At 39.7% G+C, this 144,179-nt stretch overlaps 2 protein-coding genes and 1 pseudogene across 3 annotated transcripts; 2 read left to right on the forward strand and 1 right to left on the reverse strand.

The window, feature by feature from the left end:
• The first annotated feature begins 41,627 nt into the window (after nt 1-41,627).
• LHFPL2 (LHFPL tetraspan subfamily member 2) lies at nt 41,628-56,047 on the forward strand. The gene is made up of 2 exons (XM_009807702.2): nt 41,628-42,112; nt 55,648-56,047. Exons 1-2 carry the CDS (start codon nt 41,683-41,685, stop codon nt 55,902-55,904), a joined length of 687 nt encoding a protein of 228 aa, XP_009806004.1. The 5' UTR covers nt 41,628-41,682; the 3' UTR covers nt 55,905-56,047.
• A 556-nt stretch (nt 56,048-56,603) lies between these two features.
• LOC132316717 (uncharacterized) lies at nt 56,604-57,379 on the forward strand (annotated as a pseudogene).
• Nucleotides 57,380-64,925: 7,546 nt separating this feature from the next.
• Nucleotides 64,926-112,001, reverse strand: SCAMP1 (secretory carrier membrane protein 1). 2 transcript variants are annotated; one of them, XM_059833297.1, is made up of 9 exons: nt 111,884-112,001; nt 94,584-94,661; nt 83,773-83,871; nt 83,390-83,501; nt 79,532-79,660; nt 73,483-73,642; nt 71,695-71,796; nt 69,714-69,831; nt 64,926-67,893 (listed from the first exon to the last, which is right to left on the reverse strand). In XM_059833297.1, the coding sequence occupies exons 1-9, from the start codon at nt 111,938-111,940 to the stop codon at nt 67,729-67,731; spliced, it is 1,020 nt and encodes a 339-aa protein (XP_059689280.1). In that variant the 5' UTR covers nt 111,941-112,001; the 3' UTR covers nt 64,926-67,728. The 2 variants fall into 2 exon arrangements, with proteins under 2 accessions (XP_059689280.1, XP_059689281.1); XM_059833298.1 differs by lacking the exon at nt 94,584-94,661.
• Between the last annotated feature and the right edge of the window lie 32,178 nt (nt 112,002-144,179).

Consider the following 144,179-nt stretch of genomic DNA (forward strand, 5'->3'; position numbering starts at 1 on the left):
GCTATTACATATTATTCACTGAAAGTATTTTTTTTCTAATACAGCTTTATAATTGTTTTTTCTGAAGTAGCAATCATCTTTGTGATCCATATTACAATTTCAAGGCATATTTCTGATGCCTAAATATAACTTTGATTTTATTTAATTTTAATTTAAATTGAAGTCCACTTAATCTTGCAAATTGAGCTGACAGAAGTTGCTTTTGATGCGATAAATTCTACAGACCTTGTATTCATGATTTTCCCTTTAAAGTCCATCAAGAAACTTAATTTTTCTTCGAAAATTACTTCTATAATTGGAGTTGACTCTTTGAGGGGCATTTTTCACCCACCGCCCTTTCTCTTAAAAATCTATACACCAGATTAGATTGGTTTCTTTGATCTTACTTTCTTTGTGAGCCTCATGTAATAAGATCTTGTGTTGAAGGATCCATCTTTTCTTCCCCAGTCACCCTAAGGGTCCATGAAATAAAGAGGGGTGAACGGGACGGAGGAGGAGAGAAGTGAAATGTTAAAATGATTTTGGAAAATGTAGTGACTAACTTTAATTGAGGAGCTTTTACACACAGCCCACACATGCTTGTGAGGACGTGAATATTTCCTGTCAATCGCATTCATGGGTGAGGTCACTGCGTAAATTCAGCTAAGCAAAGGAACAGTTCAGCAGCTCAAAAAGCAAGCACGCCTCTGAGAATGCTGCAGCCCAACGGGGACCCCGGCTCTGAAGCCATCTGTATAACTGACCTAGCCAATGATGTTGCTGAAATTTCACATCTGTTATTTCTTACTGCCCACTTTTCTGGCAACAGCCAATTTTCATTTTTTCCATTATAGGCAGCTGCTGGAACTAAAAAGAGCTTGAGCTCATTTTCAGATGTGCTAAATAGACTATGTTTTAACCTTTCTTTTCCCCTCCTTCTTTCTACTACATACTACAGCACACTGACTTACTTCAAAAGTGCAGGATCTGTGAGTTGCACGCTCTAGATGTGTCTGAAAATAAGCAGATGTGTTAGCCTGTGCATGCAAATAATTTCTTAGAAACAGGGCCATCATAAAGTCTGGGAAAAGAGATATTCTTAAAATGAAGCTGTCAGTGAAAGAAGAAATCTATATAGATTGAAAAGGACTGATTGTCAGGAATCATCAATATTACCATTGAAACCTGCTTTCTACCCTGGCTGTGATTAGGGTTACCTTACACAGAAAGTAGAGCAGTACACAGAGATCAATGGTGGAGCCGTCTATTTTATGTCCGAGTAGATCTGAACTGCATGTAATAAATAGTTCCTTTTTTGTTTCTTGAGGCTGACTTACCCCTTCTCTCTGTGTCCCGTGGAGGAATTCTTCTCTTACATCCTTTTGGCCCTCTCTAGCTTAAGCTATCGGAGCTGTTAGATTACTTTCCAAAGCTATTAAAAAGAGGGAGGTATTAGGGCCTCTAAGCAAGCTTGCAGCCAACCTGTTGATGACTGGTCAAACCTGTGTGTCTGAACACATTGTGGAATTGAAGCATGAGAAAACAATATATTTTTTTTTTTTCCTCAATAATTTATGCAGGCATACCATGGAAAAAACATTCAATGAGAGTTATGAACTGAGAACTGGCCTGCCTGGTGAGCAAATGTTACTAGCTGAACTTTTTACGAATAGCAGGGAACCACCAAAATCCCTACTTCATTGATTTTTTTTTTTTTAAATGGCATGAGATCAATAGACATGTGACTTAATCAAGGACATCTACTGATATATGCAGTTAGGAATCCCCGACACTCGAGTCCTGTGGTCTGATCATGCCACTGCAGTTCTGCATAGGGGCAGTGCTTCCTTCAGCCCGGTAATTGCAGCTCCCCACAAGGTAATGTGGGACGACTTAGGACAAAGAGTAAACAACAGTGAGAGAATATTACTGACTTTCAGTGCAATGGAATAAAATGGGAGGGGGTGAGGTAACATATCTGACCCAAAGGTGAATGTCCTCTTATGCTATACATACCTCCTAAAATGCTTCAAGATGCCCATGAAAAAGTCTTTAAAATTAGTATCTTATTGTTCTGAAATATTAGAATGGTATTTTAGTGAAATATAGTTAATATTCCTGATAAAATCGGATATTGCTGTAACTGAAAATAATTGCTATACCAAATGTAGGCTGATGATTTTCTTTCATTTTGCACTTTTTATATCACTTTTTATGGTGGGTTGTTTTTTTTCTTTTCTTTTTCCCCCCTAAAGCAAAATAGTTTTGTCTATTTGGTAGAAGGTTGCAATTGTCCTTTACTGGGTCATTTTTAAATCTACCTCTTAGACAAATAATACAGGAAGATAAGTATTTTCACAAAAATTCTTTTGGGGGTAAAATTTAATGCAGTAGAAAATGAAAAAGTTCATAGTCTCTAAAGATTTGTAGATTTTATTAAATGAGGAAAAAAATCCTTCCCTGCAGATAATTTTGTGTGTGTGTGTGTGTATTGGAGAAGTTGAGGCTGAAAAGAACAAAAAGGAATTCTATACTAGGGAGGTTGAAAACATCCCTTGAAATCCAACTAATCTTCCAGATTGCAGTGAGCATATTTCTCTCTGGAAATTGGATACCGTTCATACCCATTACTGAAACTGTCAAATCCATTAGGAGTGTGGTAATGAAGTACTCCTGCATACACGTACGTCAAGACAACATTATGTTTAATGCAATTAAAGCATTTTCTAGGTCTGCCTCCCTGGCATTCTCACCAGCCCATCCTCTGATGGCTGGTTATCAAACTGGTTTTCTTTGTTACTGAATTTTTTTTTTATGACTTTTCCTGGCAGCTGGAGTGACTCCACCTCAGAGGTACTGCTAGCATACTAATGCTTGTGAAATATAGAGGGGATGCTGCTGAGTCTGCACATACAATATCTAAGTGAATCAAAAGAGGATTGTCCAAATGCCTTGACTCTCGCTTGGAAAGTCCTTATCCCATTTATTTTTACTTCTTTTAATCACCAGTCTATGTGTACAGTTCCTTCTTACTAAAGGAAATCAGTGGACAGTAATAGCACACTTCAATTTGTGCTACATTTCAGCAGCAGATTTCAAAAATTCATCACTTCTGTTTTAGGATGGTACTCAACAACAGTGAGATGGGAATTAGGATGAGCAGTGCAATATCATAATTTTTAACATGTTTTGTGACAGTCTGAGAGATTACTGTGTTGTTCTAGGTCTGAATGTAGCTTGTTTGCATTCATGTCTGTCCTGACACTCTTGCTGTGGTCTGCGTTCACTGCTGTGCCTGTAGCAGCTCACTTGTCACTCTTACTAACGAACCACTGCAGATACATATACACTGTGCCAGGGGAAGAGGTGTTCATGGTGAATCAAGATCTTTCTCTGTTCCATCTTGGCTGCAGTACGGAAGAGTTCACCCTAGGCAGAACAGAAATGAAAGTGAGGTAAATAAGTAAATAAAAGCTCAGAGAAAATAGAGCAACTTCTTAAAGCATTGAAGGTACTAGAGATGATCAGCCTTACTAACCTGAAATGACGTGAAATGACATTTCATGAGATGATGGTCTAGCAAGGCTGTAACTTAAAAGCTATTTCTGAGTGCAAAGATGAGTGAAGATCTTAGTGCTGTTTTCAAATGGAGGCATAGCTCAGAATTTCGTAACTACAGAAAGTCAGTCTTGGGTGTTTCCAGGTATTTGAGCAGCCTTAAAAGAAACCTGGTTACATTGACACACTTAATAATTTTACCTGTTGGAGCATCAAATAGATTTGCATACTATGAGCAGCCTTCTAATGCTGACTGAGTTTGATTCAGAATGATTATAATGTGTAATTAAGATACGTTTGAAGTGTTTTGCAGTCACCGGAGAAAAGGAATTATTTAACTGATGAATTTTTGGCTGACATTATGGAATGTAGTAACAGGTGTCCGTAATTGTGATGGTCTAAGAAAACAACCAAAAACGGAAGAGAAAAAAAAAAGGTATTTCGGAGACATAGGCCTTCTCCAATGATACTCTGGAAAAGGGAGAAGCTGCTGCATTCACTTTCAAGTACCAAAGTCTCAACTTATCTGTTAGAAACATTTCTGTTTTAAAAGTTGCCTTTATGGAATTTCACAAAAGTTGGTTAAAATTAGAGGAGCTGATTAAGAAAGAGGTAAATAGCAAACAAAACAGTTTAAAAAAAAAAAAGGCCAGTGGCTAGAGCATTCTTAAAGAAACAAAGGTTGAAAGCTATTAATTCCCTGGCTCCCGTAAGGTAAATAACACTTGTTGTTCCTCCTACATCCTAAGATGGGAGCTAGTAAAATCTCAGCTGTCCAAGTGTGAACCATGGAGTGTTAGAGTATTCCAAGAGCTGTTGAGGAACTTCCAAGGGTCATGGTGGTGTCACCTCAGTACAGTGTTGTGCCCAGCTGCTTAGGTAGCGTAATACTGGGGTAGAAAGCATAGAAGAGAGCACAGAGCAAAAATACTTTGAAAAGTGTTTCATTAAGTTGTTTTAATACTAAATTTTAGAAAGGACAAGAAAGTAGCTGTATGAGACATTAACCTGGCGCACTGGAAGAAAACTGCAGGGCTTGCTTAGGCTGTGAGATGTTCAGGCTTAGAGATCTACAAAACTTATGATGAAGTGTTAGTTCCTCTCCTTATGCTGGATGCTGATGATACAGAAGATATTACAGTTCCTGCTCTGCAAACCCTTATGCACATCACTTAGATGTATGAGAATTCCTTCCTTCTGAAGGTGAGGATCTCCTGTGAGTACACAGAGACAGAGAGGTCTGTAAGTGTCTGTGGAAATGGGACTGGGACCGATACCGAGCTCGGTATCATTTTGTTCTATTTTTGCTTTTTCTTTTAGGGGAAAAAAAAAGTTATTTCTAATTTAAATCCACATCAGTATTTTGCATAAGTAAAGACCTGAGCTTGCTAAGCTGTTCCAATACTTCCCTTTTTGTAAACATATTTTGAATCTAAACAGGGACTTTGATTCCAGTTTTTTTCTTTCTTAATACAGGCCAACTAAAAATTGCCAGCTTCGTAATGTATGATACAAAAATTCTATTTTCACTTGAATGAGCGAGTCATTCCATATTTGCCATGACTGTAGTTGTACCTTCCTCCAGGATTGTTAAATTTACTGACTAGCGAAATTCTGAAGCCTTTGTCCCCTCCTTATGATCGCTGCTGTGACAGAGCAGCTGTTAAGCGCTTTGTGCTCAGCCCAGTTGCTGAGGCCATCACCTTCATTTAGGGCTTGTTCTCACAGCTTAATAACTGGATTTTGGTGAGAGCCTTTGGGTCAGATGCAGTCCATTTGTTCTGCTAACAGCCCAGCTGTGGATATGTAAAATCGCCTTTCCCTGTTGCTCCTTGCAACAACAGGTTTAATTGTTACAGGCTCATAGGAACCAATTAGACTAACAGATGTTAAAGGGAGCCAGTTTCAGGTCTTGGTGGGAAGCAGTAATTTGAGAAGACTTGTGTAAGGGCTTGCTGACACCTAGGTGATGAGTGTCTGGCTTTGAGGATGTGGGTGCCATGAAATTGCATCACTTTTCTCCCATGTTTGCTGAGGCCAGATGGGGATGTTTGTAAGAATAGCAGCCAGAGCGCAATCTTACTTATTTTACCAAATAACAGCATGCTCTAGAAGCTCATCCTTGGTTTTGTGTTTCCCTTACTGCATTCAGCTCTGTGGAACCCTTAAATTTGTGCTTGCTTTAACCTGTCTTGTGGAGAGAGTTTACTTTGGGGTCTTTTTGGTGTTCCTTATTAAATGACAAGTTAGTTAAAATGTGGAACATCATCAAAATTTGATGTGACAGAGACCTGTTAGTTCATCTACTTAATCCACTGCTGAAGCAGAATTGCTTCCTCCTGGGTGCAATCCGACAGAAAGTTTTAATACTTTCAGTGTTGGTAATGAGGACAGGAGAAACATTTTTTCTTTTCTTGTTCCTCTACTGACTTAGAACTGTTTTGGTCATTGCTGGAATAGCAATGCTTCAGACAATGGTTAGGATTTACAGAGGTTTATGTGAACATTGAAAAGCAATTTGTTTGCGGCAGTTGCTTTTCAAAAACTTAGTAAAATCTTGAGGATATTCAGAGGAGATGAATTGTAAAATGTGTAAGTATGTTTGTATTGCAAGCGCTTGTATGCTTTCCCTCGCCCCTTTCTGATTTAGATAATGTTGTTTCTTATGTGACCACTTGCATCTTTAATAGCATTTGAATGGTCTTGAAATCATACAGCAGAATAACAGTTTTTAACAAGAGGCCCAGGCAATGTTGTTTTCTGACTGGTAGTACTCATTAAATCTGTTTAGTTGATAAAGGAAAAAAAAAAAGGCAGAAAATTTAGCTTCATCTATGTTCTTGCAGTTTTTTGACTTGTTCTAGCTTATTTGTCATACCATTGCTATTGTAAACTGTCCAATAAATACTTGGTTTTCTCTGAAAGGAAAAAAACTAGGAGTTCTCTCATTAGTGAAAGTACACAACAAAGAAGACATGTTGGAATTCATGTATGTGGATCTTAGTGCACTGTCACTAAGAAATTATTATTAACAGATGAAAAGCACTTTTGTAACAATCTCTTGCTTTTTGTGCAACAAAATCTGATACCCAGTAGTCTGGCATCTGACCAAGGGTGTCTCCTGCATGCTTCATGTCTGGATGCATATATGTAAAAATGCAGATTCCTTTTCCCCTCACCACAGTAATGAAATTGTAAAATGTAATTATGGGCACCATTGCTGAGGTTCCTAAATGTGTGACTCAAGGAAAACACCAGATATGACTCATGATAAAATCACAATAGCTGGAAATCATCTGAGCTCCCTTAGTTTCGATTGGTATCGGCTATATTTGCACATTTCTTTACAGGATCATGCTTGTAGATTCACCTAGCAGCATATTTTTGTGGTGTTACCCATGCTAATAAAAAGGAAATGAATATCATCAGGAACTGTACAATGGTATTTTGACGATGGAACTTCGTTTTCTGTGCCAGGTGATGAAATTGTAAGTATTGATTTAAGTAATTATACCCATCCTTCACTAAGGGACAATATAAGTTTGACTACATATTGGTTAAACATGAGATACTAAATAATGTGACACAGATCTTTACAGTTTGATTCATTGGAAGCTAGTGCATTGTAAAATACCGTGTATTTAATAAAAGGATCACTTTCCAACATAGGTCCATAAAACTGGGCTTTCCATAGTCATATGATTATTTCCATTCTCGTCCATGAGAAATGAGAGTCGCAATAGCAGACTCTTAGATGAAGAGAAAATGAGTCCATTTTCCACTTGAGTTTAATCTATAGATCCATATTCTTAGCTGTTTGTGTGTGTGTGTGTTAGTCCTAACTGTCAAAGGGTGCAATGATGCAGTGTCTATTGTAAGGGTCCAGCAATTTGCAGCATACCTAAATAAGCGAGAATTATATGAAGTTATGTCTTTTGTCAGATTTTTCAACCAGGGTGGCCTAATCCACCCAGGTTTTTTAGGCATTTTTAAAATGTTGGCTGTGTTCAAACTTGGAATAATAAGCACAACTGTAAGAGTCGTTACATGATCCACCTGGATTTAATGCTTCAACGGAGAAACAGCTGTGGCTTTTTCAAAGAGCTATTCCTATGACGTTTGTGCACATGCAATTAAGTCTGAACGAAGAGAGGGCATCTCTGTATGCGTAGTAATGCTGGTACACCTCTGTCCAGAGTCCACTGAAGGTAGTTGAAAAACTCCAGTTGGCTTCAGTGAGCAGTGACTGCACCCTTAACAATAGTTTGTTGAAACACGTCTCATCCTAAAAGGCTCTTCTAGAACGTCACAAAATTTGGTGTCTTATTTGAAAAAGCCTGCAAAAAGGTTGTTACTAGAACACTATTAAGTAGTTTTATTTCTTTCACCTCATTATATTTGAGGCATTTTTTTCACCTCTAGAGTCTATAAATCACAGGGTTAAAAGAGGCCCAGAGAGAAATGTAACAAATATTAGACTCAGGTGTTTTAGAAGTCTTGGAGAAGAAGGGAGCAGAGATAGAAAAGAGTTGATAAAACACCAGACCTTTTGTCATTGCCCTAATTAATTTTGGAACAAAAGCAGTGTTCTTCTTTGGGACATAAGTGTATTTAGATGGAAAAATCTGTTGATTTTCAATTTTTCAATTCTCCTGCTTTTTAATTTCTAAATAGTTTTGGGTAGTTTATGGCTTACAACTTCATTTCTTTAAATTCCGTGATTTGAGGAAGAAGAAAAAGAGCTAGTCAGACTCAAATCTATCTCTAAAATCCCTAACAATCTGATGTTTCTATGGCATAGTCTAGAACAAAGTCTGTTGAGTAAAACATTTATCATTTGATCTAAATTTATGATAACAGAATAGATGTTTTTGCCATGGAAAGTTACTTAAACATTGATGGAATGGAGTTGGTTTGATGTTTGCTGAAGTGTGATGAAGTACATACTGTAGTAAAGAACTTATTATTTTAATTAAATGGACACACAAGTCTTTGTGATCTTATTATTCTGATCATCTTTTGATAAAGGTCTAGACTGAGTTTTCCAGTTGCTAAAGTATTTTGCTGACTTGTGCATGATGGCTTACAGTTGCACAATAAGGGTTGATGGCAGCTATGCTGATTAACATACTGCCTTTATAATTTTAACAAAATAAGAGGCATTGTCCCAGATCATTATCATCATCTTTAATTCTAAAATTTTAGCATTAGTGTTATCTAGTACTACTGTTAGTTACAGCTTGACAGAATTGCCCGCTTGCTCCTTTTAAAAGGTAAATTGAATTGTGCCCCTTTCTTCCAAGGGGGAGCTTAGCTTTTGATACAGAGCAATCCTCGGTAGGTGAGTTGTCCTTTCTAAAGTACAAAAAGCTATGGGGAACTACGGTTTTGCAGAAGGGAAAAAGAAAAACTTGGGACTCTAAATCACACAGACTTTTTGGAAGTAGTGTGCAGTATATTGAATACTACTGAATCAAGAGCAGATTCCAGCCTTTTCTTTGCTGGGTGGAAAGCTTTCCTGCGGTGGTATTCAGAGAAAAGCATACAGTGTTGCTTAACTTCTGGTTCTTTTCAGTCATAGTAGGAATATCCTCTGGAGTTCGCAGTGTTGTAGAAACTATAAATTATGTAGCTTCTGTCAGTGCAGTATTCTAGCACAGTATTTTGTTTACCCACACCTGCCACCTTTGAAATGCAGAGTTGCTTTATGCAGTTCTTTGTTGTTCTGTTATAAGCTGACATTTACATGTTACAAAAAATAATTAGTACTCAAACATTTAATTTTAGGTCTGAGGGACAATATGTAATTCTTTCTCTAAAAAGAGGGGACTATTGTGACTTTAGTGAGAGCAACAACTTTTATTCTGTGGTGGTGTAGGACTGGAGAGGGGACAGCGAAGCTTAATCTGTAAATTAAAAGAGGTTCTTCCTGAAAGTGAGTGATGAGTTTGTTGTTTTTTCTCATCCCCAGGTTAATAAGAAAACAGTAGTTCTTAACAGAGTCTGTTGCTCAGGTTTTAAGTCTTCCTGCTGTCAACCTCACATTTTAAAGATGACTTTTAGTTCAAAAAGGGAAGGAGAATAGAGAGGTGTGGAGGAGGTGGGAGGCTGATGGATAAGCTCCTATAGCAACGGTTTGAATGTTGATCAATAGCAAGTACACGATGCTTGTTTGGAAAAGGATATTGGGCCAAGACTGTTTTGAAATGTGCTTTCATCGAATCTCTTTCTAACTTGCATGAAGTATTCTCCAAAATAGTTTGCAATTGTTTCAACTTGCCATTTACCAGCTGATGCTGCCTGATACCAAGCTGATGAAGAATTTTCCATGAACTTCCTTAAAACCCAGAACTCTGTAAAATCAGTATTTTTCATAGATGTGTAGTACAGACTCTGACAAGAAAGAAATTGCTGGTGCAAACAAGAGTCAGATTTGTTTGCTCTGAAACAGCCAACAGGGAAGTTGGCTGATCCCCGTTTCAGCCGAAAGCCCTGAGTTGTGCCCTTGTTCACTGATATCAGCTCAAGATCTTGGAAGTCTTGTCTGTGTTTGAAGTGATTATTATTAACTCTTGTGATGCTGGCTATTGGAGGAAAGTTTGAATGATTTCTGTTTCCCTTATAGACTATGGCTTTTAGCTGTAGTACATAGGGTTTCTTTTGTTTTGTTTTTTTTTTTTTAATCTTATATATTTGGGGAGGGGGGTGAAGGGGGTGTTTTTTTGTTTTTTTTACAAAGCAGAATTCAGAATTTTTTTTCAGGAAGGGAGAATAGCTGTTTGACAGGCAAAAAAATATTGTATGCTAATGCTAAAATTTGCTAGAAGTAGTTCCAAAAAAACCTTCCTGCTACATTGGTTAGAAAACTGGGTCATCTGGGTGCTTCATTACTGTGGTTTGATTTATATTGCCTAATTGCAGCTAGATTTCTGGGGCTTTAGAAATGTTCATTCCATTAGGAAAAGCAGTAGTTCTTTGTTTAAAGAAGAAGAAAAATTTCTGGCAGGAGGCAAGGAAGGCTTTAAATGCTGCTTGCATGGGACCTGTTTTGTGCATGTACATCTTCATAAAATTGTCACTGAAAAATAAATGCCTGTATGCATACTCAGAGGCCATTGTTGTGGGTTGCTGGCTGGAAGCAATTTGAGTCCTTGAATAAAATACAGCAATCACTGAACGTGGGTTCCTCAGTACAATCTGGTTTGTTTGTTTGTTTGTTTTTTTAATAAGAATAGAGTGGCGGCGTTCATTCTTCAAGAGGAACAGGAAAATATTTGATGAATTTGATAAAGGGACTTGGCAGGGTTTCATTTTATAATAAAATATGATTTGAAAGTTTGGATGTGTAAATCATATATCTTAGTTTCTCATTTGTGTTCAAAGGACTTCTTTGGAAAATAAAGTAGATGCCTTTGCTCGAGGGCAGTGTAGGATGGGGTGGCCAGAAAAATGTTGGTCAAATCTACATTGGGGTGAATTTTCGTTAAATTTTAGGGTGTTGAGTTCTGTATATCATTTTGTGCTGTCAGACCTTATGGATAATGTCTCAGAGGTGATGGGTGTTAATGTCAGACCAAGCCTTAGCTCCCCGTTTTGGCCTGCTGATAGCATATTAACAGAATTCTTGGCACTAGGAGGAGGTAGTACAGCCTGGTGGCTTGCCTGCTGCTGGTGAGCATCACGGGCTGTCGCTGGTATGTGAAAGTGGCAATTTATGATTGGGGTCTGCTGTGACACTTTTATTGAGTATGCTGTTGTTGTGCATGTTTGCGTTAGGGCAGCAAATCCGTGGTGTTGTGTACAATTCCCCTGTGGATATCAGAGGTTGCAGGGAAAAAATTATGAGGAAAGAGAGATTTTTAGATCATCTTACTTCTGTAAACTTCCCAGTTGTTTGTATTAATTTTGGAGGAGACATCTGGAAGCCCTGGCTCCAAGAATGTTAAAACTCAGCAGGAGCTATTAGTAAATGTACAGAGGGAAACATCTGCAGCAACCACAGGATGGCTTTCTGTGCCTCTCCTCAAGAGCTAGCTTCTATGACAACTTTACTTACAAGCTATCTGTTAAGACTTTGATGTACAAGAGAAGAGAAGCAGATGTAAGATATGATCCTTCTGAGTTATTAGTGGGTATTACAAAGCAACGGAGATACAAGTGGCTTAGCAGCTGTTTCCAGTTAGCCATGACTTCTTGTGTAACTTGGTGGTGATGCTTTAATCCAGGGAGGGAAGAGTATAGGTTACTCTTCCACTAATACAATGTAAATATTTGCACAGAAGAAAAACGATTATGCAGAGCATTGTTCTGTGAGGTTGTAGTTCCCAAACACAGAATCACAATTATTACATTTAAAAAAAAAATATGACATTTTGTTTTTGTAGGTTAGGTGGTTACACCTCACATATACGTGAGTTACCTGCATGATCTTTTCCAGGCCATTAGTATCTTTGTATTTCATTATTTCATCCACTTGCATGCTTTCTATTTTCACCATGCTTTATCCCATCTTCAGGTAAAGCATAGCACATTTTCTCAATTTATCTTGTTTTCCTCATCAGTTTGTCATTGTTTTCCTTTGTTCTTCCAACGCTAGCCAAACTGGAGACATTTGCTTCTTTTATCCGTAGCTAAATGTTATGGATCTCAACAGTGAAGGGGAAGAACGACTAACTGGACAGGCAGGCTGAGTCACAGGGTGAGTTTCTGCAGTTGCTCCAGCCTCGAGTGCTGTGTTTTGCAAAAGATCAGGTCAGCCAGCAGCAGAGCTTTTGTTTGCAGGAAAAGGTACTTAATTACAAAGAACTGACACCTTTGCGTAGAGGCTGAAAAAGTTTATCGCTGCTTTTCTAGATGTTAATGCAGGATCTTTTTGAGAGAGGAGATCTTGCAGTGGAAGTTTGTTTCTTCCTAAGGGTATCTTACAGAGATGTGTTGATAGGCAGATAGGTTAAGTATCTGTGAGACAAAGTGTTAAGAGCCTCCACTGGCAAAACATTAACTACTTGTCTTGCTACCATTGTGGTTCAGTAGTCCACGTTATGTTTATACTGGAAGACGAAGGTCAAATACACCTCTACAGAAGTGTGTGATGACTTGTATAGTCTGTTTTTTAAGTACCTGTGAACTGGATGTGCATTCTTCTGCTTTATTTATCTGTTAAAACGTTCTCATACTAGCTATTGAAGGATGCAGTTTAAAGTTCTGATGAACATGTCAAAGTTCTTCCTATTCTCAGAACTCCGTTCTTGGCTTTAAATGCAATTTTCAACAACTTGCAAAACAGCGTAAGGAAAATTTAAATTAACCTTGCATCCTTCCTACTTAAAAGAGAAATCTGACTTCAGGCATCACCTTTTGTGTAAGGAATTACCTTTGACTTGCCAAAAGATAGTCTTAAAAGATGGAAACAGTTTGCTCTTAGGATAATACCAACAACATTCGTAAATGAAGAGCTTGTAGATTGCAGTTTGTGGGGGAGAGGTGAGTGACAGGGGAGGGGGAGGTAAATAGAAGTATCCCTCTTTTTCTCATTCCCAAATATGATAACTCTATAGAAAAGAAACTATTTAGACAGAAACTGAAAAGTATAAATTAAAATGGCAATGAAACAGAATAGGAAAATAAATTCAACCCACACCTAAGGAACTCAAGTTTGTTTTGGTGTTTTGGTTTTGTTTTTTTTTTTTTTGACAGCTACCAACAAAAAAGTGAATTAATGTTGAGCTACAAAGGCCATTAAAAGATTATTTTCATTTTATGTTAAAAATAATGTGTCTAATAGCTGAATACAGCTTACTACACTAGAGAAGAAATTTTATTCAAACTACTGTACATATTTTTCATATGTCACTTTCTTTTAACTCTGTGGGATTAGAGAGGGTATATTCTCTGTATGTTCTAATGAAAGTGTGCAAGCAGTGCAGTAACTCTTGACTGAATTAGGTACATTTTGAATATTCTTTTCAAATTTGTTTCAAACATATTTGTTAATACTAGCTGATGGCTACAGTCGAAGAATAATGGGTTGTTTTCAGCTTTGTGAATGGTGTTTTTCAGAATGCGGATATTGGAAGCATTGAAATTCAACTTGCAAGGACTCTTCATAACAAGAAGAGTAGTCTCAAAAGGATTATTTGTGGGTTGTGGGTTGTTTTTTTTTACTAAGTAGCCCACTATAATCTTTAATCCTGCAAAACAGAGATTCATTGCTATAGACACAAAACCCAGGCACATTTGTGTGCTTATTATGTAAGTAAGAAGAATTAAAAAAGAAGCATATTCTTATATGCTCTTATGTGAATAATGTTGGCATTACAAAAAAGAAAGCAAGGAAAGCTGTTGTACTTCTCCTGTTACTGCCAGAGGCCTCTGTTAAAAAGAATGAGGTGAATGGCTGAGAAAATATCCCAAATACACTGTGTAAAGCTTCACTTTCACATAGGATCTTACTCTCTTTGGGCATGCTAACCTATTAACCTGGGACTTTTGGTATCAAATCTCAGTTTAAACCACCCCAGAGCATTTCCCGTGTTGTCATATACGATGCACAAAGATCACTTCTTGCCCATTAGCTCTACTTTACACAAGCCTCTTTATTGCTTTCAAGTTTTTTTTGTAAATTCGATTCTTCAGTCTGTATTACTTGTGAAAGGTCCTGAAGACCTGACTTCTGTCTTCTGCCTGGGTGACTGAAACAGGATTTGTTTAGAGGACTTCTTAACACATGGCTTAAGTAAGAGAATATTCCATCAATAATTGTGGTTTTTTCCATTTCAGCACTCTTTTTTCAATCTCCATGGCTAAATCAGTGCTAAAAGCTGTTATGAAATCTTCCTGGCAGTAATTTATGATTAGACCTGAGAGGTGAAGGGTAACTCAGCAGTGTATTTCACATAAACAAGCGCTTAGAGTTGTGAGTTGGAAAGGCAACTTCTCTGGCACAGGGGCTATTTATGACATTTTAAAAGCCTAGGGAAACTGAGACAATACAAAAAAATATCAAAGGCTGGAATATTTTATGCTCTGACTTGCAATTTTAATTGTTTTGGGGCTTTTGTTGTTTTCACATGCCAAGTTAGCAGCAAAAGCTGCAGCCTTTCTTTTAGCTATATTTTGAGTTAATTTGACGACCTTTTGTAATGCCTCTAAATCCAAGTTCCTGAAAATAAATGCTTGCTTTTGGACTGTCTGAACTCTTCTAGGAACAGAAGCAACTTTTTCATCTCAGCGGCATGGTGCAGTAAGGGGTCAAACCCACGTCTGCTTCAGATTTTTCTCTTACCGCTTTGAAATGTAAAAAATGGCTGAATGTGCTACTCCCTATAAAGTATTCTGGGAAGTGGGTTGAATAGGTTAAATGCTGACCCTGCTGGAATTGAGAGTAACCTCTTACACATCTTTCAAGTCTATCACAGAATCACACAGAATCACTAAGGTTGGAAAAGACCTGTAAGATCATCAAGTCCAACCATCAACGAGAAAACACCACCATGTCCCACAATGCCACGTCCACATGTTCCTTGAATACCTCCAGGGAGGGTGACTCCACCACTTCCCCGGGCAGTTTATTCCAGAGTGTCACGACTGACTCTCTCAGTAAAGAAATTTCTCCTAATATCCAGCCTGAACCTCCCCTGGCACAACTTGAGGCCATTCCCTCTTGTCCTGTCACTAGTCACTTGGGAGAAGAGACCAACACCCACCTCTCTGCAACCTCCTTTCAGGTCATTGTAGAGAGTGATGAGGTCTTCCCTCAACCTCCTCTTCTGCAGACTGAACAACCCCCGTTCCCTCAGCCGCTCCTCACAAGACTTGTGCTCCAGACCCCTCACCAGCTTCATTGTCCTTCTCTGGACACGCTCCAGCACCTCAATGTCCTTCTTGCAGTGAGGGGCTCAAAACTGCACACAGTATTCGAGGTGCGGCCTCACCAGCGCCAAGTACAGGGGCACAATCACTTCCCTGCTCCTGCTGGCCACACTATTTCTGATACAAGCCAGGATGCTGTATATTCTATATGTACTATACTCAGTATTGTTAGATTAGGGTTGAAACCTATTTTGTCAGTAGCGAGTACATTCAGGTCTCCCATGAAGAACAGGAATACAGCTGGTTGTCTGATGGTCCTGGGCAGTCTCAGGGAAAAAATGAACTATCAGGAATGTTCCGCTGAATTTCCATGTCCTTGCCTCTCCGACCTCCAATTTCTTTGTTGAAATACACTGTTGGGGGGTTAATTTCTTAGGATTTCAATTTTGGAATCAACTTTCTGGGCATCTGGCTTAGAATATGGTAGGGCTTCCAAATTACCCAGGAAATACTTTCATGTTAGCAAAATCTTGTAATGACAAAATGCACGTGCTAATGGGCAATTAGTACTGAAAATAAATAGCAGTTGAGTTGAATAGGTCATTACATGAATTAGAACCATGTAGACAAACACATCTGAACCGTGTATTTTGGCTAAACAGGCAGTGGAATCTCTACTTCAGACTGTTGGACTGAAATAATCTTGCTTGTCCCTTCACTTCCCCATCTAACACTTTCACTAGACTTCACTTATTTCTCAGCTGACATTAAAACAATGTTTTTGATGTTGAAAATAATTGGGACACTGACTCCAGATATTTTACCAACAGATTAATGGGTAATAGCTTTATTTCAAATAGATTTTTATTGTGTTCCACAGCTGAGTCCATAAATAAACTTGCACGATCTGCAATTTAATCAAGCTTAATCTTTCCCCCAGCACCCGCAGGAACTGCCGGTGATGCAAACATTTGGGAATTCTAATTGTATATATGTGTTACCTAAATCCTTTCATCTCTCTCAGAGAAATTCTTTCCTGTCTGTTATCTGAAAACCAAATTACTTCAGTTAGTATCGGCTCTTCCTGAAGGGAAAAAGGAAAAGGTGATTATTTTTTTTTTAAATATAAATTTACTAATGCTCTTATTATTTGCTGGAAGCTGAGTCTTGTTGCTTTCTTTACTGTGTGCACTTAAGACACTTATAAATGTACTTTGTTTTTCTATACGATACACACTTGCAACATTTATTAGGTTTTTTAATTACATATTTATTGGAGTTGGAACTTTCAAATGTAGGTGTTCACATTGATTCTTTAAAACTCTGAGAGGACATATTTTGCATTTAGGATTAGCATACCCAACTCACATAACAGAGTAAAGGTGTTTTCAAGTATGTATGTAATAATAAAAGCACTCAGCACTTGACAGTCTAGAAAGAGATGCAGGTTCTCAACAAGTATATTTTACTTTCCAAGAGCCCAGAGAAGCCTCCAACAGAGGCCTCCTCTCATTAATCCCAGGTCAGGATTTAGCGTCTCATGTTCTGACTCCAAAAGTCCTCTGCCCCCAGAAAGCATCCTGCAATAAAATTTATGTCTTGAAGATAAGTACAACAGGCTGAAACAAAGTAGATCGCTGGACCTGGGTGACTGAACCAACTGGAAGCTTGTTCTTTGAGAGCTTGCTTGGACAGTCTGTGCATATTTAGGGTTTTTTTAATGTGCACGTGTAGCTGCAGCTTCTAACTGCTGAGCTCCCTTGGGGAAATGAGCTTTGAGATGGGAGTTGGAGGATAGTCATGGTAGATGAGGTCAGGAAGAGAGTTCAGGCCAAAAAGGCCCTGAATGCAGTGTAAGAATGTGATGCAAGAATCTTTCATTCTTGCTGCAGACCACTCAGTGTGTGGTGGGGTTTTTGTTGCTTTTCCTTTTTTCCCCAGTGCACAAGTCAAATCCGTCAGCTGGTGTGATGAATGGTGCTAGTCTGTAGCTGGAGAGCAGTGTGGCAATCCCTTCCTCACTCCAGGACACTTTATGCTGCAGATCTGTGATGCAGACCCAGCTTTGTCTGGGAGGATTGTGGAGGGGGGAGAGGCCACAGCCGGATCCGTATGTCTGTGAAATAACAACTGAACTGCAGGGAACCATTTGGGAAGCTAAGTTATGCGTGTTTTTCTGCATGCTCCAGGGTGGTCAGTAGCTTCACGTTTACAATTAACATCCTTGCACTGAGCCCATGGCGGGGGGGAATCTGCCCTCGCCAGGTCTCTGTGAAACTTTGGGGGTTCTCACCCAGCACCAAGGTTCTCTGACAGGTGTCTTGGGGCTGGTGAGACCACAAGGCTTCTGGTGTGCCAGCACCAGGGTCACTGGCTCTGATCACAGCAGCCCTCCTGCTCAGTGTTGGAGCTAAACGAAGGCTGGGCTGTTTCGTCTGAAGCCAGAAGCGCTGCTGCTCTGACCACCTTGCTGCTATTATTTTGAAATGCAAGCATTACAACTGGGAGCTAGATCGCTGACCCCTTTTTTGAGATGGGTTTAGATGCATATTTTTGCAGGAATTGTCAGGGGTTGGGGTTGGGGTGGGGTCGGCAGGCTGTTGTTTAGGAAGAAATTGGTAGAAAGAAAACTCTTCAAAACTTTGTCTGGAGTGCAGTGTCTGAATACGAGTTCAGTTGTAATGTGGGTAAAGGAGGAAGAACTTTTTAATGTAAGCAGAAGGATTATTTTTCTAGTTTTAATGTTGAAGTGGGTGGGGTGCCCACTGGGTACAATTGGACCAGTGTGACTGAACTACAGAAAATTAAGAGAGACTAAATAAAACTATATTGTTTTTAAACAGCACAAATATGAGATAAACAATAAAGCTGAGTTCTTTGTGGGGAATATACTGCACACCAGCCTCTGAGTCACTGAAACATTGCTGAAGTGAAATGATTTCAGTGCGTGACTCCAGATTTGTGACTGTGAACAAAAAAATAGCAATAGTTTTGTCATGTTTTCTGGTAAAAGCTTCTGTTTCTAGGGGCTGTAATTGGTGGGGAGGTTTAAGCAATTATTGTGAAACATTGCTTGTCTATAAACAGAGATAATAGCCTAACTTTAGGTAAGCCAACAGCATTCTTGCTTCTAAAGCTTTGATATGTCATGCTGTAATTTTTGTAATAAATATCCTTCAACTTATGATCTGAAGGCCATTATCTGAAAAGAAGGGGGAGGTCTTGCTCTCTTCCCCACCTGCTCCCTGTTGTGTGGTCCTGCCCCTTTTCTACTGCCAGTTGGGGTGCTTCTCATCTTCACTGGGAGCCAGTTCAACTTGCTCACTGAGGAGATGCCTGTGTGATTGCTTCCTAGTTTTTCTTTCCTCCACTTCTCTTCTCGGTTAACTCTTTGCTGTGTTGATGGATTCAGTCACCCAATGGAGGAATCCAATGGCCACCAGAATGATCGTGGGAAGTGAAAGGAAAATGTATCTGGAATGGGAAGAAAAAGGTGAGGTTTAGCTTCCAAAGAGTCTCTCCTAGGCTGGCTTAGCTATAGCATCCAAGTTCGCTCTTCACAATAGTGCGTCTGGACGTTTTTAAGGTGCATTGCAGATCCAGAATGAGAGAGCTTTAACAATGCAGTCATGCAGAGTTTTAAAAGGTAAGGAAATGCTGGATTTGAGGTTGCTTGTGCAAAATAAATTCTGTACACTTCTAGGTGATTTTTGCCTCTTAACACCCAGTTGTTCTCCCTGAGTAAGCTGGCTGGGGTGCCCTTGGACAGACCCTATCTGTTTCTTCATCAGTGAGTCCCGTCTCCCTGATCCAGACTCTCCATCTTCTTCCAGCTCTTTTCATTCCTTCAGCCCACCCAGTCTCCAGCCATGGTGTGGTGGTTGTTATTGTTCGTGTGTGTTTGTTTGGGGGGTTGTTTTTTGGTGTTTAGTTTTTAAAGCTCTTTCACTGTTTCCTTCCAAAGCAGCCCCTCAGCCTGGCCCTCTGGATAGCCCAGTCACTGGCAGGAGAAATAAAAGCATGCCCTGTCTTCAGCTCCAATTCCAGCTCTGGTCCGTCATGGTGCACAGCTGATTGAAATCACATGTGGTCCCCCCGGGAAGGTGACTCTGCTCTGCTGTTCTGTCAGGACTCCAGCTTGAGGGAAAGGTGTGCAAAGTGAGGGTGCAGTCTGTGGAGGTTTGAGTTGCTAGACAAACTTAGGAAATGCTTACAACTGCCAAATAAGGGTAGATGTGCACCCCTCAATGTCACATACCAGCTGATGCAATAGAAGATTTTTATCCCCTATTACAAATCTTACTTCTCTATCAAGCTAACAGGAATTTGAAATCTGTCAGGAATGTCTTTCTTCTTGAAGAAAAGGTCACCAGAAGCTTTTAATGCTGAAAAATGTAGCTTCATTTTCTAAAACATCTGAACCGTTTGGCTGAAACTTGCGTTAAGAAAATTCAGCCTCAGGCAGGCATCTGGTGTGGAAAGTTTCAGCCCAAACTGGTATTTTGGCAAAGTTGTAAGCAATGAAAATGTGTTTTAAGAGTGGAAAGTGTTGAACAATCTCTGTACTAAAGCAGAACTTACATTTTGGTGGATAAAGGGAACCTGTGCTGGAGTTCTAGGCTGAACTGCAAAAACTTTTGAGTCCCCTTTCCTGTAAGGGGAAGCCTTTAGCCAACCTGACATTCTCCAACAAGCAACTGTCAGTTGAACCTTTTTCTAACACTTACGTAGTTACTGTCTGCCGCCTTAGCTATTACCAAGTGAAATATGGAGAAGTGCTAGCGTAACTAAAACTTCAGGAAGAATATCCTTGGGTTGTGATGGTGTACAGAGCTTTTCTTGCAAGTTCCCACAGCACACTGCTAATGCTGCCAGGAAGCTAAGCAACAGATTGTGTTATGGGATTCAGTTTTATAATTAGTTCGGGACCGTTTTGAGCGTGTGCATCACCTGGGCTGGAAGTTACAGCAAAACCCCTGGGGTGTCTTGCATCTGCATCCCAGAGGAGGTGTTCTAGAAACACAGCGACTGCCCTGCACATCCTGTTTTGATTTGGTTGATTTATTGCCCTGTAGTTTATAGGCTGGCTATGTGAAGGGCATGAATCTCAAGTTTGACTGATTGCACCGTAAAAGAAAGCCCTTTTCAGATCACCCTGAAACTCTTACCGCACTTCTGTCCAGCCGTGCGAGCTCACCCCAGCCACAGCTGCTTTCGTAGCTCTTGCTGAAACTTGAAACTGGGAGAAAGGTAGAGAAAGTCTGTGTACAGATTTTTGAATGTTAACCCCACACAGGATTTTCTTGTTTCATTCTGTTTTCTTACTGCTCTATTCATCAGTGCAGTTGTTTTTACAAGTACCCTAATTAGCTTGTGTCTGATACTTAAAGGACACAATTGTTTGTTGGCTAAAACTTACATCTAATGAGGGTTTATGCACTGTTTTTAAACCCTGTTCCTAGGATCCTAATTGTATTACTTACCTCAGTTAATACCATAGTATAGATCTACTCTTTCATATGAATTAAGGCTCCTTAGATCTTCCCTCATATGTCACATTTTTAAGATATCTGGCCATTCTTCTTTTTGTCCTCTGGTCTCTTGCCTTGATTACATCTTTCACTAAAGTGTAAAGCAAAAAGCTGGGTGCATTGAAAGTGTGTGGAATCACTTCCTTCTGTGTCCTAGTAAGAGTACCAACACATCCTTGAATTAGAAAGTTTTAGTTTTGCTTTTGTCATATTGTCATACTTTTGACTTCTACTCAGTTGCAATCCATTTTACAGTCAGATCCTTTTCTGTAGTACAACTAGCTGTTCTTCACTCTGTATTTATAGAGTTGATCTCTCTATTGCTACTTGCCCTCATTGAATGTTGCCTTTTTTGATTTCATGCTATTTTATGTTGTACTTTCAAGAAATAACTGAGTCGTGTTCTGTGTTACTGCTATGTCCAGATTCCTGGATGCTTCAATTATTTTTTGAAAATAAAACCAAAACTTCATTGATCACACCCTTCTGACTGAGAAGGGGAGTGTGGGACAGTTTTGAAGGAGGGCTCATTTTGGTCCTTTCCTCCCCCTTTTTCTTCTTCCTCTACAAGAAACATTCCAGATCTGTCTTGTCTGCAGTTTTCTGGACATCTGAGCAAATACATACATCCTTGAAATACAGCAAAAGATTATCTCCTTCTCATGTATCATTTCTGGCTGAGAAAGCAGCTAAGCTGTTCCAAAATGCATCAGTATTCTATTATTGCACTTTTCCTCATTTAATCTCCTTGGTGTCAGTTAATTCATAGTCCTTGATACGTACCAAGGCTTTGAGTTCATGGTGTTTATGATATGTAAGTGCTATAGGCAGGTCCAATTACTGACTTCTGTTTCAATGAGATGCCTCTTGAATTCCTCTGCTTAACATGTCTGTCAGTGAGAGTTCGTAAGGGTTACCTTTGATTTAATCGGTTTTAGCTTACTGTATTTTTTAATTGTATTTTCAGATGTGTCTGTTTCTTTGAAATGCAGTCTTGAAAAGTCCCTAATTGTTTGTACCTTCTGGTAGCTGCTTGATGGACTTGGTGTAAACCACTGTCTCAGCTCACAATATTGCAATACAGCACAAGAATTTTTTGAGATAGGTAGTCTTCTATGTTATAGCATATACGGGCAACGTGAATATAATGTAAGCATCGGTTTTAATTGTGAAGAGGAAAAACAAGCATCCCTGGTTTTTTGGAGGGGGCTGGCGCTCAGCCTTGTCATGTTCAAAACATTAACGTTGGGATGTGCCAGACACGCAGTGATACATTCACCCTCAACTAAGTTTCTCCATTACCTGTTTTCTTTAAGAAACTGTTTCCCAGTGATTTCATGATACATGTTTATTCTTCTGAACTTCTAAAAGGTCACTCATCATTTCAGGGGCTCTCTCAGATGATTAGTAATCAGAGTCTCACTTCCTGAATACCAGCCAATCTAAGTGAAAACATAGTAACTGAGTCAGTTTGTTGTTTTGTTTCTAAGATTACAGTTGTGGATGCATGTTAATGCTCAAAAGAAGCTTGTATTCCTGTGATCAAATAGCAAGGCAAGCCTTACGGAAACAATGAGTTCATAAACTGTTGGCGATGAAGTTAGAATTTTTAAATGATACTTAGTATTTCTAAGTATATCCTATGAAATCCTTCTGCTCAGGAAAAAAAAAATATATGCAAATGTATTTACTGTTTCAAAAGTTTTGCTGTAGTTCAGAAGTCTGATATATCTACAGCCTTGATGTTGTGTTGTAGTTTCTTCTGGGAACTGAACTCAAACAATGTTACTAACCAAAGGGATTTGTGTCTTAATATTCTGGTAGGTACATGAAAGCATTTTACCAGCTGAAAGATCAGTGTCATAGTCTGTATTTGTTTTGTACTTTAAGCTACAATTTTATTTTAACTAGGAGCTAAATAATATTATGCATGACAAGTTACTGCAGAATGTATCTAGCAAATCTTTTCAAAAATAAAACAAAACAAAACACGCACCCTCATCACTTCTCCCCAGTGAGCATTGCCTGGATTTTGTTATTGGAATCAAATGGGCTTCGGTTTCTTGCTTTCATGGCTGAGGGAAAAAAAGTGGGTGGGGTGTGTTCTCTGTTTTCTCTCTGTCTGGTTTTTACAGTGCATCTGTTTGGCAGCATGCGTAACAGTTAATCAGTATTCGAATAACACTTACCTCCCTGAAATACTGTGATGGAGCATGACTTTTAATTAATTTAGATGTATATGCAGTAGTCTTGTCAGACTTAAAAATCTGCTCTATACAAATGCTTAATTTTATCAAGTTAAGTATAACTTTTTTAAAAAAGGTATGTTCTTTATATGCTACCTTTCTTAATCAACTGAGTTCGTAGTATATTTTCAAAATCAGCATAGGTGCTTTTAAGAAAGGTGCAGCAAAGGAAGTGTTGCAACATCCTGTTTTTCACTATCGATGCAAATACAGTGTATGTCTACCAAGGCAGGGAGGGAAAAAAGGCAAATAAAGGTTTTCTGTGTTAATTGTTTCCATATCTCATCTGTCTTACAAAGGCATTGCTTGTTCTTGAGTGATTAACTACCACATAAGTACACTACCAACAAACCTAAACGAATGCTTTTTTCACTGCTGTCTCAGAAAACAGAAGAGAAAATCCTTGTTTTTCTCAGTATGGTGCTGCTAAACAGTTATTTTTGCATGATTTCAAAACGAAGCTTAGGATAATTCCTGCCTTCTAAGCAATAATCATATTTTCTCATCATGATCACAAGAGCATGGCTCTGCAGTGTAATGTAAAACTTCTGTGAATCCTAGCAGCTGCATTGAACTCTTGAATCCTTTGCTCCTTTAGTTAGAAGAGTTTCAAAGGTAGCCTGCCTTTAGGAAACTGAGTTGTTTGGGGTCTGATAAAGGGATGTATCCAGTTTTAGCCTAACTCAAGTTGTCTTCAGCGGCATTCTTCTGTGCATGTCTTCCTAGTATTTTCAGGAGACAAAATACAGTTTAAATTGCATGGAGGGATAACTGCCCACTTGTCCGAAGACCCTTCTTGATCTTTACCTCCCAAAGAAATAATAGTTTAAATTTTGGATTAAAGTCTGGTATTCTAAAGGAACACACCATGGAAATGTTAGACTTATTTCCATAATCTCATTTTCTTTATGGGTGTAAGGGAATTGCTTACAAGAGTTCATAGGTGTCCTGTTTCTTGGTCTTAGTTGAGGCTGGGTTCGTTGGTGTTTTTTTTTTTGTTTTTTGTTTTTTGTTTTTTTTTCCCCAGCACTACATTCTTCAATGTTGAAAGGTTGCTGCTATGTTTGATAAATTCCAGTCTTCTGTATTAAACTTCTTATTACAAATTCCCCAAGAGTTTTCAAAGGTTAAGCCATCACTGATCATTCTTTTGCACACATTTCAATTATCTGCCATTCTTCTACAGCTTCTTACAAAATTCAGTATCACATTTCTTGGGTCATCATTTAACATTTGTATTATAAGACTTCTGGTTATGTCACTTTTTTGTGCTGGTGAGTGGTATAAAGCATCTGCAGCTCAGAGGCACCTGGCGTGAGGATGCCTTCTTGTGTCAAACATGCCCCAGGTCAGACAGAGCTTATTTTGTCCCCAGTGTTATCAATAAGCAGTGGTGCTACAGAGCTGCCCTGCTGGGTTTCCTTGGAGAATGACGCAGGCTTTCTGAGTTGGCCTTCTGCAGCAAGGCTCTTGGAGCAAGAATGAGTGCATCAGTCTCCACACAGGTGCAGCTGAATGTCCATCATTTCTATTGTTCCTCTTTGTATTTTAGCGCACACTCATTGTCTTTGAGTATAGTCGTAGCAGTGCATTGACCTTCTCTTATGTGTGCAGCTTTCCTGTGCAGGTTATTGTAACAGCCTGTGTTTGCATTCCCATAGTGTGCTTTGTTCTACCACACTCTTCCTCTCACTAGCTGATTCCTTTTCTTTATTTTCTTTTTAACCATATTTGCATAAAGACATAGATGTTTTACTGTACTTTCCTTCCTCACCAACTCACAACTGCTCCAGATTTATTTTTAGTATTTCACCTTATCTCTTCCTTGCATTTGCTTGTGGTTTAAGTACTTTTCGGCTTATTGTTTCTTTTTATAGCTTCCTGTAAAAAAAAAAAAAAAAAAAAAAACAACAAAAAAACCCCCAAACTTAAACATAAATATGGGTTTGAAAACAAGGGAGAGAATTGTTTTACTAGGTACAACTGTGACCAGCATGTTAGTTTTAGACACACATGCCTAATCTAACGTAACCTGTCATGTTTGTCTGGTTTTTTTTCAACAAACCAGCCAACTTGCAAAGTACCTTTTTATGCAATCTTATTGTAACAGCTCATAAAGAAAGCAAAATCTGGTACACAAAAGTTTTTCCACATTTGGGGAAAGGAGCTATATGCATTCTTGTTCTTCTTGCAGCATATTTCATTGCAGTTTCAACTGCTTTTAAGCCCTCACAATACAAGACAGTGTCTGTGGAACAACAAAGAGAATCAGGGGTGCGCACATGCTGCAAGCAGTATTTGGCTCCAGCATATGGCAATTGAGTGCAATGTTGCTGCACAGCTGTGTTGCTGCACAGTTCCTGCAGTTTCTTATTTCATCCTGCAGTTGAGAGACAAGATATTGGGTGTGTCCTAGGTAAACACTCTTCTCAAACTTTTCAAAATGCTTTAGAGGTTTTTCTGATAATTTTATGTTAACCCACCCTGAAGTGAACACTGGTGTTCTGTGTTCTGGTGTTCTTCTGTATGGGCATGGTGGTGTTGGGTTGATGGTTGGACTTGATGATCTTACAGGTCTTTTCCAACCTTAATGATTTTGTGATTCTGCGATTCATCTTTTGTAACTATGTATTTTGAAAAAGCACTCGAGTTCAATGCAGCTGCTAGGACTCACAGAAGTCTTACATCACAGTGCAGAGTCATGCCCTTATGATCATGATGAGCAAATATGAAAATTGCTTACAAGACAGGAATTACCCTAAGCTTGGTTTTGAAACCGTTCAAAAATAACTGTTTAGCAGCACCATACTGAGAAAAACAAGGATGACTTGTCCATGTAATATCTTCTGCCTTTTATATTTCCTTCCCTGAATAGGATAGCAGATTTTGATTGTAGTGAAAAAGGAACAAAGTAGTTCTTTTCTTTCTTGGGAAGAACATGTGCAGTAAACAAATGTGAGTATTCTTTTAGTCAGTGACACACACCTTGAACATGGAGGAGCACAATTGCGGTTCATCTCTTGCAGCAATCTCTGTAGGTCTCTTCTAGTCCAGAGAAGATAAGCCTGTGAAATTTGGTCAAAGATAAGATGTGTTTTCTAGTGCTCTATCCAGAGCTGCTCAGGCAGCATCTTTAAATATTGCTGCAAAAAGACTCAATACCAAAGCAGGCATCACCAGGAGTGCAAATGCCACCAACAACGAAGCCAGTGGCGACAACTCTGCTACCAAAGCCTGGTACGTGGTAAGTTTTTCTAAATACGAGGGTGAACAATCGAGGTGAATCTCAACCCTACAAGGGCAGAACAAGTAAGGGCACAGGGCAGGAATTGCAGCTGGAAGAGGACAGCCTGCTGCCGAGAGGCTGCCGCAGCACTGCCAACAGCTCTGACCTAGCTGTGCACGTGTATCAACTGGCCTCTGGGCACATCCCCAGGAGCATCTGCTTTAAGAGTCTCTCATCTCTGTCTTCCAACAAAGCCCTCTTTCTAGGAGAACTACAGAAGAATCTAGATTTTGCAACAGCAATTATGTCATCTCAAGTCACTTGGTATTTTCACAGCTTCAATTCAGATGAGATCATTATCCAAATGATGAGTCAGTCCAGTTAAATCTTTTGGCATGTTCTGGCTATGCTGCAAATGGACCAGGCTCCACCAAAAAGCATTGAGAGCTTCTACTCTGTTACTCCTGTGCCATCTTGACAGCTCGGAGAATACACAGACAAAAGTGATTCCAATGGTCGGTTCAACCTGTTTGTGGTTTTTTTTTTCTTTAACTTGAAAAACTCTGTTTTACCCTGGTGCAGAAAGTGTAGTGTACACCAACCAGTGTATTTTTGGAATTTATCATATGCAAACCACCAAACTGATCTGTCAACGCTTACTGTGGACGATGAATTAAAGTTTAAAAGATACCTCCCCCCCCAAAAAAAACCAAACAACCCCTTTATTAAAGGTGGCATTCACTGAACACAGATTAATTAATTTTATGTCCAATTTCATGTAGAATTGTATTCCCTGTCATATAGATAAGAAAGGGGAGCCTGCTGTGCCATTTTGGCACAACAGGTGCCAAACTAATGATCTGCATGATCTCCCTGCAGACGCTACTCATCCAACAGTGCTTCGAGACTGGTAGGGTACTGGATGTGCATGCAAGCTGCTTTGTTTCCATTTTGATTTATTCAGTGGTTTGTTGAATTTGTAACAGAATTTTTTTTTTCTTATGCTTTGAGATGATGATAATTTTTGAAGTTCAGCTTTTTATATAGGTATTTTTACTGGTTAAATCTCAATAAAATAAGAACTCTGGTGTCCCCTAATCTTTTCTCTGCTATAATGAAAAATAGATAAATCTCCTGATTCAACTTTTATGCAGGAAGAACGTCAAGTAATTTTGTAAGGAGAGAACATTTCCAAGCTTTTTGTTATATATATATATATATATATATATATATACACACAAGATAAAACTCTAACTGTGTCAAATAGCAAGATTTTACGCGTTATCAGAGATCTAAAGTGTAGTAATGGGTAGCAGTCATTAGAAAGCATGTCAGTAGATTAAGCAATGCTTCATTAAAAACAAAACAAAACTTGCTGGCAAAGGCAACTAGCTGCAGATTATAGTGCTGGCCTTTTACTTTCTACCTCCATGTTTTTGTCCTCTCCACGTTTAGGTACTCTATTTTGGCTTTTTCTTTCTTTTCCCTCCCTTGATGCTTTGGACTGGTCTCATAAATTTATTACTCAATAGTGAGATAACATAGGGCTAAGCGTCTTGAAAAAGAAAAAAACCCAGAGAAAATATTGGTTGGCTCAGTATATTCCATTTTAGGCTCCAATGGTTTTGATTATTTGATTGCTTTATTTGAACTATTAATTCTGCAGTCTTAACCAAATAGACAAAGACTGGCAGAGGAGCATATTCTGCCCACCTGAGATAGAGATAAATGTGCAGCTACAAGAACTAGGAAGTTTGTTCCAGAACATAACTGAGATATGTGTTTGAGGAAAATATTGTGAACAGGAATATATGCAGATGGTGGCACTGTGCACAGCTTAAGCTGTGACACTGAAAGACGTTTGTGGATTCATGAGATAACATTCTGAGTAAAATTCTGATAAATGTTTAAATAAATGTCTGGTCTGCATGACGGCATTTTCTTTCCATTTTATAAATGCTGTTAATGATTTATTCAGATCTGCTTAATTTTATCCCTGATGAAATGAGTTGGTTTTCTAGGAGGGCATTTATTAGGACATGGAAGATAAAATTTATGATTTGCAACCATGCATACAGGTTCAGTTCCCAGTGTTGCTACAGACTTGGTTGTATGACTGAGGAACATCTCATCTGGAAAACTGGGATGGTTAATAATGCCTTCTTCCTTTGTATCTACATTTTTCCTATGTGTCTAGATGGCAGGAAGATGTAGCACTACTTTACCTATATGCAGATCCCAACACAGGTCCAGTTTCAGTTTGCTCCATTAAGTGCTGCTGTGACACAAACCATCAGTGACAGAGGGATGATACAGCATTTTCAGAGAAAGTGAAGCTGAGAAAGGTGCAGATGGTTTTTCCCTCTAGCCCTTTTCAGCTTTTAGAAATTTTTATTAGTTATTCATTTCCACAGTCATATCATTCGAAGGACAGAAAAGGACTGTTATCAATACCTAGTCTAGCAAGTCAAAATGCATAAAACAAGCCAGAATTTTGTACATGGCTCAGCTTGTAGAAGTATATCCAATTTTGGCTTTAGAATTGAAGCCAGTTGCTAAAATAAATCACTGTTTCTAAAATAATAACTGTTTCTTTTTGTTTCTTGCTTTAAAATGGGGTTTCCAGAATTTGAATTATTAGTCCAGATTTTTCTGAGCTCTTTGCAGTGAGCTTCCATTTTAAAGTTTAGAGATCCCAGGTGAACACAGCATTCCTGTAATTATTAATTAATGCAGTATCCAGTATCAGAAACATCTCGTTTCAGTTCTTCTCTCTTGGCTGTGGTTAAATGGTTAGCCATTAATAACGGTTAAAGCTCACGTTCAGTAGATGTTTGCAGAGATAATGTATGTCTGTGTTTCTCTGGGTACATTGCCTTTTTCCAGACTAGATAAAAGGATTTTCATGCCTTTTTTTCAAGTTTACTGTTGTATGTGGTGCACAGATATTTCAAATGTCTACACACCTTTCCAGTATGGAAACATGGCAGCTCTGATCCGTCATGACCCTTTTCAGTTACCATGAGTCACTACTGGTTCTCCTCAGCTCCAGTACAGTGAAAAGTCAGTGTTTACTCAGTAAAGGTGTTCCTGTCATGTACACAAGTTTGTATGCATTACTGTGCTGAGCTGCTTGTCTGTATTGATTATTTTTGAAGGATGTTTCACTTTCAGTTTGAATTAAGAGGAACATAAATGAATACATACATTTTGAACCATGATAGGTTCTCCATCTCCTCTGTCACTGGTATCATAGCCGGGTAGTTTGCTTGTGCTGTATGACCCGGATCCAAAGTGCATCCTGTTCTGCCAAAAGTGGGTCCTTTCCATGCTGTGGGAACGTTACGCATCATGGAGCTGGGGAACAGTCAATACCTGTGAGGTGACTTGCTAAGTGGTGGCTTTCGGGAGGGACTGACGTAGAAGATTATTTATAGGCTTATGCAGTGAGTAACAGTGCAAACACCTCTGCGTCCTTCCTGCTTGCAAAGAGCAGTCCTGGAGTCTACAGCCTTAGGTCTTGTCTCAGCAGAAGAACGACCCACCCCAGGCTGTTCAGGCAGGCTAGAGATCCATAACCTTTGTGGTCGCTCTGCTAACACAGCTTCAACTGTGAAAGGAGATACGGCAACGGTTTCCTTTTGATAGTTAACTGAAGCAGTGTTTCCTTCATACAAGGAACCAGGGCTGTTTGCAGAGGTGTCTGCTTTGCCTAAAGGCAAATGAGGGGCCCAATATGCTGTCTGTCCCATGTTGGCCTAACTTCAACAGGCACCTCCAATAGATGCCTTTTTCTTAAGCTTGTTTGTCCAAAACAGCTTCTCTTCCTTTCAGTTTGAGAGACTGTTCCTTCCTAACAGTCCTCGCATCTTTGATCTGCTGTGTTTGTGAGGCTTTTCCCGTCTTAGTATTGTCTGTTTAGTAAGCAATTCTCCAGAGTTTGCTGAGAAGTGGTGTAACTGAGTCATTCTTTCCTTTCCTGCCTGTTTCTCTCACCAGCCTCTTATTTAACAATAACCAATATATTAGTATAATAAATATCTTAATACAGTATTCATAAATTATTAAGAGGAGTTCCAAATCTGTCACGATGAACTCATGGGAGTGAATTGCTTTTTACAACAAGCACGGATTCCAAGTTTTTTTGAGCTGATGCTCTAGCTCATGCACACACTATTAACTATTTAAACAGCCAAAGCCTAGTTTCCTTTTAGGGTAAAAATCCTTAGCATGAAAATAGCAAGGATTTGTTTGCCACCAAATATTAGTAGTACTTTCCTTCTGACTTCCCATTTTCCTCCTAACCACCCTTTCTTCCCTGCCAAAGTCCTTTAGAAGCTGTAATTAAGAGTTGCTACAAGAAGTAATCGCAACGCAACGAATATTTGAGTCCACTTGACAGATGTGCAGGTAACCAAGAAAGGGGGCTTCAGATGAGACTCTGGAAGATTGAGACTTCAGTGAGCTAGTGAGGAATCAAAGCAGGAAAGGAAACTCACGATTCCACTCCCAGTTGGTAAATTCCTGAGCAGTTAGGCTATCACTAATTGCAGCCAAGATTGCTCCCTTAGTGATGATTTTTGATGTGATGTGTAATTTTCTCTTGAGATAGCAACAATAGAAATACTACACATTAGCTTTTCTTAGAGTCATAGGTTTTAATAAATTTTGGAATTGCAAAAGATCTTGAGTAAGTTTTCAAAACACAACGTAATGCTGTAGATTTAAGGAATTTTCTAAGTCAATAAATATGGAGCAATGGAAAAAATCTCCTGCTTGAGAATTTGCGGTTCAGAGGAGATGCTGGAAATCTGAGTTAGCCTGATCTCCTCTTAGTGGGGGGGCAGTAAGCAAAGTTTTGTCTGGATGAGGGAAGAGGGAAATGAATCCGGTGTTTAAACCTCCCCTGCAGTTGGTCCGAAAATTTGGAAACTCTTATTCTACTAGTGATTTTTCAGTGATGTATTGGCCCCATTAAAGTCAGTGGGAGTTTTGCCACAGCTTTTAATGAGGTCAGAAAGAGAATAGTACATTTCAACTGCTTTTTTTAAAGTTGGAAATAAGTTTTATATTTGTTTCTTTTACAGTGATATATTCTAGAAACAAATCCACCTGTAATTAGATGGCATTTTCCATAGAATGATAGGAAGAAGCCCATGTGCAAGATGGGATGGAATAACCATCTTGTGCTGCCTCATGAGAACGACAGTCACTGTCAGCATCTTTTTTTTTCGTTTATTTATTTTTTTACCTTTTGGCATACATAGAATTTGGGCATTTGGGCACATGAGGGATAGTTTAATTTAAGATTTTACATCTACAAGCTCTGCCTTTGGTAGGAAAAGGCAGAAGTAAACAGGGCATAATTAAAATGAAAGGCAAGGAAATAGGGATTTGATTAGGATACTTCAGCGAGTTTTAACTATTTTGCAAATTATTTTAGTTATACTTCACATCTTACATTGTGCCAACAGGATCAAGACATGATGCATTGTAAGTCTACATTCCTTCTATTACCAGTAAAATGAATCTGTCTATGAACAGGATATGGCATGTTTTCAACAGCCTGTCACAATAATGCACTCATTAATATGCCTGTGCAGGTTTATAACAGTTAAATATTTATGAGATATGCAAATGTTTGGTCTCCTTCTTTAATTCACAAGTGACGACTAATCAAAGCTTTGCTTTCTGTTCTTCAACAAAAAAGCTGTGCTCTGGAATGTTGTTTTAGTAGGCAATAATTTGATGAAAATATGGAGGGGGAGGGAATTCTTTGCTTTTTCTCTGCTGTTTGTCTGAACCTGTGCAACCACTTCAGCTTTAAAGCACCTTCTCCTGTTTTGTTATCTGACCGTGAATATTTTTGATGACTTTGAAATGTGTTGCATTTAAAAAACAAAACAAAGACATACTGAAGTATCCAAGTGTCCTTCCCTCTTCTTGGTCCAGGTGCTTCCCGTGGTGAGTATGCACTGCTTACCAGAAACCAGTGCCAGCAGAGCTCCTTGTCTGCAGAGAAAGCTTACTCCAAACCTTTCGGGACAACTTGTCTTTCCTTAAGTACTAATCCTTGTCCCTGTTCTCTTGTGACAGGGGCATGTGATGAATGTACCTTTTCTTACATTTGCAAGTCACCTCTAAGTGTGTGGGGATAGAAATGCAGAGTTGCACCTTTAGTAAGGTGGGTTGGTGTTCGTGGTGGTATTTTCCTGAGAAATGCTGCTTGGTGTCTGGTCCACTACTTTGAAGATTGAGTGGAAGTTGGCAGGAGCCTGCCCTCTCCTCCTGGGCAGCAGCTCCTGGAAGAATGCGCCTCCTCTGAGGAGACCAAGTAGGAGAAGTTTGTTTACTCACATTTATCACTCACCCAGAAAATGAATACTCTCTAATGCTTATCCCACACAGAATCATAGAATGGTTTGGGTTGGAAGCAACCTTAAAGATCATCTAGTTCCAACCCCCTGCCATGGGCAGGGACACCTTCCACTAGATCAGGTTGCACAAAGTCCCCCTCCAGCTTTCTTGTAGGCCCCCTTCAGGTACTGCCAGGCTGCAATAAGATCTCCCCAGAGCCTTCTCTTCTCCAGGCTGGACAATCCCAATTCTCTCAGCCTGTCTTCATAGGAGAGGTGCTTCAGCCCTCTGATCATCTTCATGGGCCTCCTCTGGACTCGCCCCACAGGTCCATGTATTTCATGTACTGAGGACTCCAGAGCTGGATGCAGTACTGCAGGTGGGGTCTCACCAGAGCAGAGCAGAGGGGGAGAATCACCTTTCTTGACCTGCTGGTCACGCTTCTTTTTGATGCAGCCCAGGATGCCGTTGGCTTTCTGGGCTGCAAGCACACATTGCTGAGTCATGCTGAGCTTTTCATCCACCAGTACCTCCAAGTCCTTCTCCTCAGGGCTGCTCACAATCCATTCTCCACCCAGCCTGTAATTGTGCTTGGGATTGCCCTGACCCATGTACAGGACCTTGCATTTGGCCTTGTTGAACTTCCTAAGGTTCACACGGGCCCACCTCTGAAGCCTGCCAAGGTCCCTCTGTATGTCATCCCTTCCCTCCAGCATGTCAGCTGCACCACACAGCTTGGTGTTGTCGGCAAACTTGCTGAGGGTGCACTCAATCCTGCTATCCATCTTGCCGACAAAGATGTTAAACAGCGCCGGTCCCAATACCGACCCCTGAGGAATACCACTCATCACTGGTCTCCACTTGCACATCGAGCTGTTGACTGCAACTGTTTGAGTGTGACCATCCAGCCAATTCCTTATCCACCAAGTGGTCCATCCGTCAAATCCACGCGTCTCCAATTTAGAGACAAGGATGTTGTGTGGGACAGTGTCAAATGCTTTGCACAAGTCCAGGTAGATGATGTCAGTTGCTCTTCCCTTATCCACCAATGCTGTAACCCCATTGTAGAAGGCCACCAAATTTGTCAGGCATGATTTGCCCTTAGTGAAGCCATGTTGGCTGTCATCAGTCACCTCCTTGTTTTCCATGTGCCCTATCATGGTTTCCAGGAGGATCTGCTCCATGATCTTGTTGGCACAGAGGTGAGAGTGACTGTCCTGTAATTCCCCAGGTCTTTCTTTTCTCCCTTTTTAAAAATGGGGGTTATGTTTCCCCTTTTCAAGTCAATGGGAACTTCACTGGACTGCCACAACTTCTCAGATATGATGGATAGTGGCTTAGCAACTTCATCTGCCAGTTCCCTCAGGACCCATGGATGCATCTCATTAGGTCCCATGGACTTGTGCACCTTCAGGTGCCTTAGATGGTGTTGAACCTGATCTTCTCCTACAGTGGGCAGTTCTTCGTTCTCCCACTCCCTGCCTTTGCCTTCTGCGACTTGGGCGGTGTGGCTTGAGCACCTGCCAGTGAAGACTAAGGGAAAGAAGTCCTTGAGTACCTCAGCCTTCTCCATATCCTGGGTAATCAGGTCTCCCATTTCCTTCTGGAGAGGGCCCACATTCTTCCTAGACTTCCTTTTATCACCAGTATACCTATAGAAGCTTTTATTGTTGTCCTTGATGTCCCTGGCCAGATGTAATTCTGTCAGGGCTTTAGCTTCCTAACCCGATCCCCGATCCCTGGCTGCGTGGACAATTTCTCTGTATTCCTCTCAGGCTACCTGTCCTTGCTTCCATCCTCTACAGGCTTCCCTTTTGTGTTTGAGTTTGTCCAGGAGCTCCTTGTTCATCCATGCAGGCCTCCTGGCGTTTTTGCCTGACCTCCTCTTTGTTGAGATGCCTCACTCTTGAGCCTGGAGGTGGCGATCCTTGAATATTAACCAGCTTTCTTGGGCCCCTCTTCCCTCCAGGGCTTTATCCCATGGTATTCCACCAAGCAGATCCCTGAAGAGGCCAAAGTCTGCTCTCCTGAAGTCCAGGGTAGTGAACTTGCTGTGCACCCTCCTCAGTGCCCTAAGAATCTTGAACTCCACCAGTTCATGGTCCCTGCAGCCAAGGCTGCCCCTGAGCTTCACATTCCTCAGCAGCCCCTCCTTGTTGGTGAGAACAAGGTACAGTGTAGCACCTCTTCTCATTGGCTCCTCTATCACTTGGAGAAGGAAGTTATCATCAATGGATTCCAGGAACCTCCCGGATTGCTTATGGCCTGCTGTGTTTTCCCTCTGACAGATACCAGAGTGGTTGAAGTCCCCCATGAGGACCAGGGCTTGTGAACGTGAGGCTGCTATCTGTCTATAGAGGGCCTCATACAATTGGTCTTCCTGGTCAGGTGGCCTGTAGCAGACCCCCACTATAATGTCACCTGTCCCTGCCATCCCTTTAATCCTGACCCATAAGCTCTCAGTCGGTTCCTTATCGATCCGCAGGCAGAGCTCCATGCACTCCAGCGGTTCATTGAAATACAGGGCGACACGCCCTCCTCATCTCCCCTGCCTGTCCTTCCTAAAGAGCCTGTATCCTTCCATTCCAACACTCCAGTCACAGGAACCATCCCACCACGTGTCCGTCTCCATGATGCCAGTAAGATCATAACCCTGCAGGCACCTGCACATCTCTAAGTCCTCTTGTTTATTCCCCACACTAAGTGCGTTTGCATAGAGGCATTTAAATTGGGCCACCCCCCCCCAGGAATCTGACTTACTGGCTGGAATTCCTTTGTGCTGCTGTTCAGGTGCTCTCCTGCTGACCTGTGATCCTTCTCCAGGCTCTGGGCATCTGTTGCTGGCACTGGCATCAAACTGGTAGGGGTGGGATGGATTGAGGTTCCCTTCCCCCAGCAACTTTAGTTTAAAGCTCTCTTCACCATCTTGGCAAGCCTATGACCAAGGATGGTCTTCCCCTTCTCTGACAGATGGACCCCATCAGCACCAGTCCTGTAACCATGTGTTGATTCGCCAGATTCGACTGGCCCTTTCAAAGCCCTTCCCTTTGACCAGAAGGATTGATGAAAAAACTACCTGCACTCCAGAGTCCCTTACCGCCGTTCCCAGGGCTCTGTAAGCCTTCTTGATACTCCTCAGACTGCTCCTGGCTGTGTCACTGGTGCCGACGTGAAGCAGCATCAGCAGACAATGGACAGTACGAGGCTTGGTACAGTCTCTCGGTGACATCCCTGATGTGAGCCCCCAGTAAGCAGCGCACCTCTCTAGAGAGTGCGTCAGGTCAGCAAATGAGTGCCTCCGTACCTCTCAGAAGACGGTCGTCTACTACTATCACACATTGTCCAAGTGTTGTCCCTCCTGCCTGTGTGGTTTGGTGGCTGCCTTGCTCTGCCAGGCAGGGTGAGGTCACGGTTGACGAGCTTGCTTGTCCAGCAACACCTAAGGATGGAAGCTGCATAAAGTGGGAGCTCATGTCAACCTGGGTGGGCGTCAGCTTGAGGTAATTGAGTCTTAGTGTGTAAGCCTCTTTCTGTTTGTTTTAAATAGCGAGTCTGCAAGCATCAACATAAATAGGAGCCACTTCCCCTCTCATAGTTCAAAGCATTTTCACGGTGTTTATAACTGCTAATGAACAATATTTCAGAGGAAGCAGAACCCAGGCTTCCAAGACCTGCACATTTTGGGTTATGAGATGCTCAAGTTTGTATATTGTAAACAAGGTTTAGAAACTCCTCCATGTAGTTGTGCTTTGGACTGTAGCAAGCTTTAGAAGAAAACGTCTAATTGTGCCTGGAATTATTTTATAAATTGGGACGGTTTCAGCAGTCTGTGTGGCCTTCCATTCAGCTGTTTGTTTAAGCCAAGCCAAAAGCCACTTATCTAAAGATGATTTAGTCTTACTGTTGAGCTGACAGAACCAGGCTGGGAGGGGCAGAAGCTGAATTGTAGGGTTTAGTATGATCCCCTGTCTTTGGTCAAACCATACAGGGAGTATGAAGGACTGGCCATAACGTTGTTCTGGAAGGTACTTGCGGGTCTCTTGTATATTGCTTGTAGGGCACCTTTTTAAAATAAACAGCCATGGTATGTGATTGACTCAGATTTGAACTCTGCAGCTGTTCCTTCCTATCTGCCTGGTATGCAAAAGCCTGCAGCTCAATGTCTCTAAAATCCAAACCTTAATTCAAATATTATAATTTGGATCAGCTTCTGACTTTCTGGTTTTGGCAGTGTAAGCCAAATGGAGGCAGATGTGTTTCTTTATCTAGTTCAGAAAAATAGATGTTAATTATTTACTTAGAATCATAGAATCATTTAGGTTGGAAAAGACCTTTAAGATCATCAAGTCCAACCATTTACCTAACGCTGCCAAGTCCATCACTAAACCATGTCCCTAAGCACAACATCTACATGTCTTTTAAATACCTCCAGGGATGGTGACTCAACCGCTTCCCTGGGCAGTCTGTGCCAATGCTTGACAACCCTTTTGGTAAAAAATTTTTACCTAAACTCCAGTCTAAACCTCCCCTGATGCAACTTGAGGCCACTTCCTCTTGTCCTATTGCTTGTTACTTGGGAGAAGAGGTTGACATCCACCTCACTACAACCCCCTTTCAGGTAATTGTAGAGAGCAATGAGGTCTCCCCTCAGCCTCCTCTTCTCCAGACTGAACAACCCCAGTTCCCTCAGCCGTTCCTCATAAGACTTGTGCTGTAGACCTTTCACCAGCTACTTAGCATATAGCAATATTGTGTAGTAAAAGGCAACAGCTGAATAGTCTTAGCTAGAGATGTGAAAATATAACTTGAGGCAGAGTATCTGGCTGTCAAAATTACATCTAAAGAGGAAGAAAGTTTTAGCAATATTTTAAGATCGTTTGTTTTGTTATATTAAAATGACCGAAAGATGTTTCCATTCAAGAACTCAGTTTTATTCTCCCTCAGTGCTGTGAGGATCTGATATTCTCACTGACATCTTTTCGCTGTGTTAGACTTCACTTGATGCAGAGTCTGACCATGAGCATGGTACAGGGAGCAGAGTAAATGAGGCTGAAGGTGTAGTTTTGACCTGTCTGAGAGCAGTGCTGTCCAGCTGAGGAATGGTGGGTTGTATGGTGGGGTGGGATGGTGCTGCCAAGACCCTCACACTGGGGAGCTGCCCGGGTGTGTGGCTTACGTGCGTGCTTGCCGTGCAGGGCTCTTTCCCTCCTGGGGTACCCGCTTGCCCAGCACGGATGGCCTCCTTCCACACCTGTACAATTGAGTGCAATAGTAAAAATAGGGGGAGACCCAAATGACTAAGGCACGAATCTGCTTTTTCTAGTCTGCTTCCTCAGCAAGAATTATTTTGAATGAGGTAATACCAAAGGGGTTAAAGAACTGTTGTATATTTTGAATTTGGGCTGTCAAAGCAAATATTTTGACAGTCGGTCAGAAGTGGATATTGAGTGGCATGCTGTGAAGAACATACAGTTCTGTCATGGAAAAAATTTGTCGAGGGATGGGAAACTGAGAGGAGGAATAAACAGCCAGTTTTCATCCTTGCAAGGGCCTAGCTTGACTTTCTGTTGAGCCAAAATGGAAGAAAAGGGGGAAGCAGAGTGCTGGTGTGAAGCTTCATGAAGCGCAGTTATTTAGCACCAGTTGTATCTGGAAAGGCTTTGATGTATGACACAAACATGCTGTTGGAGCCGTGTGAGAATTGGTTAGTTTCATTTGGAAACTCAAGGTCGGGTGTGTTGGAAGGAAAAGGTTAACTCCACAAGTGTGACTGAACTGTAACTTATCTCCAGTACTTTATCTGCAACCTTTCCTTGCTAAGTCTCATAAAGAAGAAATGCCCCTGCCCCTCCCCTGGTCTATGCGCTGTCCTACTTTATGTGTTTCTGTCCGCCTGCTCATGAAGAGGAGTTGTAGGAGAGTGGCCCCTGCCCCTTGTCTGGTCTCGACATCCTACTTCATATGTTTCTGTCTGTCTGCTCACAAAAAGGAGTTGTAGGTGAGTGGCGCTCCCATTCGAGGGCATCACCAGTACAAGAATAAATTTATGCAGAAGTTCTCCCATGAAGGGTACAGTGCTCTGGAGATACATTTTGTACCAGAATAAAGTACTCGTTACCTGGGAAAAGCCGAGCTGTGAAGGTTTCATTGGAAAGCAAATTATTTTCTGTTGAACTGTAGTTACCAATGACATTTACTAGCCTTTAGGTGCTGTGGAGTTCCCTGTGTTACAAAACAGGGAAGTGTATGTTCCAGTGAAGTCCTGAGATTTGACACGACTTTCATATCATCTTTAGACAGGCTATTTTGCTTTTGCAGTGACTTTTCTGGAGATACTGTGTTTTAAAATGTTACTGCAATTTATTCTTGCACCTGCATTTTAAATGGAAAAGACCCCATGGTTTGGTCTTTTCTTCTGATTCTAATATAGCATCCCACATTTGTTATTAGTGCTATGTTTTTATCGTTGCCAGTGTTCATCTGGAATTTCCACCTACTTAAGTAAATATGAACTTCGTTCTCATCTGTGTTCAATAAACACTATTTTATGATCAGCAGGTACAGAGTAAGCAGTAACAACTATGATGGGTGTTCAACTTTTATTCATTTGCACCTCAGTTAAAATCCTGGAATTACAAAGACGAGGAGTTAACACGGGTGTGGTACTTGCACAGAAATACAGCTTCTAGAGCTTTTTGGAACTTCTTAAAAAATAAAGACATTTTCTATTAAGTTCTATTTAATCGTGCAGATGAAATCAGAAGAATATAGGTTTGTAGTGGACATTGCCTACATTCCAGCTGTTATTTAAAGTGGAAATACTGAGAGAATTAACTTTTTTTTGGCAGGCTGACACTTCAGCAAGCTGTTATTACAAAGGGTGTATTCTAGTATCAGTATGTCAGGTTGCTTAAAAACTTCATGCTTTCCCCAAAAAAATGGAAAATGAGCTGAACTTTATCTCTGTATGGCTAAAAGCACAAGAAATATGTTTTGCCTTTTTTTAAGGCAATGCCGTTTCATCGAACTAAGGGAGACAAAATTGAGTTGTTGGCACAGCAGCTTAAGTCCGTGTATCTGCTAGTACCAGAGGAGTCTGCAGATCTAGATGAAAAAGTGTAACGCAGATAAAATCTTGCAGATGATTCACTACCACTAGTATAGGAGGGAGTAGAAATTGCTGGATGAAATTCTGAATGTGTTGAAGTTGTGGGCGTGTGTTTCATTTTGCTTTTAGTGGGACTAGGATTCAACCACCAGGCTCAAAACTCCTAAGAAATTAAATACCAACCCCATGACAAAGCTTAAAAAAAAATTGGGGATGTCTGTTTTTCTGGCATCTGCTGATCCTTTTGTGTTTGGCAGCAGCACAGCAGTGAGGTCCAGATCTGGTTCTCCACTCTCTTGCCTCCAGTTCAATGTCGGTATTTTCTTTTTTGTGAGGAAAACTTGGAAGTGCTATGTTCTCATCATGGAGGGGGTAACGTGAGGGCATTTCCTGCCCCCCCCCCCCGCCTTGCTTTCAAGCGATGCAGTTTCAGTGCAAGTGCAGAGGCATGTGTGATGACCCATTTGTTATTTTAAGGCCAGTATTTGGGTATGAGTTGGAAGTATAATGATCTCTGATTGCCTCGTACTCAGATAAGTGTAACTCTGGGAATGTCATCAGCTACTGTTGAAGGGCAGCATAAAGACTTGGGTGAAGCCTGGGGAACATTTCGCTGCAGTCCCAGTGTGCACAGGACTGTGGAAGGGGGGAATTGAGAGGAGTCAGGAAGCTCAAGGCTGACTGGCAACCCCTCTCACCGGGGCTCTTGGACACTTGGCAGTGACTGGGGCATTTTCCGCAGATTCCTGTTTACGGTGGCGTAAATCACCGGAGGCCGCCAGTGTTGGCATCAGTTCAAGATGAGGTGTGTGACATACCTGCAGGCAGATTGCTTTTCTGAAACACTGGTGCAAAGCTGGATACAGAACCCAGTGAAGCACTGCTCCTGCAAAACCCAGGCTTCAAAAGGATGGGCTGTGTCACCACATCGCAGGGCAAGCTGTCCCCAGCTGCAATCCTGTTCGCCTCCTCTCAAGGCTGGGGTTGGCTCAGCTACAGTCAGCAGAAGCCCAGAAGGTTGGAACAAGGTTCCTCTTTGCCCCTTGCACCCAGGCACGCATGGCACATGAAGCTGTGCCTGGCTTCCTTCCCGCAGGCACACCGTGCTGCCTCCCCAAACTGAAGGCAGGAGCTGCACGTCTGTGAAACTGCTTAAACGTGTATGAACATTTTGCTGGGTAACTGCCAGCAACCTTGGTAATTTTGACCAGAGGAAGATGATGGGGGCGTGGTGGTAGGAGTGGGTGGGACGGCTGGGTGTTGCTGAGACCTTTGCTTGCAAAGTGCTTGACAAACACCCGCGATGGGATGGGGCAGAGCAGATACTGTACGTATGGCCGGACAGTGGGAGATTAATCACTCCCCTGGGACAAACCCGGGAGGTTTCCAGCAGGCTCTGTTTGACGGGCCCTCGTTGATGTGGATCTGCGCAAGGTCTTGGCTCGTTGTGGGGGTGGAAACGAAGACTTTTTTTCTCACTGCTGATGCGTTGTCTCTTTTTTCTTGTAGGTGTGTGATGTCAAACAGTGGGCAGTCCTTGTGGTCTCCCCCGCCAGCCTGCAGCGTCATGTGCCAGTATGAATATTAAGAAAGAAAAGCATACTTCAGAGCTCAGCATCCCAGAAAGAAAAAAGGAGGAACTAAACGGAGAGAACAAATGACTGCACTGTTTGCAAAACTTGGGGCCGCTCACTTTTTCTCCTGAGAAATTTCATCTTGGCCTTTGTGAGAGAGCTGAAAGAGCAGGCAGAGCAGCCACAGTGATTTTCTTAGGGTCCTTTTTTTCTTACTTAATTTAATTTTTTCCCCCTCGTGCCTGGATTTTAAGACTGACAGCTGCACCGATCAGAAGCACTGGACATCAATATGTGTCATGTCATTGTAACATGTCGGTCGATGCTATGGACTCTCCTGAGTATTGTGGTGGCTTTTGCAGAGCTCATCGCTTTCATGAGCGCAGACTGGCTGATTGGGAAAGCAAAGCCTACAAGCTCCGAGGATGTGGACAACAGAACGGGGGGGTCACAGGAGCCTTACCATCCGACGCTGGGCATCTATGGGCGCTGCACCAGAATCTCCCACATGCAGCTTTCTAGACGAGACACGCTTTGTGGTCCTTACGCTGAAAACTTCAATGAGATTGCCAGTGGGTTCTGGCAGGCAACCGCTATTTTCCTAGCCGTGGGAATCATGATTCTCTGTGCCGTGGCGTTTGTGTCTGTCTTTACTATGTGTGTACAGAGTATTATGAAGAAAAGCATTTTTAATGTCTGTGGGCTGCTACAAGGGATTGCAGGTATGTGCACTTTGAGAGCAACTAAAGATTGTAATTTTGGGGCCGTTCAGCTGAAGAAATACAGCAATTCTGTCCTGTCTACAGACAGACTGCATTAGGCAGACCCAGAGCGGTTCTATATGCTGGTGTTTGTTCAAACACAACTAAAATTTATAGCTACACAGCATGTAATACATTGACATTGGCAGCAGAATTGCAGCCTGATATATGCCAAAATGAACTGACCAGTGTTGCTTTTGTTTGCTGTTCAGTTTTTTCCCTCTGTTTGAATTTCTTTCAGTAACAAAAACAACTCTCCTTTGTTACCAGCAGAGAGCAAAGTTAATACTCGTGTTAAGGCAGTCTATCTCCCTCTTGCTACTTTAGTAATTTTTCCACGGACCAAAGGCAATTCTCTGTGTCTCAGAGGCTTCATGACTGCGGTGAGAGTAAATACCACCCCAGGGATAAGAACAGGCTGCAGTTGCACACCACTTCTCCAGCATTTCATGCTAAGAAGCCTTCTTCAAGGCTGTGAGCTTGACAAGCAATACCTTATGATAAACCCTTCCTTTAGCCAGCTTATTGTTCAGCTGCAGTTACACAGCCCAGTGAGTTTATATTTTCACTGTCCAAATATCAGCTGTGCTTTGCCTGAAAAGATGAATTGATTCTAGAGATTTGGTGTTTCTGCTTAAACCCATGGATTCTCAGAGATTAAACGACGGTTAGTAAACCGACACTGGGCAGCCTTAGTTAGAGAAGTATTTGGCTTTCTGTACTTGCCAGCGAGCCATGGGGAGAACCTGTGCTCTACACAGGTTTTCATCTTTTGTGCTGCCTGCATCTGGTCGTCTGGAAGAGGAGAGTGGTCTTCTGCCCACCTCTGGCAGTCCTCAGAGACCTGTGAGGAAGGAGGGAATAAGCAGGGCCACGTCCTCTTTCCCTCTTGGTGGTGCTCTTAAGCAGATGTTTTCAATTCATAAAATGGTTTCATTACAACAAAAATTAGGAGTTTTAACTTGTTTGCTCAAAATGTGAATCCGGCTTCTCCCCTCCTCACCTCCACTGAGGTGGCCAATCATGTCTGTGGTGGCTGTACCTAGATGGGAGCTGTAATGATAGGTGTTCAAACCTTTATGAAGCTGGTTGGTTTCATTTGCTTAGTTCAGACCTAAATTAATCTTACTCTAAACACATATGGGGAAGCAGGCAAAAACTGAATTTGATGCCTGCTGCAGCCCTCCAAAGCCAGCAGTACGGGTCAGGGAGCGGGTGACGCTGGCTCCTGAAGCACTAGCACAGTGGGTCTCACCGTCCTCCTCTTCATGCATCCTTGGTATAAAAGCGTACTGCTTATTTCATGTCACCAACAATGTAAGGTTTATGCTTCTGGGGCAGATTTATATCCCTAAGTTGGCTCAAGATGGTTCTGTTCAGATGCTGGCATACAATTAGCAGATGAATGTCCTTTAGATAAGAATTACAGGTGTTGCTGTAGTCACTCCTGGTTTACAGACTCTGCCAGAACCAGTGTGACAAGGAAGCAGCTCTGCAGTGCAGATTAAGCTAGGGGAAGGTTTTAGCTCCTTGCTTTCTTACCCCGTACTTCAGAAATAATCCATGAAACCTGTTTTTCAGGAGATTACTTTACTTCTTTTCTGTTGGAGGGGTATTTGTACAGGAGAGATTGCTTACCAGCATAAGTAGATGTTTGGCATGTCAGACTTGGGTCTGTTGAAAAGATAACTTTACTTACAACTCTGATACCATCTCAAAATATCTAGTCTAACATCAAGACTGGCAGGAAGTAGGTTTTTGTATCTTAGAATACTGTTCTGGAGACCATGCATTTGTGAGAAAATATGTGCAAAGGCAGTTTTATGTTTTATTATCAAACCAGCTGTACCTCTAATGGGACTTGTGGCCTCAAGGATTGAACAATATGGTTGACAAAGCATTTCTTACATGTTAGGGGATAGATCAGTCCTTTTTGAGCTGTACTGAGGATAGAAGCACTTCCCTTCTTATAATTCAGATAAATGACACAGCATGAAACCGGGTAATACAAAGGTCACGTTACTGAAACTGTTGCTATGAGAAGTACGCCTGTCAGTATTTGCAGCCAGGCGTCTTGTGGCTAGCAACTCGTTTTCTCAAGATTAGTTTTATTGGGTCTACTGCTACTTTTGTGCCAGTAGCATTACAGCATCTGCTTACTTAGTTGAAATTATTTTCCTTATGACTTATCACAGCTGTTAATTTCAGCTTTCTCAGTCCCTGAGTTTTGGAAAATGCTTAAGCAAGTTGTTCAAGAAGGACCGTTGTCGGCATGGTTAATCCATACAGGGATTATGATAGCTGGACTAGAGAACAAGACACAAATCTGCCTTAATCGTCTTAAGCAGAAGATAATTCTTTCAAATGTGAACAATTATGTTTTTAATAAGTGTAAGAGAAGAATTCACAAAATCATTTTGTTTATCAGCCTATATCAGTCCAATATTTGCAAGTATGTCAAACATCTCATTTTCAAAGATGAGATGCACCCATGGTAGAGTCTTCTACAGGAACTCAGGATCTTGCAGTCTTAATCTCATTTAAAATCTCTGTATCTTTGCAGTGGAGATTTAATATAATTAAAAACATACAACAAGTTAATTTATTCCTGGAATTCATAATGAAAAAGCAATAACAGACACCGGATATATCTTTTCAGTCTAGCAACATTGGTTGTGACCTGGATGATGCCTATGGTGACATTACAGAACAGAAAGCAACATCTCTTCTGTTACGGCCCTTGGACAATGTGCAAACTCTCATTTAGGTCAGCAGGAAGGAGCCATACATAGATCTGGTCCATAGGGGGTTTTTTGTGGCAGAAAATTAGAAATACAAAGCCATAAAGGAAGAAAATATGGCTCTTGTTTAAACTCCTATAATTCCTTTGTTATAGAGCAAGACCTTCTGCCGCTTATTTTCAGACTGCAGTGCCTTTCATTCTGGAGCTGTAGAAACAGTAATCAGCGGCCCTGGTTTTGGAGATGTTTGAGGATCGTTTCATCTGGAAAAGCATCTTTTCTCTGCAAATAGAAATTGCAAAGAATGGAGCTGTGTAATTAAATAGATAATTACTACCCAGCAGCAAGAAGACCAGGCAGACTTTCATTTAAATGTCTTTTTGGGGAAAGTACTCTATTTTTACAGTTGTGAATCACTTGAAAAGCAGAGGCTAGAAGAGGCAGCATGTTATTATATGGTAGCTGATAAGAACCAATTCAAAGGAAATTTTCACAGTAATCATCTAGTTAAAGAAGTAAATAATTGGTGATCCCCTATTGATGTATCTTGGTATGCATATAGGATAGTTGCATGTGTTTACAAGCCTTATTTGGGCTTGGGTACTTCACTTTGGTGCTAAGTAATATAATCTAAACGTAACCTGGCCTCGAAGGCGGGGGCTGGGGGGGAGCTTAGGACAGAGCCTAATAACAGGTTCGGCTTCTGTCTCTGACACAGTTTCCATTATGAAGTTCATCATCAACAACTTTTCTTGGCTTTTCTTTTTTAACCTCTAAGTGCACAGCTGGGCACAGCTGGCCGCCGGCATCACGGCTGAGTGGACACGGCCCCTTCTCCACAGCCAGTGGCTGCCTGACTTGCAGGTGAGCCACAACCCACCAGTGACACCCTGACCATGCACCAGGAGGCGGAAGCTAAATTAGCAGCACATATATTATCTCTGCCGCAAAACTTGAGCCCCCTCTGTTTCCTTGTGGGGAGCTACACCATCATGTGCCTGGGAAGGCTTTGGGGAGAGCAGAGGGGAAAGCATGTTGGCGTGTCAGGAAGGCAGCTGGGTTTGGGAGTTCATTTTCTGTTACTCCTGCTTTGCTGTGCTGGAGCGGGTCTGCATTACCAGGCAGGTTTACTGAAAGGGGATAAAATAGCTCCTCTTCTCTAAAGTCTTTCCAGAGTGCTGATGGCTTCATCTGGGAGGCCTCTTGCAGGTCACCCCCTTCTCACCACATCTCTGTTCACGGTCCACTGTCTCCTAGCTCAAACAGGGCTTGACTAAATGGTTTTCTGACGGAAGCATGAAAAAAAAAAAAAAGGCATGTAAAAATTGGGTTGCATCAGTCAGAAGACCAGCTGTGTCCCAGCCGCATGCTGAGGGGTGTGCCTGGTTTGGTCAGGTGAATGCATGGCTGCATTTTGCCATGGTGTGGCTTAGCTGGCTGGGCCACTGGCAGCCTTTAGGAGATATACATCTGGTCAGACGAAGCAGAGGTTTGTGTCTTCAAAGGCCGCTGCAGGTGGGCCAGGAGTATTAGGTTGCCCTGGCCAATTTGTCGGAGTCTGTCTGCTTGGGCCTAGATGCTGCAGGTTTGGGCTTCCCTCCCTCACCCCAGCAGTTTCTCCTCCAGCATTGCTGGGGGATGACTCAGCTTCTTCCTTTCCAGGATCGTACTTTAGCATTCTCCTCTCATCACCCAGTGCTGAGGATTCCGTAACATTTCACCCAACTTTGTTCCAGCTGTGCATGTCCTCTTGTACCCCTGCTTTGTTCTTGGAGGCTGTTTTTTCCCCTGGCGCTTGTCCTGCTCAGTCCCAAGCAGTGAATTACCTTCCACTGTACTTTCTCTTTTCAGGTATCTCACAAGGTCTCCTGCGTTCATTCTTCTGTTGTTATTTTTTCCGTTTATTAGTGCTCTTGTCTTCTTCTGTTCCCTGCAGTGGTATCTTGGGGGGTTCCTTCATCAGAAACGACTGCAGTACCTGGGCAATAGTTCAGTTCCAGGAGTGCAGCTTTACCCTCAAATGCAAGGAAACTTCTCCACAATTTTCTAAAACGAGGTGAAACCCAGTTTGAAGCCAGCTGTGTCTGTAACACTCTGTCTTGGCTGCTGGAAGAATTTGGTTTACATCTCTTGCACTAAGAACTAGTTCAGCATGTTATACTTACTGGTAATCATTTCCATTTGGGAGGCTGGGTGATTAGGAAGATGGCCTGAGCAGACCGTGATGTGAACCATCTGAAGGGGAAGAGGATCTGGAGCTGCTTGTGGGGGTGTATGAAGTAGGATCCGGCTGCACAGGGTGGGTTTGTGGTGCATGGGGCCGTGCGGCTGCACGCTCCTGGCTGCTGGAAGGTAAGGATGCCGTTGGGAGTTGGGGAGGAAGAAGCTGAGGAGGAAGCGGGAGGTTGGCCAGAACTTTTCTTGGAGAGGGGAGAAAACGCAGAAGGAGAAGCAAGCTGCTGTGCAGGGGGCATGAGGCTGCTAGAGCTCTTTGATGCTCACAGCATGACTTGAAAGGTTATGATAGTTGCAGAGTAGTTTAGGATATTAAGTTGTAGGTAGCAGCACACTGTAGAAAAGCATTTTGTCTGAGAAAAGGCCAAGCTGGCGAGCAAGGAAGAAAGCACCTTGTGAGCTCACATTGCTGCCTGCGGGCAATGGAAGCTGTTGCTTGGCCTTGGCTGGGGAGACCAGGCAGTAGGCTGAGCGAGAGTCCTTTTGCCCTCCAAGGCAAGGAAGTTTCTTGTTTGTCTTTCTAAAACGCAGACCATGCATTTTTTGAAAAGCATATTTCCTCTTGGATTCAGCTCAGAGTTTTTCTTTTCTGATGCCAGAATTCTGAATTCTTGGGGCGGGAAGAAAGAAAAAAAAAGGGGGGGGGGGATTTCTAATGCAAATCCTGACAGTCTGAACTGCTTTTGCTGTCTGCGGTATAGTGCTTCCTGTAACCTATATGGCCAAATGCCAACACGACATCTAATACACACTTGGCTGCTGCAAGTTCAAGCGAAGGGGACTGCTGTGTTGGAATATGCCAGGGAAGGAAAACTGAGTGCAAGTGCTAAATTGCTATTGAGCCTGAGGGAGAGTATTAGTAACTTCAAAGAAATGAAGTGAAGATTTCAGTGTTTTGTTAGATTTGGTGGTCAGCTCATCTTCTGTGCTACCAAGGTGGGCATGTGGGAACCAGTAGACACCCAGCAGATTGTAAATAGAATAGAAAAATAAACAGAAAATTTAGGCTTTCAGTGATCAAGTTTGGCAGGTGATTTTCTCGGCAGGCATAAATCTCTTCCATCAAACGGTGCTCAGTGTGAGACTCTCACGCTACCCACTGAGAAATGTGCACACTGAGGTCCCTTCCTCTACCCGTGTAGGTGAGACGCCAAGAACTTCTTTACACCCTGCTCTGGCGATGAGGGGTAACAGAGTGCTGGCTGCCCCCCAATAGCAGGGGGGATAGCAGGAGGGTAGCAGGGCTCCCTTTCCTTCAGATTTTTGCTTCCAGCCCTCAGAGCCAAGACCGATGCTTCTGTTTGTATATAGGATGCAAACACTAGGGGAATATTTAAACTCAATAAATGGTGTGTTTTCACTCAAACACAAGAAAAAAGATGAAAATTACTTTAAAGATGTGGGACTAACTTATGCTTAGCTCCTGTCTTCAGTGTGCCTGGTGTGGTGGTAAAGGAAATCGGTGGTTTTGAGTTTTGCTTCCTTCCCCAACGCAGATGACCTGCACTCTGCTGCTGTACGACCCATAAAGCTACCTGAAATTCTCCCCTTCCTGCATCCCCCTTCGCCTTTTCCTTCTCGCTGAGCCTTAGTTCCTCTGCAGCTCCTCCCCCCAGCACCCCTGAGGTCTTGTTTGTGCTTCAGGATCAGTATTGAGGAAATGTAATGCCTTGAAAAAGATGGCCTGCAGCCCTCTTACCTCTTTGCTTAAGCCGAGGTGGGCTGTTGCTTCGGTGTCCCTGACAGCTGCGGTCGGGAGGTGGTGGTTTTCACTCCCTTTCTGTTGATTCAGCATAAACAATGGATGGTTTGGAGGGCATGGCGCTCACTGGTCAAACGGCAGTGGAAAAGGTTACGGTGAGTGGTGTGAAACGTACGGGGTCTTATACAACACAAAGTGCTTTATCTTGACTTAATTGCAGAGTTAGCATCCACCTCACGGGAGCCCCTGTAGTGTGGTGACATCACTCCACATCGCTGACAGCCAGCAAAGAGGCAGCTGTGTCATTTCAGGGCTTGGGACTGATCTTACTTTGAGTCTCCACATTTCCTTCCCTCCCAACTAATGGGGACTCTCACCACATGTATGAAAATCAGTAAAAGCTAATGGGGAATTTGCCCTCCCCTCTCCTAAAAACAGGAGTCTGCAGGCTCAGACGTTGTTACAGAGAAGTCCAAGCAGTTAGATCATGCCAATATCAAAAAACTGAATCCCCCATATGATGTCATTCTGCCAAAGCAAAGCACATCAAGCTGATAAACTTACTTATTTTTGTCTTTTTCTGTGGGTAGCAAAATAAACTTAATAGTTGAGTCTTCCACCAGTAGCTCCCTGCACTCTATTCCTGTCCCTGTTTCCACACCCCAACACCAGTAATGCCATCGGAAGTTTACATATGTTTGCATAGGTTTGGTTATGAATGAGCATCTTTGATTTGCTTAATAAATGGGAAAAGACGCACGAGCAAATGGTATAGTTAATTTACTGTTGAAAAGAGTAGGGATCTTAACCTCTTCCTCAGCTTGGGGAAGGCAGTGGTTAGGGAACTGCTTTTTCTTCTGGTAATTGCTTACCCTTATATGACCCTGAGACAATTTTAAAGGAAAAAAAAAATATCTCTGCAGGTTTTGAGCCATCACCTGGTTATAGTTTTAAACAATTCATTATCCTGCCTCAGCTTAAGGTATCTCAGGTACACAAATCTGTATATGGCCGCAGTCCTCTGCAGTGACTGCAGATATGGAGGTATGGATGTTGCCTCGGTGCATTGCCCACCGGCAACCCTCCCCACCCTCAACAGCCATGCTTCCGCCTTATCCCAAATCCCCTCTGCTTGTGCGAACCTGCACTGAGAGTGGTATCCAGGTAGGCTTTTTTAAGCATTGATCTTTTTAATCTTAGAAATTTTTCTTCTGTTTATTATGCAGCATTTCCAAGTGGACCAGAGGCCAACTCCAAGGCACTAGGGCTTCCAGAGTCTCCCCCTTCTTTTTGGGCAAAGACATTCTTGCCTCTGGTCAGCTGCTTGTGTTTGGTGGGTCTGGCAGTCATCCAGGGGGATGGAAAGCAGCGGCAGAGGCCGGTCTGGGGCCCTGTGCTGCAGGTACCGTAACTGGCGCTCCCTTCAGCATCTTGGCAGTACTCTCACCCTTTTCCTATAGCCAGTGTGGAGTGCTGAGACCACCGTGTCAGCTGGCCTGAGCCTGCCTCATTAGCTCTCATCTGATTAAAATGGGATTACTGAATCATTTCATAGGGCTGAAGGTGTCTGTTATACAGCTGCTGAGGAGGCCGTCACTTCGGTTGTCTGTCAGTGGATGAAGCATTCAAAAGCACACAAATGGCGACCCGGTAGTATTCCCACTGGCTAGGGGTTTCTCAGGGAAGGTTTGCGTATGTGAAAGCCTCCTTAGGATAAGCTAGCGTAGTACATTTGTACAAATATTTTACACCTTAAATTGTTCAGCTGTTCAGGTAGCATACTGACAAATTTGGAAATATGAGCAATAAAGGCAGGGTTATTTTGCCTGGCTGGTGCAATGCCCTTGGGCTGAGTGTTAATCTCCTGTGGTTGCACAGAAGATGAGAACGATCAGGATCACTGCCACTGAGGAAGCGACCCGCCTGCGCTGCCTGCATGGTGTTGTGCAAGGCTAATCCCTCCCCACCTTTACCCTTTTTCTCTTCCTCTCGTAAAATGTTGTTGCTTGGTTGTGCTGCTCCGTGGGAGCCTGTTGCATTGCCACCTCATTGATCACAGCTGCTTAATTTCCTGTTTCTTCAGCAGCATTTAAAAGCTTTTTTGCTATTTTGCTAGGAAATGAGAAGATAGTTTCAGGCTTTGCAACGGCAATTGGCTTTGTTAGTATATGCTGTTGTTTAATATGGCACAACAGCAGCAGCACAGGAGACTGTCAAAACTACGTAGCATGCCTTCACTTAGTTAAACAAGCATCTGCCTAGGCCCTGTCTCAAGGGTTGCTTCCAAGGACGGAATGAAAAAGCTTTTACTCAGATCTGACCCCAGCACGTAATGTGACATACAAATGCCCATAAGGATAGAGTGGTCTGTTGGTTTTCCACGATGTTAGCCTGGCAGCGCTACTGCAGTGTATAAAAACCAGGAGGAGCAATTGCTTGCTGCAGTTCCAGGCCCTTAAAAGGGGAAAAGTTCTTGGTGCATAAATACAAAAACGCTTCTCCTATAGAAAAAGCATTACTGAACCGTCTAGAAACGTCATTGTACTGCGGTGCAGTCTGCTATATTTATATTGGTATTTCACAGTATGCTGTAATGTTTTGCTTTGGTGCTTTAGGAGGAAGGAGTTGCTTTTACATCATTTGAATATAGAAGGGCTGATGTTTAATAGGTTGTCTGTGTTGTAATCAGGAAATATATTTTAGTTTAATAATCCCAATAAACTCTAAATCTCATCTAAACTCTGTATTTCTTAAGGCTTCTTTTTGAAAGCAGGTAATTAGGGATTGATAATAAGGATTGATTATAAAATGTTATGTGGGCAAATTGCCTTCAGTGAAAGATGGGAAAAACGTTCTCTGCTGACAGACTTATACCAAAGAGTTTTTTGATGAGGTCTCTGGATAAGAAAGTATTTTAAATAGTTTTCTGTTGTCGTTCCTAGGCATCTGGCAGCATTGTGTAACACTCTTTCAGACCTGTGTTTTACGGAATCCTAAGAGGAAAGGTAACTGAGAGCTGACAACAACTAACAAAAAGGAAAATGTAATTACGAAAAATCATCATACTGATTTAGAGAAGTGGGCTAGCGCTAGTTGAGAAGTAGGGACAAGAGTATGTGTACAGCAGAGGCTACCCCCGCAGCAGTGCATCTGAGCTCAGAGAGTGGGTTAAATCTAGAACAGAGCAAGCCTGAGCTCAGCGAGCCTGTAGAGGAGCACAGTGGAAAACAGCTTGTAATGTTTTCAAAATGAATCTGTTCCTCCCAGCAGGGGGAACAAATTGCAATTAATTCCACAGGTAGATTGGCTGTGAATTAAAACTCTCATTTACCGTACGTCAGCACGAAGAACTGAAAGGATTTGTTGCAGAAAACTTTTCTTCAGACAGAGCACTTGATTTTTGTTCTGTTCTTTTTCTTGAAGACTGGCTTCTCTTCAGAGACACTGGGACAAGAGCAAAAACGTTTATTAAGAAAAACAAATTTCTATCATTAATATTTACTGTCCTCCTGCCAGATACATCTCAAGGCAAACTGTCAACAAGAGATAATTGTTGCTTTATCGGATTATGCTGACATAAAATTATACAACACAAAACTGAACTTTGTACTTCTATGCTTAACAAAAGTTTAAGTGCTTTAATCTTAATTTACAACATTTGATGGCTTAGAAAGCCGCACAATACAGGTTAAATCCAGAAGTAATATTTGAATGAGTCAAGTGTAAGAATAATTGAATCAAATTCAAGAAACTTAAGAACTATAATAGTTAAACAATCCAGAGAGCAACTTTTATACACAAATCTGTAGATTGTACTAGGAGCTGGTCTTGTGTTCCTGTGCGCCATGAGCATAAACGAACGCCAGGGATAAGGCGCTTGGCTCCCCTTTCCAGCCCCTTGTAAGCTCCAGGCCATGCTCACTGCCCTGTTTCATTCACTGGCAAGATACTTTGCTCCTGGCTCTGTGCAGCCCATCCAGCGCCCTCCTCTGCCGTTCCCCCAGGGACTCTTCAGAAAACACAACCACATGCCCCCATGCTGCTTTGTGCTGTCCACGGGCAACTGAAACCTCATTTCTCTTCCTTTGACATTTTTCTTAACACTGTCTTGTTGCAGAGGCTTTAAATGAAGAACTTGTTAACCGGCAGGCTATGGATTTGATGAAGCTACTTTCAGTATGCTGTTTGGGGTTGTATCTCACTTGTGCCTTGCGCTCCATCTCTGCTTGTCTTGTCTGAAAAGCAGATTGTCAGCTATTGGAGGCAGAAACTGCGAGCAGAGCTGCCAGGCTCTGTGGTAATACAAATAAACCAAAACGAGAGTGCTGCAGGCAGGCGAGTCCTAAGGACTGAGCAGCAGCTACAGAAAGGTAGGGATATAGGAAGTTAAGCTTAAACTTCTATCAAAGAAGCAAAGCAATGTAAGGGACCTGGCCAGGCTCTGCCCTGTGGACACTGGTATGAGAACTCAGCGCTGAGAATTTACCGTGTTTTTTCCCCTTGTGGATTGTCTCGCCACAGACTGGCCTGTAAGTGGTTTTTGCGCGACTGCAGCTTCTTGTTTGTGTGTTAGATGTAGAGCAAGGCTATGCTGTTAGCTGCAGAAACAGCCCTCTGGCTTTTTCACGTTGCATAAAATAGTCGTGTAGTGCCCCTTAGGTCAGAGGTGGAAGAGCACAGACTGCCAAGCTATTCTTACTGCATTTAACTGTTGCCTGTTTAAAAGCACACCATGACTTTCCAAACAGCATCACAATCTCTCCTGCCCTTGCTACCCCTGCTATATCTTGTTCTTTCCACATGGGCATTTTCCCTTCCCTTCCCTCTGCATTCATGTTCCCAGGAGTAGAGAGGTGGTTCTTTTTCAGGGTTCTCTGGAAGCCGCTGCTCTGGTTACAGGTAGTTGGACAGACAAGTGCTTTGGATTGCTGACTTCTGCTTTAGCCCATGGTTTGCTCTGTTGGTGGGTGGTAAAGCATTGTCTGTTTTGTTTAAGCTGCGGGAGTCATTGAGATGAGCCCTGTAGCCTGTGACCATCTCTTTTGTAGTTACAGGCAAAGCTCCTCTTGATCTTTTTACTTGAGCACCCCTTTTTGGGCAGGTAGGGTGAGTAAGGAAGGTATCTCTGCACCCTGCGTAGCTCAGCCATTGCTCCGGGTATTGGAGCTTTGAGCTGAGTACATGATGAGGAGTCTGTGCCTCTCCACTTGCGTTAGTCAGCATGAAATCCAAGGAGCGCCGTTTCTGTTGTGGCTATGTTGAATTGGCTTAACTGAATCATCTTTATTCACTTTTCCTAGCAAGCAGGAACCAGGTATTAATGAAATGAGAAATGATGATAAATATTAGTGATAGTGGGAAGAGGTGCATGTCCTGAGCAGCTTTCTGTCTACACTGATACGGAGTAGTAGAAGGTAGGTTCGGTAGTGAAAACATTTTATTTTTTTTTCTTACGCTGGGCCAGTATAGGATTCACAAAATTAGCTATCTGAAGGGAAAAACTCAGGTGAGACTCTGACCGTATTGAAGTCCAGAGTTAAGACTTTTCTCCAGATGTTGTTTTCATCTCTCCAGGAATTTTCTGTACTCTTAAAAAACAAGTTTTAATTCAGTGAAGTCGTGATGGCTACACTTGACAGCAGTGTTGCAGCCTTTTGGGGGGCTGAGTTTTGGGTAGCAGCTTTTCGGCTTGGGGCATACATACCATGAACCAGTAGCTTTCAGGAGTTGTTCAGTGCTCTTGTTTTGGTAAAAGGAGATTGATGTAGCTACTTGGTCCTGCTTGTGACTCAGCCATAAGCCAGGTTTGCTGTTAAACACAGGCTCTCTAGGTTTGTGAGTGATGGAGTGGTAAACTTTAAAAACTTCCTTGTTGGCAGCAGCTACATTGGCATTTCAGATCCGGCTTCTTAATCCGGTGATGGTGATTTTTTAACTGCCAAAGGGCTTAAGATCATTAGAGAAAATGGCAACTGGCCCATACCAAGGTACAGTCAGAAAAATACATAGTGTGGTCATGCTGGTTATGCAGAACAGGAAACTAGTAGTGAATAGAGGAGAAGGAACTGCTGGTGTTTAGTCTGAAATGGCTGCAGGGCTCAGCAGGATGAAAGCACAGCTTATCCAGGTCTGTCCAAGATAAAGCAATACTTTATACTTAATGTAGTTTGGCCAATCAGCCAGGAAACACTGCATAAAATTTGTCATTGGTTCTTAAATATAAGCAGTGATGAAATCCCTTCACAGAGAACGGATATCACTCGCTAATGGATTTTGCCGCCCCAAAGAATAATGACATTTAGTTCATTCATGCCCATGGTGTGTGTCATCATTAGAAAAACGCTGGAGGAAGGACTTTCTTTTGTGAAATGTCTGGCATTCATAGACATTAATTTTAGTCAGTTGGATGGTGGCTTTCGCATTTTATTTATATTAACTGTTTACTAGCTAGGCCCAGCTTTTCTTTTTCAGTGAGGAAGTTTTCTTGTGTCTGGCTGAATTTCTTTAAACAAACAATTAAGGAAACCTGACATACTGCAGAATAGGCTAATCTAATGGAATTGAAGAAGCGGCGAACGAGTCTTTACAGCTGTTCCTGGTAATCTCTTAGAATAGGGAAGATAGATATGTTTAGATAAAACACTGCACGGTATATATAGGGAACAATCAGTAAAGGAATGTTGGATGGATGAGGAGGAGTCTTCTCCTAATCCTAGTATTTAGGAGTGAGCAGTGACCATGATAACCATTACTACATGTGTTGCATTTGGTGTTAAACTGACCATTTGTTAAACTTCTGTCTTTGTTTTTATTTCTAGGCCTCTTCCTTATCTTAGGCTTGATACTTTACCCTGCAGGTTGGGGATGCCAGAAGGCAATAAGCTATTGTGGACCTTATGCTTCTGCTTATAAACTAGGAGATTGCTCCTTGGGCTGGGCTTTCTACACAGCTATTGGTGGCACTATTCTGACGTTCATCTGTGCAGTCTTCTCGGCGCAAGCTGAAATAGCCACATCCAGTGACAAAGTGCAAGAAGAAATAGAAGAAGGAAAGAACCTTATCTGCCTCCTTTAACTCCAGTGGGGAAAAATACCAGCGCATGGATCTTAATTTGCTTTCCATTGACTGGACAAGCAGATCCGCATACCTGTTTCTACCATTTGTGTGATTGAGCCCCATGCATTCCAGTCCCGAACTACTGAAATGGTCTTTCTTCCTTGTTGGGCAACGAGGATCAGAGAAAGGATCCCAAGAAAGCAGAATGTAAATACTTGGGGATTTTTTTAGTTTCATTCTATGATCAGGACACAGTGGAGTATGTTAATCTGACTGGGGAGCTGAGGAATCATGTATATAGCAAGAATGTTGCTATTATAACTGACAAATTCTGATTGATCGGCTTGCCTTACCCACCTTGGTCACTTTGAAGAATTTGGATCTAAAATAATAAAAGCCAGCACGTTTTTTTTTTTTCTTATACAACAGAGAAGCCTATTTTAATTAGGCTTTTTTTCCAAGGGCTCCTCTCACCTGTGAATATTTCACCACCACCTGGTTTGGTACCATACTTTTCATTGAGGTGCTTTTTGATACTGAACTTCCTGAAAGTACAGTGCCTTCTCAGATAGCAAGTATACGTTGGAGAGAGCAAAGTTGACGTGACACAGTTTACATCAATGTTTAAGCATTCAAAAAGTTGAGTCCCTGCCAGGTTTCTTTGTCTTGAAACTTACGGTGCAAGGTGTGTGCCACTTGTTACTTAGCAGGTAAACGATTCTGTTTCCATTGACGAGGCAGAAGAGCTGTTATTACACTGGCCTTCACCCGATTCTGATAAAATCGTTTGCAATAACCATTGTTGGAAATATTTCTACAGCCTTTATTAAAACTCCTGAAATCCCAAGCAGATGACAACTCCCCACAGCACAGCTGGGCATTATCTTCTGAATGCCAACAGCCTGGCCTGGGCTGTAGCCTGTCCTGCAAATGTAGATCGCACGTTGGACTTTCAACAGTGTTATTCTTTCTCTTGCCAGTGAAACCTCGTTCCTAGTCTACAGGTCAGTCTGTCTCATGACCCAGAACCACATGAGTCCTTCAGAAATTTACATTTTTCAGGAAGTCTTGCCAAATTCTACATGGCTGGGAAGATCTTTTTCCCCTTTTTTTAAACCACATGTAGTATGGACACTTTTCCAACGAAATCAGCAGAAGAAAACCAGACCTTGCCACAAATGACATTCCTTTCTCAAAGGCATTTGGTTGTATTGCTTGTGATGTTACGTCACTTACTGGAACCACTTCTGCAAACAAATTTAAAAGGTATTTTAAAAAACAAAGGAGTGATGCAACTGTGCTATAGGAGTACTGGGGATAATTAATCTGAGAAGTAGTTCTAATGAAATACTAAGTGAATTTTAGACTCCTCTTCTTACTTCTTGGTAGTTTAATATCATCCAATGACAGTGTTGCTTTCCATCACTTCACTGTATAATGTGGAGCAGAGGTTCTTGTTTATGTCTGGTCAGTCCCTTAAAGTGTGCCATTAGTTATTTATAGGTATTGAAAAATCGTTGTTACTGTACAGGTAGATAGCTAACTTCAATACACTGCTCAAGTCATGCGCAATACAAGAGCTGTTCAGCAGTCACGACCGCAAGCCCAGGGCCAGCCTTGAGCATGGGTGAGCAGTAGCAGTGGTGGTGTTGGAGCACCCCTCCAGAGCCTGCTGTGCTGCACGGACACCACCTTGACCCAGCCGATCTCCAGAGCAAACCAGGCCCAGCTCCCCGGCTGCACCTGTCTGTGCCCAGTGCACCTTCCAGCCACACGCCGGATGGATGCAGAGGTGATCTCTGAGCCGCTGTGCAACAAACAAGGTCGACTTCTGCCAAAATTGAAAAGGGATTGTTTTAACCTGGCTTTGTGCGTTCACCTGCTCCTGCAACCCACGTCCACTGTATTCCAGTTTAAAACGGGTAATTCACTTTTCTTTTAAATATTTAATTTAAAAAACCAGAAGTTATGGTCTGGAACCATTTCTGCCAACTGCCTGCACAAAGCAAGATTTTAACAACTCAAAATTACTAGCACAAAGTGGTGTCTGAGGACAGAAATCACAGCACCTGTGGTTTTCTCCTTGTTTTTTAACCCGTACACACAAACATACCATCCGAAGGGCACGCACGTGGCTTGTACCTCCGGTCCAGCACAGCTGCACAGTGACTCAAACTGTCCTTCTGACGTTCCTCCTGAGCCCTCTGCTGGAGTGTGCGCCACAGAGGCTGGACCACCAGCTCAGCTATGCTCCTGTGGGCGCTGCAACTGGAAAAGGGGGGGGCTAGGAAGACTAAGTAGTATATAAATCAGCTAAAAATTAATTACAAAACAGATTTACAGTTGTAGCTTTTCTTAGGTGGGTAGCAATCCAATGTCCACGTCACCACTGCCAACAAATCTTGACATTATATGAGGGTGACAAATGCTGCTCTGGCGTGAGCATTTGACTAGTCAGAATAAGGTCAGTTCTTCCAAAAGGTATAGAGAGTGTACACTGCTTTGGCTTAAGAGTAAACAATGACCAACCTTCATTTACATTACTAACTGACCTCTGCTGTGATCTATGGAATGCTTAAAAAATTTTAATAGTGCTGTTTTTAAGTACAAAGAAGGTATTTTCAGTGGCACATTTCGCTTTTGTTTGCGTTTGTAACCAAGAAGAACCAGCTTTTCTGCTTGTTGCTGGTATACTATCAAGTTGCTCTGCAACAACATAATCAACTAACTTGCAAGAATATCCATGTTCATCACATAGCACAGCTAGAAGACAGGCTGGGAAGAAATACAGAAAAAAAAATCAGAATTTCTTTTCTCAGGGTTCTGTTTTTCTAGCAAGTGATAATATGGTATATATTGCAGATTTTTTTTTTCTGGATGAGGTTTTCAGGTGTAGGGTGCACTCATTAAATTTGACAGCTGTTTGAAGTTGTTCCTGAAATTCACCTCAGCAGTAGCTTTCAAAGATATTTTGGGGAAAAAAAAAGAAGAGAAATCAGCTTAAAGCTAATTTAATTAATTTCACGAGGGGGCTGCAGAGTGTAACTGCTTCTTAATGTACATGCACTGCATAGGATCTAGAAGAATTTGCTGTGGATTCTTTAAAACCTGTGTGCCAATTAGTTCAGTTTAACTTTGTTTTTGTGGTATTGAAGAATTCTTCAAACATCTGTGGTTTGATCGACTTCATAAACTTGTATTCTGTAAAGTGCCATAGACTTTTTTTTTTAAATTGTAGCATATTTAAAAATATATATATATATATATATATACACAAACTTGTGTGAGATGTGCAATACCAGGAATGGGTTTTGTTGTGGTTGTTTTTTTCCCCTCAGTTTTTGCTTTTAAACAAGATATTTGAAAAGGGACTTCCCAGGGAAGAAGTACCTGGAGTTTTGGTGGTGTGGACAAACTAAAGCATAGAGTAATGCAGTAGAATCACTGATTTTGAAGATTAATACAACAGTAGTAACAGCAGCTTAAATATTTAACAAAAATATCTTCTAGATTGATTTGAAATACTGAGATCTATAGAATACAGACAACTCAAATATGAAGCTGTGTCCATCTCTGGCAATACACAATCTAAAAGCTGAAAAGGTTCAGCAAGGTTTCTTATTGTGCTTTATTATAACATGGCACTGCAAAAAAAACATTGCTACTGACCTATTTCCGGGTTGTCTGTATCACCTTTGTATCTATTTTACTCAATAAAGTTCTCTAGATTCTGAGATTTTTTTTTTCAGCCAAATCATTTCCATTTTGCATTGTTATCCCACATCAGAGTATCTCACGTCCCAGTGGTAAACAGAGAGGAGTTCAAGGCTTCCTTGGAAGCAGTGGGCACTGGTGCCTACCTCCAGGAAGAGACAAAAGCAGAGCATGGCAGTAACATATACACCACAGCCGCTTTCTATAGGAGGAGCTGCTGTGGCAACCCAGCTAGCGTAGATTTTGAGCCATGGTTTATTTGTGGTACTGTTTTTCTGTTCTTGAGTCACCACTATGTACATTTGTTAGCATGAATGATGTACCTAATGTGTTATTTTTAATCTAAATTTCAATTAAAATATGAGTTTTCAAACTTTAACAAGAGTCTGACTACCTTAATTCAAACATTTGACAAGTTGAGCCACAGCAAGGTAGCTTTAATTGTAGCTTTAATAGCATTTAAGATCCCAGCCCACTGATGTTGTTAGTGTTTCAGATTTCCATCTGACTTTGACAATTATTACCACTCGCTGATGAAAAAGTATGTCATCTGAAATTGTAGCTACATCTTATACAATAAGGTTGCATTAAAGATACTTTCTAATTGAATATCTGTCTGACAAATGTTTTTCATTTTGCAGCTAAAGCACTGCAGTTCCTTTCTCATGAAAAGGAGTAGCAAAGGTTGTAAAACCAATATTGTGTAATCACACAGACTTTTAAAATGGTGGTTGCCACGATGTGTCTTACCCTTCACCTGTGACTTGACAAACAGTAGAGAGACGTTACATATTGTTCTTTAAGCAGATTTATGGCAGAAGCAGCAGTAAGGCTTTCAGTAGTTTAAAGAAAAGTCAGGATGTCACTTTTGTCTCACCGTTGCTATGGTCCCTTTCTATTACATTTGCATGTAATTAATTGCATTTAGTTTAATTACTCTTCTAACAGTTTCTGAACTTCCAAGAAGTACCTCTTGGTTGAAACTTGGAACATTTAGAAACATACAGTCCAGAAGAAGTTAGGGGATAGGTGCCACTCCATGCAGCCACCACATTAGTTATCTTTATGGATTTCAAAGCAGGTATAGATACAGCAGTTGTAATTCTACAAGTACAAAATACTGCCAAAATAAATTACCGATTTATATAGTACCTATAAAGTAAATGAAGTACCAATTTATATAGCTAAAAATACTACCTCCCTTTTTCAGTAAGTTTAATGGAGCTGGCATTAGGGAACACAGAGTTCAATTCTCTAATGGTGTGAATTATTACAGATTTCTGTGTTCTAGTAACTTCTTCCCCAAGCTCCAGCTAGGTTTAGCACAGTGATGCAATGAGAAAGTTTATGTATATGATGACTGGAGGCTTGCCAACGTGACGCCCATCTACAAGAAGGGTCGGAAGGAGGATCCGGGGAACTACAGTCCTGTCAGCCTGACCTCAGTGCCGGGGAAGATTATGGAGAGGTTCATCTTGAGGGCGCTCATGGGACACGTGCAGGATAACCAAGGGATCAGACCCAGCCAGCACGGGTTCAGGAAAGGCAGGTCCTGCTTGACCAACCTGATCTCCTCTATGACCAGGTGACCCGCGCAGTGGATGAGGGAAAGGCTGTGGATTTTGTCTGTCTGGACTTTAGTAAAGCCTTCCACACTGTCTCCCACAGTATTCTCCTGGAGAATGGCGGCCCGTGGTTTAGACAGGTACATTCTTCGCTGGGTAAAAAACTGTCTGGACGGCTGAGCCCAGAGAGTTGTGGTGAATGGAGTCAAATCCAGTTGGTGGCCGGTCAGAAGCGGAGTCCCCCAGGGCTCAGTTTTGGGGCCGGTCTTGTTTAATGTCTTTATTGATGATCTGGATGAGGGGATAGAGTGCTCCCTCAGCAAGTTTGCAGACGACACCAAGTTGGGAGGGAGTGTTGATCTGCTTGAGGGTCGTAAGGCTCTGCAGAGGGATCTGGACAGGCTGGATCGATGGGCCGAAGCCAATTGGATGAGGTTCAACAAGGCCAAGTGCTGGGTCCTGCACTTTGGCCACAACAACCCCATGCGGTGCTACAGGCTTGGGGCCGAGTGGCTGGAAAGGTGCCCCGCAGGAAAGGACCTGGGGGTGCTGGTTGACAGCCGGCTGAAGATGAGCCAGCAGTGTGCCCAGGTGGCCAAGAAGGCCAACGGCATCCTGGCCTGTATCAGAAATAGTGTGGCCAGCAGGAGTAGGGAGGTGATCGTGTCCCTGTACTCGGTGCTGGTGAGGCCGCACCTCAAATACTGTGTTCAGTTTTGGGCCCCTCACTACAAGAAGGACACGGAGGTGCTGGAGAGTGTCCAGAGAAGGGCGACGAAGCTGGTGAGGGGTCTGGAGCACAAGTCTGATGAGGAGCGGCTGAGGGAACTGGGGCTGTTTAGCCTGGAGAAGAGGAGGCTGAGGGGAGACCTTATCGCTCTTTACAACTACCTGAAAGGGGGTTGTAGTGAGGTGGGTGTTGGTCTCTTCTCCCAAGTGACGAGTGACAGGACAAGAGGAAATGGCCTCAAGTTGCGCCAGGGGAGGTTCAGGCTGGATATTAGGAAAAATTTCCTTACTGAAGGAGTACTGAAACATTGGAATAGACTGCCCAGGGAGGTGGTAGAGTCACCCTCCCTGGAGGTATTCAAGGAGCGTGTGGATGTGGCATTGTGGGATGTGGCTTGATGGGCATGGTGTTGGGTGGGTTGGTTTTTGGTGTGTGTGTTTTTTTGTGGTTTTTTTTTTTATGGTTGGACTTGATGATCTTACAGGTCTTTTCCAACCTTAGTGATTCTGTGATTCTGTGATTATTAATAGCAGAGAGAGAGGAATATAAAGATGTTGCCTTGCTCCTGTGTTTCGCTGAAAGCTTGTTTTCAAACAGATGCCTTTTATTTGATTTGTGGTATCTTTGTATCAGTGACATTCTGAGAGTGTAGGAATCAGCGTCCCTAAGCAGCTTTAGGTATCACTCAGATGCAGTGGGATCAGTAATTTGGTCTAGCCGAGACAGGTAAAGAAAAAATAATTCCAGATTTAATCACATTGTTCTGACCAGTTCCAATTGCTCTCTTACCCTGGACAAAAAGTATCACCCCACTGCCCAGCCCAGTACATCCACTTTTTTTCTCTAAAACATGAAAAATACATGCATAGCAACGACAACAGCCCTGCATTGCAAAATGGCAACGTGTGGCATGAGTGCATGGCATGAGTGCATGTGGCAACGAATGGCAAATTGGCATGAGTGCAATGACTACAGCTCAAATGATAGATGATTGTTTAATTACGTGATAAACATTGTAAAAATCTACTTACAGCACTGTCAGCTGAACAGTGGCAGAGCAGCTGATGCCACAGAGGCATGAGTGGTCAGAGGCAGCTGTTTTTTAAAATGGCCTGGGCTCCAGCCAGTATATACTACCCAGCTCTACCTGTACACATTTGCAAAGCAGAAAAGCCGAGTGAACAGCCACAAGTGACTGGACTCTAAAGCAGGCTGTGTTTTCCAGGCCTACGTTAGCGCTGTTCCAAGCACAGTGACAATTACTAACACAACCTCCAGCTTTATCATCAAAAATCAGACTCCGAAATCTCCCATCTCACCAGCTGAAAGTTTCCCTTCCCAAACTGGGTATGAAGAAGTAAAACCTGGTCTTTTCATCGCTTTGTGCAGCAACTCCTCTGCATTGAAGTGTTCTCCTGCACCTCTGAATGATGTAACAGCAATGTGTAGGAACACTCGCTGAAGCCAGACAGTACCTTTTTTATATACACACATTACTTAGTCACATCCCAGCACGAAGTGTACTGTGAGATGGTAAAACAAACAAATTAAAGCACTGTTGTTTGGTGTAATCATTATCCATTCATCCAACAAAAAGCACATTTTAGACAAGCAGTATATGCATCCATTAAACAGCTGGACATGTCTTTTTTTCCAGAACAAAATGTACGGCAGCGTCATCCCCAAGTCATACTTCCAATCAACACTTCCCCCCCCCCCCCCCGGTAGTGTCTGACATGGTTATCTAGTTTAATCCTAGCATAAAGTTAAACTAGTATTCTGCTGCTGAGGTCAGAAATCTGCACCACTTCTTTTCTACTGATGAGAATAAAAGCTACTTGCACACGTAAATTTCATTTGTAGAAAAAAAAAAAGTACAAACTAGTTCTTACACATTTTAATATAACTGAGTGAAACCTAACGCACATTTGTTTTAATTATCGGATCCACTGTGCCTTACTACTGATTCATAACCAGAATGCTCTAGGTGCATGCCTTTTCCTTGACAGAAATACCTTTCCAGAAGTATAACTGAGTATTTTTAATCACAGTTCTTTTCCCTGTGCTGTCTTCTCTGTGTGTGCATGCCTTCCCAATTTTGTGCTTACAACTTCTCGAGGAAAACTAGCCTCAACAAACCAGAGGAATTACCTCCCTACAACAGCACTTAAATTGTGTTAATAATTCTAACCATAAAACATGACTGGATCATGCTGCACAACTGTGCTTACCATTTACAAGAAAATACAGAAACTGTTCCTTTAGTCTGCTGCCACTGCCATCCTAGATCTGTATATTGCAAAGAAACAGATCACATTGATAAAGAATTTCACTACTAAATGATATATGCATGTGCAAATGTCTTCAAAAACTCGTGTCTGCTATCTCCCAAAATAATCCTGTCTGTATGTCAGAGCACTGTTTTCTGTATTGTACGTGTGCAAACGTTAACTATGTCACAGTGGTCTAGATGAAGTCATTTTGCCTTTCAAAGAAAACCCAGTAATAAATTCAGTACTAGAGAACAGGTGTTACAGTTGATATTATATGAAAAAAGTCAACAGACTGTGATAGTGCCTAAAAAAAGGGAGAAGCAAGACACAGGAGTGATACAGAAATGTCAATTCATATGCAGAAATCAGGAAAATAAACACTACCAAAGCAATGCTGTTTTCAGCAACTTCGTTTTACTTTCAATAGTGTTTTAGGATTCACTTAATACCTGTAGAATTTAATTCAGTAATGACAGAACATGTTTAGATTTTAACCCTCGTGAGTTTACAGCACAAGAAAGTGGGCTGCAAGTGTTTAAGAATCGTCTTTGTAACAGTTGAGTAGACTAATTCCCAATACCCTAATGTGTTATTTTGATAGTGGACATTTTGCTTTCCCATTTCAGCAGAATTACAGCATTTATATACAGAATTATAAAAAACAAGTGAGACTTTTACATAGATCATCTGCCCTGTACGTTATCCTGACCATTAGAAGAAAAATCCCTATATTGTTCAAAACTATACAGAGCAAACACCCAGGAAAAAAGTCTTTTTTTTTATTCTATGACACAGTGTTAATACAATAAATATACAAAACTTCGTAACTACTCAGACATGCAACAGAGGAACAAAAGAAGTGCATTTGTACAGAACCATGACATTCACTAGGACGGCAGAGCATTGTTAGTAATTTACAAAATATACAAACATCCCTCAGATAAATAAAACCAGCTCCTAAATTACAGATCAATGACTACTGACATTCCAGTGTTTAAACTTCATACTTTGTACTCGATTTGCCACAATACTACAAAATGATAACTTAAGTGGGTGCCATACTCTGATTAATTAATAAGAGACTATAAAATCTAGTTTTCATTAGGTACAAAATATTTTTAACAAATATCAGCCTTCTGTTGCAAAGCTAAACTCCTCCCTCCCTTTTGGGCTGCAAAGTGTCAGAGATTTCTGGTTTAAACAATTCACTTGTAACTGAACCTTGAATTTCACTTAGGAGTTTTAAATCCATACATTCAACCCATGACGTTACAAATCAACACTCCCTATACATAGAACATTAATTATGTTTTCTCAAAGAGCCTTTAAACATTTGGGAAAAAAATCTACCTGCCAAATTCAGGTTTTATTCCTAATGGTTTTTTCCATAATATATTGTGGTAATGTATGTTAGTATGCAATCTTCAACTTAAGTTGCAAGGATGATGTCCCTAGGATTCCTATTCATAAGATACCAAGAGAATTGCTTAAATTTAGATTTTAAAGTAATCCATAGTAGAGTTCCTAGATACAACCCTCAAGTTAAGTTTAAAAGATGATGAAAAGAATAATCTTGATATACAGCTGCTAGAAGGATGATGCCTGATCTCAACAGAAAAGGGTGGCTTTTATCTGGAAAGCTTTTAATAATGTTCCACACAAATTTAAGTTCAACGCTAGCATGTCCACTACTATGAAATTTTAGAGCCCCTATTACACAGAATATTTAAATTGCTTTTAACTTTATGATGCAGAGAACATTTAGAAGCAAGTATATTCATGAATATGAACTTCAGCATAGGTGAAACTACTATATTTATCCAAATTCAAGTTGGATTTAAAGAAATTAGTAAAAGAAAGGAGACTAATAGGGACTTCATGCCAACAGTACAATACTGACCCAGGGATTAACTAAGGGTTTTATTTTTTGTAATGCTCTTCTGTTATTATGAATACAGTGTAGTGAAAAAGAATCTATGACAGTTGGTCCACATCAGAACATGGTGGGGCCTCCGAATTTTATGCTGTCTCACTGAAGGTGATTCACCTTAAGAGCTGAATTCATTTCAGCCACAGTGTATGCTTATACAGGTTGTGGGATGTGGTCCTTCCTGTTTGCACCTTCTGAAACAGAGTTTGAAAAAACAGCCCAAATATTCTGCGTAAGACTCATAAGGCAATCCAAGAATATAAATAGTCTTCAAAGGAGAGAAACATGACGTTATGCTAAGACATGATTATATTCTAGAATATTAAGATGGTATGTACCATTATGGATTGTCCACGTCCACAGCACCAGTTTAACCTTTTAGGCCTCCAATTCAATGAGTTAAAATTTAACTTTGTTAAAGATGAAAATGTCTCACTTTGCCAACTCAAAATAGTTTAAAAGCTTTTTTTCCCCCAGCTTAAATCACATCACAGAGATGGCTGAGTTAACGTTAAAATGAATTCAAGTATCTGTTAAATGCCATTGCTTAAAAAGCTTGGTTTTAAACAATATTCCTGTTAGAAAATTAAATACTGCGTATTTAGGTTTTCGGACAAGCACTAAACAGAGTGACTGACTAGGCTAGAAATTTAGTACCACTGTTAAACACAGATCTACACTTAAAAAAAACCAACGAACCCCCAAAAAATCCCAAATACAACAAAAATACCACTGCACGTAAAAAAGGGGAGGGGGGCAAGAAACTACTAGTGTTCTAAAAGTCAATATTGGTTTCTTTTCCAGCAAGACTATTACCCCAAGACATGAATACTGAAATTAAAAATAGCAAATATATAATCATTTAGCTCTGTGATTGAAACCATCAGTCAACTTCCTTAAACTGTACACTGCATTACACATTCTATTACAGAGAATGTTTGTGCACCATAGTAATTTCTCACAGGTAGAGAATACTTCATGAAAATAGATACAAACAAATGCTATAATTATAAAGTGGCGCAGGTAAATTCTAGACCAAAACACTAGTTAAACAAGATCTGGTAACTCAACAGTATTCATGCAAACTTACAGGTTTATATCAAAAGACTTATCCTAAAAAAAACCCAAGAAAAGAATTTGTAATATCTACCCTACTTGTATTTGTCCTCCAGCAGCCGCTGAAATTGCAAAAGCAGTAGCCAAACCTAACGTTACGTATCTTCCAGTCTACCCCACTTCTTATAGTAGAAAGAAATAGGGAAAACAGTTCTTAGGAAGAAAAACAATTGATCCAAAGTGCTTTCCTGAAGTTAAAAAAAATACTGGAGTGAACCACTAAAAAACCTTCTAAATTCATAATATATTTATTTGATCCTTACATACCACAATTCATTCTCAGGCCAATTGCTGAAATTACTTATCCTCCATAAAAAAGGGCAAAGAATGGTTATCTTTTTAAAATAAATAAATTTGTAATAAAATAAACCAAACACTTCCCATTTTACCCATGCACAGCTGCAGAAGAGACAAACATGCTGTGTGAATTTTGATCTAGGCTTTTAGGGAATATAGTAAGTGACTGCAAAATAAAGTACAATCGAAGAGAACTGTGATGACTTTGTACATTCCTCTACATTCGGTTACCCTTGAACGCGTTTTGAGCTGCACTGGTTGCTGCTGTTGATGCGGCGTTAGCTGCAGCTGTTTGTACAGTTTTGTTGGACATCACTCCTGTTGCAAACTCCTGCTGCGCTTTCTCAAAACTAGCACCAGTCGTGCGGTAAAGACCATGCACCTAGGGAGGTGGAAAAGCAGTAAAAAAACAGTGCTGAGCCTTCCATTTCTTGGTAGACTTAATAGCAAAGTCTCAAACATGAAGCAGAGCTGTGTGGCGGGGAAATCTGGTCTGCTCATGTGTTTGGGAGGATCCACAAATAAGCGAACGGACTTTTTTTCCCACAAATCCTACAACTTTTGATTGCCCTGCTGCACGCAGTTTCACTGTAGGAATACCTGGAAATTTTTTGCAAGTTGAGAAAGGGCTTATATGTCTTTACTAAAATGTGTGTGTTGTCTACTGTCTGAAATAACATATTTAAATACACAAACAGGCTGCATCTTTAGCATAATGCAGGGCTCACAGCTTGCAAAAATGTCTTTTGTCTCAACCTGCATACAATTTGTACTCATTAAAAGAGTGAGTAAGTGTGCATGTTAAAAAAATGAACAGGGAACAAAACCAAAAAAGTAGTTTCGAATCCACTATGTCAATAAGATTTTGGTGAACTTTCTTCTACATCAATTTTTACAAACATTTTAATTTCTCTGATTGATATGGTTACAAGAACAAGCTAGGCTAGGACTGAATATTAAAAAGTATAAAATATCCTAATAATGCAGATATGTATCTGCTAAACTAGTGTGATGACCAATAGTTCTGCATAAGCAGAGGTATTAAACAATATGACTTAACAAACACTCTAAACAACATGGCGTATAATCTCTAGTACAGCAAAAAACCAAATCCTGAGTAAATTCCAGTTACCTGAGTATTAAAATTAAAATGCTATTTCCAACTCATATTCAATCAAGTCACAATAAAGTTGTCAAATAATATTGCAAAGATATTTTCATTCAAGTGTAGCAGAAAAATTAATGTTGTAACTTTTTTCTTTATTATGAAAGTGACTATTTCTCATCCATGAAGGTACACCAGGTCACATATGAATATGCAGGTTTTTGAAAAGTATCCAGATCCATGTGGTATGAAGAGTGTTAAAAATATGCTCCACCACACATTTTTCTTGACGTTTTCTTTCTCCTGTACCTGAGTATTTATTCAGAAAACAAATAAGGAGAAGGGCCATCTCCAGGCAATGCTTAAAATTTCTAGCTTACTGTAAATAGGCCAGAAGAGTTTGGGCCAGAAGAGTAACTGAGGTTGAATTATTAGAATTGCCAGCACACCATCAGCACAATTCTCTGTTACTTTTTATCTAAGCAACATCAAAAACTTACTAGCACATTAGAATCTAAACTTCTGTCTTATGGATGGAAATTCTCTAAAAGGAACCAAGGGGAAAAAAGCATCTTTCTTTGAGCTTTCATGCCATGCAATCATTTATTGTCAACAAAATGTTAAAATAATAGAAGCAGAAAAATAAAAATCCTTTTCTGAGGTGCCAGGCATATCCCTCTTCTATTGATTTTAATGGCAATGATTTTGCTAAGAGATGAAACTTAGCAGTCATTTGAATCCCACTTCACTCAGCCTGATGAATCACCACAGGTTTGAAAATTACCACCTGGCATCTACAGGTACAATCATAGTGTCCAGTGCATTCACCTACCCTGTCATTGTGTGCTTGCCTCCCAATTTCCCTTATTCAAATCTATGCTTCCCCATGTTAGTTTGCAGAACATATGTGCATTGTAGAAACAGCATTTTGTAACTCCACAACAGTATAAGCAAAAAAGTACAGTTAATAGGTAAGGCAGACCCCCAAGAATATAATTTAATCCCCATTACTTTGTGAGATAGTACCTGTCTGAAGCAGGAAAGCAAAACCCAGATCAAACATAGGAAACAGAAGAGGGGAATAGTATGTAACTTACCTTTTTAAACATAACTAATGAGATAACAGCAGATGCTGTGAAAAGTGCAGCTATGATTATCATCATAATGCCAACAGGAATACTCTTATTAAGACCAGTAAGAGATGAAATCCACCCACTGAAGGAAAAAGAAAGGACAAACTTTACTAGCACAGCACATGAACCATTCAACCACATCAAGGGAAGTTTTATAGCCTCCTGGTTCTGATCAACTTTGAATATTTTTTAAGAAAAAGTCACGGGAATTTTACATAAGCATATTTCAGTTCTATAATAAGCTTTTAGAGCTTAGTTTCCATTTTTCCCAGTGCATACAGTGAAACTATGTGAAACACTGTAGTAAGGATGATAATCCTTGAGCAGAATTGTGAAGAAATTGGAGTTGCTCATCACCTTTTGGGGTTTTTTTGACATACTGTCATTTCAGACTGATTGAAGACTACATGATTTCATGGAAGAGAAAATGTCCCTAAAAAGATAGCTTCTAACTTCTGTAAATGTAAAACAAAAATATACCACACAGACAGAGCTTCTATGTGGGAAGACTCATTTAATTGTATCCATACAGTGATGATTTCTCAATTGTGGTTAATGTGACAATTTTTTGAAGTAGATAGCATCAGATTAACTCATAGAAAAAATTGCTATATCAGTATCTACTTCAAACATTTCCCCATTCTTCAAAATTGGAACACCAACAGAAAAAGACAGTATCAAACTTGAAACCACAACAAGCAGGTTGCCTTAAGAAAAATAAAAACATTAAGACAGAAAAAGATTCTTCCACTGAAGAAAAAGCAGAAAATTTCTGTAAACCCAAACGACCTTAAAATTTTCCTCTACCTGTTTCAAATTGCTTTGATATTCCCTATGTCCAACTGGACTCCACCACAAAACTCCAAAATCCAAACTGTGATTAGCACTTTCTGATGATCTGACTACTTTTCGTACCGCTTCCCCAAGTATCCTTAAAAGCACACTCCACATACTTGGAGAGCTGGCCCTCTAAAATACTTCTTTATTTTATTAATGTCAATCAATGTATCTATGAGAAAGCAAAATAGTGGATTCAAGAGCAAAAATAATAGAACAGGATCTTTTCTTATACTACAATTCTAAAGCAATGCTGTTTTGTCTGCCTTAGGTATGTTTGGAGGTTAGCAGCAAAAAGCATTGATACAGAGAAGTGCCATTACCCAGCTACAGTCCTGCCAGTCATAGCTCTCCATGCTACCAGCTGGCTACTACAACCATGCTTTTCATTAATTCAGGTTTGTTTTTTCCCAAGGATGGTGACTGATTCCCAATAGCTTTTCCTTGTAAAATCTAAATATTAGACCTTGAAGACTCAAATAAAAGATAATATACATAAAAGCTTCATGTAAAAGCTTATATACTCACAAGTATCAAAAAGAAAAATCAACTATTACAGAATAAGGAGCTGACTCAGACAAATGAGCTTTTCAAATAATATGAAAGATAAACCACTATATTCACGCAAATACATTATTGAGTAATTCTTCAAATTTTAGCCATAAATTCGCTTAATAAGAAGTATGTTAATATAATTAGAAATAACTGATACAAAATAATATGCAAACAGTATAGTATTACTGTCTAAATTATTTTCATTTTCTCTAAGTTTTGCTTATGTCTTTATCTTAGATATAGAGCAAACAACATCTCCACACACCTCCAAAATAGAGGAGGTAATGTATAAAAGAATAGTTCAAAGTGGTTTACATTGAAGGATGAAGTTTTGACCAGCCTAATAACAGAAGTACCTCACACTCTTGGGATGTTTTTCACCCACTTTTCCTAGCTAAAAGCACTCCAAAAATGCTTTTTTGAGTGCTAAATGTAACAATCCCAGTGAACAAACATTTTTTTTGAAAAAACACAGACTGTATTGCAGTTGTTATATCAAATATGAGTGTTTGTCTTACAGACAGTACAACACTACAGCAAACAGAATACTCACCAGTTTCCCCATCTTTGAAATCCTGCAGCTTGAAGTACATGTACAGCAAACTGACAGATATATACAAAGAAGAACACAAAGAACCTGAATGAACTGTCACTCCTGAAAGAGGGTGGGAAAAAAGATTAAAGCAGCCAGGAAATTAATAACTTTTTGCAAATACTGTAGTATCAAGCTAAAAATTTTTTCTGTATTAACTAGAGGAAAAGTGCTTTCATTTTTTGACAGTAACTTGAAGTATCAGGAATTCTGTGGTTTTGTAGAGTGTTTATTTACAATAGATAATATTTTAATATAGTATTTTTGCCACCTGCACCTCTAACAGAGGTGAGAATAGCAGCAAGATTCTATTTGTAGTGTTATGTTCAGCATACAGCAGGGCCTCTTAGACTAAATGTGGAAGTTTTGGTACAATGTATGAAGAACAGAATTCTGCTCCACCTTCAGACTGAAGTTCACAGTGCTGGCAGGATGGGAAGAAAATATTTTACTTGTAAAAGGAAATAAAATCTAATATGGAATTACTGAAACATAGTGCAGACCAGAATACTGAAGCAGCTGTTGCTTAAAAGCAAAATATACAAAATAGGTTTGCTGTTTAAATTACTAAAATGCCAGCCTGACAAAGACTGCAAGTAAAAAAAACCCCACAAAACCACAAACCAACAAATATAAATGTAAAGGCAAAATCTCAACTATCAAAACTAATGATCATGTGATATGCTTGCTACCAGAGTTTTAAAGAAAGCAGAAATCACTTAGTTCACAGAACCAGATTTTGCCATTAATAGCTCTTCCTTCAGAGGGAGTTTGTTAATTTCTATGTATTCAACCAGTTCAGTTCAATAACTATTTCATCTTCAGCTGAGCAACAGACCAAAAGTTGAAAATGTAAGTAGGAGTTTTCTTTTTCCAAACAATCAATGTTCACTGAGAAAAGCTATGGATTTACTAGAAAGCAAATGCGAGTTAAACTATATGATTCCTCAAAGATGTGTGGGTACAACAGTATCTCCTTGGTTAGCAAAACCAAACATCTCATTTAGTCTAAACTGCAATTTCTGGCCATCAATCTTTCTCTACAAGAATTAGTGCATTTTAACTAAGAATATCCTGAATCACTTCAATGTAAAAAAAAATTCCCAAGAAATACTGCAAGAGTACAGGACTTAGAATCTCTACATTCTGATTTTCACCAAAAAAAGAGTTCAATTTTCCATGCAAACCAACAATTCTATTCTTAAACACAAAGCTATCACACCTCACGCTTATGAAGTCTGCAAAGATTGCTAAAAGCTGGGAAAAATACTAGACTTTGATTACTATATACATGCTCTACTCATTCTTAAGAATCTCAGTCTACTTCAACTACAGACACTGTAGGTCACTTAACAATATAAGACCTTTAAGTGTAGAGTTTTATGAAGTTCATTCAGGAAGCCAAAAATTTAAGACACTTTTAACTATTAACCCACTCAAATTCTTGGTGTGAAGGGATAGAGATTTAATGAGAATTTTCCTTGAAATTGTTATCAGCCCAATACAAAGTTAAACGTTTCCTACAAATATTTTGTCAATAGTAGAAGCTATAAATACTTGAAAGGATATTCCATGATATTCCTAACTATTGCCAACTAATGTTTCACATACAACAACTGAATTAATGGCAAACATACTATTTGTTTCTAGCATATTAAAGGATTATCACAATGATTATCAAGCAAATTCTGGAATGTTAATGCATTTTGACAAGTTTTTAAATATCCTAAGCCAAGGTGAAGTTGTTACCTGAAAGCTCCATAAAGTGGTCTGTACCAGCAGACAAAAGAACAAGGGGTAAAAAGCAAGAACCAGAGAATACTCAATCCAAAATCAACCCCTCGCGTAGCATCAACGTAAAACCAGGCCAAACATCCAAAGATATTAAGAAACAGTGTCACTGTATGGACTGCAGAAGCAAAAGCAAAATAGTCTTAATTACATTATGTTTATACAATAAATTATTACAACTGTTAATGTAATACCCAAACTGAGCATTTTTAAACAAAACATCAGCATGCTGACAATAAATCAATACCCTCTCAATACCCTCAGCAATAAGCTGATTTTCATACAGTTTTCTAACTTTCAGGTAAACCCTGTATTCACAAGTGAAAGTACTGAACATGAAAATTGAAGTACTATCAGGTATACGGTGAAGGAAAAAATACTGTTATAAAACCAAAACATTTTCAATCTTAAAATGATGAAAAAAGAGGTTTCTACAGCTGCAATAATTGATACTTGTTCTATAGTGATAACTGGATACAGATATTTAACAGACTACTGAATATTTTTTGACAGAAAGCTTATAAATGATACAAAATGCATCATAAATTTAGCACTGTACACATTCTAATTTGAAAACAAAAATTTCCAAAACAGTCTTTCAATGAAAAAGCTCTTTGTCTTCCATGTAATAAAGCAAAAAAACCCCACTTAGTAAAAATATTTCTCAGTAAAACAAGATCTGTAAGAAGCTGTTATAGATGCATATTGACTATTGCATATTCAAATTTTTCTTATAACATTGCTCTTAAGCATCTGCCTTTTTGGTGCTCCATTCTTCGCTCACTACTAGCATTTTCTCATTGGCAGATCTTGTTACAGGTTAACTATTGAATTCCTACTAAAGAAAATGCATTGGCATTACGACTTCACAGTTTATTTCAAATATATTTAGTTCTTCGAACACAAAAAGATACAGCAGTATTAAGAAACATTACAACTACTACCTTCATGCTATCTGGCACAGAAGTCAGTTCTGTCAGACTTAAACGATGAACATGAATTTCTGTCTTTGTTCAGCAATAACCAGTGATTCAGGAGTGATTTTGCTGTCTCACGAGGACAGTTTCTGTCCTTGTGGACCAGGATAAAGTAGAGTATTCATTATTGAGAGTACACAAGCTGCTCCTTGCAGCAATGATTTTTTATTTAAGTTCAGAGAAACATTTTAGTCATTCTACTGGAAGGTAAGGTTAACAGAAAAACTGGCAAGATAATAAAGACTGTGAAAAAAAGACTCCTCAAACTCTTTGCTGCCCTCTTAACTAGTACTTAAATAAGACCTAAATCAACTTAGTGAGAAAAAAATCTTAAAGCTAAATGCCCACTTCATTGCATGAAAGGCTGATGAAACTCAAAACATTTCGCTCAGACAAATGGTATTTTCCTCTAAGAGTCACCAGAAACAGAAAACTTTGCATTTTAAAATGCATCTACATATCTTAGAACTGTTCCAAGAGGTCAGCAAAGGAACTAATTTCACAATTTGTGTGTGTATGCCTCATAAAGCACAACAAAGGATACAAATCTAAATTCCTAAATTTCTAAATTCCTGCCTTCCTTTGATAAATATGAGAAAGATTACTACGGGGTATTCTTTCTTTTTCGAGTCAATACTGGAAAACAGGGAGACCCCCTAGATTACTAGAAACATGCGCATTCTGGTGGAGTTTGAACTTTCTGAAATTACTATGTTTTTTGTAATTGCAATTACGGTAACAGGACAAACTTTAAAAGAATACCATCAGTGCGGAAGGGGGTTGAAATGTCACACCCACTACTAACACTTATTAGCACAATAAAACTAGCAACACAGGGGTCTACTTCGCTACTGTCATGGAGAATCTCAGCTGTAGAAACCGAGTACTAGTAAACTACACATGAAGACATGGGACTTCGCTGACAATTCTCCCTTTACTCCACTTGCCCTTCTCTCCGCCTGCTGTAAGGTACAGAAAGGCATTTGTTCTCTGAGCCAACAGCTTCACTAAATGAACTAGGTAAGCTTTGCTCTTGTATGAACAGAGAGGCATTTTTATGTTCAGGGTAACGGTTTTAAGTACCTTCCACCTACTTGCCTCTTCAAATTAAACCATGATACAAGTTATTAGAAGATAATGACTACCTGGGGGCTGAAATGACCTAAGGCTTTGGCAGAAGTCTGCAACATGCAATGTCTAAGTGACAGTAACTTCACAGCTATACCAATACAGTACTCAGTGTGAAGTGATCTAAGAAAGCCTTCTCCTAGTTTACCTGTGGAAGCAGCTGAGGTTAAAAAAAAAAGGGCATTCACGCCAGAATAAGAGTGAACAACGGGAAATTACATGAGTTTAATAACTATTCAATCTCAATTTCATTTTTGTTAGCATAGACTTCCTTGTACAGAAGAATCCTACATAGATATACATTCCCTGTCTTAATTAATTACCTTTATCGTCATTGATGTTTGAAAGTGAATTGTAGATGAAGACCACGAGTTGCACCGATGCTATTTGGCATCTACATTATTGAGATGATTATTCTGCAGTCCCATTTGGGACTGTATGAAAACAGATTTTTGTAGTAAGTTTCATTTCAGTGATGTTTTATTGATGGTATTCTTGGGAAACCAAAGTCCTCACTAGAACACATGACAAAAGAATGTGCTTCTTCCCAGGGATAGGCTGGACTGTCACCCTGTAATGGACTGCCTCAAGGGGAATGGGATGCCTACAAAATGGAGGCTTTTGAAGCCACAAGGCAACTGACAAGTGAGGACAAACCTGGCGGAGTGTGATCACACACAACCTTGGAGCACAGAGTGGATTCAAATGTAGTTTAGCCTTTCGTTCCTTGTCTGTTCTGCTCTTTTTGGAGAGGGGGCGGGTAAGACGTGCAAACATGCCTTACAAATTACAGTAGTATTTTCCATAGGAAAAAATAAATTCTAGAACAGGCTTAGATCAGCATATAAGCACATGCTATCAAAAATATGAAGGTGTTTTTTTTCTCTACAAATGCCATTAGGACTTCAGCAAAAATACTGGACACAGTCCTCATTGTAAAATTCTTGATGCTACACACTAAAAAAGCCCTAATAATACAGAGCGGACCAAGCAGTGAATCTGTAAGGCAGCAACCAAACAATCAGACCTCTAGAAAACATAACCTACAAAGAAAGGTTGAGTAAGCTATGCTAATTCAGCCAAACAGAGATGACTAATGGGGATAAATGTGTTCTCTATTAACAACGGTGGACAGAACAGGGAAGATCAAACACAGGAAGGGAGAATTAAATTATATACTGGGAAACATCTTCTAATGATAAAAGACAGCAACACCCTAGAACAGGCTCGGAGGGAGTTTATGAAGTGTCCATCCTTGGAGGTTCTCAGGAACAGGCAGAACAAACATCAACACAGACTGATATATGTACTATTGATCATATCCTCAGACAGAAGGATGGATGAGAAGAAACTCTCCTAAACAGAAAGAATACCATAAAAGTTGGTACTTTAGGGTATTATTTTTCTATTAGAATCTACAGTTTAAGTCACTGGTCTTTGAAAACCTTTAAAAGTCTTGTTCATAGAAAATGGAAACATTCACAACCTATATAAAGTAACAAACCCAAATGCCACAAAAGCTTTCCATGAGATTAAGCAGCTCTTTGGTTTTTAACTTCAAATACGAAATATTCTTTGAAAATCAGTACTGCTTATTTTGTACATGCTATCAGCCTGTGGGGATAGTAGCTGGAAAACACAGGCTTTTGAGCCAAAAACCTTTTGGTGTTAGATACGGGTAAAGAGACATGGGACATTTCACTAGTAACAGCACAGAAAGATCTAAAAAGCGCTCAGTGCTAAGAGCCCAGAAAACTGACATTCTATCTGCAAGCCACTAAAACAGCAATGGTCACAAAACCAAGACAGAATAGATGATCTCCGCTGGCAGCTGACAGAAGCCATTGCTAATTGATTGCTGTAGTTCAGAAAAACATGGGAGCACTCAGTCAGTAAAAAAAAAAGCTCTCCCGGGGTGGGGGGCGGAATCTTCAAAGATAAAACCACATCAAGCAATCAGAAAACTCTTGACTTCTGATACAAATAGAGAAAAGATGGATGAATTCATGGAATAGGGATATAAACAGACTCTTTTTTTCATGAGATAAAGAGCATATAGATCTGAAACAGGTAAAAAAGTTTCCTCAGATACATAAAGACCAAGAATAAAGATATAAAAATTGCTACTAATCAGGGAAACACACAGAAAACTGAAACAGAAAGGTTTGTTCCTAGGGCTGCTAAAAAGGAAGAAGAAAACTAACCCACTTTACAAAGTGCTGAGCACGCAGTACTAGATTTATCCAAATGTGATTGTGTTCACAGAACCCCTAGGCCTTACAAGAGCTCGGAAGTTTTGGAAGAGGAAGTAAAATGTAGGTTAAAGCAGCAAGCAGAAGCAGGCTGCTTTGCTATGGTAATCAGTGCCTCCACTGAGGAAGCATAGCCGCTCTAAAGAAAAATAAGCCAAACCATGTAGATATGATCCTGGGAAAGAAGAGTCACAAGTACTGATTCAACAGCCACCCCTAAGGCATGGAGTTCTGTACTCAATCTTTTTTTTTTTTCCTGAAATATATTTTGTCTTTCTTTTCCTTTATTATGCCCTTTTCTTTCCGTCCCGAGTAATCCCTAAGTCTGAGAGTACTAGAGCTAAAGAAGGAAAACAGCAAGAGGACTCAGTTAAAATCTCAGTCTAACGAGAAGAAAATCTGTCATGCTAGCGTAAAAATATATATTTTGAAATAATATAACATTGCTGTTTCCTTCATTTATTACTGTAAGAAGGAAAAAGAAAAACAGTATTAATATTCCAATTCTTGCTGCCCAATTTCACCTTGTGTTTGAAACATACGGCACTTTTAGAACTCAGTCCTGCAAATGGCCAGAATTAGTAACTATCCTAAAATTTTGGAGTACTTGATCTTAAATTTCATGTGAATCTTAAATGTCTGTCAGATTTATGAGAGTGACTAGTCACACATTCTACAGTGGATTTAGTTGCATATTTGAAGATTAATGACCCAGCAACGAATATAGAAAGCCACAGATTATGATGAAGTGGAATTCACTTGATACAATGCTGACTGCTCATTTTATGTGTTTCAATCACAGTAATAAGATTACCAGATTAACAGGTAAAATTACAGAGATTCACTAACTAAATCTGAATCCCTGAAAAAAATACAGAAAAGTTCTGAAATTCACATTACCTTAGTACATTAAAGGCATCAAAGCACCTAAATCTTTGGAATTTCCTCAGTCTCAAGAGTAATTATTAAGCTCTCATCACACTGGACAAGGCAGAAGAAACAAATGTTGTGGCATCTGTACATTTGGTTCACCTACCATTTCTCCAGTCAAAATACGGCACCTGAATGAAGGCAAAATTAACCCCACAAAGATGGTGTAGAGCATTCTTGGTGTACAAAGGATAGTTTTAACACGGACTGATTCTTCAGCTAATTTACTTTACACTATTTTTTTAAATAGACTACAATGATATTAAGTCTCCAATACACACTAAAAACTGTATTAAACTATATAAAACTATGTATATTAAAGCAAATGGGTATCATACTTCTTAAACTCATAAGTCTATTAACACTGATTGTGAATTATATTTCTTAATATATAAGCTGATTTTAACACCAGTAAAATTATTTCTAAGTTAATAAAAGGTCAAAGGTCATTTTACAACAAGAGAGATACTTAAACCAGAAAACTGCAATATACTAGAACCAAACTGCCTTAGAATAATCCTCCTCCTTTTCTTCTGTGAAAGTTTCTATGAAATAATCGAATACTGTTTAAATTGAAGCTAACAAAAAGATTTCACTTCAACATTTGACTTCTGGATTTAAAACAATTTCTCGTTACAGATGTTGCAAAAGCCAAAGTAGCAGGTATGTATCATCACGTTTGAATAGGCACTTTTTTTTACTTTTAAAAAAAATACTTACACATCCACAAATAGTACATAATCTTTACTGTCTTCTGGAATTCTACGGGAATGTCTACAGAAAAGTCCTGATAGAAACAGGGACCTACTGGAAAGTTCTCAGGAAGAGGTGGCCAGTTATTTTTTCTACCTGCAAAACAGAAAAAAAAAAGAAGAGCTTTATAATACAGTTTTAATCTCTATATACTAGAAAGAGATAGGCATTTGGACTTGTTCAGATTGTTTTATGCATGAGTTTCACAAGCTATGGAAAACTTGGGCTACCAAAACCCAAGAGTTTTATCAGCAATCCTCACACAATACTGAAAATAAACTTCAGAAAAAAAATACAATGACATGCAGACAGATCAAGGAAAGTACAACAGTTTATCTATGTAAATGACTAACCAGGCATCTGACAGTTCCTGTAAAGTAATGAGAAATGATAATTTTTCACAAAACAAGCAGATATGGTCACAAAAACAATTTCTCAGAGTTCCTTGATTTTTAAATGCACATTTCCCTAAATTCTCACCATACTCACGTACTTCATTGAACACAAGGACTGGGGACTGAAAAGCATTCTTCATTCTCAGAATCCTCAAATTTTTAACACCAGGCTATCTCTAACACTTTGAACTAGTTCCCAATATAGTTTACAGTCAAAGTTTTACCTAAAAGCCTATAAAACTCAAGAAAGGCAGCTATTGAAATAGTCTAAACTACTTTTTTGTCACAAGAAGATGCCCTACAGCGTCACTGTATTTTGATACAGTTGTGTGACAGAGTGAGGACACCACAAAGGACACAGCATCAGACACTTGGATTTTCTGTATGCTGATCTGCTCACAGCCTAGAATATACATTCTGCCAAACACAAGCTGTACCAAGCACAGACTCAGAGATTCAACTGAGATAATAACTCCAACAAACCTTTACCATAGCATTTCAAATTCTGGATGCAAGAGATATATTAATCACCATGTTCCAAAAGTGAAGCTGAACTAGAGACTAACCTAAAGGCACTTTTATTTGAAATTCTGACAAGGTTTTGCTTGCAATTTCTATCTTCAACCATATCTTTACTAGCAGTTCATCTGGTAAGAACAGAAAACTTGCGAAGCTTACATACTTGCATTATTTCTTATTTGTTTCCCCACTTAAACAAGATGAAACTGTCAGTTCTGTCCAAACAGGTCCAAAGCACTGAGTATCTGTTAAGTTTTCTGCCTCTTCTACTGAAATTTTTACCAAGCCTTTCAGAGCAGGGTATTGGCAGAGGGAGCATACAGAACGTAATCAAGTAATATTCCCATCCATATTAAAAACTACTTTGGGATTTCTGATGTGAAAAACATCTGACAATAATTCAGATCTTCATTCCACAGTGTATGGGTATTTCTCTCAGGGCTGATAGTTTCAAGACAGAGTTATGGAAAAATTTAGGTATCTTGTAATAATTCAAGTTATTATATAAGAACTGTATTTCATGCGCTTTCTCGCTGCTGTGGTACAGATTTAAAAATTTTCAACTAAGACTGAAAGACAGCTTGGTGAGAAGGTTTGAGATCAAAAACCAAGTGGTCTTTTTCTAAGTATACTTTGGATACTCGTATTCCAAGATTGTATCTCGATAAGCAAAGAGCTAGCTAGCTCAGTGTTACTTCATTCAACACAAGTTATCACCTCAAGGCCTATTAGCATAATGTCAATGGCATGCCTACACTATGAATGCAGACACCCCCAAACTAGCTTCATGCAAGCACAGAAAGGGATTTTCAGGTATGCCCAAATGAACTAGCTGAAACAGGAAGCAGCACACTTTAATCAGCTCAAATGCAGTGCTGCATAGGACCTGAGCAGAGAAGACCAAAGCCATCAAGCTGAGCTGACCCACCAGCTTGAAGATCTTTGCACTGTAGTCAATTGTGTATGTATCTATGTATCTACACAATAGTGTCCTAGATGTGCAGCCAGCATCTTAAATTGAATGCAAATAGCTAGAGTGTTGCAAAAGACCCTGTCCTCCAGTCAAGACAACTCTACAGTGTTTCCAAAGGAGTTCAAATGAGTGTGTAGAAGGAGAAAAAAAAAAAGAAAAAAAAAAAAGAGTATTTTTCTCCTCAGTCGCAATATACAATTCCTGATTTGCAGCATCTTTTACACAGTCATTTGGTAAAAAACTAGTATATTCTTTAAAGCTTTAAGAGCTCTCTCTTCTCTGTTCAGCACTCCTAAAGAATCCTTTAGATTCTTCATGGATTCTTCAAGCAAGCAGTTTGATGTAAACAACTGCAACCTAATAACAAATACCCATTTTTAGAAATATCCTGAAACATGCATGGGGTATCAGAGTTATGTTCCCTAAGATATAGATGAACAAAACTGTCCCTAAAGCCTGGAAGAGAAAAGTAATCAATCCAGACAATCAATGTAAGTTAGTGGTAAGTTAGTGAAATTAGATGAAGGGCAATGTATGGAGAAGGAAATCAAAAAACAACCAAAAAAATCATTATCTGGCAGAAGAGGTACAGAGATTTAATAGAGAGATTGAAAAGAACAAATACTGAGAAAATAAAAATGGTTTAATGAAGGGACGATACCACCATGAATCTTCTCCTTAGACAAAGAATAGCAATTCCCCATTCCCAGATTCTAGCAAATAACTGGCATATGACTGCTCTCTACAGCCTCCTCAGGAGGGGAAGTGGAGAGGGAGGCGCTGATCTCTTCTCCCTGGTATCCAGTGATAGGACACATGGTTCAAAGCTGCGCCGGAGAGGTTTAGACTGGACATGAGGAAGCATTTCTTTATGAGAGGATGGTCAAACACTGCAACAAACCTAGAGAGGTGGTCAATGCCCCAAGCCTGTCAATGTTTAAGAGGCATTTGGACAATGCCCTTAATAACATGCATGCTTTAACTTTTGGTCAGCCCTGAATTGGTCAGGCAGTTGAACTAAATGGTCATTGTAGGTCTCTTCCAACTGAAAATATTCCACTCTATTCTATTCTATTCCATTCCATTCTATAAAATTCCCTGAGAAATTTAATTACTAAGCAATTATGCAATATGGAATTGTACCACTGTATATTAAAAAACTGAGCACATGTGGAAATAAACCAGTCAGAATTCTAGATACAAGTGAAAAGACCAGACAAAGTCAACCTTGCACACAGCATTTCGTGTTTTGTTTTAGTTTTTTTCCTAACTTCAATCTGAAGTTCTTCCTTTTGAAAAGGAATATTCCCATAGATCCACTTCTAGCAAAGTATCTTCAGTTAAGAGGATGTAAATCTTCTCATTTGTGAAAACTGCTGTACAAAAAATGATGGTTTTGCACAGCACACAGTTTGTGACAAAAGGAGATACTGATCTTGACTATGGGTTCCAAAGTGTCATATGAAAAATGAATAAAATATTAATAATAGAATAGATCTTTCTGCTATTTGCATAGAATACTATATACCAAAAGATAAGAAAATGCTTCAAAACAGGGAAGTTCTCCTACAGCTATAAATACTGACAGAAGAGAAATCAAAGAGATGCTACTTATGAAGTTACTTTTACTTATTCTCAAAATGCTCCATTTCTATTCAATAGTATTACTTAGATATTAACCTAGAATAAAAATAGCTGATAGCAGGCAGTAACATGTAACATAGGCCACATTTAAAATTTTTACAGTGAAAATCTGCACAGGGCAGGACAGTTTTTATTCACTGTATGCATTGTCTCAAGGGAGATAAACTTTCTTTCCCTGTAGAGATTATATAACCCCCTCTTTGACCTCTGTTTCACAACATCACTGTAAAACTAAAACTTTCTAAGAAAAAGTGAAATTTCTGCACTTTAAAGGAGTTATTTTTTCATGCATACCCCCCTGCTGATTGAGACTCTGCATTTCCCTTTCTCTGCGATCTAGTTCAGCTGCTTTTCTCTCCAGTTCTTCTTGACGCTTTAGCAGTTCTGCCTGGGCCAAGGCATGCTCCTAAACAAAACAAGCATCATTAGGTATTGATAAAAAATACAAACACAAAATAAATATTCCAAGTCTGTTTTCTATAATTAAGCAACTCCAGTTATGGATGAAGACTGACCTAATATTGCATTAATTCATATATTAACCAATTACTTAAAGACAGTATTAATTTTCATAAATCATTAGGAAAGCAATGCTTATTTATAAAAGACATACTCCAGAAGTGTATTTAAATAATTTTAATTAAAAGGAACCTAGTACGTGAAAGTTACAGACAAACCTTTGCAATTTGTGTGTAAGCAGGTGATTCTTCTGTTGGTTTCATTATTGCTGGCTGGGTACTGGGTACATTAGGTATTTTCACATTTCCTGGAGGAGGCTAAGAAAACAAGAGACAATTATAGGGAAACAGTTTCCTATTCTAATAAACATCTTTTCATTAACTCTGTAAGAACCAAGCTAGTTGTTTTAAAGGAAGTGTTACTGATAAACTGAAAATTTGATATGCTGCCTGCTATATTTATAACCTTCAGGAAAAAGAAGTTAACTATATTCTGTGGTGCAGCTTTCTACTTACTTGGTTTTACACTGCACTACTTGTCATAAACATACATTGAATTTTAGGGATCAGTAGATAGAATTTTAATTCTGTTCAGACATGAATATCACTAGGGACAACTACTGTTTAAGTGAATTGCAGGATTTAACAGTGATCTATTCGTATTCTGAAACACAATGCCATTTATTACACAGAATCACAGAATGACAGGGGTTGGAAGGGACCTCTGGAGATCATCTAGTCCAACCCCCCCCACCAGAGCAGGTTCACCTACAGCAGATAAGCAATGTGTTCCAGAGCTTTCTACTTAACAAAAGCTTGTATCATCTGGCTAATTAGAGAAGCAATGTACCATATTAAATTTTCAAATTCAAGATCCATAATCTATTGCTTAACTATTCCACCAGTATGTACCATAGTATCTAATTTCAAGTACCACTGGCAATTCGTTCACTTGGTCACTAACTATAAGACTACAGCTTAGAAGAGGCCTTTAGTAGCTCAGTTTTTTTCTTTTTTTTTTTATCCTCTCCTCCTTATTCCCATTTGTCATCTTCTCCACATCTCTCTATCATACATAATGTTAACCAGTAGCTATCAAACGAAGGAAAAAGCTACTGCCTAGATTAAAGTTATCAACTGAACTTTACCAAAGCAGATCAGTATAGCACTACTATGATGTTATTTTATTCTTAAATATGCTGGGGGAGAAACTACAATTCTTTCTTTGTGTAAAGCTTGCAACATGAAAGACTTCCCCGTTCTGTGATCTTGTAAGACAGAGAACCACTTGTTCCTAGTAAGACTGAAATCCTGAAATCAAGAACAAAAATACTGTGAGAAGTATGATGTTTTCAATACAAAAGCACCTTAAAACAAAGCAGGAATCAACTCAGTACCACTAACATGGCAAATTATGACTTGGCCCAGATTACCTGCATCTTTTCTAACCATCTTTTGAAATGCACAAATGCAATACACTGAGAAGAAAACATCAGGCCTGAGTAAACGCCACCTCTGTGTGGGATATTGCAGCATATCTCAGCAGTATCAGCTGATTCCAGCATTTCAAAATTGTCTTTCCACCTCATACATCAGCTCCTAAGAGAATACTGAGATACCAGAGAGATCTCATTTCCCAGAAATGCTTGGTGATTTAAGCTTTTCATCCAAAGAAAGATTACTCAGTGCTGGGTCCTGCACTTGGGTCACAACCGCATGGTAACACTACAGGCTTGGGGAAGACTGGCTGGAAAGCTGCCCTGCAGAAAAGGACCTGGGGTTGTTGGTTGGCAACCGCCTGAATATGAGCCAGCAGCGTGCCCAGGTGGCCAAGAAGGCCAACGGCATCCTGGCCTGTATCAGAAATAGTGTGGCCAGCAGGAGTAGGGAAGTGATTGTCCCCCTGTACTTGGCACTGGTGAGGCTGCACCTCGAATCCTGTGTTCAGTTTTGGGCCCCTCACTACAAGAAAGATATACAGGTGCTGGAGAGTGTCCAGAGAAGGGCGACGAAGCTGGTGAGGGGTCTGGAGACCAAGTCTTATGATGAGCGGCTGAGGGAACTTGGGTGGTTTAGTCTGGAAAAAAGGAGGCTGAGGGGAGACCTTATCACTCTCTACAACTACCTGAAAGGAGGCTGTAGTCAGGTGGGTGTCAAGTGATAGGACAAGAGGAAACAGCCTCAAGTAGTGCCAGGGGAGGTTTAGATTGGATATTAGGACAGGGTTGTCAAGCATTGGAACACGGTGCCCAGGGAAGCGGGAGTCACCATCCCTGGTGTAGACGTGGTGCTTAGAGACATGGTTTAGGAGTGGACTTAGCAGTGTTAGGTAAACAGTTGGACTCAATCTTAAGGGTCTTTTCCAACCCAAATGATTCTAGGAAGCTGGTTAAAGACGGTTAATACTGCTATTCCTTATGTTGGCGCGTTCTGTGATAAGGAAAAAGGCCTGTATGAGAACTACAAAAACCAGACAACCATCAGGATCATTTTCTGCTTCAAACATAAGATACAAAACCTGCACCAGAGTAACAAAAAGCTACTGAACAAAAACTCTTACGCATTATGCATTGTAGGCTAGAGAAATGCTACAAAAGCAAAAAAAAAAAAAAAAAGTCTGATTATTGTAGCTCTGTGGCTAAAGTAATAATAGCTTTGAAAGCATAACTGATACACAGTAGTCCTCCCGTAATACTGTAAAAAGTAGTAATAGCATTACCTGTAATAGTGTAAAAAGGTGGATTGTCAGGCTAGAAAATATTTGAACAATGAATTCAAAATATTTATCCTTGAAAGATGCTTTGTCCAAACAGCCTGCTGTGCTGCTAATGACTGGAACATGCATATATGCTTATGAATAAAGGAACCAATCAGAAAGCTCACTAGAGCTACATAATCAAAGATGTTAGCCAACAGCATATATGATATATGACATTAATATAAGATACTGATTATGTACAAGATCCTTCTGAATCAGATTTCTACATTGTTTAGGTTCCACTATATGCTAGCTGGCCATCTATACGGTGTTAGACTTGCTGTCTACTGTGCAGGTAATGACAATAGTGTAAAAGACCCAGTGTCTAGATAAAAGCCTGTGCTCCCTGGAAGAAATGAGACTACACCAGTGATTTGTAGCAGGGGCTGTGCAACCTGGAATCCTAGGAAAGTCGAGATGGGCTGGAGGACAAAAGCTGTTAAGGGATGTTACAAAGGCTACCACTTTCAGAAGACTCTGAGACCTGGGGACTCCTCCTTTCTGACTGCTGAAGCCCAGTCCAGCACACCCTGAGAGCTTCTGAGGCCTCCCCATTCCAGGCTGATGGAGGCAGCTACTGTTTTCCTGTTTCCAGGTTCAGCTAGTAGCAAGTTGACTGCCTATCCCAGGGATGCACACAAATACACACACACCAAGGACACTAGGGTGGCCAGCTACACAAGCTGCCACAGGCAGGGCACTGCCTTTAACAACACCCACACATAACACTATCAGAACTACATAGAACATAGGTGCACAGAGTCATATCCCATTCCTCCCCTCCAGCCAATCAGCACTGAAGTTTACCATTGAAAGCACATGCCTCACTCTAGATTTACAAGCACAGTTGCAGATCCGTCAGATATGAGCAGTGGGCCCTCAGCCTGTCTGATATACCTGCCTGGATCTGGAACTCTCTTAACTGGTATACAGCTTTTCTCCTGTTCAGCAGTTAGCCCAGCCTGACGTTCACTAGAAGAGTCATGCACTTGTACAGTGTCATAAGCAACCTCCACACTTGCAGTTCCCTCAAACACCTGCACAGGCTCTCAGCTTGCCATATATCCAAGTTCAGACCCCAGACTCCCTTACTCACTTTTGGCTCAGACTGAGTCTTCCCAAAGAGAGGTTTTCCTCCTGTTTGCCAGCTAGTCCAGCTTGAAGTTTGCTAATGAATTACATATACATACACAGAGGGAAAACACACTGGTCCCTTCAGTTGCTTGCCCCTACTTGCCCAGTAAAGAACTTGTACCTTCCAGCCTCCTAATTTCTTGAATCCTTTTAAGAGCTTTTTCTACAGTCAGCGTGACAGCTGTTACTTTTCCTTCCTCTGGTATGAAGTCAGCTGAGGTACATTCTAGTTCACGCTTTAGCAACTTTCCATCTTCGTTTTCTTAACACTCAGCTGACTGCCTATTTCCAGCAAGTGATCACTTCTCTGAAGCCTATTCTATTGAGAATTCAAGTTTAAGACACTTCCCCTGTAAAGAAACAATTTAGCTTTTTCCTACATCATTATCTTCCATTAGTATTCTTACAACCTTAAAGGTGGCAGAAGCTTCCTGCTTCCAGGAAAGAAAGTTTCCCAAGTTGTTCTACACGTTTCTCCGCAGAGCTTTGAGCTTGCTTTACAGTTTCACGCTTAGCTTCCACTTTTCTAAAGGCTGTCTTACCCCAATAGCACACTTGACAAAGCAGCAAAAAGCCAGCACAGTTAGTCTCTCTTATGATGCATCTAAAGCAGCTGTTTTTGAGCTACAGTAAGTCTACACCTTTCATGAATGTTACTGTGTGTTCAGTATCACTTATGAGCTATTTAATATCACTTGATGGAATTAGTGCATGATGTTAGAAAAACTAGAGAGAAGAGCTTGTAAGGGAGTTGGAGGTAGTAAGGAAAGGCAAGAAAAATCATGTATCTGCTTCAACATCCGGTGTTAATTTTTGCTGCGTATCACTCCAGAATTTCTGATCAGTTGATATATGTATTAAGAATATAATCCCAGCAGAAGTTGCATTCCAGCCATTGTATTCACAGGATACAACCAGGTGCTGAAATATAGTAGCATTTCCTCATTAAGTACAGAAAAAGCCATCCACATTTTTGTATATTACTGTGTTTTCATAATTACTTAGCTTCATAATGTGTGCACAGGGGAACAAAGTGTCAGTGCTCAAATCTACCTCAAAAGGTACGAAGTTCAATATTGCTTTAATGTGTACAAATTTTCTCCCTACAGTGGCAAACAGCATCTCTGCAGTTCTCCCTTGTTGCCTGTCCTTGCTTCCAATATCCATGCACTCTCCTTTTCCACCTAAGTTCTAGAAGAAGATCTCTGCTCAGCCAAGCAGGTCTTGTGCACCACTTGCTTGACTTCTGACACTTTGGAATTGCCCGCTCCTGTGCTCTTAAGAGATGGTTCTTAAAAAGTGACCAGCATGCAACCATTTTAAACTCAGGTTGCACTGAGTCTTGCTATTAAACTGAAGTACTCAATTTTTATAACCCTAATCAAAGCTGAGAAGAAAAAAAAAACCCACAGCTACTTAACATGAAACAAACAACAATATCCAGCTGCCTCGGAAAATCATGCAGCTACCAAAAATCCCAACAAAAAAACGCAAAACATAGCTGTACAGTTTGGGATTTTCCTAGAAGCAAGAAGTACTGAAGTTAAATCAAAGATTGTACATCTTCAAGCTCTAGCATTGTGCAGCAGATCTGGACAACTGCAGGGACTTCAATAAAGTTCAACCAACATACAAGTTTATCTATTATTGGACTGACGTAGGTAGTAAGGAAAGGGTACAGGAAAAAAAGAAGAAAAAGAAAATGTTAGTTGTGATAACATTTTGTCGGAAACCACTTAACGTCTTCTTTTGTCCTAAAATTATATTTCCCAGTATTCAGCCATCACTGGGAAAACAAAAGTTCACTAAAAATGCTTACAAAGCAAACAAACAAGAACCAAGGAGAATAGAGGTTAAGCATACTAAGCCTTAATGCAAACAAGGTACTCAAAACAAGTGTTGCTTCATACGTGCAATTAAAACATACTGAATAAAAGTCAAAGAAATAATAATTTATTGGCTTGGTAGACAAAACAGTAAGGCAGACAGTTCTTTGTACAGTTATTAAAAAGGCAATACAAAGCACAAGTCTAGAAGTTATTGTCTCATCAATTTACAAATATAGAGTAAGCACAGGTTTGCTCTACTTGCCATCTCTGAAGTTAGCTCAATTAAGAATTATGCTAACTTCATAAAAAAGGCTGCAAAACAATTCCAGTAAAAATATTTATTGGAATGTTAGCTAGCATACATTATGTTTCTTACATTCTGAAATGGAGATGTATTTCCAAGCTGTTGTATCGAAAAATTGTCTGAAATGGCCTAAGTGCTATTGTACATGATGGATGAAGTCTAAAATTGGAGGCATTCTGGAAAGCAATAGCTCAGATTTAGGTTTTTGAAAGGTTGGCAAGGGACATACATTTAATACAGACAAAAACCATACATAGTAAATGTAAATCTTATTGGGGAAATACTATTACCAAGTGGTCAGATTAGAGCTAGTTATAGGAGCAACTGATTTGCTATTTAGAACCAAGAGCAAACATCCACTTTTTAAGGTCACCTCAAATGTTTTATCAGCACAAAAGTTGCAAGTGGGAGAGCGACACCTGGTCCATAACTATCAAAATCCTGAAGATGTCAAACTAGGTAACTGCAGGAACTAGTTTTGATATTTTCAGGTTTTGGTATTTTTATTGACATAGGATTTCTAGGAATAAAAATTGCTGAGGCATCTTTGAAGGAAATCAGTGAATCTGGCACTTGCCAGGTAACTCCTTTAACCTTGACAAACATTTTAGGCAGATTATACCAGAGCATCCCCAAAACTTCTGGGCCTTCTTTTGTCTCAGAAGTAAATAAGCAAACATACACTTCTCAGGTGGCTTCAGGGAGGTAGAAGTCAAGTCTCTTCCTTCCCATCTCAAATTTAACAGTCCAATCCATCGTTCTCGAACCTGGAAGACTTGGCCGCATGTCAGGCATAATGAAAATTTGAAAACAAGACTTGATCTGTGTTTCTTACCACAGCAGAATGTCACAGTCATCCTGTAAAAATTCTTTCATTTCCTAATTTCAAACTTACTGGACCAAAGCCTGTCTTACTCACGTATCAGGATAAAGCTGTAGAATTCTGCCATAATTAATACATAATTTACTAAGTATAAGAAATGAAACATATATTTTGAATCCCTTATGGATCAGCATGCACATAAGGTTGTTGGGAAAAGACGATGATGCTTTTATTACACAGCATGTTACTTCTTGGAACACAGCAAACTGATTAGGTATTATGGGGGAAGAAACTGCAAGAACTGCCAAGCACTGGAACAGGTTGCCCAGCGAGGCTGCAGGATCTCCATCCTTGCATATATTCAAAACTCCCCAGGACAAGATGCCGAGCAATGCAATTTAGTGACCAACTTTGAATATTGGGGACAGAAAAAGATGACCTCCAGAGGTCCTTTGCAACCTACAACTTGGCATTTATTTTGTCATACCTGTCTGCCCATGTGCTGTTGGTTGCCTGCCCAAGTGCTATTGATGGCTTAGGGATTTGGGTATGGAAGAGAGATACCCAACTGAATTACAGCTTGCGTAGGATTGATGAGACAGTCACAGCAAGACTAATTATGCAGACTTGTATTGTGAGGACTGCACTAACCTTCAGCCATCACTGGATAATATCATATCATATCATGATATACCACCCACATTTGGACAGAGGAACTAAGTCAACTTTTTTTACAGATACTTTACTTCATAGATCCATGGTCTTTGACCTTCACTGACACATTACAGTAACGTAGACGTATCTTGAAATTCAACCAGCCCCACTCTACAACACCCCTTTCTGTTCCTACCCCGAATGGTACTTCTGGGATAGATTTTTATTTTATGCCTTGCTCTCACAGCTGCACTGGGTGAAGAAGCAAATTATTATGACCTCTCTTGAAGAGAAGAGGTTGGATGGAGATAAATGCTCAAAAGTTCTCTCTTGAATAGATTTCCCCATGTGGGTGAAGCAGTTTATTTACTGGGGGCAGGGGGAAGACTTCCAGAAGAAGCCAGGTGTGGATGAGCAATCCAGTTTCCTGTAAACACTTGACTGGTTTTGGATGCAAGAAGGAGGGGAGCTGCCCAGGAATTTACTGAAAAAAAAAAAATCCATTGAACTATGTCTCTTAAAAACAAAAACCCTCAACTCTACTAATGATTTTTTCCAAATTTTTCATGTAGCAATTTGGAAGTGATTGCTATATGCATTATTGTGTCTATACATGTTATACGTATATACATAGAGTACTCAGAGGAGTTCAACATGCATTACCAAAACTTGCAGAAGCACGAAGATATTAACGGCCTTCTTTAACAGTAGTTTCATTAAATGATGAAGCAGAAATACTAGTTGTCTAATCTCATCTGTTTCTTGTTGATTTCAGAAACATGACAGAAGACACGAAGTCATCTCCATGGTGACTGTTAGAGCTGGAGACAAAACCACTGAAGCTGCAGGCCATGATATTTAATCTGACATTTATACCATGCACTGAAAACTTTGTTTGGTTTAACAATCAAAAATAAGATAGGCTTTGAAATTTGGTATGAAGGAAAAAAAAAAAAAATGTCCCCTGATATCTCATGTTAGATATCAAGGTGGTGATGCTTGAGACCTATGGCATCTCCTGTGCCCATTCACTTTCCTCATTATGTCTTACATGTTATTTTCCTACCAACTTTCCCACTGCAGATGTGAAGGATAAGTTGACTAGAAAAGGTGAATGCACTGAAATACTAAAAAATAAATGTAAATAATTAGAATAAGGAACACTGAGAAAGACTAGTATTTACTTTTTTTTTCTGTCCTATCCTGATAACCAAGAAAGAACTGATAGAAAGCATCTCCCTTGACAAAGGGAGAACACAACTGAGCTAAGATAACGAATGTCAGTATTCAGAGTTTGAAGTCACTTTCTCACAAAGAAACATCCTTGTCTGGATTTGCAATGGAGAAATATTTTTGCAGTCTGCATGCTTTATTAACTTGAATTTGGAGGAAAGGGGGAAAGAATGTTAATGCTGTGTTAATGTTATAGACTGCAAGATACCATCTTACCACTACCACTAGAAATTTGGATTTCTAATTGAAGCATACCATTCTCAGCCTCCTTAAAAACTACAACTACACATTGTTATTCATAGTGAAACAAACATCATTTTAAGTCTTACAGACCAGTGATTCTCAAACTAAAGAGCACAGAAATCTCCTGGAAATGTTTTGTTACCACCAGCTTGTATCCTTTCTGCTCATGAGCACCATTTATGGTTTTCAAATGTTAGAAGTAGGATTACCTGCACAAAACTGTTCAAGATGACTCAGGTTCCCAACAAAGGTAGAACAAGAAAGAGCAGCAAATCAAAGCCCCCAGAAACTATCTGCATGTTTTTGCTCTGAGCAGCACACAAAATGCAGAGTAATTTCTATCCCTACCCTGATGGACATTGTAATCCTCCAAGTCTAAAATTCACAGACCCTGCTTTTACCTCTGTTCATCCAATCTTTAAAGGCATTCACTTCCACTGTCTCTTCCCTTACTCCTGTTGCATACATTTATTTGTACACGCATAATATGCCCTTCTCTTGAATACAATTGGTAGGAAAAGAGAGGTGAGCACATGGAATTGTGACTATATCCTCAGGTACCTAAGCATATTCCTGCAAATGCATATAATTACAGAATAAATACTTACATAGTCAGCATCCACAAGATACAGAGAGAGGAAGGGGAGTATCATCTAAAGGTTGATTATTACTGCACTCTTAGCTGAATATACACTTTATTCTTTCAGTCTTGCTTTCTTGCAAGAAAACCTGTGAAAGTTCTTTTCCTCTACAGAAAGATAACTGCTCATTCAATAGACAGTTTTTATTAATTTAGTAACATCCCATAGATTATTAATTGAATCACAGTGCATGAACATAGCACATATTCAGTAGATCTGAACACTGACAAAGATTTCCTCCCTTCTCCCAATTTTTCTACATAAGTGACATCTGTAATGAGCAATTAGAATTTTTCATACATGCACAGCTGACTGTTCAAAGTCAGATAACCTTAGCCACATACTTCAGTTTTCCCAGAGAGTTGCATGTTAAAATATGTATGTAAGTAATAAAGTCAGAGTAGCTCTAGATTTTTTTTTTTTTAAACACGACTTACTTGTTTTATAACTTATGGTCAATACAAAGCAATTTTGAAACTCTTCAAGCTTCAGAAAGATAAATCGAACATAATTCATGGCATTGTGAGTTAGGAGAAAAAAAAATTAGAGACATTTAATATTGTTGCTGGTTGTAAATATTCTGCCTTAAACGGCTGATCCAAGACGTACTCAGAAACAAGCTTTTCCCAGTCTAGCATTTTAACACTGTATGAAACCTTACTGTTGCACTGCAAAGACTCCAATACCAACAGTCCCTATCAGTACTACCAGATTTGCCACAGGAAATAAATCTACATTTGAAAAATACAGTATTTGCATGTTTCTAAATTGTACTGACAGATAGTAATCATGCCTACGTTTTGCTAATCTTGCACAAGATCTTCACTATCAAAAGTAAGCACTGAAAAAATGCTGTTACAGTATGAATTTACTACCCACTCCTTGTATTCCCCCCCAGGTGAAAATAAGCACAAGGTGAATTAAAACGATACAATTAGAGGCAAAACCCAGCTGCGCTTCTTGGACATAAATTATTCCTGATACTACAGCACAACTACTCATAGCCTGTGGACTGTTACTTAAATGCAATGTTTTCCTTATTCTGAGCAGCACTTGGAAATCAAAAGCAAGACACTGGGGAAGTGTGCCATACTCACAAGCTTTAAAGCAAGTCAAATTCAGAAACTGTACGGACAGACTACCAGAAGTCTGACTGAACAGGGGGGAAACTCAATTCTTTTGGCGCCCTTTCAGAGAGCCATTCCTCCTTAATAGGTCAAAGCTCACTTAAGCCAACCTACCCACCGAATCCTCCAAATACTTTACGGGACTATCTATCCTTACACATCTTCCATTACCTCTAGCTAGCCTGTTGCATGTTTTACAACATCAGCCTCAAACTCTGAAAACAATACCTCACAAATCTTACCTAAAAAGATTAACAGCATGATTAAGAAATAAATGTGCTTACTGTTCTTGAATCGGAGAAAGGATTATACTCATCAAGTCCTGGAGGAACATTTCTTGTCACCTGTGTAACAGAAGGATCCTAGAAGACAAAACAGTTCTGTAAATGTATGCACATGTATATAAGCAACAAGTCAAACATACATCATTATATCATATAAAACTCAGCTTTTGTTTCAGTCTAAAAAAGATTTGTTTTCACTGAAAAGCCTGTAAACATCCACCTCTGTCTCCAAAATTACATAATTCCATTCTGAGGTTCTTATAAACCTAGATTAACACAGTCTAAAAGAAACTCCATCTGTCATACATTTAATTTACAGGGAAAAAAGCTCTCAACAGAGAAGGGAAGAAAACTGTATCCTGCTACATTGACCACTGGACTTCATGACTATAGACCCAAAAAGTGCAACAGAAGAAAAGAGCTTTCTGTAAAAGACTGCTTGAGGTTTAGCTTGAGAAAGCAATTTCAGGAATGAAATATTTCTCTGTGCTAGAGACAGGCAGGCTCGGTTCTGCAGTGCCCACTACCATAGACCACACTAACTTTGTATGAAGAAAAACTGTACTTATTCCATGTGATGCCTGATTCCACTATGTTGTTTCTGTGCCTTAATTTAAGGTTTTTGCATCTTCGGAACATAAGAATGCATGAAAGGGAATTTTTCTTGAAAATTAATAAATCCACTTATTCGTATGGTTAGTTACATCTATATTTACATAAATGCACAAAACACATGTACAATATTTTATATGTACATCAAATATACAAAATAGCTGAAATTATACTATTTACTTATTTATCACGTTATGTATAGATATATATTTTTTAATTTCAACAGGCTAGTTCAACATTAGAAAACAAAATGGAGTTGATAAAACTCTGGGAAAAAGATAAGTATTTACATTTATATACATTTACAATCATATCTCCTTTAAAGACAGCTATATTTAAAACCTCTACATGAAATATTGGCCTTAAAAAAATATGGCAAGTGACTTAATCTACACCGCCTACACTAACCCCACAGGGCACAGGATCAGGCCCAGCCAACACAGGTTCAGGAAAGGCAGGTCCTGCTTGACCAACCTGATCTCCTTCTATGACCAGGTGACCCGCCAGGTGGATGAGGGAAAGGCTGTGGATGTTGTCTGTCTGGACTTTAGTAAAGCCTTCCACACTGTCTCCCACAGTATTCTCCTGGAGAAGCTGGTGGCTCGTGGCTTAGACAGGTACACTCTTTGCTGGGTAAAAAACTGGCTGGACGGCTGAGCCCAGACAGTCGTGGTGAATGGAGTCAAATGCAGTTGGTGGCCGGTCACAAGTGGAGTCCCCCAGGGCTCAGTTTTGGGACCATTTTTTGTTTAATGTCTTTATTGATCATCTGGATGAGGGGACTGAGTGCTCCCTCAGCAAGTTTGCAGATGACACCAAGTAGGGTGGCAGCATTCATCTGCTCGAGGGTAGGAAGACTCTGCAGAAGGATCTGGACAGGCTGGATCGATGGGCCCAGGCCAATTGGATGAAGTTCAAGAAGGCCAAGTGCCGGGTCCTGCACTTGGGTCACAACAACCCCATGCAATGCTACAGGCTTGGGGACGAGTGGCTGGAAAGCTGCCCTGCAGAAAAGGACCTGGGATGCTGGTTGACAGTCGGCTGAATACGAGCCAGCAGCGTGCCCAGGTGGCCAAGAAGGCCAACGGCATCCTGGCCTGTATCAGAAATAGTGTAGCCAGCAGGAGTAGGGAGGTGATCGTGCCCCTGTACTCGGTGCTGGTGAGGCCGCACCTCGAATACGGTGTTTGGTTTTGGGTCCCTCACTACAAGAAGGACATTGAGGTGCTGGAGCGTGTCCAGAGAAGGGCAACAAAGCTGGTGAAGGGTCTGGAGCACAAGTCTTATGAGGCTGAGGGAACTGGGGTTGTTCAGTCTGGAGAAGAGGAGGCTGAGGGGAGACCTTATCGCTCTCTACAATTACCTGAAAGGAGGTTGCAGAGAAGTGGGTGTTGGTCTCTTCTCCCAAGTGACTAGCGACAGGACAAGAGGAAATGGCCTCAAGTTGTGCCAGGGGAGGATCAGACTGGATATTAGGAAAAGTTTCTTTACTGAGAGAGTGGTGAAGCACTGGAACAGGCTGCCCAAGGAAGTGGTGGAGTCACCATCACTGGAGGCGTTCAAGGAACATGCGTATGAGGCATTGCGGGACATAGTTTAGTGGGCATGGTGGTGTTGGGTTGATGGTTGGACTTAATGATCTTACAGGTCTTTTCCAACCTTAGTGATTCTGTGATTAAGTAAATGTACAAACTATTAAGGTGCTGAAAAATAAAAATCTAGATTCTTAGAATCAGCATCTATTACAGCATTAGCTTAGTCTTGACAGCAGTAACTTTATCTACAGACGCAGAAACAGTATTTTCTTAATGGCTGCAGTCAACTTATTCTGCACTGTTTCTTTTTTCCTAGATGTGAATATCTATCAATTCTAAAATCCTGAAGGATACAGCAAATGAGAACAAGTCTGTTTTTTCCTTTAGCCATGGTCACAAATTTATTAATATGAGGCAATTAAAAAAAATTTTACTACAAAAAAGTTGAAGACAAGAAAATCATTGCTTCAAAAATTAAAAAAAGATTATACATTGCGTATTTTAATCAAGTTCATGTGTATAAGCATGCATAAAAACTACCCTTCTGGTCACATAAAATGCTACCACTTTTCGCTAAAGCATACATTTAGCTGCAAAGCAATATTTTAATGGTGACTGAACAAGAATCACCTTTTTATAAATGTATACAAAACAATTTTACATGCAATTCAAAATCAGCTTTCCTACATTTGACTTATACCATAATTAACGATTTCAATAAAGCCACCCTAGTGACAGTCTCCTCCACAAATTTGCCGTATTTTCTAGTTACCATCCTAGACTTGAATGCACTGTTCCAACTAAAATGTCATCAGGTCTTACATAAACTGATGGACTAATTCATTGTAACATGTTCTTTCATTAAATGACTGGCACAAAATATTGTGCAGATGAACAACAAAAACAAGGGAAAGTGTGTGTGTGGGGGGAGAATGTTTGTTGTCAAAATTCAACGAATCATTTGAAACACTGAATAAAAAGATCATAAAAAATAAGGAAAGAATTAAATCTGACATTGAATTAGGCATTAGTTTACTAGACTTGTCAGTACAAGATCAAAAAAGATGAACTTAAACCAAAGTTAATACAAATAAAACAATTTCATAATTAATTATACAGGATGGCAGAAAGTTGTATACAGCTGAGAACTTTTAACTTACTGTAGTGGGTCCACCCTTCCCAGCAGCTAAGCCCCCACCTAGTCACTTGTTCACTGCCCTCCCCACTGGGATGAGGGAGAGAATCAGAAGGGCAAAAGCAAGTAAAACTTGTGGGTGGTGAGAAAAAGGCAGTTTAATAAGGGGGGAGGAGGGGTAGAGGGGGGGAAAAAAAAAAAAGCAACAAAACCCCAGAAGTGATGCAAAGGCAATCACTCACCACCTCCCACCAGAAGACATATGCCCGGCCAGCCTCTGAGCAATGGATACCGTGGAACATCCCCACCAGCAATACCAGCATCACCAATGTTATTGCTGAGCATGATGCTAATCGGTATGGACTATCTCTTTGGTCAGTCAGGGTCAACTGTCCTGCCTGTGCCCCCTCCCAACCTCTTCCACAACCCCAGCCTACTCCCGGGGGAAGCAGAGTGCAAAACAGAGAAGGCCTTGGTGCTGTGCAAGCCCTGTTCAGTAACAGCTGAAACACTGGTGCCTTACCAGCTCTGTTTTGGTCACAAATCTGAAACACAGAACCATAGGGACTGCTATAAAAGAAATTAACTGCATCCTAGCCAGACCCAGTACACCTATTCTAGCCTCTACATGTTAGTGTGAATTAACAGAGCGTAAAATAATGTATTCTTTGTTCACGCTTTCAGTACAGTACCCCTTCCACAAATGCTCTCATATCATTCCCTCTTCCACACATAAAAATGTTCAAGAATTGTGATAAATGACTCAACCCCAAATAGGATTGCAATTAAAGTTTACAACTTATTAAACGAATAGAGGCAAGCAAACAGCGCTGGGTGCGCCGGGAGTCTCTGCTCCACCAAGACGCACACCGTACAGTTCTTGTTTTCGGTTTATATTTCTCTTGCTGCTACATATTCATAGGAAAGGTTGGTCTTTGTAAATGAATTAGGTGTCGTCCCCCCCCCATATGTGACGTGTAGCATGATTTGGGTGGAGAGACGAGTGCTATAGTCATATATGTTTAGCATGACCTCTATAATCTTCATTAGCATATGCAGGGGTGTCAGCTGTAATATGCATTTCACAGGTAATGAAGCAAAGGTCAGTTATTGGACATGAAGCCTTTTCGAAGAACAAAGGACCTCTCACATTCCTGTTATTTTACTGTCTTTGCTGACCACAAGCAGGGCTATCCTGCCCCCACAGGGCCCCCTCCTTATCTGCACCCTGTGTTAGCCGGGTGAGTCTCCACTCCCCCGGGTCGCACAAGAGATAGCAAGGGCAGTCTTAACAGCTCTTTGTGCACAGGAATCCCACCTCATTATCCAAATTCCACATTATCCACCCCATGACTATAGTCACTCGGATCGAAATCCAAATCACACTCGCATAAAATCACTTTTGGGGGTATCCCTCACATTAGACTTCTTTTGCTTAATACTATGCGGTTAGCAACAAAACCAGTTTTGGAATATTTGTCAGGCAACCCTTGCAAGATACAAGAACTATATACATTAACCACTCTGTGTTTCTTAGGCTTATGGGAACTATATACATTAACCACTCTGTGTTTCTTAGGCTTATGGTTAACAAGGGTATGTAGGACAGAAAGTCACATTTCATCATGCGGCCCTAGCATTGTTCCATATTGACACGAATCAGATGAACACATTTCACAAGAATAGACACATAATGAAACTACTGATAGCTAACCATCAGCCACATAGTTAAACAGTATGTCTACGTATTAAAAATCGAATACCACTTAGCACTTTAAGTTAAATTAGCTGTTTAAAAAGTACTTTTCAACACTAAACTTCTGTGTTTGAAGAGTGCACTACTAACCAAATAACTCAGCCCTATTGTGCCCATGAAGGACAATAAATGTAATTATTTTAATAACCAGAATATCAGACTCATGAGATAGCCACTGAATAGCAGCAGATTTCCAAAAAGCAGGAAAGAGTGGTCAAGTCAAATTCAGAAGAGCAATCTATATTTAAAAATACAATATGCAAACAATAATAAATATCTGATGAAAGAAAGCCTTTTTTCTCTGAGTGTTTTAGAGAAGACCGGGGGAAAAAAGGTTTCTCAGATCTCTTCACACAGCTATTGTGACGTTCTAACACTGACAAAGAATAGGAAACATATGCTGAGCCAAACAAGCTTACTACATCAAAAGTCTTAGTACTAAAAGTAAGTTGTATGCTTAGATACACACAGTGAGTAGAGCAAGAAGGCCTCCATCAGAAGCCCATTCTCATTTTGAAATAACAATTGCTATACTTCTGCCAAATATTGCTATTGTTTGCCAAAGTAGCAGCAGCTCTGAAAAAACCTGAATAACTCAGAGGACGTTCAATATCAGCTCTATTTCAGAAAAGTTTCATTACCTAGTAAAAAAAAAAATAGTTGTATTGAAATACACAAATTGAACCCCACCATGACAAGTAGCATTCAAATTCTGCTCTCAGAAAACCTCAATTACAGTGTCTGGACTTCAAAAGAAGTTCATGGCCTGATTCATTCCACAAGCAGAACGACATAAGGAGAAGTAAACCCGAGATCACAGGAAAAGAAAAGTAACCTCACAGTTGAAGGAGGCAAGTGCTAGCCTGGAGTTCCACATCTCTCCTATACTAGTTCACTGCGATCTTCTCTAATGCTAGAACTATCCTCAGCATGGAAAGAAACAAGCTCTTTGTAGTCTGGGTGCCCAGGTGTAGGCTGATAGACTTCAAATTGTTCTGAATACCTACAGTGCATCAAACAACTGATGCCAACAGGAGCTGCACTTCGTATTTCAAAACGCTACCTACAGTATTTCTGAAGAGATTAGACCTGACATCCCAAGGAACACAAAGAATTCCTTTGAATCATTTACCTTACACTCATTGCATCTTATTTTAAAAATGGAGCAAATGCCAGCTTGTCTGTGAGAAAAAACTGTGAAGCGCTCATACTCACTGCTGCAGAATAATGAAACATTGAACTTAGAAGTTAATCAGGGTTTGAATAACAAACACGAACAATAAATGTTGTGCAGGACTACATACTCAAAAGAAAAAGGGGCATTTAAATGAATGCTATCAAATTTCTATGTTGCATGACACGTATATTCTAGTGGTTACAAACAGTGAAAACTTTAATATTCTATAGGAATAAGTAAATCTTGGCTGGCACAACTTATTTTTCCATATTTTATATTCCACCCAGATAAGAGAGTTAAAATGCATTATTTTTAGTTATTTTTATTTTTTAATAGTAAGAACAGAAAAAAGCCACAAAGACAAGTTCCAATTGGTGATAATATACAGACACCAACATGAAGCAGCAGCATGGCTGGAACCACCAAATATCCAGAGACCTCAACTTGCTGCATGATTCCAGTGATTAAAAATTGGGTTACCATCTGCAAATACAGAAGACTAGGAATTTATGGGACAGACTTTAAATATCTGATGTCAGCCACTTAACGCAGCAACTGTAAAATGCCCAGTCCAATCTCAGACTGAGAAAGCTAAGTCCTGGTGGACCAGTACTTCTGCCCAAACTGGATCTGCCCTTGCACTAACTCCTTGCCACAACCTGATTTTCCTCAGCCACCCTGCCAGCCCCAGTCCCTGCTCCTTTGAGTGCTGATTCCTGTAATTCTCATCTTGTCCAACTCCTTGTTCCCTCCTTCCAAATTACACTTCCTTCTCCAGCCTTATCTCACCCAAACTCTTGCCAGTTCAGCCCCCTGACTTTTTGATCTTTTTGTAACTATTAGTGATACCAAACATGGAACAAAATTTAAGAACAGGCCATTTTTCATAGTCAGCTACTGAAGCTATTGGTGCATTTAAGTCACACACAGTGATTTCAGATTACATTTTCAAGATCTGAATTAGTTCAGGAGACCAGAGTTTTAAGAAACCAGCACAACTTTATTTGAATTAGTTCAGGAGACTAGAGTTTTAAGAAACCAGCACAATTTTATTAACTGTTTTCCATCTAATCTTTCATTTTACCTGCTTCTTGTAGTCTCTCTCCTATAATGTCAATCTCAAAAGCAAAGATTAGCATCACACTCTTTGAATCACTAGGAGTTAGGTACAAGAAGCACCCCAGTATTTACATCAAGAATGGCAAAGTCAAAAAAAACCCCCACAAAAACACACAAAACAAAACCAGAAAACACAACAGATTTGTATCTCACATTGACAAGAGCACCTATAGCACTACTAAAAACGTCTCCTGTGCCAGCTTAACAAATTATGCTCACATCACTCAGATATAGATAAAATTAACTGAATACCCAGTTATCACAGAGGTGTACAAACACAATTAATTACAAGTGAGAATGTTTAAAATGGAGCAGAACAACCCATTCTAAGCAAGTTTTTACAGCTTTTTAAAAAACAAATTAAAAGGAACAGAGACCTCTGTTGTCTAGGAGACCACAACTAGTCATCAGCTACCAGGTTTCATTAATACAGAAGAGATTAGCAAATTAAAGGCTGAAGAAGTAGATACATCTGTAATGATTCTTTGTATTACTGTTCACTGGGAAAGGGCCCAGCATTGTTCCATCGTAAGTAAGATGCTCTGATAGCATACATAACCCAAAAATACTCTGAAAAACACCATCAGCTAAGTTTACATTGTTAATTGTGATTTTGATTTCTTTTAAGTGAAGATAAAGTGGTGAACTGGGAATCGAGCCCTCCAAACTGTCCTTCAGGTTGTTAAAACAAGTTTTCACTTTTGAGGTGCTCCCATTCTTCTACCAAAAAGGCCAAAGCATTTATCTTATGCACAAATAATTTAACATGGAATGAAAGAGAAAAAAACAGGCTAAAAATATAACAATGACAATATGTGCTTGTGTTGCCTTTTTTTCCTAAGTGGAACTAAATAAGTGACATCAGTGCTCTACACAGGACATTTAAATTTACTTCAGTATTTTTCAGTTTGCTCCCCAGGACTAGCAGGGAAGTATAAGCAACATCTTATTGCAGAGGTCAAGAAACAGGGTTTATAAACACTCATTCTAAACACTGATTTAGACAGGGATTGTAATGGTTTTACAACACATCAGCAATTGAAAACAAGCATTTCAAATAAAAATCATATAACATAAGTATACAAAAAAAAATTGTTGGAAAGAGGAACAGGGAAAAATGCATAAGGTACTTTTAAAAGGAAAAGAACATGGGGAGCAAAGGTTAACTACTACGGAAATGAGATAATAAGGTAAAGTTTTAACACTGATTGACAAGGGCAAGTAAGCAAGACAACTAAGTATCTTCCAAGACTTGGATACCAGGACTATTGTACATCAAAAGAATACCATAATCATGTTGTTTGAAAAAAGCAGGAAACTGAAATGCTGCACTTAGAAGTGACAGAATTTTTTTCTCCTTTTTCCCTTTTTTAAATTTACATGGAATTCATAGGACAGCACCAAATATCTGAGTAAACTAACAGAAGTATACCTGATTAGTCCTAAGAAAGACAGACTAAGGAGAAACAATATCCTATGAACACAAAAATGGATTTTAAAGGAAGAGGATTAATTATTTTTAGTGAATGAAATCAGAAAAAGAAAACATGGAAAACACCTTACCAGTCATGAAGCTCCTTAAGTACAGCCAAGGGAAGAATATGCTACTGAAGACGACTGTAGAAATCTTCATTTTTGACCTTAGTTCTACATTAAGTTCAAGGGCTAAGAATGATCTCTTAATGACTGGAGTAGTTGTAATCCAAGCTGAGAAAACAGTTCTCCTCATCACAAAAACCCTCAGAAGATTAAGTCTCTTTATATTACCAGTAATTCACTGTATCAATCCTATCACCTCCCTCATCAGTCACTGGAAACCATTCAGCTCTGCCACCATACAATTTTTCTCTCTTACTTCAAGATCCCCACAGATAACTTTATCCAACCTAACTGCTTTCTTTACCAGTCACTGACATCAACCAGCCTTCCCTTTGCCGATTTCTTTGGCATTTACTGTTCCATAACCACTGTCACCTAGCTATGCATTTTCCCTGTTGCTTTTTGTGCTTGGAAGGAAGTTTCCAGAAAGCAAAAGAGGCACAAGCTGAATCTTACCCTCCAAACTACTCAACACACTCAGCAAGATGTTATTGCTTCAAAAAACTCTGACTGTACATAGAATAGAATCAGAAGCCAGAGTTCTACCAGGACTGAATCCAGACTGGTGAATCCACCCTGGGGAAATCATGAGATTAGATACACAAATCTAGCAAAGTCAGTCTTGACCAACTAGGATTTCTTATCCCTCCCACTCCTACTGAAAGGCTTTGTTTTGCTACATGAGAAGGAAAAGCTCTTTTCATTTCAAGTTAAGCTCTCCATTGATTATCACAACTTATTCCCTATACCCACTTCATATGAGCCTTTTCTAAATGTGAGTAACACTAATTGTACACTTTTCAGTAAGAATTCATCCTGAGGTTTGGGTTGGGTTTTTTGGTTTGGTGTCTTTTTTTCTTTTTATAGTAACAGTTGTACTTCCTGGTCTCTGTTGAGTACTTCCTAAGATTACAACACTGGCTCAGAAAATTAAGCAAAAATGCAACGAAAAATGCCTGAAACTATGTTTTTGGTTTCTTGATCAAAGAGGGAACTATTCAGCCCACTTTTCATAAATGAGTTCTGGAAAGCCATCAAAGCTATTGCTGTTTCAGTTGAAACTCTCTGTATGATATACTTTGCTTCAGTATGTCCTCATGAGCATTTTTCAGGAAAGATTTCTGGCAAAGCTTAGCTTTTGAGAACAAAATTGGGAGAAAAAAATTTATTTGGCCAGCAATGGATATCAAAGCTTTTTTCCTCCTGTGTTAACTGTTAGGTTTCAGCTTTTAAATTAGGACCTGACACTTGGAAAAGAAGATAGCCTGCACATGAAGGATGTGGTTTTGAGTCCTCTAACACTCTACATTCAGCCAGATTAAGCTTCTGAAATTTGCAATTTGCACATGTTCAGTAAACATTTGGTATAAATCAAATGGCTAAACTCCCCAAAGACTTCCTCCCTGTTCATGCCACAACAAACTGCACATGGAAAAGTTAAGTTTCAAGAAGGTACTGTTTTGATGGAGTGTCAAACATTGCTGGTTCTTCATGCTTTACTTCTTTCTTCATCATCCCAGGACCAGGAACGAGTCAAGGTACAGAAACTTCACAAACAGCAACTAAATTGATATTTCATGTTCTACTGTCCTAATAGTACATTAGCAGTATAAACAGTTTACATTTAACAGTATAAAGGAAGCCTTAATGTATTGCACCTACAATAATATATTTTAACCTATGATTAAAAACCACTTACTACAAGAAAGTAGTGTCCTCAAAGGTTACACCTGTAACACCTGGAGCAATTAATGACTTAGAGGCAAAATAAGGACTATTTGTGTACTTCTAATAATAATAAAAAAATATCTGAGTAACCACTACAACAGTTCCTTCACAATTTCAAGTTTAACATCTCATTCACTGATCAGCCATTTCCCTCCTCCCTCACAGAATGATATTCAAAAGATTTTCACTCTAGTGCTGCCGGAACACAATTATTAAATAGGATAGCACAAAAGTAGCCAACTGGGGTTTCTTATACTTGACTCTCAAGCAGTGCCTGTTATACACCACATTATCTAATGGAAGCAGAGCTGTTAAGGGTTCTGATCTACTGAGCAAGGCAAATTCCCCACCTCTGAAACCAAGAACTTCAGAGGCTCACAAGGCCAAATTTGTCCTAAAGCTTGCACCAGCCCCATCCTGCAATGGAGTACTGGATACCTAACAAAGCATCATCTCCATCTCGTAGCTATTCTCCAAACTCCTTCCTCAGCTTTGAAATGTGTCTTATGTTCCTCTTTGTAATGTTAAATCTCAATATATAGTGCAATAATAATACTAATGCAATATGTGCAAACACTTTACTGAAAATCTGGGAAAAAAACAAGCTATAACTGATACTGAATATCTATTAAAATACTTCACAGTTTGAATAGATTAGAGTGCAGTTACAGCACTGATGAAGTGTACCCTTAAAAGCTAACTACCATGTAGGACAGGGAAAGGACACTTCTAATACCATGACGTTCAGCATTGAATTATGCAAGATTTAGGGGGTTTTATAAATTTTGAAGTCATGATGGGAAACCAGGTAATAAAGTCAGAAAAATATTTGTATTTTATGTCCTTTACTAATTTAAAGACAGACAACTTAATTGGGTAATCCTATAGTCATATAAAGGAGTTAAAACTCAGATATGCATATAAGAACACAATAAAACTTTTGAAATCTAAAGCACAAATACTGCAGAAACACTTCAAGTAATTAGGGTCCTGATCCTTCAAAAATAATTAAGACTTCTTGTTCTTCCTGTAAGTTTCTATCACTTTAGCTTCACTTGAGCAATCAAGGTGTAAACTGTATAGATTCTGCTGCCACACAAAGGAGCAGTCATCTGCACTATTAGTTTCAGCATCAAACCTGCAACTTGTACTTCCTGCCAAACCAGATAGAAGGTTAATTCGTGCTCATGTGAGCCTGATTAAGTGTAATATCCAACTTGTAACTGGAATTGCCTCTGTAGTAAGTTTAAGCTGTAACATATCACAGAATCACAGAATCGCTAAGGTTGGAAAAGACCTGTAAGATCATCAAGTCCAACCATAAAAAAAAAAAAAAACCAAAAACCACACACCCACAAAAAAACCAAAACCACCCACAAACCACACCACAACCCACACCAAAAACAACCCACCCATACCAGACAGCACCATGCCCATCAAGCCACATCCCACAATGCCACATCCACACATTCCTTAAACACCTCCAGAGAGGGTGACTCTACCACCTCCCTGGGCAGCCTGTTCCAGTGCTTCACCACTCTCTCAGTAAAGAAATTTTTCCAGATATCCAGCCTAAACCTCCCCTGGCACAACTTGAGGCCATTTCCTCTCGTCCTGTCACTGGTCACTTGGGAGAAGAGACCAACACCCACCTCTCTACAACCTCCTTTCAGGTAGTTGTAGAGAGCGATAAGGTCTCCCCTCAGCCTCCTCTTCTCCAGGCTAAACAACTCCATTTCCCTCAGCCGCTCCTCATAAGACTTGTGCTCCAGACCCTTCACCAGCTTCGTCGCCCTTCTCTGGACATGCTCCAGCACCTCAATGTCCTTCTTGGAGTGAGGGGCCCAAAACTGAACACAGGATTCGAGGTGCGGCCTCACCAGAGCCGAGTACAGAGGCATGATCACCTCCCTGCTCCTGCTGGCCACACTATTTCTGACACAGGCCAGGATGCCGTTGGCCTTCTTGGCCACCTGGGCACACTGCTGGCTCATATTCAGCCGGCTGTCAATCAACACCCCCAGGTCCTTTTCTGTGGGGGAGCTTTCCAGCCACTCGTCCCCAAGCCTGTGGCGTTGCATGGGGTTGTTGTGGCCAAAGTGTAGAACCCGGCACTTGGCCTTGTTGAACCTCATACAATTGGCCTCGGCCCATCAATCCAGCCTGTCCCGATCCCTCTGCAGAGCCTTACGACCCTCGAGCAGATCAACACTCCCGCCCAACTTGGTGTCGTCTGCAAACTTGCTGAGGGTGCACTCTATCCCCGCATCCAGATCATCAATAAAGACATTAAACAAGACCGGTCCCAAAACTGAGCCCTGGGGGACTCCACTTGTGACCGGCCGCCAGCTGGATTTCACCCCATTCACCACAACTCTCTGGGCTCGGCCATCCAGACAGTTTTTAACCCAGCGAAGAGTGCACCTGTCTAAGTCACGAGTCGCCAGCTTCTCCAGGAGAATACTGTGGGGAACAGTGTCAAAGGCTTTGCTGAAGTCCAGGTAGACAACATCCACAGCCTTCCCCTCATCCACTAGACGGGTCACCTGGTCATAGAAGATCAGGTTGGTCAAGCAGGACCTGCTCTACTGACTCAAGTAATCCTGTGACCTCAGTGGGAGAAGTTCAGGTGCCTAACATCATTTTTAGGTATGTTAGAGCATCTCAGACATACACACAAGAATGGCAGTCATGACAGAACTACAAAAGATCCATGTCTTTTTGGAGCAACAACTCGAAGCTAACCACAATTTGGATACCTAATCCCTCCCCGAGAAACTACTTACATAATTAACATTACATACATTCGAGGGTTTCCATGATTGTGTCCTTCTACACTAAAATTGAACAAGACATAGGCTATTCTGTTTAAATCTTTGTATCACATAGCGGTTTGGCTTTTACCTGAAGGTCACCATTCACATTTAAACAGAAATATATCTCAGTTTTCAGTTCTACCATAATTTCTATAGTATCAAATACCTGCACCTGCTCAGAGCTCTGAACACATCAGATGAACTAACCCAACAGAAGTCATCACAGAACTCAGTTTTTGAAGTCTGATGCCACAGCCACTCATAAGTAACTGTTTCATATGTTTGGATGACTGCAACAGCCAGCCCTCAAATCTTTTACAGTGTGCCAGCCAAGCCACAAAAACCTGTGAAATTCATAGCTCTACTTAAAAAGAGAATTATTTCTTCTCTTACTAATAATAACATTCACTTATTAAAAAAAAAATCAAAACCACAGAACCAACACATTTTGGTTGTAGATGAACTGCTGAATTGTTTCAGAGTAAATGAAACTTTGTATCTGCATCACCTCCCAAGACAGAAGACTACTACTATCCCCTATCCTATGACAACTGGGGGGGGGGGGGGTTAGTCTATTCAAGAATAAACTGACAAGGCCTTTAGGATGCCCTAACCCCTCCTAGGTGGTCAGACCAATCTCATCACTAGGACTTGCCTGGTCATCATGGGACTGTTGGCTGACCCTTGTCACTTTCACTGGACCTGACCCTGACCTGACATTCTAACCTGGGCTGAGATCTACCTCCTCTCTACGGATTTGTCCAGCACTCTTGGTTGAATGCAGTTACCATCACTGGATCTGCTCTGCTCACCCGGTTTGGGTGCTGTGGGACTACACCATTTGTCACTGAGAACTTTACCAAGTGTGAATTCATACTCACAAACTATGACAAGTGCTTCTCAGTGAAAGAAATTAAATAGCTTTCATTATCAGTCTGCTTTCATTTATGATACTTGAGGTCACACCAAATGTGTATTTCTTCACAATGCTGCTACATCAAATTATAGCAGGATTATCATGTCTTCATTTGTATTGTACGTGGATGCATTTTCTTCTGCACAACTTTAATGAGATCAAAAGCTTTTTAATGTTAGAATGTTACTTACCTGTATATGTATCTTATAATGTTTGTTTCATTACCTCTTGCCTTTCAAACCAAAACAACTCTTGGTTTTCTTGGTACAGCATCCAGAGGACAGCTATTTACAGAGAGGAATACTATGACTTCAAAAGTGTATGAGCCTTTAGGTCAGTTCAAGGGGGTTTTTGTTTGTTTTTAAAGAATAAAAAAAGAAAAAGCAGAGGTTAAGTAGCTACTGTCTCAAAATCAGCAACATTTTATGATCAAGCCAAGTCAGCTAATACTTGAAACAAGAAACTCTATTTTACAAACTAAATTTCATTACTTCCAGTAGATACCACAACAGAAACATAATTTAATTTCAGGTTTCCGAAAGAATTAACTACCCAAAATACTGAGCAAACTAGATGTTTCTGCTTTACCTTTAGCTTCCCAAAGAACACATCTACCTGATTCAAAATCAAGCAAGAATCTCTGCTGAAATCTTTTTATTAAAAGGCATGATTATAATCACAGGAAACCTCACAAATAGATCACAGGCAATTAGTAAAACCAAAATATTTAAGAAGCATCTACATTTAGACCTTGGCAACAACTCTTCCACGTGATGCCTCTCCACCCCCTTTCACTGCCGTACTACTTTGTGATTTTACATTAGCACAGGAATTGGCTTCAAAAGTAAGGAAAACAACAAATCACATCATACATAAAATTATCAAGCAAAGACAAATTAAAATATGAGTACATTTTAATAAGGTGTTCACACAGTATGACTTAGGTTGTCAGGGTCCATCTGGAAATACTGGTTCTATGTGTAAAGTATTTTAAAACACATAGTCAGACAAAACTTAAATGCAGACATGCGTTAATACTCACTAATTTCAAAGCTGTTATGCCAACGAGATGACAATCAAGGTTTGGCTTATATATGAGGCCTTCTGCCCCTTCAAGTTCAATGTATGGATGAGTAAAGGTATGCAAGTTTACCTTTTGTGGACAGTGGAATTTCACGGAAGTTAGCAAAGACTGAAGGAAGTGAAAAAAGCCTCTGAAAAAGCAAAAGTATACAGCTTTCCTAACCCAACTTCTGCCAATAAAAGACATCCAGAACTGTGTTTAACAGTGAGCTTCAAGTTACAGAGAAGTTGTTATAGAGTCCTTTTATCGTGATGCATTGCAGATGAGAAGTAGAGCATGGATTCTGCCTGACAGCTAGCATAGAAGTCTTTTCCTGAAGATAAACTGGAATAAACTATTGCACTTTAAGCAATGTCTTCAAACTGGAAGAATAGTTGAGGTAGGTCCCTAGCTTAGGTCTCAGAAACACTACATAGGACAAATTACCTGGGCTGATGAGCAATGCAGGGGCAACTATACTGTTTCCAATACCCCTAACTGCCCTGGGTATCTACACACAATACATTTTGCTAGACGTTATTTTCATAACTGTCACAAAAAGTGAGGAAAAGCATCATACACCTTTAGTGCTGAAGACACATTCTAGAACAATGACACCTTTTCAGCGCTTGGTGCCAAAAGATATTTAAAAGAACAGTGCTCACTTGCATTGGTGCCAGTCCAAACTGTTGTTGGCAGCAACCTCAATGCGAGGGCTGCTCTTCATGTGGAAGGTCACTGCAGTGTGTACAACATCAAGTAAAAACACAGTGTCTAGCCTAAGGAATACTATCGACTAAATTTTATGACCACAAAAACTAAACTAATGATTCAGACAGACTCCGACAAATAAATGTCAGTAATGCTGTGCTTCCAGCAGCTACCTTCAAAGAAGTATGCTTGAAACGTGACAGCTCAATTTTTAAAAGGCTTAATTATTCCAGCTGACATCCTAAACTCACTGCCATGTACTATGTGTGTGCTTTAAAGTGTCAGCATGAAATAAAATGCGGCAAAAAAAAGTTCAGTAAGATTGTTAAAGTAAGTACACAATGAATTAGTTGAACTGGATTCAAATAATAAAAAAAGATAAGGAGGGGAAGCATCCAAGAAGGTCAGCTCATTTTAACAGCTGAAGCCAGAACAGCAAGTGAAGAAACAATTCTCAGCTGTATGACAAGTCAATAGTGCAAAACCTAAAACCTTTAAAATACATCACAACACAGCATTTTGAGATGCAGAGTAGAACTTAGACCCAGACGTCAGTACCCTGCATGCTTCAGAAATAGCATAAAGAAGCAAGTAAGGTTGATGGGGGCTAGGAGAAGGCTAGAGATGAAAGGGGGTAAATTCACTAAGCTTAACTATCTGGGTCAGTCAAACGGAAGAAGAAAGACTGTAGTAGTATGACGCACGCACAAAGTTACCGCCAAAATCAAGAAACCTTTTTTTTTCCCCTTCAAAATAATGCACCTGAAACGTGATATGCGTTATTTTAACAACAGAAGGAAACACGGAAACGTGAACTTGTGAAACGGCTGTGCCCGTTTCTAGGGCTTCCAAAAACGCCGCTTATCCTACGAGGCCCCCAGAGCCGTCATGCCCCAAGCCTCGCGGAAGGCAGCCCCCTCCGGCGCTGCCGGCCAGCCCCCCCCGAGGCCAGCGCTACCCCGCAGCACCGGCCCTTCCCCACCTCCCCTGGCAGGGAGCGGCCCCCCCGCACGCAGCGGGAGAAGGGCCGGAGCCCCTCCCCCGGGATGCCCGCGGCTCGGCGCAGCCTGCTCTCCCCCCGCCGCCACACCGAGGAAGGCTCACGGCCGCCCCCTCCCCACCCCCAGCCTCACCTTGAAGGGGTTGTTGAGGTCCGGGTCGGCGAAGGGGTTGCTGTCGAAGTCCGACATGGCGGGGGCAGACGGGCGCTGCGATCTCCGGGTGGCGGCTCTTCCCCTGCAGCGGCCCCGACACTCGCCGGCTCGCGGGCTGCCCCCGAGCCGCTGTCAGCAAGCGCTGCGCCCCGGGCCCGAGCCCGCCCCCTCCGCCACCGACCAGCCACGGAGCGCCTACCTCCCAAAATGGCCGCCCCGGAAGTGAGGTTACGGAGCGGGACGGTCCTGGAAGGGAGAGGGAGGGGACGGTCCTGGAAGGGAGAGGGAGGGCCCGTTCCCGGGACGGGCAGGAGGTAGGGCGGGAGCAGGGCCTGGGAGAGCCCATTCTCGGGGCGGGGAGGGAGGAGGGCTAGGGGAGTCCATTCACGGGGTTGATGAGGGTTAGAGGCCTGCTGTGGTGAGCGCTGTTGGGCGCTCGTCGCCCTCGACGCTCCGTCTGGGCTGACGGGGGGCTCTGTCCCGCCGCCCTCGCTTGTCAGCACCAGCCGGGAGCCGTGGGGGGAGGAAGCCTGGGGCTTCCCGCCTGTGGCAGGCCCGCCGCGGCAGCTGGAAAGGGCGCGCGGACGTTGCCAACGGCCATGGCGGGAGCGGGGTGCTTCCCCTCAGCGAGCGGCGCCCGCCCCGGCAGCTCCGAGGCGCCGGTTCGGCCAGAGTAGGCCCCATTTGGTAACGTGTCTCGGGGCTACTCGGTGCTGTCCCGACGGTACCCAAAGGGAGGAGGTGCGTGTGCTCTTCTTTCCTCCACCCCTCCCTCCCCGCCCCCCCCGAGTGGGTCAGGACAGCCCGTCTCGTCTGGAAAGTGAAATGCACATGCGAAAGTAACCAGAAAGCCTTCAAATTTGAGGCTTATTTGGTAAAACGCAAATTTACTCTCTTGTTCCCTTTGCCTGTTGGCATGACAAATAGCTTGCCAAGCATATGGCTTCTCAGATGTCTTGCACGAAGGTTCAACAAGGGCTGTAGGTAGGGTATGGCTTTGAACCACGGTCATAAAACCCTGCTTCCGTGGGTGGACACATTAAAAGGGCTTCTTGGAAGTGTTAAACCATTTTGAACTGTTTGAAAGAGTTTTCAAATACTTCCTCCGAAGTGCTGACACTGCAGTTGGGTGAACCTGGTCGAAATGATGCAAATAAATGGGAGCAGCTGTTTGAAGCACTGAAGAACCTTTTGTTCAAAGCTATGGTTGAAATCTGGAATCCCATACATTTGATATCAAACACTCTACATTGATGCGACACTTAAAATCAGCAAATCCTGAATTTCTTCACATGGTTTCTAAAGAAATTATTTAAACTTGTATTTAAATGCAAAAAAAAGATGTTTAAGGAAGGTCAGATGAAAAGAAATTGCTATGAGAGTGAAACTGGTGTTTCAACTTTTTAGTATTCGAATGTGGTTTTTTCCCATGTAATAATCATACGCTAACTGTGGGGCACGCTATCCGGGGTTTTTTGAAGGCTGACTCAGAATGTTAACACTTTTATGTATTTTAATGGCTCTACATATATCATTACTCTGATCCTTACACTGGCAGTCATTGCAATGGTGGTGTTCTGTCAACAAGTCAGGAAAAATCCTAACGTGTACCCAAGAATTGATTTTGCATGGATCAGTAAAGAAAGCAATAATTGCTTCAAGGCTTGCTCTAATTTATGCAGAAGTTTCTCAATTATTTGTGAGGGACTGTCAGATATAAGATGGTATGTAAATGGGACAAATCATAAAAGCATAGCTTCTAAACAACAAAACACTTTCAACTTTTTTGTTGCTATGAAGTGTAAAATACTTCATACTTCGAAAAACACAAAGGCAGCTGTTGTACGATCAACAAAAGTACGTTACAGTATTAGTCACAATCATTCATATAGCTCACTTACAGTGACAGCAAATTAAATCATGTTGTTTTCCAGTATTCACCCATGGCTCAATATATCGTAGCTCAATGATATGTGTTGATAGTTTAAAAGCTGTGTGCATCGGCAACTGCATATTTGTCTTTCAACTGAACATGAATGAATGAATGAATGCATGCATGAATGAATGAAGGTTTGGCTGAAAAGAAGGTCTCTTGTGTGGTTGCTGGTGCTTCAAATCATGGACATTGCAACATTGATAATGATTTGTGCACAGTTAAAGGGGAATAATCTGTCATCTCATATGAGTTTCAAGGCAATAATGAAACTGCATTAGGATATTTTTGGGAAGGATAATAAGTATTTTACAATTAAATGATAGGACTTTGATAGTGCATCTTTGCTACTAAAATTGTTGACTTTGGGAGATAACAATTGACTGCCAGCTAATAGAAAATGAGAATTAATTTATGCTTCCAACTAATTGAGTAGTTTATACTATACATAAACAACATGGGCAATATAAATGGTCATCACTTGATGCTGAGGGTTGACATTGTCAATTATTTTCCTCATCTTCCAAAGGAGTTTCAGAATTAGAAAAGAGACATGATTAGCCAAGGATGCCCCCCCTCAACAAGTCCTTTTTACACCATGCTTTCCAAAAAGTAGAATTTAATTTTTTTGTAAGGATTACCTACTTGCAATTAACTGTTTCTTATTCTGGTAGAAGATACAGCTCATAAATACATCAATCTGATTTTTAATATGCCAGTAATTTCATTGAAAAATAAGTTCTAGTAGAGAATGGGTGACATTATTTAGATAAAAATCTCTCTCTCAACTAAAAATTCCCCATCCTCCTGGAACTGGTTTCATTCAGTGGTTTTCAATAATCCTGAAATAGTTGCCTCTTTGAAAACAAAATTATCTTAATCCGAATTGGCCATTTTCTCAGAAAGAAGAGTTTTAACTTCAACGGACAGTAGATTTGAACTGGTTGTGTAAGTACTGTTCTTGTATACTCTATTTAAGAAATCTTGTGTAATGAACTGACTATATTATTCCTTCAAGTCCTGGTTCTCTCAATTTTCTATCACTTGTGGAATTTACAATGTTTACGCCAACCTCTGATGGTGGCAAGGAGTGCTCAGATCAGCTGAGAGGAAAATCCATCAGGTTTTTTTCAGTCCAAAATGTTCGAATGCTGAGTAGACAACCAAGTGATCTGTCTTGATCAGCTCTCTGTCCCAATAAAGTAGATCACAGTTTTACAGAAGATGGACCTTCAAAATATAAAACCAAGCTGTAACAAATAAGCTCTAGTCACCCTTGTAGAGAAGTGTTTCCTTTTATAAAATGGAGCAGTCTATACAGCATCAAATGCAAGCATAATTGTTAGAAGAAGTCAGGGACAGAGAATGTCAACGTGCCACAAGCACATAGCTAAGGCTCTGCTACAGAAGTTGGGCAAAATGACTGGCACGGAAGACTGAACAACTGCTGGAAACTCATGTAGTAGAAACAAGCAAGAGAACGCTATGGTAATGCAAGTTACAGCTTCAAGTTAGATCCTGTGCAGATACCAATTTTAAAGTCTTGTGGAAAGTTTAGGCAGAAGACACCTAGTCTGTTAGGTAAAACTTTACCTGAAGTGTTATTTGATAACATCTCTTGGAACAATTTAAAATAGCAAGAACCTTTTTCTAGGTTTTACAGCAGAGAGATTTACTTGCAAAATGTTGGAAAGATTTTAACTTGTGAGAGAGGGAAGAGAAGTGTGATAACTGGCTTTTCAATATAAGCTGCAACATTCCCCAAAATCTTTTGCCTCAATTTAAAAGAAAAATATGTGGAGAAGATAGGAGAAAAGGCAGAAATCACAGCAGCATTCAGAACTCCAAAAATCTGCTACATGCAGACTCCCATTTAACCTCTCTTTCTTACAGTCAGTGAAGCCCTGATTCCACAAGACAATAAACCCAGTTTTAGTGTGCTGATTGCTGAATCAAAATATCTGTGTTTCCGTCATATAAACTTGTTTTAAATAGTCTGAAGTGGTAGCTTTAGTCTTTCCCTGGGAATGGAGCAGCTTTGCGACATCTACTGTCAGAAGGTGCACTTGTGCACTTTTCTGAGTAGAACCAGCTTAGCCAGTTTACAGGGGGCAATGCGTGACCAAGCCAAACTCTGGGGTAACCTAACAAGTGCAACAGTGAATACTTACAGGTTGGTGAGCGTCTTGCCCTTTTCATGAGAACCTTGACTACCTTCTGAAGCCCCACACTTAGGTTTTCCCATTGTGTTCCAGAACTGTAGCAGGATATTTGGTATTCTCTGTAGATAGCTCACCTCTTTGAATGTAGGAGAGGGATTTGCAGGACAATAGCTGAATTGCAGCAGGGAAAGGGGTAACATGCAGAGCCAGGATGTGGTCATTTAGCCAAAGGTCACTCTAGTACTGCCAGTGATCTCGTGCCCTGCATGGCCATGCTCTACCCCACTCTCTTGCTGTGACCTGTCCCATATGCTCTAGCCCAGACCCGCACTTGACGTAAGGACATGTGCGTCCAGCCACTGTTCCTCATGCCCCTCAGGGGAATCAGAACTGAATTTTAGTTCACAGCAGAGAACCAACATCTCACATTTGCTGCTTGGAGTAACTTATTTCACTGATGTCCAGGTGCTCTAAAGGCATGCTGTGTAATAACAAAATTGGGTCATTCTTGGCATTCTTTTTGCTGACCTAGAGTGACATTACTCAATGTCATGTCATTCGAAATGAAGGTTAGATATGAAAAGTAAAAGCTGTCCCCAGTAGAGCCGTTAGTCTCTGCTGCTCTTCATATTCCCCTTAGTCCTATTCTGCTCCCGTTAGTCCTATTCTGTTCCATCTGTTCTGGGACTCTACAAAGTGTAGATCATCAGCAAACCATCCTTGCCTTTGCTTCTTTTCCCTGTGGACCAGCTCCTGGTCTTCATCCAAGGAGTACAGCGCTTCTCCCAGGACAGGGGATGCCTGTATTTTAGGAACGTGCAGGCACAGCATAGCTATGACAAGTAAGGTGTTTTCATTTTTCTCCCAGACTGAACTTGTCTGTTTCCCATCCCACAGGCAGCAAAGGTAAGCATAAGCACACTTATAGAGCCCAGCAGTCATTAGCACTGGCCAAGACAGCAGGATGTAATCATGTAAGAAGAGTTACTCCTGCTGGAAGAAGATTTATGTATCCATCTAGCTGGGGATAGAACAGCAGCAATCTTCCCCCTCTTGTCTAAAGAGCCGTGACACCTGTGCATGAAGCCACACACTGCCACAAACGCTGCCTTTAAGAGGATGGCTAACCTACCATGGAAGCCAGCGTGTGGGAGCAATGAGCTACAGTCATGAGGGAAGATACGACAATGTGAACATATGTTATTTGGGAGTGGGGAGAGCATTCCAGACAGCTGTGGAGTGAAGCCAAGAGGCACTAGCAGTCTTGCTGCTTGCATGTTCCTGTGCCAACTCAAGAGTGGGAGGAAGAGCAGAAGCTAAGGCAGGTGATAAAAGAGCTAGTTCAGGCAGTGAGCAGACCTCAGCCCCACCTGTGTCCTCCTCCCGCTGTATTATCTCTTGCTGTATTATACCGCAGATGCTTGGCTTCTGCAGCCCTTTTCTTGCACCTCCCCAACCTCTTCTCATATCTGTGTGCCTCAAGAAGAGGTACACTGGTGGACTTCAGTGGGAATTGTCTAGACAGTAGCAGGACTTGTGCTATGATCCCTTCCAGCCAAATGACTCTGGCAAATAACTTTTCAGCATGTGTCTCGTCCTTTCCAATTTAAAACGGTATGTAAATAGTTGAATGTAAATAGTTGTCTGCGTTTTGGTTATTTTATATTTTGCACTGCTTTTTAATTGCTGATATTTTCTTCATTGAGTGATTATTAAGTTTTAATTATTATGCAATTAAATTCCAATTAGAAAGCAATTGAATTGCAATTCTGGGATGTGGAAAACTATTCAGGGAGGAATCTGTATACACGTGAGGAGTGAGTGATTCAAAACTGTGGTCCTCAAATGTCAAGAGTTCTATTCTGCAAAAAATAAAACAAGGAAAAAAGATTGAGAAGAGAAGGTGTAGGTAATGGTGGCTTCTTGGTTTCACTTTAACTATACACAGTTTTGCAGAACAAATGTGGGATTTTGCATAAAATAGCTCAAAGGGCATCCTTCACATGTTGACTCTTCTGATTCTGATGTGCAGGTGCAAGTAGTTACTAATCTTCATGCAAAGCCCAACAATGTATTGAGAATTTTTAGGCTTGGGTCAGCCTGGCCTGATGTCATTCCATCTCTACATGTATCTGTTCTCCCTGTATGTGACCCGTAGTGGACAAGAAGGCTTATACCTGGCACAGAGGGTCTGAATACAGCTGCATCAGGACACATACAGCTGTCATCAGGCAAGAATCCATGTGTCTGCTGCTGCAGTCACTGCTCAGTCAAAAGCAAAAATTATGTATTGCTTTTGCAGTGCTGAACAGTGTCCTGGCAGTGAAGCAGTGCTTTAAGGATAATTGTGTCTGGCCAGCAACGTAGGGAAAGTCTGATATTATAAAGACAAGGCCAGCTCTTCCAAAGAGGCCAGTCCACAGGGAGCCCCACAGGGAAATAGGATGAACAAGTGAATGGCTGCAGATGCAGCAGTCAGAGCATCAGGCTTCTTGCCATCCAAAAACCTCTACCATTAGCTCTTGCTAACTGAACAGCGCTGTTGGAATAGTGCCCTTGTGTCTGAATTGTTTCAAACCTGTACTTCAAGGTAGTATGACAGTGCACAACAGCAAACATGGAACAACAGCTTTAGATGACAAGGGAAATTTGAGGCAGTCACCTGTAGTCTGAAGCTAAATCTCGGATATTAAAAAAGATAATTCCAAAATTAAATCTAAGGATCAGCTGGTGAAATTAGTATTGCAGGTTACTACACTGCTGGGGAGATACAGTGTGGTGGAGATATTCTGAAGGCTGCAATCGCAGACATGAAGTGAAGCTGAGAGAAGCATTTATATCTGTATGATTTAAACATTAAATAGGAAAGATACAATAGTGAAGGAAAATAAAGCAGATTTTGGTTTAATTTGGATAGGCATGATTCTTATGTGTTGATGTCTGCTTTTTGTATAAAGAAGAAAAACAAGTGATTCCCAGAAATGTCAGTAACTGGAAGGAGCAGAGATGACAGTAAACTATAAGTTAGGTAACCAGATATCCCATTTTGTGTAGGACTGACTTTTTTTAATGGCATGCAGGATTTTTCCCGTTTTTCTCTGCTCAAACTTTGTTTCTGAGAATTTTTTTAGGGCAATGACAGAATAAGAAACAGTGGCCTATCACATGTAGTAGGCACATGACCTAAAGCAGGGGGTATATGTTCTATTATATGGCAAGTCTTTACAAAGTAATCCATCGGAACAACATCTTTCAGGAATCACTGCAAACCTTCCGTTTGTGAACAAAAATGACAAAAAATCAGATGGTGGTCTATTGCTGATGGCATATATACTGTGGAGTTTCTGTTCTCCTTTTCAGGAGTTTATGTTCTCATAGGAGTCGTATGTAGGATTTGGGAAAGCACATCCATTTAAAGGCTGACTTTTGAAAAATCTTTTGCATCTTACTTGTGTACTTAAAAAGGTGTGCAGGAAAGGGGAGGGAACTGAGCGAGTAGTGGGGATAGACACAGAAAAGAGCTCTGCAAGTTTCTGATAGCTACTCATGCACACAGCTGTAGAGACAGCATAGTTTGAAATGAGAGACATTTGTTGCACAAAGGTTCATATAAAAACAATACTTTCAATTTTTTTAATAAGTAACTCTTTCCTTGGAATTTGCCCTTTGACATTCATAACAGGTTATTAGTCAGATCCTTAAAAGGAAAAACATATTGGCAGAACTAAAAAAACCCCACCCACTCATTATTTTGAGAGGCTTATTTTCAGAAGGGGAAAATTATGGATACGAAAAATGACAGATTCCAGTGTGAAGATTAGGCTTGCTCTGAAGAAGAAGAAGAAGAAACATAAACGAAACGTGTGTTAAAGTTGTGCCTCTTCAGATTTAAAGTCAATTAGAAAAGACGGATATTTTATTTTAAAAATTCAGTAATTGCTCTCTCTTTTCTAATAACAGTAGCTCAGTGCATGCTTTCAAGAAAAAAAGTATTGTTTCATTAAAGCACTACAGATCTCTGGAGGAGAGGATTTCAACATTGATTCCATTTTGTACTGATTCCTTATTAGGAAAGATTTGTTTTGAAAAAGGGGGAAAAAAAAGAAAAGAAAGTAGGCATATCACTGAATCTAACTGCTGGAAAGAAATAACAAGGGAACCAGATTAGCCATCCACCCAAGGGTACTGAGGGAGCTGGCGGAGGAGCTTGCCAAGCCACTCTCCATCATTTATCAACAGTCCTGGTTAATGGGGGAGGTCCCGGACGACTGGAGGCTTGTCAACGTGACGCTCATCTACAAGAAGGGCCAAAAGGAGGATCCGGGGAACTACAGGCCTGTCAGCCTGACCTCGGTGCTGGGGAAGATTATGGAGAGGTTCATCTTGAGAGCGCTCACGGGGCACGTGCAGGACAACCAGGGGATCAGGCCCAGCCAGCACGGGTTCAGGAAAGGCAGGTCCTGCTTGACCAACCTGATCTCCTTCTATGACCAGGTGACCCGCCAGGTGGATGAGGGAAAGGCTGTCTATCTGGGCTTTAGTAAAGCCTTCCACACTGTCTCCCACAGTATTCTCCTGGAGAAGCTGGCGACTCGTGGCTCAGACAGGTGCACTCTTCGCTGGGTAAAAAACTGTCTGGATGGCCGAGCCCAGAGAGTCGTGGTGAGTCAAATCCAGTTGGTGGCCGGTCACAAGTGGAGTCCCCAGGGCTCAGTTTTGGGACCGGTCTTGTTTAATATCTTTATCGATGATCTGGATGAGGGGATTGAGTGCTCCCTCAGCAAGTTTGCAGACAACACCAGGTTGGGTGGGAGTCGGAAGGCTCTGCAGAGGGATCTGGACAGGCTGGATCGATGGGCCGAGGCCAACTGGATGAGGTTCAACAAGGCCAAGTGCCGGGTCCTGCACTTTGGCCACAACAACCCCATGCAACGCTACAGGCTTGGGGACGAGTGGCTGGAAAGCTGCCCTGCAGAAAAGGACCTGGGGGTGTTGATTGACACCTGCTGAATATGAGCCAGCAGCGTGCCCAGGTGGCCAAGAAGGCCAACGGCATCCTGGCCTGTATCAGAAATAGTGTGGCCAGCAGGACTGGGGAGGTGATTGTGCCCCTGTACTCGGCGCTGGTGAGGCCGCACCTCGACTATGGTGTTTGGTTTTGGGTCCCTCACTACAAGAAGGACATTGAGGTGCTGGAGTGTGTCCAGAGAAGGGCGATGAAGCTGGTGAGGGGTCTGGAGCACAAGTCTTATGAGGAGCAGCTGAGGGACCTGGGGTTGTTCAGTCTGGAGAAGAGGAGGCTGAGGGGAAACCTTATCGCTCTCTACAATTACCTGAAAGGAGGTTGCAGAGAGGTGGGTGTTGGTCTCTTCTCCCAAGTGACTAGCGACAGGACAAGAGGGAATGGCCTCAAGTTGTGCCAGGGGAGGTTCAGGCTGGATATCTGGAAAAATTTCTTTACTGAGAGAGTGGTGAAGCACTGGAACAGGCTGCCGAGGGAGGTGGTGGAGTCAGCATCACTGGAGGTGTTTAAGGAATGTGTGGATGTGGCATTGTGGGACATGGTTTAGTGGGCATGGTGGTGTTGAGTTGATGGTTGGACGTGATGATCTTACAGGTCTTTTCCAACCTTAGTGATTCTGTGATTCTGTGATTTTATTGTGACCCTGATCTGTTTTTTACAAAAGTGTTGTCATTATAATCTTTAAAATGTTAACAGTTACCAAAAGTTAGTTCATTCAATGGTTGAATCAAGCCTCACTGGAAACATATCAAAAGTAGTGGCAAAAACATGTATCTTGCTGCCTTTGAGAAATATTCTAGATCTCTGAAGCGTTGCATAAAAGGGAAGCAAAACTGAGTTATTAGCTCAAAAGTTTAAAGTTATTCAGGAGCTTATATGCTAAGAAAGTCTGCAATTCATAAGCAAGAAATTTCTTATTAGGGTCACATCCCCTTGTCCTTCATTTAAAAAATATGACTGTTTTTTCTATAGTTTCAAAAGTAGCTCTATAAATTGAATTGCAGAATTAGCCAAGAATGTCCATTAATCTCCATTCCGACCCATTGCCTTTCTTGACCATGTAGCCTTTTATTTGGATGAGAAGATAATTAAAAGTTACATCACAAAATAGTTTTATATACTGATAAACTTTATCTAAAAATGAATAGCTAAGGAAATCCAGGACTTCATAAAAATGTTTTGCTTTAATGACTGTGATGCCAGCTCTGAACTGCTAACAATAAGCATGCTAAAGTCAAATCAATACCCCCTTTGAAATACCTGAGTACAAGTGTGCAGCAAGCTCTATGAGGTACTTGAAAATTCAAAGCTCAGAATAACCTAGAAGTTGTAAATGTCAAATCATCATTTCAGTAAATGGAGATCTGAAGTGTTGTGGAGAAAACATGCAGGTCCTTGGTGAAAGAGATTGGCCACTGACAAAGTTAATGTTTTGCTGAGGATATTCTTGTTTCAGTCCTTCCAGAAGCATTGCAGATGAAACAGAGAATACTGTTAACATTTATGTGGAATAAAGAGTGATGGACAGAGTATGTACTTAGTGCAGATCTATTAAACTGGGTTGCCAAACCATTTCAAATATCGTATGGTATCATTATTACTGTGTGGTGGAGCTGTATTGCATGCAGAGTGCTCTGCTCCAGCCAAATATTGTGTGCTCATCGAAAGAAAAAAATTTAGAGGTATGTGTGTACCATTAAAACAGTGTGAATCAATGCAAATCAGGTTTTTCCCCCTAGAAAATTCAATCTGTCCTTTAGTAAAGACTAATTTATCAATCTGTAATAGAACCCTGAAATAAATGTAAACCTCTCCAGCCATTGAAAGTGCTGGAGTGCAGCTTATAATCGGGTATTACAAAGTGCTAGATACTATCCTTTAATAAGTCTCATGGGCATTTTTAGCAGAAATGAAGAATTAATTTTTCATCTATTACTATATTATCAATATCCTACACTATCAATATCTACAGACTAGCAGCATGGTTTAAGTACTCTAAGTAGCCAGCAAAAGATGGGATAATATGCTATTATTTTAGTTCTCAAAGCACATTTGCCTTGAAAACCCTAACCTCTTTTCAATTTTTTTATGTTAGCATTCGATAGGTGTGTCTGGTTCGATAGATGAGATATCACTTTCACTAAGCTCGATTAAAAAAAAAGTCACCAGAAGGTATATGATCCGATCAGTGTAAAGAAGCTCACTTTGAAACATGGTACCACCCTGTTAAACAAACTCGATGATTATTACTGTGTAGTGCTTACCAAGCATTGATGAGCTTATTTTAATGATGGATGTTCTGGCTTTGATACTTAAGTGACAATGGGGGCACCTGTTACTGTTGCTTCGGGTCATCCTTTTTCCACCCCAGCTAGGGCCCTACATGCTGCCTGAGCACCAGGATGCCCTCTGGAGTGGAACAGCTAGCTGTACCTGTCCCCAGCGCCGCTGACAAAACTCGGGGGCAGGTCAGCAGTTGATCAGCTCAGAGACCCTATCACCTAGCCCAGGCTTCCCGCACTGTCCTGGCTAGCCTGGCATTTATGCTTCCAGCATAAGCTATTGGTGTCATGCTGTCAGCACAGCTAGATCTTGCTGGGTCATTTGAGGCACGTTTAAAATTGTTGAAAGACCTTCCAAAGAATGAGGAAACAGGACCCGGAAAAGACATCTTGGCCTCAGTTGTAGCAGTATGTTTTAAGCTATCTTGAGCTCAGGGAGGTTTTAGGAAAGGAAGCCTGACAGCAGACAACCTTGACACCTGTTTTTCACAATGTTTAATAATTGTAATCTCTATTTATTGAATTTCCTTGGTTCCCTCAGGCAGGTGTGTGTTGGGTATTTTTCTCAAAAAGACTAATTTTTCTGGTTTTCATAACTCTGTCGAGATCCGAGAAAGAAGATGGGTATTAGTCATCAGTCAGAAAGTACTATTGGGAAAAATTACGGAATTAAGATGTAAATATGTAAGCAACAGACCCCACAGGGGTTCATCAAATGCCCGTGAAGAAATACTGTTAAAAAAAATAGCAGGTGAGAGCTGAATTCCTAGCACCTTGACTCCAAGGAAGAAGTATGATTATATGCTGGACATTAATTTAACAGTATGGATGAGACTCATTACATAAGCAGGAGTTTGTGAAAGTAATTGCTTGCTTTCACTGAGGAGAATGGCCCTTGCGTATGTTATGTTAAAGAAGAACTAGTTAATAACTAGTTTCACACATGGAGTAGTTCTGTGAGCTTTTTGTAAATAAGCAAATGTTCTTTCAGTTTTTCTTCCAGTAGTTATTCCAACATGTCTGTCAAATACTACTTATCCTTAGAAATCTGTTTTCAACATTTTTCTCGGTTTTATTTATTTTATTTATTCCCCCTCCTCCTTCCAGTTCTGTCCACAGAAATAAATAGCAAAGGAAAGAATTTTTTTACTAATGTTATTGGGTGTGCAACTCCATTCCTTTAGAAACAGACTTCCATTCACACCATACACAATGTACCATCCTACAGGAGGTTTAAAACATTTGGTAGTGGCATGGTAAAGTCTGGACCTGCTGTGAAATGTGACTTTGCAAAAATCGTAATAAAAGGGTTCCGTATTTATTGCTTTTCTGCTTTCCAAACTTAGTTAGACCAGCTTTCAAAGAATGGAGAATTTTGCTATGTTTTTAGCTTTTAGAAAATGTATAGAGAAGTATATTCTTAGACTCAAAGGAGTTTCTATTTTTTGATACAAACTACGACTATAAGTCAAAATTGCTTAGTTTTTTCATGCTGTATGAATCAGAAGAAAATCCATATTTACAATCGGTGAAAATTTGAATAATACAGAACCCAAACGTGATAGAGAACACAAAGAGCAAAATTTTGAATCAAGAATACTGATTTTGCAAAATTTCTATTCAAAGTGTAATTGCACTGTAAAATATTTCTTCTTCAATTTGAAGTATTCAGTAACAGAATAAAGAAGCTTTGTACTTTCTGCTTCATACCCATGTCCTTGCTGTGACATACATTTAACATCTGAGAAATGTTTAGCAACTAAACAATACTGTTCCTATTTTTGTGAAAGGGCATCTATTGGAGTATTGTAGAAATGCTGAGAAAATGCAGTCAGCAAAATAACATATTTGGTATTTAATTCAGATGAACATTTATGTGAAAAGCACAACACGAGAATAAGTACTCCATCCACTTAGTAACTATCTGAGAAATGTTAAAAAGTGATGCAGTTTCACCTAGATGTCCCATCCAAAAGATAAGCTTGGTCAGTGGTTCTGCCAAGCATTTTCAATGAAACATGAAGTGACGTAAAAGTGTTAGCAATATGCAGTCATAGTGGCCCCGTTTCTTATCCACCCCAACTGCTAAAAACCCTCAGCAAGGCTTTCATAATCTTGTATCTCATTTACTGTAACAACCTTTCCCTGACTAATTAGTTTTTCACCACTCATATCTTCCCAGAATGCTGTTGCAAAATTCATTTCCACATCAGTTTTGCAGCCCTACATGAGCTCCCCCTTCTCCATCACGTCCTGTTTAAAGTAGGGCCTGTGTAATATTCCATTTCACATTGATACCTGGGAAAACAGTACTATCTAATTACATAAAGATTAAAATGTTCCATGAAACAGATAGTACTGAACTTCTGCTATCTGGTTAATTTTGAGATAGCAGTTGTGATCTGCATTAGCTCATTCTAATCTTTTGCTGTTTGGTCATAATTGTAATCCACACTTCGTAAATTTACAGACTTTGAAATTTGTCTATAAAGCATAGCCTTGGAATAATACGTTACAAAAAAAATTCCATTGCCTTTGCATGTTTCAGATTTCTGTATGAAATTTCATAAGGTAAGTAGCTTTATCAGCTTGCTTTCTAAGAGTTTTCTTATAAAGGGCTGCTTTTAAAAATTCCTATCACAGGTAGTTATCTTTAAATACATCTATTATCAATATAATATTATCCAAGGCTGTATGCCATAAATAAATTCTTCACCTTGCTTCAAGACTTGTGCAATTTTTGATTTGAGTCTGAGTGAAAACATCGTTCTCCTCTGCCTCTTTCTCTGTATATGTAAATGTGTGTGTGTATGTATTTATATATTGTATTTATATTCGCTAATTCCATATTGCCCAAAGCGCTGTATGCTGCCACTTATGCTTTTAAATTCCAGAGACTGTTTCATGCTTGCCAGAATTTTTATACTGAAGGGTTTGGGCTGAGCTGCATTACAGGATCGAGGTCAGTACGTTCTGTTCTATCAAGTGTTTCTGAAGAAGTGTTTCCTCCAGGAATTCTGTAGCAGCACTACGCTGGTTTGTCCGGCTGCAGCATTGTTTCAGTTGTTCTGTTTTGCATATTAACTTACGATTTAACCTTTAGGAGTTGTCTAATTATATTTATAGAGTTCTTTAAGATTCTTCTGTGGATTAAGAGAGATTCAGGAAAAAGAGATACTAAAGTCCAACTATTCATTTAAAGCCCTGGAATTCACCAGGTCATTTCGCTGGTAATAATATTTTTGCATTTACATCAGCATAGGTAATTGCCATTCCATATTTTATTGAAACAGGTCCTCCTTCTTCGGAACATTAGTGCCAAAGTATCAAATTTATTATCTATACATTTTAGAAGTCATCTGTCATCCTTTACTGTTTTAAGCCACAACGCTGTATCTGTGATTTACAGTATTTTAATTCATATCCTCATTGCTGAAAAACAGCTTTGTTTCCTATAATCCTTCCCAACTTTATATTGTATGAAGAACATAAAGTCATAAGCATATAATGAAATCTTAATTTCTGCTTCCAATAGGCAAGTCCCCCCAGCTTCTTCTGTGTCCCCACTCAACTGTCCTAAATGGCTTTATAATTAAAACAAGGTGTAAGTATGATAAGAAATGTCTAGGTCTTTTTCTTCTGTATAATGTTATTTTTTCTGGTTTTTGCTACTATTTTCCAAACAACTGAAGAGTCATTATTTTAAGTTCATTTCTGAAAGTGTTTCCCAAAACAGCTTTCTTCTATATTCTGAATGAAAGAGGATATCCTGGCGATTTCAAATACTTTTCCTTCTTTTTAGTTAAAGTAGTTCATCTCTCCATTAGTAGTTCTAGAATTCTGTATCTCATGTGAATATTTTATCTTGCATACAGGCCTTCTTTCTCTTTTAAAGATATAACTTCAGTTATAATAATTTTTTTTATCTGAATGCCAGCATTTTGATGAAAATGTTTCTTTAAAAATATTCCTTAAAGAAAAAGGCTAACAGATTGTTTTATCTAAGAAGCCTTCACCTGATTTGTATACCAAAGCTGTGTTTGTCTGATGGAAGAAGCCTAATAAGCACTTTGTTGCATTTCAAGACCAGAGTGCATATATTTACCTACACTAAAAGGTAGTATCTAAAGATGTAACCATATGATTAAGGATACTTCTGTGTTTTTTAATTATGAGATTCTTCTATTTCTTCTGTGTTATTGGTTCCTCTATTCCCTCTCTTTCATTACATATCAAAACAGGCATTTCCAGACTCTGAGATATGCTGGCTTCCAGGCCTCTCATCTCTGCAGGGATATATTTGAAAAATGCCATTAAACTATGTTAATTCCTGTGTATCTTGGGGCAGGAGCTTAAGGCTGGGGAAATGTTGAGAGGTCAGGGAAGGTCTGGCTCTTCTTGCACATAAGAAAATGTCTGAATATTGAACATGTTTGAATGCTGGGCAGAAGTATGCTGCATTGTGACATTTTAAGTCAATTGCAATTAAAATACAGATATACTCTAAAGGTAGTCTATTAGTATCTTAATAGTGTCACTAAAATTATTCGGCAGAAAATGTCAGAGTTTCACATGTAAGGTTTTGGGATATCCCTTGTCTGAAAATATCTCATATAAGAGATAAAAAAGCCACTTTATCACTTCAAGGTTCTTCGCTCTTCATGTAGCTCTATGGATTGCATTGTATAAAGGGATGTTGCTTTTCTAGCCATTTATTGATTTAAGTAAAATTTTAGACTTGCAGAGTATACAAAGTGTTTACTTTGTAGTAGGACCTTTTTAAGAAAGGTCATGAAGAAATGGATAGTTTATAGTTCTGTGTGTGACCTGTACATTTCCCTTCTGATTTCAAATACAGCTGCATGTCATATACTCAGCTGAATATATACGAAGATGTAGTATGCATAATGTACAATGTATAATGTATAAAATATATCAAATTATTTATCATACCATATCATATACAAAATTATTATTATACTCTATACATTAAAAACATTATATAATTAAAAATACGCAATATATGATCAGTATTTAAAATAGAATGTGTAATATACAATATCAATATAGAAATCTCTTGCATGAGTTTTAAAATGAGTAACAGCTGGTCTGAGGCAGAAATAAGCAATAGTTCAAATCTCATGTGATGTATATTTATGTATCACGCCAATTTTCAAAGTTTCCGAAGAAATATAATCATATTATTTCCATTCAAAACAATAAGAGCTGTTTGGTTAATGCCTGATACAAGCTAGAAAAAATTTTGAAAGAGTTTTAAAATACATTTACACAACACAATATAGCAAGAGAAACATCTCTTCACTATTTCCTAAATGCCTATTTTCATTCCTTCTTCTAAGGTGAATCCAAGTATTGTATATTGGAAATATTAAAGCTGTTAGACATGAAACTGTAAAAAAACCCAAAATGACACAGAAACCTTGATATTCTGCACTGATGTAATTTATTAAATGCAGTGTATGTAATTGGTTGTATCAGCCAATCTGGTTGCCACATCCATCATATTGGTCAACAGAACATGCCACTGAATTAATACATCAGATGTGGAACAACTTTCATATACTTTTCTGATCTGTAACAGCAGCCAGAAAGTACTGCCTGACAGAGCAAGCACGTAAAAGAGGAATTATGTTGCAGGTACAGGTCAGTGTATATACTGAATACCTGTGAATTTGCAAGGCCTTTCTACTCAGCCGACAAAACTTTGGTCTGCCACACTGGAAATATGGTGTCTAACACGACCTCTTCCTGGAATGTTACTCTGCAACTTTACTGGTTTTTATTTGTAAAATGAAGGCACGTTAGTACTTTGTAGAAGACATAAAGACTACAAAGTGTACAAATCATTAGAGATCACCATTAGAAGTGATGCTAGAGTTCATGGCTCTCACTATTGTATTTCTGTTCCATAAGTATGGGCAAATTACAGTATTTGTAGGTGCTGAGCAGTAAGAACTCATGAGTCTGGGTAACTATACAACAAAGATGACCTTATGAAGAGGTGAGCTGTTGAGTGTGGAAGAAGGCTCCATAGATTTCTCAGCCTGACTTCTCACCAGGTTGATTCTCACAAGTAAGCTCTGGTTCACACAAGGCTTGCCTTGAAAAGCTGTCCCATTTTCAAAATATTTTAAGATGTTGACAGAATATTGTTAAGTGTTGGCAAAAAGAGGTCAAACCAATGCTGGTTAGTAAGAAACCCACTTTCTAAGCCTAATGATCAAGGCAATATAAATTGGAAAAGAGTTCTGACTGGTTGTTTTAAGTCCAAGAGTAAACACATTTCAAAACAGCCAACTGAAAAAGTTACTAACACTATCCTGATTTGAATAGGGAGTTATCAATAAATAAAAGAACACAGTGAAACAAAGTTTTCCAAGATGCCATAAAATACTGGGAAGAGATAAAGAATTAATGAGACTTTCTCCACTGTATCAGGTGATGCCTTGTGTAAGTGAAACCATATGTTGCCTGTAACTTAAACTCTTAAGTTACTCTTTTTGAAGCAGGAATTATTATATGGAGTACTTACTTCATGAGCTGAGTAATAAAGCCTTTTTCCTACTTGCCAGGGAGGAAGAAAGGCACTTAATATAATAATAATAATAAAAAGCCAATTCATGTAGAAATGGACAGATGAGAGTAATTAGTTAAAGGACCTCTTTTTGAGGGACATGCCTAACTTTGTGAAGAGTAAACATCTATTTCAGTTCTTATATAGCTCATGCCATCTGGCATGCTTTAGAGGTCAGACCTGTGTAAAAAAAACTCTCTTTGGCTTCAGTGACAGACTGGAATAATTAAACTTGACTTTTTAACAATTTCCTTTAATACTATGCTAAAATTGTGCAACATTAAGCTAGATATTCAGCAACATTTCCTCCAGACATCTTGAAAAAAGAAATGAAGCTACAACTTCTGAAATTGATTGATCAAAGGAAAAAAAGATTAAGATAGCAGTATTTATTGATAAGTGAAAATGAAAATAATCCAAGCATAAATGATTAAAGCTGAATGACACATTTTATGTTTAACTGAAACATCCTTTATTTGTATGAATACTCAGCTAAGACAGGAGAACTACTGAAATGATGAAAGAGTACTCACAATAAAGGATGACAAGGCAGGTCATTAGTCTGAACCTTTAGTCATCTAGCAGAAAAAGGGAAATCACAATGCAGATCACTTTTCCATATTTTAAGAAAGGCGGATTAGGCATCAAAATACATTAAAATCTAATGTAAAACCACAACGTCACCCACGAGTAAATAAACATCCTTTATTGTTTATCCATTCTTTGAAGGAGGAGAAAACAAGGTTTTTCAATGCCATATCTTAATCAATCAAATGAAAAAAACATGTCATATCAGGAGTCATATTTTAAATATTACTAAGCATTACTAAATAATACTTAGCATTACTAAAAGAATTACTATTTTAAGAGAATAAATGCACTAAGCAATTTAAAAGGCTAGTGTTCTACATGAAGAATAAACTTTGAATTAAACTATTTTACAAACTCTAACATTAAAAGAAAATGTGTAAATGCAAAACACAGTCGAAACAACTTGTTTAAACATCAGTGGTCTTTTTTGTTGTATACAAGTTATTACACCACTGTGATGTACCTTGAGAACCAAGGAAGCAAAACAGATGAACACATTAATGTAAAAGGCAATTGTCTGGGTTGAATTAAATTTCAAGAACAAAATAAATATACAAATTTTATTATGTACTAAAATAAAAAAAAATTAAATATATTAAATATACATAATTTCAGTTTTCCCATTCCACCTGCTCTGAACGAAGATTCTATACAAAGAATCTCAGGATTATTAGGATAACAAACTTAGTATCTCTCTACGAAATTTGAAGAGTCTATTTATTTTTGGATTGTATCCTCATCTATGTTAGTGCAGAATAACTTCTGACAACAGAATTTGTGAGGCTGCCTCCATATATTGATCTCTTGATAGAATGGACATAAAAGTAGAAAAGAGTTTCAATTTTGTCTTACCATCCAATTATTGAAGAAATGTGGGTACATGTTGTGTTTAGCTTCTGCTGCTGATTGGCAGTGAAAGCCTTTGGAATCATTAAATTGTATTGTTGGTAATTTTCTGGGTAATAAAAATATGAAGATGAAAAGAAATGCAGAAGTGTGCTTTAGCGGAATAGTCTCTGCCCTAAATTTCTCTGGTCCATGTTTTTAAGGCTTTGGGTGGATTAGGTATTGTTTTGATACAAGTTTAGTAATCAAGATCTGTATTACTGTGGTCTATTATTTATATTAGTATTTTAGTACTCTCTCTGGTCCAGAACAAAAGCTTGCCTTAGAAATAATCAGATTTAAATAATAGCAACAGAGGGGTTTTAATATCTATTTTAATTTTTTTTTTTTTCAGGTAATGCTTTTATTGCCCTTCAAAGCTTTTCTGTTGCAACTGTGAGAGACTGAAAATTTAAAGTTGATATTCCCGCCTGCCCATTTCCATCTAGCAGTTGAAGTTATTTTAGTTCATATTAAATCCTAATTTCTCTTGCTTTATATCTCATCCTGTTTTCATATCACTTCTTCAACTAAATAACTGTTTAAATTTAAAAAAAAAAGTTCTGTATTACTTTATATTACTTATGTACTTAGAACAACAATAACACAAATCAGGTGGCTCCAAACATGAAGTGACAAATCAAGCAATGAAAGATATAGCATCCAATAGTAATTACAATAAACAGCTAAACTGAAAATTACTAAAATAAGTACCTCATCACTCATTTTGACTTGCCTGTCTTGTTTAGATGGAGATGTCTCACAGCTTTGCTCTAATTTAGCTTTAATAACATCTCTATTGAGTAGATGCCTGTTGAACAGACAAGCATTACTTAAATAATGACACTTCAGTAGTGAATTAACTTTCTCCTGTGCAATTAAGTAGCTGTCCATCACATTCATCAGCTTACTAAATTGTCTTTCAGTATCTTCATTATTACGTATTAGCCCACATTAATTGCTCAGGCAGACCATACAGTGACTCCTTTCCAGGACTTAGGTTGAGTTCTTTACATACAGTAGCTGATGATACTGGAGAGGTGGGAGAGGATAGTGATAACTACGAAAAAATTTGAGGATAGGTAACTTTTAGTGTTATGAAGGACAAAGGTATTTACTTGGCTGGCATAGTAATAAAATGTTACGTTATTATAATTATGATTTGTATATACAGCTGCTTTATTCACCTTGCATATAGGTCTACAAGCTCCATATTCAGCTTCAGATTTAAGTTAGGTTTGAATAAATTTTATTTTGCAGTGTTTGTTTTGGGATGGAGAACAGGGAGAATAGGACAAAAAGCATATGATGGTTTCTTCAAATTCTTCTATGTCACTTATACTAAATGTGTGTTTTCTAAAACCTGAAAAATCACAGAATCACAGTTGCTAAAAGTCAGGTATAATCATGAGTTAATTGATTTAGATCTCCCATGTAACATGGGCAAGCTTTATTTGGTTAATCCAGGTTTGAGCCAAACAAGTGGAGTCTGTTGAAGGAAGTAAACATTGAGTCCTCATCTGAATATGCTTTTTGTTCCAATGACTAGCCACTTCAATTTTTATGGATAAGTAGCTTATTTTGTATTTTTATGGCTTTAATTTCAAATCATTGCTATTATGCTTATCTTGGATGACTTCATTCTTCGTTAATTTTTATTTTCCCTCTATGTGATACAAGTACATCCCAATAAAGTAATCTTCCACCTTTCTTTTGATAAACCAGTCAGATTGAACTACTAAAGTTAAAAGTTTCTATAAGGCTTTCTTTTTGTTCAAGTTGTGAAAAAGGTTTTTTCAGTCTCTTTCATACCCTTTCTCATTAATCAGGTTTTTTTATAATGATAGCAGTACTGAACATTATAGTCCCATAACTACTACTGCTTCTTTTAACTACTTCCTTGGAACGGAGCCTAGGGCTCCACAGAACTTGTCATTTTCATACTAATTAAATAACAAATTATTTGCCTTCTCTATTCTCTGTTTTCCCTTGATCGTGGGGCTAGAATGCTTTCCAGTAACTCTACCTGCCTTTCCTCCTCTTGTTTTCAAGGTTCCTGAAGTCTACAATGACTTGCATATTCCAGCAGGTCTTCAGACAGATGGCCAAATATGTGTCATGAGCAGGAACTTGCCTTACAGCTCCAACAGCTTGCCCAGTTTTTAATTTCTTCTTGGATGGGATTCATTTGACTAAATGAACCTGTCTTTTACAACGTGTCCCTTAACATCTGTTCTACTTATTGAAGACACTATTTATAGTTAATAGCAAGAAATAGAAATAGAACTAGAAATAGAAATAGAAATAGAAATAGGGTGTGATACATCTGACCAAGCATAAATGTCTACTTTAGAATGAAATTCTTTGGTCTCCAGTAATAAATCCTATTCCTTGTGTTTTTCTTTCATCTTAAGGGTCACTGATACCTTCACTTTCTCTGCCATTCTTCCTAATAACAAATAATTAGTGATGATTGCTAGGCTTTTTCTAGAACAGTTTACAAATCTTCTGGGGTAGCAATGGAAATCTGCAAATCTGCCTTAATTTTAAGAATAATACCTCCCTTCAATTCCTTTTGCTGGTGCTAAGATCTGTTCCATAACCACTAAACCCAAAATTACTGCTGTCTCAGGAATAGCTTTTCTTTTTCATATTTTGTTATTTGGTAGCTGTCTGATTTGCTGCATAACTGTTTCCAAAAGCATCATCATTTGGCACACACTTCTGTGCATTAAGCATCTTTCTGGAGGGTATTTTCAAATTAGGTATTATATTTCCAAAAGTTTAGCCAGGCTGAGCAAAGAATATCTGTTTGTTTAGTCCCTTGCTATTCACATACAAATATGAAAATTATGTTCATATAGTCTAATCAGTGAAACCATTAATGCATTTTGAATTTCTGAATTATATAGTGCCTACTGTTTTTCAGGATTTGCAATAGGAAGATGCCAAGTTAGGGTGGTAGAAGTAGCAGTATTCTCCTTATTAAATAGAAATATATTTTTCCAAAGCTAGCTTTTGTTCGTAAAGAGATTAGTCATTGTTATTACATGCATTTATATGAAGCAAATTACTACAGTATCTCTGGTAATTCTAAGATAAATTAAAACAAGAAACAGAGAAACAACTTATCACAGAATCTGCATAATAGAATTATTCAATTAAGTAAGAAAAGCGAAATATCCTCCTATCTCTCCTTTTAGGCAACAGCCTAAATGGGATCCTGCAACTTACTGAACTGTGTATAATTAGCTGTAAAAGCTTGGACAATAGGATTTAACTTTCACCTTTTTTGTAAGTACGACAAAATTATGCTTAAGCATAATTTGGCAGAAATGGATTGCAGAAGGGCAGTCCTGGAAGAGCAGCAATGAGCTTCCCTCCAAAAAACACATCTGAAAATTTTGTATTAATGCAAGTCAAATGGTAGGATGGAAGAGACAGACAACTTTAAGTATGTGGCACATGAGCCGCTTAAGTTCTTGCAAAATATAACCAGCTCCTTGAATTTCGCATTTTGTGACAGCAATGAGAGCAATGTTCATTTCAGTCATACGTTTGGAGGCCATGTATTAAAATTAATAGCCAAAACTTCTGAGTGATTTTTACTCTCCCAGATAAAGCTGCTAAAATAGTTTAGCTAGCTTATTCCACACTTTCATAATCATGTTTCTGGGATAATCTAAATTTGTGCTATTAACTGAGAGAAGAGGTTTCTTTTCACTGCAGGTTCATTAGTTCTAACCTCAATTTAGTTACCATTTTAATATCAAAGAGACATGTCTAGTAATCTGTAAGAAAATTTCTGGAAACTTAGCTCTGCACAGAATTATGAATACTATTAGCATTTCAGACTGTTGACCAAAAATCTTCACAAGCCCCATTTTTACAACAGTCTGATTCTTGCTGTGCAAAGTGGCCTAAATTATTCTACTGATATTTTTCCCTTATCCAAGCATCCATCACCTTTCTTCAAACGAAAGCTGCAGCTCAATTAATCCTCTCCAGTTCCATAGAAAAAGCCTTGTCCACTTCCCCGTTGGATCTGATAACCACAAACCAGGATGTTTTCAGGCCCTCTGCCTCGCAGTGAAGTAGACCATCCTGTTACTAGTACTCCCCTTGAAAATCTCAGAGAAAAGTACAAAATTGAAATAAAGATGTATATATCCAGATGTATTTATGAGGCATAAAATGTTACTTATTCCATGCTGTCCCCATGGGTTTCTTTAAGAAAACTGGAAGAACTATGACAAACTCTAGTCCTAAGCCTATGCTTAATAATATATGCACAGGGAACACATGATTGCTAAGTCTCGCAAATAAACATAGGAAAATGGAGGCTAAGGCTGAATTATATGAGTTCAGGTTCAAATACATGGAATTTTAATAAGAGTAATCAAATACTGTGTCAAATTAATGGACCATTTGTCAATACAGTGAAGATACACTGTTCTCCTAAATGGTAGTCACAGTACAGAATAATTTTCATTTTAAATAGGAGTCAACGCATATTCTGTAACTTGGTCTAGGAAGGGGATCAGATGAGGAAACACAGGTTCTTTCTGGATTTAACTCATTCTACAAATGTCTAAATTGTGTATATGGTACTCTGGCCATACTAGTAGGACTAGGTTGTTGAACAATGACTGAGATACCTATAAGATAGTTACTCTGGAGGGGAGGAAGGACAATAGCTTAAATGGAGCCAACAATGAAAACAAAAACAAACAAACAAAAAGATTTACAGCTCAGCTTAATTAAACTAACGAGTAGGTAGAAGGCCATATCAAATCTCCATTTCATGATAAAAAGATTAACGGGAGCCGTATAAGTAATTATTTTAATTAAACATCTGAGTCTACATGCTAAAATAGCAATATATATGAGGAATTACTGTTTTATTAAGTTTTCGCAGCTGTCTACATAGTCACTGGAGAGCGACTGTTAGCAGTACTCCACTATTAAATTATATTTGCACTGCTAATATCCTGTTTTAAACCCTCACTTAACGAGATCAAATTTCTGAAAAATATAAAGAATATAGTTCAAAAGTAAGTTTGTAAAACATTCACATTTTATTAATAGTTGGAATTCTTTTTCGAGGTTAGCATTGTTCTGTAATACATCTCAAACAATGTTCAATGTCTCAACTAAGTTCTGCTATATTTAGCTTTTTTCCATACATTGTTATTCTAAACCATTAACAACTGTAAAGTGCATAGCATTAAATATCACACAGCTTATTTTAAGGTAGCAGATGTTGAGTTTGAAGTATCGATCACAATGCGTCATCCCATTATTTTCCACTTGTTCTGCAAGTTTCATTTACCTTCTTATCTGGTACATTTTGGGTACTCAAACAGAAAACCCAGTCCAGCTCAGAAGTCCAGACTCGCCTGGTTTTGTAACTTCATTCTGCTTCAGTTTCCTGGTGCAACTCATTATATTTGGCATTTATCGCATAAGTATATTGTGACTATTTGCTTCACAAAAACTAATCGCGCATGATAGGCAAGCTTATGTAGTCATAAGCTAGTTTATACATTCATAAGCTGTAGTTTATGTATTGCTCTATGTACTACTGTATTATGGCATATGACTCAGCCTTCCACTAGGCTGCTTTTGCTCAGCGTAGCAAAGAAGCGGGATGCGAGCCACGCTCTGAGCCTTGTTACTAAAAACGTGTCACATGGGTCAGTCAGGATGCGAAGTCAAAAAAAGGAACCACTGCAAAACTCCTTTGTGGTAGCTGATCTGTGCTCACAGAAGCAGCCTGCAACCTGAAATACACATTGCCGTAGCACTGCAGACCTGCTGCTTCTGGCTTCTCACTGCATGGGTGATAGGATAGGGTAAGTCTGTGGTCTGTCTGCATGGAACAGCCACTTTTGGCTGATAAGAAAGGCAGTTCATTTAAAGTCACATTCAGCTCCTGCAGGCTGGACTGGTTTTGCTTAGTATGGACTCTTTACCTACCAAGTCTGTAATCTGTCTGTGCTGTCAGAAGTTTCTAGAAACACCCCAAGGCAATCACTGATAGCGCTTTACTGCACAAGCCTGTTCTTTCTGCTTAAATTCCCGAATTATTAACATTGCATTAATAGAATCTATTTGGATTGTTCATCTTAAGGGTTTCTTAAGAAAGGTGTGAATTTGGAAGTACAAAACTGCATTAGCTGTGGTTTTCTTCAGTTATTGTTCTATAACTGATTTAATATTTATGAGAAAATGTGACTCTTTTACATGGAAAATGCTATATGTGTGTGAAGAGAGTTATTAAATTAATGTAACCTAAATACCTAGTTTTGTAATGTATGTATGTAATGAAAATTTTCAAGTTAAAAAAACCTGAACGAATGCTATCTCTCATGCAGAATTTGCACTTCTATTACATACTGTCTCCATGCTCTTACTGATGTGAAATAGTAGGATAAAATCTCAGAGATTTCTGAGAGTATTGTCAAATACACTACTTCAAATCAATTCTTCTTTGCGTTCAACTGTCACAACCTGACCACCTGTTGGAATACAGGGAATAGCTGATAAGCCAATGAATGGTACAAGGACCAACAAAAGGCTAATTTTATTTTGTTTGGTATTTTGCAATGTGTGAGACTGCAATTACAGATCATCTGCTGTGGCAGGGATTACGTACTTCCAGCATCAAACCTGTGAGCAAAATTGATATAATTCAGTGTGAAGACACCTGTAGAAAGTGAGCATAGCGGATACAGGAATCTGCATTGGTCAATTTTCACAGTGAACACAGATTATCACAAAATAGCTGCATAAACTGATGCTCTAAATATTGTAAGACTCTACCACAGAGAAGTTAGGTTCATCACATAAATGAAACAGAACAAAGGAACTTATCCATAGGATTTCAGAAAATTAATGGCAAATAATTACTTAACATTTCAGACTCCTTTGAAGTAAATATTATTCTCCATATAATAATATTCATACTGACAACACAAATATAACCTTCAGAAAACATGTAGGAATGGTGATTTGAAAAAACGTGACGTCTGTCATTGACTGCAATTCTGCAAAAGCTTTCCAGGCCACAACATATGATAAAGTAAGTTCCCCTTCTGAAACTTTTATTCATGCAAGCAATCCTCACTTACAAAAATAACTACATTAAAGTTAATGATTCTACTAATGAGCATACACGCAAAGCCAGACCCCACTATGTTGGTCATCTCAGATGATAAAAAGAGATATGGAATGTAAAAGATTAGGTTTTACATTGGGTACTGTGAGTCTGTGTAACACACAGGTCTGTGAAAAAGTAGGTTTAAAGCCTACACTGCTGCCTTTTAAAAAATCAAAAAATCATGTTTAGGTACCTATTGGAAGATTAAAATACAGATGATATTTTGAACATAATCATCTGGCTTAGGTCTATATGTAAAGCAATGCTCTTTTTTGCATTTTTGCATTAATATCACAATCTTTCATAGTCCCCTTTAAAAAAATCATCGTTGATAATCCTTCTGCTAGGTAGCAGTTAACCAGGGAATGTGTGTGTGAGTCCCTGTGGAAAATAAATACAGGGAAAGTGTCACTTTTCCTCCATGGTATTTAGGAATACTAAATTTCTCACAATACTAAAAATATTTTAATAGACTCAAGTATTTCTTCCCTATGACTTCTTACTAAAAAAAAAATAAAAATCAACGACATAATGTAAACATAACACTGTTCAAACTTAATAGTGTCTCAGTGTACAGCTACTCTTGGCTTTTAATCATTAATTGCTTAGCTTGCAGAGAGCAAGAAGTTACTCACAAAGCAGTCCCAACCCACGTAGAAAATCATTAGATTCAGTGCAGGGCAGGTGAATGCCGGTGACATGTACTCTCCATCTCCCACAAAATCAGCTTCACTGTGTGCACTCCAGTCTCATAAGTGCATGTAAATGCATATAATAATATTTTGTCCGGAGAACAAAATAGTAAAAAGACACTGCATCCCCCTCTGAAGTCCTAAGATCCCCTGGGCAAATATAAATAACCCATGGTAGTCCATTGTAAATCAATTCATGGCTACCCCCATTCTCCACATTACATCTTTACAATTGTCAATGTATTCGTACATAAGACATAGAAGAGGAAACAAACTATTCCTGATTATTATTTACTTTGGAGTGTAACAGGGAATTGTTCAGTAATGTTGAGTATTTGCTGGAAGTTTCATGTGAAAACATCTACCTCTTGTGCCCGAAGCTGGAACTGCCACAGACAAGGCTAATTTTCATTAACCGATATAGAACAAAACAATATATATTATTTCCCTTCGACACTGATTCATACTAATAATATAGCTCTTTATACCGTAAAGAGAATGTCGATCTATGGACAGTCCTTTTCTGTCTATGGATTTACAAATCAGGACGCAGCGAGGGCTGGGGGCTCCCAGGGAACGAAGGCAGGCCAGGAAATCAGTCCATATAAAAGAAGTTTCAAGAGCACTGATTTCTAATGCAAGTAAGTTAAATTAGATGCCAAAGCTAAGTTTACTTCAAAAATCTCAAAGTAACTTCAAGAGCAAAAACCCAAAAGTGCCTGATGAATGTAAACTTTTATTTTGCTGCTTGGAGTCTTAGAATTTTAATTTACTTTATATGGGTAGAAATGAGTAAGTGATATTAAAATCTTTAGAGAATCAGGTTTGGTGTCTTCAACCTACGTGTTGTGGAGAGAATGGAAAGTTTTTCTAGAGTGTATTCTTCCAACCCTTCTTCTAAAACCGTATTTTCTAGGTAATTTTATTTCTGACTTCCCGTTTCCTGTTCCATGCAGCTTTCATACTACTTTTTCCCCTTACTGTTGTAGAAGAAATTTTCATGTACTACATCCATGTCACAATCTCAATTATAAGCATGTAAGAAAGGCCATAGTGGGTCAGAACAAGAGGTCATCTCTTAGCCTCCTTTCTCCAAAGGAGAGTAAGAGTAGGGCAAAAATATATAATACTTTTAAGAGCTCCCCCAGATTTTCTCAGTGTTTGGTATCAAATTTTCTCTGTGTTTCTGTCATGTGGGAAGTTGAGTGCCACTCAGAGAGATTAAAAAAGAGTAAGCAATGTACAGAAAGAAATTAAGAGCATTATTGAAAGTCTGAAGTATGGGAGAAGGGATGTCCTTAGGCAGCCAAACTATGCAGTTCCTATGTAGCTTAAAGCTTAAACCTACCGCTGTTTCCAGAAAACTGAAAGCTTGTCTCCATTTAGAAGTGTTTTGCTGGTGAACTCTGTTCCGGTGTTTGTAACTGCCTACCCCTTAGAATGAGAGTGCCTGAATTTAAACACTTTAATTCCTTAGCAAGGGCTTGGGTAAAAGTAGCCTGATTTTAAAGGTACTAATTCTACTTAAATTGATTTTTGCTGAAAAAGATGTAATTCCTCATCTTTTTTGAAAATCAAGCACTTAAGCAACTAGATTGGTAAAATGCAGATAAGAGGCAGAAAGCTGCCAGCCCTAAGAAGAAGCAAGTGTGAATGGGAGGCTGAGCGAATATAGAAAAAGGACTTCTAGGGCCCCAGATTGCTGAAAAAGTGGCTTGGAAACTGCAGAAGGGAACTGCTATTTGGTCTTTTGTCTCTCTGTTTTCAGGGAATAGGACATTATATACAAAGTTGCATCAAAGAGATGCTTTTCTCAAAGCAGAATGAAGGCTGTTTGGTATCAAGGGTGAAATCTCTGGTCCTTTCATCTTCCCCAGTTCCCCCAACTCGACATCTAAGTGAACATGTGCATGAGTGGGCTAGTGCTCTCCAATGCTCAGTGTTATCTTCTGCACCAGAAGTAAAGCCCAATACACAAAGCTCTGCTGAGGAGAACCAGATGCAGACCACCCTGGCCATTGCGTAGGACTGGTATTCCCTGTTGTCCCAACTGCATTCCTCATCCCACTCCCATACTCCCACTCCGGACTAGCGTGCCAGGTTCATCTATGCTGCATGCTCAGTTTTGCAGTTTCAGAATAGCTGACACTCCTTTTGAGTGTCTCTGTAGAGCTGCTCCCTTTGTCCAACGCTGGCCATTACTTTGACTTTGCTTATCCCATCAATTTCTTCTTCTAATAAACTAAGCATGAAAAGCCTTGATTATTGGGTAGCAACTCAGACCAGCAACAAGCAACTCTCTGTCCTTGATCAACAACCAGTAAAAGGGGGTAATGGAAATGCAGCTGTCTTCTTTCACTAGCATTTCATGACTCAGTCACTAATGATAAAAAGAAGGAAGAAATGCAGACATCAAAGGCCATAGAAGCAGAATTTTCTGATCAGAATGGTGTCAGAAGGGTTGCATGACATACTGGCAAATCTTTAAACACTTTATTGAGGTTTGAAAGGAGGTACATTATGTCTAGGACCTCTGCTCTTCTTAGTTGCTAGTTGCTTGTCTGATGTTTTGAGTAATACTCCTATCTCCAAGGATACTATTTAATTTCCAATGAACTTTTGTAAGAAAGCTTTTCTGTTTTGATTTCAGTTATGGAACAAAGAGGTACAAAAGGCAAAATAGGATTTTGCCTCTTCAGCATCATCATCTTACTTCATATTTCTTTCATACGATAATGAATGACTAAAGTAGCTTGGAATCCAGAAACAAAAACCTGGATCATAGTTTACTGCTACAGAGAAAAAAGAATTTCTGTGTAAGTCATATTGGCTGTTTTGATTGAAGCAATTAGGAGTGAACTGCTTTGTGGAGCCCTGGATCTAATAACCGTGCAGCACCAAAGTGTTACAACTGAAGGACTAGACAACCCAGCAAGCTGGGACTTGGTGTCCCTGAGAGCAAAACAGATGTGTCATCCTAGATATAACATCTCAAGTACATTTTAAAGATAGATGTAATAGCCCTATAAACATTTAGCATTTTTAAAGACTGATCACAGCGGTTTGGCAGGAGTGAACACAAATTTTCTTTCAGAACTTCAAAGACAGAAATGGCAAACAGGACCTGAGGGGATAAATAAGACTGAAAACAAAGGATGTTTCTGTTTTTCTCTCAAAAAACCCCCAGGAAGTCTCACTCAAGTTTCAGCTTTTGTGATCAGAATGGGACGTGTAGCCTGACTTGGCTCATACGTGGCATTTTTCAACTACAGATAGGGTAGATTGGTGTGTTCCTGTTTCTCAGAAGAGGAAACAGAAGCAGAAAGGTAGCATGACTTTAATTCCCATTCTACTGGACTATAAGTCTTTGGTAGAAGTTGAATCATACCATTAGATAATATATGTGCTAATGTCTTTCATTATTTCTTTCATATTGCACTGAAATTCCTAGTTACAGTGTAAGGGCTGTTGGTTCTCCACAGAGCACTTCTGAATGGTTTGTACAACTGGGCTCATCACTTGCAGCTTCTCATTTTTCAGCTGCTAAATTGTGTTACAAGAGTGTGGGATATCCACACATTTACGTAGTCCAGTTCATTTACGTGAACTGAAAGAACAGTTGCACCTGCAAAGGTCCCTCTAGCCTCAAATACTTATATTTAAGTATGACTAGTACCAGATTCATATGGAAGAGTATCGGAACAAGGAGAGTATATATATAAGTAATAAACTTGTGGTTCAGGAGCTTCCTGAGCCAGAGATGTTATCTTTGTATTCAATAATCTTTTCTTCCATGAATTTGTCTTCTTGTTCTTTAAGCTCATGAAAACTTTTGCCATCAACAATATCGCATGGCAGCTATTAAGATCCATGTTTCATTTGTGCTGTAGGAAAAAAAATCCCTTTACTTTGGACCTACAGTCTACCATTTGGACCTACAATCTACCAGTTTCATTTGATACCTTCTAGCAGATGAGTCATGTTACCTGTGCGTTTCATGACTTCATAGCTCTCTACCATAAAACAGATAGATCTCTATCAAATGTCTCTTTTCTAGGCCACAGAGTTCAAGTCTATTTAGGTTTTTTTCTCATAGGCAAGTCATTCTTTATCTCAACCTCTCTGTATCATTTCAAGTTGTGTTAAGTACATCATGAGATGTACTGAGCAGGACTGACTCCAAATGTTCTGTATTTAAGTGCAGCCTACATTATAAAAAAGGGTTATGAATTCACATGCAAAATAGCTTTAACAATAAGAGTTTACAAATATGCACTGTATTTCCTTTATTCTAGTCTTTAAAGTAATAAATGAGAGAAATCTACTTTTCTTCACATAACTTTTAGGGAAGTTCCTTCTTAGAAGTATGAAAAAATGATGTATTTTACAGTGATTCAGTAGCACTGAGTAAGTGGAATAAGGTGCCTAATCAGTAAAAAGAATACCTTTCAGAGATGCAGTCTGGTATTTTCACAAAAATTTTCAAGTAAAATTATTTTAAATTCTTCTAATTTATAAATTAATATTTTTAAATGTAATATAATTAGATGACAATACTTACAAATACCATTACATTTGCATATTAAATTAAACAAATGTAATTAAAATAAATATAATTATAAATTTAATTATAAATTTACAATTATAAAATTTATAAAATTAAATTTATTTTAAAAGCATTTTCACATAAATTCTCTTTACTTTGGATTCTCTACATTTTTTTTAAGAAACAGGACATACATCTTGTCTGAGAGATAACAATTATAAGAAAAAACCTCCAGATTTAATTAACTAAATAAGTGAGCTAGCTTTAGAATCACAGTTGTAGGGTGCTGAGAAACCCTTTTCTCATTCCAAGACAAGCCAGAGATATTGTTCAAGAAGACCACAAGTTTCAGTGGCCTTTGGAGTTCCAGGTTAGGAATGGTCACTATTCAGAGGTGACTGCCA

This window comes from Gavia stellata, chromosome Z, assembly GCF_030936135.1.
Source record: "Gavia stellata isolate bGavSte3 chromosome Z, bGavSte3.hap2, whole genome shotgun sequence".
Classification (NCBI taxonomy): Eukaryota; Metazoa; Chordata; class Aves; order Gaviiformes; family Gaviidae; genus Gavia; species Gavia stellata.

Excerpts from the sequence above, each read along its gene's own strand:
- LHFPL2 (XM_009807702.2), top strand. The coding sequence starts at position 41,683 with ATGTGTCATGTCATTGTAACATGTCGGTCGATGCTATGGACTCTCCTG. Across the intron at positions 42,113-55,647 it reads GCTGCTACAAGGGATTGCAG|GCCTCTTCCTTATCTTAGGC; the intron begins GTATGTGCACTT and ends TTTTATTTCTAG.
- SCAMP1 (XM_059833297.1), bottom strand. The coding sequence starts at position 111,940 with ATGTCGGACTTCGACAGCAACCCCTTCGCCGACCCGGACCTCAACAAC. Across the intron at positions 83,872-94,583 it reads CTTTCTCCGATTCAAGAACA|CCTCCTCCAGGAAATGTGAA; the intron begins GTAAGCACATTT and ends TTGTTTTCTTAG. Across the intron at positions 79,661-83,389 it reads GAGTCTCAATCAGCAGGGGG|GTAGAAAAAATAACTGGCCA; the intron begins GTATGCATGAAA and ends TCTGTTTTGCAG.